The following is a 144,179-nucleotide window of genomic DNA, read 5'->3' on the forward strand; positions in this document are numbered from 1 at the left end:
TGGAAGAAGTGGATGCGCCCAGCTGGAGCCAGGTATATTATTTTACTACATATTTATTGTCCTAATATTAATGATGTTAACTAGATGTTATAATTGATAACTAATTAATTATTTAAAACCAAGTGATTTACATATCAATAGACAGTAGTGGCCAAAAATGAGTGGGACAAGAATGAAAAATGCTGGGGTCAGAATGATAGTCTTTTCTAGGGTTGTCCCGATACCGATACTAGTATCGGTATCGGCACCGATACCGAGCATTTGCCCAAGTACTTGTACTCGGGCAAATGCTCCCGATGCCTCCCCCGATACCTGAACTGTCAGCTGTGATCGGCGCGTGGGGGAGTTACAAGATTCTCCCCCAGCGGCTTTCACCAGCTTTAGTGACAGACAGCGGTGATCGCTCACAGCTGACTGTCACTGCATCCTCCTCCATGCCCCCTCCTTTCCTCTGTCCCTCTCAGCTGTCCCCCGTTCTGCTCTTATCTGTCCCTCTCAGCTGTCCCCTCCGTTCTGCTCTTATCTGTCCCCTTCGTTCTCCCCCTCAGTTCCTCCGTCCTCCCCCTCCTCCTTCCTTTGTGTATGGATAGAGTCAGCTGACTCTGTCCATTCACATAACTGAAACATTGTAATCTTCTGTGATTACGATGTGTCAGTTTATGAATGGAGAGAAGCTGCGGTCTTCTCTCCATTCATTGTCAGTGCAGCTGACGCTGCAGAGAAAGGGACTGGGGATTCTCTATCCTCTGTCTCTTTCTCTGTCTCAAGGGGGAGATATCAGAGGTCTGTTAAGACCCCTGATATCTCACCAAAGCCCGACAAAAGGGCTGTTTAAAAAAAAAAAATAAAACAATAAAGAATAAAAGAAATATTATTGTAAAAAATAAAAATTGTAAAAAAAAAAAAAATAACACACACATACAACGTTCACCCCCCCCCCCCCAAAAAAAAAGCAAGCACTGTTAAAAAAAAAAAAAAAAAAATGAAAAAAAAAACACTGTCACGTGACATTAAAAAAAAAGTATCGGTAATCGGTATCGGCGAGTACTTGAAAAAAAGTATCGGTACTTGTACTCGGTCCTAAAAAAGTGGTATCGGGACAACCCTAGTCTTTTCTATTTATTAACATTCAATTTGCAAGTCATGAGCTAAAAATTGGGTGTGTTTGATGAAGCAAAAACTAAAACTATGTCCGTTTTTTTATACACAGGATGAGCTCAGCCAGGAGGAGGGTCTGGAAAGTGTCAGCCAGGAGGTGGCCGTGCCCAGTGACAGCCAGGAGGTGGGCAGGGCTAGTGTCAGCCAGGAGGTGGCTGGCCCCAGTAGAAGCCTCACCCAATCCCAGGTGCCTCCCTTCTGCCTTCAAACAAAAAGGCCCAGGAAGGGGACGAGGACGGAGGAGGTAACACTGGGCCTCATTGGGGAAGCGCGTGATGTCCTCAGAAGCCAACCCAACGCTGAAGAGGCCTATGCCTGCTATCTAGCCACAAGATTGTTGAAATTGGAGAAGGGCCACGCTTCCTCTGTGAGGCAATTATCGTTGAGGCCCTTCAGAGTGGGTTGAGGGGCCAGCTGACAGAGAACAGCCACATATATGATCTCACCCATGCTCCTCCTGCCACAAGTCCACCACCAGAGCCACAGCCTCCAAGGAAGGCTGCAGGGAAGTGTGGAGGGAAGGCTGCAGGGAAGAGAAAAAAGTGATGACCTGGGTTCAGTCTGGTCTGACAGAAGACGCCGGCTAGTGTAGTACCAGTATCTGTCATCTGCTGCTGGTCCTGATCTCTGGGACTCCTGGACCAGATTGGGCCCCAAATTATATGGACTCCTCAAGATAACACTTTTTTTTTCAACAGACTTGATGTGTGCCCTGGGGCCAAAAGGCTTCGCAAATTCCAAAAGTTTCTCAAGCGTTGCCTTCCTCTTTATTTTGTTACCCAGAATAAATGGATATTGTATTTTCTGAAAATACTTGCCTATGTGTTTTTATAAAAATAGGACAGATTGTGAGTATGTAGGTACATTTCAGAAATACATGTCAGATTAACAAGGGACACCAACCAACCAACCAACCAACCTCCTTGAGGTTACAAAATACAAGATAATACTGTTATTGTGGTAACTTGACACACAAAAAAAAAAAAATATACATATGGAGATCACTAGAAAATAATTTTGCAGTAATACAAAAAAAGGAGATCTTGATGAAATAAAAAATTCTAAAAAAACATGACTATAAAAAATATTTCAAAATATTATTCTGGAGATCTGGCTTTAAATTAATAAAAGATTATTCAAGAGATCACTAGAAATAATAAAGAAATAAGTTTGTGAGAACTCTGTGTGAATATCAGCAGCAAAACAAGTTCATTCTAGCATTATAAAGCACAAAAGAATGTGCAGCATTAAAAGATCACAGAATTTGCAGCGTTGAGGAATGTGCTATCTGAATTACGAACCCTAGTTTTACCAGACTGAGCGCTTCCGTCTCGTACTTGCTTCTGAGCATGCGTTGTTTTTGGTACGTCTGAACAGCATACAGACCAGCGGGTTTCCCGATAGTAAACAGTTCCGTCGGAAAAATTTAGAACATGTTCACTATCTAAGTCCGTCAGAATTTTCGACGGAAAAAGTCCGATGGGGCATACACACGGTCAGAAAATACAATGAAAAGCTCCCATCTGACTTTTTCTGACGGACATTCTGCTCGTGTGTACGCGGCATAAGAGGAGAAGAAAATCAGCAATATGCTGTATGAATTTGGCCATGCAATAGGTCATTCCTAAATCTAGGCACAGGCATTTTTATCTTTCAGGTGGAAGAAAATTCATGGCAATAGGCAGATTTTTAGGGTACTGCTTAAGCACACTTCATATTTCTTCAAATCCCCTACAACATAGGACATCTTCACTGTTTGAGTTCTGGTCTTTTAAAATAAACTTCATAAGTCTAACCTCCTCCTGAAAATACAAGTTGCATGGCTTTTTGTACTGAACCAGAAGCTTTACTTATGTCTGTGTCACTATTGTGCAATTAGATGGTGATCAGAAAAGTCTGCATACTTGCTTTATACTGGTAGTTAAAACATCATCATTCTCAAATCAGATTATGCCAATGAGCCTGGGTTCACACTAGTGCGATCTCAGAGATCGCATGTGATTCGCACCCGCACTGCAGGTGCCGATCACATGCGATCCCTGAGCAATGCGAGTTCAGCCATACAATTGTATGGCTGAACTCGCATTGGATTCGCACAGAAAATAGTGCAGGGACTTGTTTTTCTCCGCACTAGAATAAACAAAGTACTACCAAATAAACCTAGATTTATATATCAAAGGGCACCAGGGCTAAGAACAAGAATGCCAGGACTATAAGGAAATGTGAGTGGAACCATTTTAATTTGTGTATTCAATAAACCTGGTTTTACAGCATTGCGCAATGAAGGTTTTCCTTTGTCATTTCCATCTATATTTATGAGGTGCACTCTTCCAAGAGACGTCATTTCAGGCTCCTTAGGAGTATCCCTACATGCCTATTAGACCATACTAGCGATAGTTGGTCAACATCCAGGGTGAGTGTACATCGATGTGGGGCACCCAGTCTGAACACCATTGCACAGGAGATGTCAATTTAACCACGAGCACTTTATTTCATCACCCAATGGGACTTTATTGTGTGTTCTGCAATTTTTTTGCATGTTTTACATGAATTTGATCAACCCTAAGCGCAGCAAACGGTTTTTACATTTCTACTTTGCTTTTTTGCCATTTGCTTATTAGCAAGTTTTTTTACTGCAGCTGGAGTTTGATGATCAGTTCTTTTATCCAAAACCGCTAAGGTTTATATTTCTCTGTTACATTTCACTTTCATTAGTGGTTATCCCAGCAGCCATGGATTTGTTTTGATTATATGGGAAGCAGAACATTTGATGTGGGAGATCATTTTAAAAAAGCTGATAATGGCCAACCAAATTACTTGGACCAATGGTTTAAACAGCTTAAATCCTTAATGGATAAACAAATACGCACCTGGTGGGATAGTGTCACTTTACACCAATATGCTAGTGACAAGATCACACCGAGGAGCCTTAGATGAGACCTTGGCCCAAATGATGGAATGACAGACCAACATCTTACCGATGAATGGTTAACATTCTTCAACCAATGTGAACAATAACTGTTGGGGGTAATTATACATAGGAGGAAATGCAAATGACAAACTATCGAACAAAAAAAATCGCAGAATTAAAGGGACTTATGTCCCCCGAGAGTACAAGGAGAAACAAGGATCTAAAGGATCTAAACTACTAGAGGTGGTACAAAAAAAATAGAGAACGATTCTAAAAATAATTTACAAAGTACACCAGAGATAAAAGAACATTATGCCACTAATAAAATCTATAAATGGCAAGAGAACATGAATGGAGACACTGAGGGCGGCCTGGTAGAATCCAGACAGACTCAAATTATATAAGATAGCTTCTTTAGACCTCAGTCAACAAACACGCATACACCGCAAAGACAGTACCCACCCCCCCGATGGGCAGAGTTAACTCACCACATTACTCTGTCCCTACACAAAAGAGATTTGAACGTTTACAGCATGCCCAACACCAATCACCCAACTCCTATAGAGGCCCACCAACCCACTCTAGACCATGGAGGGGAAGAGGCAGAGGGAGAGGTAGAGGAAAAAACAAGAGAAAACTAGGAGAGGGGTTATTCAACTTAACAGATATTACACTTACTGATCAAGAACTGTATGTATTAGATCAAGTTTTAAAATTTGCACCCACTAAAAACATGGACAAATTTGAGACTTTTGTGGATTTGCAAAAATTCGGGAGGAAATTGAATATAAAAAAACATTTTGCCATTAAAGAAGATACTAATAAAGCAATACCACCAGAAAAATATACACATAGTGGTTTACGCAACAAATCTACATTTAATCCTAAAACATCCGGACATCAATTTATAGATGTATTCATAAAGATGGTGTAGGCAGATATTAGAGATATCCCAATCAAAAAAAATTTTAGGGATAAATCAATCTGGGAAGGGATCAGACAAATTGAACAAAGAAACAACATTGTAATACGCCCTGCGCATAAAGGGGGAGGTATTGTTATACTAACCAAAGCAGATGACAAAGAAACTATGCGGATTTTGAGTGACGATAGCACCTATAAAATCCTTGCAAAAAAACCCCACCCAGGATTTGAAATTCCAACTACAAGAATTGGTAAACCATGCAGAAGACAATCATATTCTCAATAAAAAAGAAAAAAAGATATCTAGTTCCAGATGCCCCTATTTTGCCAGTAATGTACCAAGTTCCATAAATACACAAGAATGTTACCAATCCCCCAGGCAGACCTATCCTGAGCGGTATAAATTCACTGTTTTCTCGATTGGGGGAATACATAGATGTTTACCTCCAGCCCCTTGTGGCTAAAAGTCCATCTTACCTGAAAGATAGCAAAGACGTTATTAACCACTTACAACATGTGGAAATAAATGAGGCCAGCTTTTTGGTTACAATAGACGTTGAGGCTTTGTATACCAATATTCACCAACCAAACGCCATGAATGCAGTCAAATGGGCCCTAAATACGTTCACCAATTTAAAATATAGACAAAAACAGTTCATCCTCAAGAGCTTGAGACTTGCAATGACCAATAATTTCTTTTGGTATGGGGGACAATATTATAATCAAAAGGCGTCTCCATGGGGGCTAAATATGCCCCAAGTGTTGCAAATATTTTTCTCAACAAATGAGAAGTAGTATTTTATGGCAATCTTTGGCCAGAGTTGCAGATGTACCGCAGGTACATAGACGATATTTTGCTGGTGTGGAAAGGAAACTTTAGAATCATTCATTGACCACATCAACAAAAACGTCTATGGTATGAAATTCACGGTAAAAGTTCACCTACAAAGCATTGACTTCTTGGACCTGCATATCTTTAAAGCAGAAGGCAAGCTGAATACCAAAACATATTTTAAAAGCACGGACCGAAATGGCTATATTCCTACTAGGAGTTGCCATCATCCCAGGTGGAAAATGGCCATTCCTAAAGGGCAATTTGTGCGTATAAAAAGAAACTGCACGTTATATCGAGACTATATAGAACAAACAGATATCTTGAATTGAACGGTTTATAGACAAAGGTTACCCTCATGATACATTATTCAAAATAAGAGAACAGGTAGGAGACATGGACAGACAGGCGTTGCGAACAACAAAACAAAGAACAGAAAAAGAATATGATGTTACCTTCATCACAGGTTTTAATAAACAATTTAATCTCTGGAACAAAGTATTAAAAAATACTGGCCCATTTTACAGAAGGATCCTATTTTATACAAAGTACTATTAAGTAAACCTAGATTTATATATTGAAGGGCACCAGGGCTAAAAACAAGAATAGTAAAAAACATACCCGACCCCCCCCCCAAGAAAACAGCTACCACTATGTTTAATCTAGAAGGGTTTTATAGGTGTGGTAGATGTGGACCCTGTAGAAGCACACAGAGGACTCCTAGGAAAAGGACATCTTTCACCTCTCAAACATATAAAGAGTACCCCATTAAACCATTCATAACATGTGGTACTAGACATATCACCGATGTCCTGGAATGTACACATGTGGCTACCAGTCCGTAGGCAGGACTTCCAGGACATTAACTAAAAGAGTTAGTGAGCATATAACGAATATCTGTAGTCAATTTCCTAAACATAGTGTGTCCAACCATTTCAGGATGGTACACAACAAAGATCCAGCTGGTCTATCATTTTATGCCATTGACACCATCAACAGACCCTGGAGGGGTGCCAATATGATCCAGAAAATATCCCAGAATGAGACAAAATGGATCTTTGAATGACAAACTTTGACACCACTAGGGTTAAATGTAGAATTAGATTTAAATGGCTTCATTACAGATTATTAATTTTAGATGTCACCTCCATTTATTTTATCAATATTACATTTTCCTCAGTGTGTATAGTGGTATTCCGCACTCAGGACGGGCTTGTGACCGAACTGCAGCCCCCCAGATAAAGAAAGCACCTAGGTGCGATCCAATTGCGATAAAATCTGAAGAAATAGGGGATTGGCGCTGTTCACTGGTAAAAAATATATAAATAAACTATAAACAGACTCCTAACACAAGGGAAACATTACACCACAATTCTAGGTGAGTGAAAAGTGCAACACAGTGTAATATAGTATTTGTAAATAAATATACTTGCTAGAAATTATCACAGAATGTGCAATCTGCCCAAGGTGAGATGTAATATAAAATAAAATAATAAATAAAACTCCAAACAGTAATATAAGTGAATGATCAGTCAGGTGTATAAAAAAATTCCACAAGATCCAAAGAAAATACTCAATGAAGGGCATAAGTGAATTATACCCTAAAGAGAGAACAAACACAGTGTTGCCCACTACAAAATAGTGTATATACTAGTAAAGTGAGACTGGATGGTGTTCAAATGAAAAATAATAAAAAAATATAATAAAAAACCAAAAACAAAACAAAAAAACAAAAAAAAACAAAAAGGACAGTTAACATATGGTGTGCATAAAAATATTTGTGTTCAGAATAAATAATGAAAAAGATGAAAAAATGAAAAAATCCATGCATCCAAAAAATGCCGTGTATATTAAATTGCTATATATATTGTCCAGTGTACATAGAAAGTTCTTGTGCATCAAGCTAGTGTATCTTCAAACGGTTCCAGGTAAGTCCGTCCAAATAGATATATACTGTCCTGTGTGGAGCCCCCTCTAGTGCCCCCACTCACCGGAGCGCCCAACCCCTGCAGGGGTAATGGGCATGTAGATGTAAATCCGATGATCCAAGCGGTCAGTGTCCCCTTCACCACCTGCTCTCCACTTGTGTCACCAGATCGCTCTCAAAAGGCATCCACCCGGACAAAATACCATGTGCAGGGAGAAGAGAAGAGCCTCATAGTGTGATTCCAAATATGACTTTATTAAGCTCAAGCTTACATCAAACGAAAAAACTAAAAGCTAAAATCAAACAACTCTCTGCCGGCTGGCTCCACGTCAGAAGCCGCAGACAGTGCAGTGTTAGCGGCGTGCGTTCCACGGCCGACCGCCGAAACCGGAAGTGAAATACACAAACAGAAGGAAAAAAGGATGTATGCGTACCAAGAGGCCACGTCTTACGCGTTTCGTCATCAAGACGTCACACATGGTATTTTGTCCGGGTGGATGCCTTTTGAGAGCGAACTGGTGACACAAGTGGAGAGCAGGTGGTGAAGGGGACACCGACCGCTTGGATCATCGGATTTACATCTACATGCCCATTACCCCTGCAGGGGTTGGGTGCTCCGGTGAGTGGGGGCACTAGAGGGGGCTCCACACAGGACAGTATATATCTATTGGGACGGACTTACCTGGAACCGTTTGAAGATACACTAGCTTGATGCACAAGAACTTTCTATGTACACTGGACAATATATATAGCAATTTAATATACACGGCATTTTTTGGCACTTTTTTGGCATTTTTTGGATGCATGGATTTTTTCATTTTTTCATCCTTTTCATTATTTATTCTGAACACAAATATTTTTATGCACACCATATGTTAACTGTCCTTTTTGTTTTGTTTTTTATTATATTTTTTTATTATTTTTCATTTGAACACCATCCAGTCTCACTTTACTAGTATATACACTATTTTGTAGTGGGCAACACTGTGTTTGTTCTCTCTTTAGGGTATAATTCACTTATGCCCTTCATTGAGTATTTTCTTTGGATCTTGTGGAATTTTTTTATACACCTGACTGATCATTCACTTATATTACTGTTTGGAGTTTTATTTATTATTTTATTTTATATTACATCTCACCTTGGGCAGATTGCACATTCTGTGATAATTTCTAGCAAGTATATTTATTTACAAATACTATATTACACTGTGTTGCACTTTTCACTCACCTAGAAATGTGGTGTAATGTTTCCCTTGTGTTAGGAGTCTGTTTATAGTTTATTTATATATTTTTTACCAGTGAACAGCGCCAATCCCCTATTTCTTCAGATTTTATATTTTCCTCAGTCTAATTAATATATTTTTTAATCTGTTTAAATAATTATATACCTCGAATCACCACTATTCAAATGTTACGTTTTTTATTTTTGACTAGTTAGCTATTTTTTTCCACGTCTACTCCTATTAACCTTGTTTTATTATCCAATTATACAATTATTTTATTATCCAACCTTGTGAGTGTTCATATGGGTCACCTGCTCACCCAATTCATCTATTTAACACCATATAATATGTCATTGTTCTAATATTCAATATTTTATCATTCATTTTCACTTAGCAATTTGTTCCACAACATCTACATTTATTTTTTCACTTTTATGTCTAATGTAATATTATATCACTCCACTAGATGGCCTCTTTAATGTGGTCGAGCAAGAGTTCATTTACTGCCTATGACCAGCAGAGGGCCCTGTATTTTTTCAATATCCCACTCGTCCTATCTTCACTTTCACTTTTTATTTAATTTTATTTTTACTTTTTTTTCTCCATATGGACGTACATATTTATAAAATCTTCATTTGTAGATATCAATGTTTGCCCAGTTCTCTAGACATTGTTTAATAAAGATTGTACGCTCCCTGAGTATGCAGCAGGTGTTTAGATTGAACCAACCAATCAGATTTGTAGTAAGGGTATAAATGCCCACAAGAAACATGGCGGATTGACCACTTCCTGATGATGGCTTTGTGATAGGCCGAAACGTCGAAGGTTACACCGCGTCATCGCGTCTCTTCCGCCCATATGAAACTACCTGGAAATCGAGCAGAACGCTGCAAACGGCGGCTTTCCTTATCAGGGCTGATTACCCTTAACAATCAACTGCTACGCACGCCGGGTGCCTGGACTATAATGCACTTTTAAATGTTAGTGGAACTATTTTAATTTTTGTATTCAATAAACCTGGTTTTATGGCATTGCGCAATGAAGGTTTTCCTTTGTCATTTCCATCTATATTTATGAGGTGCACTCTTGCAAGAGACGTCATTTCAACAGGCTCCCTAGGGGTATCCCCACATGCCTATTAGACCATACTAGCGATAGTTGGTCAACATCCAGCGTATGTGTACATCTATGTGGGGCACCCAGTCTGAACACCATTGCACAGGAGATGTCAATTTAAGCACGAGCACTTTATTTTATCACCTAATAGGACTTTATTAACCCTTTGTGTGTTCTGAAATTCTTTTTGTGTGTTCTGCATGTTTTACATGGATTTGATCAACCATAAGCGCAGCAAACTGTTTTTACATTAAAGCAGCTGATGCTGCCCCCTTCAGGAATGACAGGGTAATACAGTTTGATCATAAAAAGCCACTTGTTTCTATTGACAATGAGTAGGTCATTATAAGTTGCAGTGTAGGAAAAACATTGGGAAAGAAAATGGATTGATATCCATGCAACCTTATGCCCCACCTTCAGCAGAAGAAGTCAAGACTTTTTCTCCTTACACTCCTATGAGGAAGGAGCTAAGAGAGATTGTTATGAATATGAATGCACATTCAATCAGTGAAATCAATGGGAGCCAGCCATTATTGGCTTCCCCATGAAAAATAGAGGAAAAAGAATTAGTAATCTCACAATCTAGATTATGTAGCTCCCATATTTCTAGATAAGAGTGGTCGTCCCTTTTTAAAAGCTAAAATTAATGGACAAAAGGTGGGAACTTTATTGGATACAGGAGCTCAGATCAGTGTGGACTGCATAGCTCTGAGGAAGAGGGGACTTTCCCCTCGAAACGCATTAGCGGATTGCAGCGTCTGTGCATTCCTCCACGACCCCTGGAAGGTTCCGCTCATCCCAAATCGCAGACTGTCCACCGGTGCGATTTTATGTTGTGCCTCCTCCACCAATCGCCTGTGAGTTATTTCCTTTACTATTTTTTATTAAATAAATGTTTTAAAAGTTAATGCACAAGGCTGGTACGCCCTTGTCTTCTTTTTATTTCGGGCTCAGATCAGTGTCACTGGTTTGAAATGACCTGTTTTATCGGATGCAGCAATTTGTACAGAAGGGGTTGACACTGATTACAAATCGCCTGATACAGGAGATAATTTGAAGTTAAAACAAATGGTACAGTCACACAAAAAACTTTGGAGTCAGAAAAAGAATGAGGTTGGTTTATTTAAAGGTATTGAGGTTAACATTGAAGGTAATGACCATCCATTTTTCAAGCCATACAAATCACCGACAGAGTCTGATGAACCTGTTTCAATAATTATTCAAGAGTTTTTGGAAAAGGGAATCATCAGGAAAGCTAATTCTGTGACAAATAATCCATTATGGGTAGTGGCTAAATGGGATGACCCTAATGCATATAGACTCTTAATTGACTTAACAGAGTTAACTGAACAAATGCATACCATGTTGTTCGCCTATTGTACCACCAAACACCAAGTCGCATTTAAAACGCTAACGCAAAAGTGTTTTCTGTACTAGACATTGCAAACGGCTTTTTTAGCATTGCTCTGGCCAAAAGCTGTCAATATAAATTTTCATTCATTTACAGAAATGTCCAATATGTTTTTAATCATCTTCTGCAAGGCTATCATAGTTCGCCGTCTATATTTCAACAGGCATTGGCAAATGTTTTATCAAAATTCTTTAGACCAGATTGTTAAATTCAGTATGTAGATGACATTCTTCTTTCAAGTGAAAATTACTCTACTGGCAGAACTGTTGACAATTCTGCAAGAAGAAGGTCTCAAGTTGAATACATGCAAAGTTCAGCTCATGAAAAGTGAAGTAAAAGTTCTAGGAATTTTGATTGGTCCAGGGAAGAAGCAGCCTTTACAGGAACGTATAGAGGCTATCGCATCTTTGCCTGTAAAAACAACATTCAAAGCATTGAGACAGTTTTCTGGTTTGGTAAACTTCTCCAGAGATTTTATCGTGTCATTGGCAGAGAAGGTGAAACCACTATATGATTTGTTAAAAAATAAAGAATGAATTTGGTCCCTGGACAGAAGTCCAGCGAAAAGCTTTTGAAATGTCAAAAAATGATTTGCAGTCAGCTCCTGCACTAGCTACTGTGGATAAACAAGCACCATGTGCTTTGCAAGTGCATGCTTCAGAAATTGCCATCTCAGCTGTTTTGCTTCAGAAACAGGGAGAAGATTGGAGGTATTTTTCTTGTTAGATTACTTCTGTGGAAAAAGGCTTCGACGAATGTGTTCGGCAATTAATGGGTAAATTATGCAGTAAAAGCAAGAGCATATGGAAGGCTTTAACAAAATAATTTTACAGACCCCACATAGTACCTTGAAGTTCCTTTTTTTGAAAAATATTCCTGGAGTCTCCAATCAAAGATTTACTCAATGGTTGTTGGCTCTGTCACATAAACAAATACAGATTGAACACAATGCCAAGTATATCCTTCCTCAGTTGATGGAATACAATGGGCTAGAACAAGGGTCTCTAGATTATGGCCCTCCAGTTGTTCAGGAACTACAATTCCCATCAGGCCTAGTCATGCCTGCGAATGTCAGAGTTTTACAATGCCTCATGGGACGTTTAGTTCGGCAACAGCTGGAGGGCTGTAGCTCGGAGATCCCTGGGCTAGAACATGAATGTTTGTGTGAAGTCCATGAGACTCACTCTCCTCTCTTCCATAAAGAGGCAGAGAAAATTGATGAACCTGTATTTGTTGATGGTTTGAGATATTGTATGTCAGGTAATTATTACAGTGGGTATGCAATTTGGTATCCAGAGCGTAATCTTGCCATACAACACAAGTTGCCAGGACATTTTTCAGGTCAACAAGCAGAACTTGAAGCAGTAAAAACAGTATTGACAATTGACAAGAAAGAGAATAGAAGTCCACTAGTGATCTATAATGATAGTTCATATGTTGATCGTTCTCTTACTGACTACCTACCTATTTTGAAACGTAGAGGTTTTGTAGATTCATTCAGTAAGACTCTTGTGCAGAAAGAGACACTTGAATCAGTTTTTGAGCTTGCAGAGAAAAATTCTCTTGCATATGCTATTGTAAAAATTCCATCACATAAAAAAAAGACAAAGTGAGTTAACTGTAGGCAATTGAACAGCAGACACATTGGCAAAGGAAGCAGCATTGCATGGAGAATTAGTGATTCAATCGGGATCGGTCCCAGTTAATGTTGTGAGGAAAACAGACACACAGATTCCCTCATTTGCAGAGGAACAGAAAAGGGATGCTTCTCTTTTTTTCTTCTCCGGGTGACCCAAAATCTTCCTTTGTTTGTGAAAATGGGATCTTGTGTCAAAACTTAGGTGGGTTTTTGTGTCCTGTTATACCACAACACATACAGGTGCTATTCACTAAATTCAATCATGAAAGTTTAGGCCACATTGGTAAGAAAAAATTGCTTGAAATTCTTAGAGAAGTTTTATTGAGACAAAATGGAAGACTGTAGGCAGTGTAATTAAATCTTGTCTAATTTGTGCACAAGTGAATCCTAGACCAAAGGGTCAGAAACCTCCTTTACAAAGAATTCCTCTAGCAGACGGACCTTGGTCCACTATACAAATATATTATACAGGACCATTACCATCAGCGAAAAATTGATTCAGATTTGCTTTAGTTTTGGTTGGCATTTTTTCAAAGTGGATTGAGATCTTACCAGTTCGCAAAGATGATGCTTTTAAAAAACTGCTAGGATACTAATTTATAATGTTTTTCCAGTTTGGGGTATACCAACAAACTTCAGTAGTGACAGAGGATCCCACTTTACAGGTAAAATCATGCAGGTAATGTGTAAAATCTTAGGAATAGAACAGAGATTTCATGTACCATATCATCCACGGTCTACAGGTATTGTGGAAAGAATGAATAGGACTATCACATCTAGAATTGCAAAAACCTTATTAGACAGAGAAAATACTTGGGTTGATGCTGTACCATTTATTCTGATGAGTGTCAGAAGCACAGCATCATCAGCAACACAATATTCTCCTTTTGAATTGATAGGAAGGAAAATGCCGCTTGTGTTTCTCAATAAACCTTTTTTGTCTACTCCACAAAGAGAGGCAATAGAGGAGACAAAATGGTTGCAGATGTTACAGGACAATTTGAACAATAATTTGCCACATGCAGCTACTTGTATGCAAAAAATGGTTCCTCCACATATTTCTAAGTTTGAGAAAGGAGGACAACTTATGATAAAAATTTTCAGGAAAAGTGGACCGTGGCAAAGTAATTGGGAAGGTCCATTTGGCATCTTGGATGTTCAAGGTGTAATGGCGCAAGTCCAAAGACCTCTCAATTCAGTGAAAAATGCACGTAGACAACAAAAAAATGTGGGTACACACTGATCAATGCAAATTGTATATGCTGAGATAATGATGTTCCTTTTTTTTTCAGGAATGATTTCTAAACATCTGACCTAGAGGAATGATGGATTCCAAAAAGAAGGAAAGAGGACAACAAAAGAAAAGAAAAGTTTTAAAGAGAGAAGACCATTATCACAGGATTCATCTTTTCTTTAGTGACAATTTTCTCTGTGGTAAAATATATATCACAAACTGTTGCAGCTATGCAGAGGTTAACAGGATTGAAGATTTACACAACAAAGACATTACACTATTCAGAAACAAAAGAGATGCAGACATTGATATCAATATAGATAACAAAAGCGAGCAAGATACTGATATTAATACAGATGGCAAAAGTGATAAAGACAATGATATCAATATAGATGACAAAAAAGATAAATTTAGATATACTAATATCAATACAGCTGAAGATTTGTTTGGATATGTATGCATAGGACAGGGATATGATTGCTGTATGGAATTGTATTTCATTCATTGTAATGATGTTGAAGTCAATGTTAAAATAGAATCTAAAACAAAATTTGTAAAAATGCAGGGCTCTTATAAACTAAACAATAGAACTGGAACCTTTGAATGTATTATAGTGGAAAAGAGTTTCTGGTCAGTATTTGTACAAGGTAATGATTCAACAATTTGGTCTGGAGATGTTACTAATAATATGATAAGGCCTGGGGAATTACTTTACCTTAAAGAGCAATTTTATTACCTATTACAACATTTTGTAAAAATACTAGATCCAGAACATTTAAATATAATAGTAGATGAAAAAGGGGACATTGTAAGATTATGGGATTTTAAAATAACAAGAAAATTAGCTCAAATAAGTATTAACATTAGTATTACTGTGGTAGATATGATTGTTCCAGAAATTAAAGTGTCTCCACAGTCTTTAAAAATCATTGAAGATGAAGATAGTTTGCATTTGGTATAGTATAGTAGTACACAAATATATTTACCTCAAGGTTCATTGTTAACTTGGAAAAAGAATGGTAAATTTTTGGGTAGCTTTCTTCACAGTACTACTAATATAATTCATAAAGGAATTTTTAGTAGTGTGAATTGGATTAATGATATATTTATTTATCATTAAATAGGTGTATCTTTAAATGATACCGGGATATATGAGTGCTGTATATCAATAGAAAATTATCAGTTGAAATGTGCTAAAGCAAGTGTTGTAATGTCACCAAGGAAAACTCCATATTGAGAAGAAAAGTGTTCCTGCTAATCCTTTCCAGATTAACCATTTCCAATCCAGGGTTCTCTTGAGAGAAGGAAAGTTTGTCATTTTATTGTGGAACTTTAATATTTCAGACTGGAAAATTTCTACAAGTTTTCCACAATGTCAAGGACATTTGGTTAATATTGAATTGGGTATTGAAAGATAGTTTGGAATTAATAGTAGGCATCATAACACAAATAAGCGTGTTATTGTTGAAGGTATTTTAGGAGGAGTTGGTACTATTGGAAGTATAACAAATAGTATGGCTATTAACACTTTAAAGTCTGATCTTGAAACAGCTGGTTTAGTGGGAAGTAAAGGTATTAAGGTACAAAGAAATTTAAATCAGATATTAGAAGATATGGTTATTAAAACAGCTAATGTAATGGGTCCATCTATATTACATCTTCAAAATGTTACTCTTAATTTAATGACAAGTGATCAACATTCTCATATAGCCAGAGCATTCTTAGAGCTTCAGACTGAATATTCCACTCATTTTAAAATAATTGCGCAATCATTTCAGAGTTGGAATAACTCCTCTGGGCATTTTACAGAATTTACCCAGAGAATATATATATATGCAATAAATCACACAGATTTATGGGTAATTAATGGATAGGATGCAATCAGGATGTCTGTTATAGTTATTCTATGATTCCAAAAAACAGGGAAAGAACAAATATTGGTTCCAATTACTGTCTTGGGATTACCGGTCAGCAATACACTATTATATTATAAATTACAGTATACAGATTTTGCGTTTAACAGTGACAATTTAGAATTAGAACATTTAGATCTGTCATCATGTTTACAATTTCAGTCTAAAGTTATTTGTTTATCTAATCAAGACAAAAGTATATTTCATTCTTGTTATCATAATCATACATTAAGAAAATAAAAAGTTGAAACTACTTCTGAATTAATTACTCTTGTAGATAAAAAGAAGGTTTGTTTCCCGATCATAACAGACACAGAAAGGGTTAAAACTTTTTTCTCCTCTTGTATAAGTACAGAATGCCTAAATCAAGGTTTGTATTGTATAGGAGACATTGTAGCAATAAGGTTGAGAACAAATTTAACAATTATGCTTATGAAAAATATAAGTGCATATAAGTGCAAATATAATACAATGTATCTCAGATAGATGAATTTCCATGGGAAGAATGGTCAAATGTAATTCAAAAGGACAAATGTTTATTAATAGCTTTAGCTAAGGAACTTCAGAATGCAGAAATATTGTTTAAACATGAACAAAGAAATTTGCAAGGCATAGCTCATCAATGGTCAGAGTTCTCAGGTAATAACTGCTGGAAAAAATTCAGTAATAGTGTATCAATTTGGGGGGAAAACTTCAATTACTTCAGCAGCAGGAAATATTTTATCGCATCCTATAGTTATTATTTTTATTATGTTATGCATTATATATTACAGTTATGTTTAATGTTTAGAATGAAAAAATTATATTATCGAATTAGAAATTAAATCAGGAGAGGTGATGATTTGTTGCAAAATATGCTTAACCCTTTCATGACTAAGCCTATTTTTGAAATTTGGTGTTTACAATTTAAAATCCGTATTTTTTGCTAAAAAATTACTTAGAGCCCCCAAACATTATATATATATATTTTTTAGCAGAGACTCTAGAGTATAAAATGGAGATTGTTGCAATATTTTATGTCACACGGAATTTGTGCAGCGGTGTTTTTAATGCAACTTTTTGGGAAAAGAGACACTTTCATGAATTTAAAAAAAAACAAACAGTAAAGTTACCCCAATTTTTTTGTATAATGTGAAAGATGATGTTACGCCGAGCAAATAGATACCATACATGTCATGCTTTATAATTGCACGCACTCGTGGAATGGCGTCAAACTACAGTACCTAAAAATCTCCATAGGCGACGCTTTAATTTTTTTTACGGTTACCAGGTTAAAGTTACAGAGGAGGTCTAGTGCTAGAATTGTTGCTCTCACCCTGACGATCGTGCCGATACCTCACATGTGTGATTTGAACACCGTTTACATATGCGGGTGCGACTTCTGTATGTGTTTACTTTGCTGTGCGAGCTCGCGGGGCGGGGGCGTTTAAAAAAAAAAAAAAAATTCTTATTTATTGTTATATTTATAAATTGTGTTTTTAAAAAAAAAATTTTTTTGATCACTTTTATTGCTGTCACAAGGAATGTAAATATCCCTTGTGACAGTAATAGGTGGTGACAGATACTCTTTATGGAGTGATCGGGAGTCTAAAAGACCCCTGATCCCTCCTTTGCACTTCAAAGTATTCAGATCACCGAAAACGGCGATTCTGAATACTGTATATTTTTTTAAACTGGCGCCATTGGCAGCCGAGAAAACGGGAAGTGACGTCATGACGTCGCTTCCGTGTTTACGATTAGGAGGCTGGAACGAAGCCGCTCATGGCTTCGTTCCAGTCCGTCCCCAGCCGCTGGAGACGGCCGATTGGTCATCGGGCCTCCTGATGGAACGGGAGGCCCGGTAAGAGCGGCGGGAGGGGGGGAGTCCCCTCCCGCTCCTCCGGTATAACAGCCGAGCGGGTTTAGCCGCATCGGTTGTTATAACTGGATAGCCGATCTCTGTCTCTAAGAAACAGTACTGGGATAATGCCTGCAGCTGCGGGCAATAACCTGGTTTAACCCCGGAAAGCCGAGTACGCACATCTGTGTACACTCGGTGGGAAGGGGTTAAAAGAAGAATGGGTTCTGGAGTTGCAAACTCAGTTACAAATGACAAAACATTTGGAATTATTAGATCAAAGTATTTGTGATATGAATGGAAGTGTGAATGATATAAAATAAGAAATATGATTATTATTCATATTTCAAAGAGGAATGTTATATTCCTAGATTGTAAGCTCCAATGAGCAGGGCCCTCTGATTTCCCCCTGTATTGAATTGTATTGTAATTGTACTGTCTGACCTAATGTTGTAAAGCGCTGCGTAAACTGTTGGCGCTATGTAAATCCTGTATAATAATAATAATATCTAAATTTTAATTCTGTCCTATAAGTATATAACTGAGGTTGTGAAATCCCGTGTAATTTTGTGTATATGAAAGGTCTTTTGGCGTTAACGATTTACAGATATGACATTTGAACAGAGTTCTCAATTTCAAGAAGCTGTCAAGAAATTTTGATTGATATTCTAAGTTTATATTTTCATAAAGGTATTCCTATGTAACGTATATCTTGTTTGAGAAATTGGGTGTTTATATAATTACTCTGAGCCAAGCTGTCTCTCAAATTCACTTCTAGCTCTGTCTTTAATTAGTCATGCTGTTCATATTACATTCCTACTCTTAGCCCCACACTTAGAGGGGAGTGGAAGGGAGATGATGAGGGGAGTAATATAGTAGTGTGTATTTTTAGGCGCGTTTTCTAACAAAGAAACTGAGTTTATTTCAAAGAAAGATGCAAGTCTAGATGGTTTCTTCTGCTATGCTTCTTCTTCATTTTCTCTTCACTTCGACAGAAATCTGCATACAGACACCTGCTCTCAGGACAAAGGAAATTTCAGCCATTTTTAAGTACATCTTGAACTTAATTTTTGAAACAAACAACTTTATCTCATATCTTTGATCTTATTTGAAGCTACATTTATTTTGTATTTGAATGTACAACTTTTGTAAGTATTTTTGAAACTTTTGTGTGGAAATGAATCACACGGTTGGATTCAAGCTGACTCAGTTATACAACTAAGAAATTTGTCTCACAATCGTCTAGAAAAGGCAGAAGAGTCTTTTCACAGCTATTTTGACTTTTACAGCCATCAGGGAATACCGTTTCGATGAAAGGCTTTACTTGGTTGGTAACAAAGTTTAGGTAGGTGGTATGTGTCAAAGTAAAATCCACATAAATGGCAGGACTCAAGGTTTCTCAGCAGAACATTGCCAAAAGCATCACGCTGCCCCATCGACTTGCCTTTTTCCCATTCTGCATTCTGGTGCCATTTCTTCCGCAGGTAAGCGACGCACATGCACCCAGCCATCCACATGATGTAAAAGAAAACGTGATTCATCAGACCAGGACACCTTCTTCCATTGCTCAGTGGTCCAGTTCTGACGTTTACTTGTCTATTGTAGGAGCTTTTGGGTGTGGACACAGGTCAGCATAGGCACCCTGACTTGTCTGCAGCTACACTGCCCCACACAAAACAAACTGCAATGCCCATTGTTTCTGCCTTTAACACACCAACTTCAGGGACAACATGTTTACTTGGTGCCTAATATAGCCTACCACCTCCCAGATGACATTGTAACAAGATAATCAATGTTATTCACTTAACCTGCGAGTGGTCATAAATATAAAGCTGTTTGACAGTATGTGTATATAGATACACATAACTCCATCTGAACTTCTTCATTATAACATGATACTTGGCTCCTATACAGTTTTGATGACATGTATATATACACTTCCCTTATTAAAGTATGTGTTACAACACGATAAACAGAAAACATTAGCTGTTTTGCATTCTAATACCAAAAATGTATATTCCAGACTTAGGACTCTTTATTGTCATGGTTAAAAGACATGCTTTTCACTGGCAATCAAGCTTGATCACAACGAACAGTTTGACAATTCACAGTTGTTCTCATGTTAACCGTTTATTGCAATAGTTGATTTTTTTGTTCTTCTTTAAAAAAAAGCCAATGAACCTAAAATGCAACTTGGCCTAATCATGACAGCTATGGATACCATTTCCAGACAGTCATTTCAGCAAGTTATCAGAGCTAAAGAAGATATATAGCATATGAGATAAAACTGCTGACAAACCACCGATATCCTCATATCCTGTTGAGTAAACACTTAGGGACACCTAGGGTAGCCTAGACTCACCCAGCACATTCAGGAAAGGTATAAAGAGACATTGATGGAAATTATTATGCAAATCCTGATTTTCAGAGTGCTAGATGTGCAGTGAATTTATGTGATGGTGCAGGAGTGAGCAGCAGGTTTAGGTAGTAATGAGCATATCTTTGATAGATATTGTATATGCCATATCCAGGCCAAAATTACAAAAACACAGCTGAGGCTCATTGAATGCCACTAAGATATTTATTTCCCACCGAGGAACAGGAATTCCAGATGTGTAGCAAACCATACCAAATTAAGGCTTAATCTGAAGTAAATTGAATTAGGGTTTGTATTCTAAAATGTGAAAATGTGATCAGTTATCATTTGCCGCTTAAAGAGTAACTCCACTTTTGTTGAGGAAAAAAAAAAAAAAAACATTCCCCTCTGGATGAGCGATGTACATTGCAAGGATTTTAACAAACTTTGTTGCAGATTCCTATCTTTTGTTATTCTAAATAACTAGCAGTTAGTTTGTGTCCATGTGCAAACTGAATGTGAATGGGAGTGATTTCATAACTATCAATCAGCTGATGCACTTGCAGGGTTCGAATGAGGAAAGCTGTAGGATTGTTCATCCCATTAGACATGATTTTCTTGTGGGTATATCTTACCAAAAATGACATCTTTATTGCAAGGGAGGCCCAAAATCAAAATTTTATCTCAGTGCAGACGTCAGTGAATATCAGTAAGCCAATCACATAAGTGTGTGTCTGTGCGTTTGTGTGTGTGGTTCAGTACACCGTCTGTGTACAGAACGCCTCCAGGTTGCCAAATTGCATTGCAATTTACAGAAAATTACAACACTGCAGCTTAAAAAGGAAAGGTAATTTTTAATAGAATTCGATTACAAATATGACTTTCGTAGCAATTGTATATGCTATACTATTGGTTTGTCCCACAAAAGTGGAGTAATTCTTTAATAAATATGAGTCATAGGAAGACAGTGTAGCAAAACACTCCCTGTCCTAAAATGGCTAATGTAAAATAAGAGATTATCTGTGGCCTCACAGAATATTAAAGGAAATAACATGTATAGGCTTTTTACATTATCAAAACAACAAATAGATTTTAAAATCATGAATAGGATAAATAAAACCCAAATATACTCCCGAGTCTGAAGCCCACATGCACAAGCGAATATATTTGAGTTTTAAGTGTAAAATAGGGATGTAGATATCAATACATAATTGAGGGTCTCTATAAAAGATAATGAATAAGTAGAACAGGATGAATAAATAAAAAAAAAAAAAAGTAAAAAACATCACAACTATGATTTAGGATTTTATCGAATAGTGCGTTAATATAATGTGTGAGATAGGAATATGAACTATATAAGAACCATGGCGGAAAAAGCAAGCCAACACATAAAAAGAAAACTGCACCAAGAGAAACTCAGACTGAACAGGCTGCATGTAATGTGATAATATAGCAATCCTGCCCTCTATCACTCATGTCTTCTACAGCCTACCCCGGCGGCTGCGTTGCAATACATCAAAAGATTAGGTTTTTTCCTGGTTTCACCACTAAATCCAAAACTTTATGGTTATAACTATAACAGGAAGAGAGAGTAGAACTTCCTGCCTAAACAGTTGTCACCAGGACAGATTTGTTGTCCATGTAGCATTGGTCACCAGAGAGTGTGAATGTCCTCAAATGGGTATAAAACAGCAATGAAATACTTTGAAACAGTTAGCCACTCTATCACAGGCAAAAAAAAAATAAAAATAATTTTCCCTAAATAAGACTGAAGCTAAGGCTTGGATACCTGTCCTGGATACTAGTTTCCTTTCAGTGATTCATAAGGTAGGGATAAGGATAACAGCCTGGAAACCTGCAAAGTCAGCAATTCCATATTTGTTACAATATATTTCTATCCATGTCCTTTTTGAAAGGAAACCTGTGCTGAAAAAGATTAATTGCTGACCTCCTGAAAATGCCGGCTGCTTGGCTTTCATGCTGATTCAATGGCTTCAATCGTCTCCAAGTTACACACTAGTAAGTTTATCTGGCCATGGCTTAAATGAGTTTGAAGGATGGCTTGGACTGTAGGCGTTTAACCTGATGTACCAACACGTGTAAGTGATCGGTAGGTACACATTCTCTATGATTTCGGACAAGAAGGTGCCCCAGGGAGTCCATCACAAGTTAATGGTAGTAGCTCAGTGGTTCTTCATTGTATTATTTTTGTAAGTCAGGTGGTGTTTTAGATTAGTAACCCTTTAACGAACATTTTATGGCACATTTTTTCATCAGCACACAATATCCCAGTCACATAAAAATGTGTTCACATTTTGTTGAAAAGGTAGCACGGTTGATTTGGTTAAAAAAGGATTCCTGTCCGAAATTCTGTAAATACAGAAACACACACACATACAACACTTATATATATGCATTACACGCATGGTTCTGTTGCACATACAGTAAAAAGCTGTCCTTGAATTAGTTCTTGCTTTCCTACAAAATTCATTTTTTCAGCATTTTGGCTCAGTAGGAACATTGAGGGTCTTCTTGTTCCCCAGCTGTTAAGTCTACACAGGCCGAAGAACAAAGACAGCATCATCCAGAACATAATAGTCATTGTACATGTCTCCTTCACATAAATATGGAAGTCGGGTAAAGGTCTCCACAGCGAATCCAGCTTCCTCAAAGACATCAGCCAGGCTGTTCACTTGCTCTTCCCACATGGTCCCATTAACCTGCATGATCTCGGCTGGCTTCTCCCACTTCCCACCTGTCAGGAAACATGAGCATAATTTTTTTTTGTTTTAGGTATCTGCAATGTATGCTAGGAACTGTGTGCAAACTGAAAATCCACTTGAGCTCTGGAAGATTTTTATTTTTTTTCACATTTTTATTTAGCACAAAACAAGATCACATCTGAAGGAACATCATACAGTACAAAAGATAAGAAGCATATCCAATACCCCCCCCCCGGCTAGAGGCCATATAAAGCAAGACTAGGACTTCTCAAGGATGAGATAGAATACCACCGGGGAATAGATTGCTAAACAAGATTATACCTTGGAACATGCCCAGATCATTTTAGAACCATATAAAATATGGCGAGTAAGAAAAGGATAGAGAATCAGAAAGGAAGAGCAAGCTAGAAGAGAAAGAAAGAACGCAGGAGAGAAGGGAAGATAAAAGAAGACGGGGTAGAAGAAGGTTAGAGAAGAGTAGGGACAAGGGTAAGGAGGTCAGGTGAGGTTGGAGACCTCCAGGAGAATGCCAAAATGCATTCTGCTACATGTCTTTGGTAAAATAGAATCACAATAAGTGTATATTATTTGGTTTGGGTGAAAGGTATAGATACTGGAATTTATTTATTTTTAATACTAGTAATGGCAGTGATCAGCGACTTATAGTGGGCCTGTGATAGTATGGTGGGCAATCTGACACTGGCTGGGGGGTAGGTACACTAACTGCCACTGACATCAATAGTGACACTAACACAGTGATCAGTGCTAATACTATACACTGTCACTGTACTAATGACACTGGCTGGGAAGGGGTTACCGTCTAAGGGTGATCAAGGGGTTAAATGTGTGCCTAACAATGTTCATTGTGTGTTACACGCTGCTATTACCAAGCGATCTTGCTGCTAAAAGAACAGCGAGATTGCCTGTTAGTGTTAAGAGTTCTGTGTTGTTTACTGACTGACAAGACGATCAGCAAGTGCAAACAATCATTGGATGGCAGCTTGTACTGTAACAAATCTCAACACAGCCAGGGTGGCGGGCAGGCGGACGCATGCATGCCTCTCTACCGGGTAGTGCTGATCAGATATCAGATACGCAGTAGTATATCTGTGTGGGGCGGTTGGCAAATGGAAATACAATCACAGTAAGCATGGTTTGTGTCTGTACACCGCTTTCCCATCCGAACAAACTAAATTTGAAGCCATTCAAACGTAGAAAGATCAAGCCCCACTGGTCTTGATTGGTATAAATCACAGAACAACTGACCTTTAGACAATTTTGTTATACATAAGTACAGCAAAATCTGTATGATCTATTCTTTCAACACCCATACTGAACTTCAGGATTGTTTATAAAATTGTATAATAAATACGCTGCAAAAGAATATCTAAGTGGTAGTGTAATTTCATAAACCAGGAGGGCCACATATAAGGTGAACAATGGTAAAAATGCTGTATTTTAAACCAAATTTACCAGTTAGGAATAGTTAGGAATAGGCACTTGATGGCCAAGAACTTTATATACATGTATATCAGTAAACGTAATGCTGAAATAACTGACATATTTAGAGTTTGTGTCGGTGCTAAATGCAGGTTTTTTTTCAGATGCATTTAGGCAGCTTTAAAAAAATTAGTTTGACACTTTAGAGATTATTCAAATTCATTGACAGGTGCAATTAACCACCTAAGCTGTCTACATCTGCATCAAGCTTTTTTCTTTTGGATTTCCACTGACTTACATGAGAGAAGCCGTTCTGATGCAAACAAAAGCCTATCTACACAGAGTGCATTTTGTTCCAGGTATATTATAATGTTAATTTTTAGAAACTGCCCTAGAATCTGGATTTGTACTGGAAAGTACTGTATATAATGGACAGCCTCGGGCTTCAGTTTAGCCCTGGAATGCACTGTATCTAATTGGTTGCCTCAGACTCCAGGTTTGTACTGGATAGTACTGTTTTAATTGTTCGCCTTAGACTTTGGAGTTGCACTAGAAAGTACTGTTTTTTAGCTGCAGACTTTGGTCTTGTACTGGAAAGTACTGTACATAATTAGTAGCCTCAGACTCAAGGTTTGTACTGGAAAGCACTCTAAAACCAGTAGTTTCAGACTCCAGTTTTGTATATAATTGGTAGCCCCAGATTCCAGATTTGTACTAAAAAGTACTGTATATAATGGTCAGCTTTGGACTTGCACTGGAAATAACTGCATAAAACTGGTAGCCTCAGACCCTGCATTTGCACTGGAAAGCATTGTATAATTTGGTACACCCAGTCAACGTTTGATAGGTTTGATTAAAAAGTGCACAAATAAAAAATTGGATAAAGCAATAATATTTTGGCCACAAAAGGGATTTTTCCTTCACATCATCATATAGGAGGGCCCCTAGGCTGGCCTAGTCTTCCTATGTAAATTTGTTTTTTTGTAAGTTGACAGCATCCATAAAACCGACCAGATTATAAAGTCTGAAACATATAATGCAGATCCATAAAGAAGTACTGTATTTTTCGCACCATAAGACGCACCTGACCATAAGACGCACCGAGGAGGAAAACAAAAAAATATTCTGAACCAAATGGTGTACTAAAATATTATACTACTACTACTATAGGTGGGTGGTGGAGACACAGCAATACCACCCCCCCCGCTGTCAAATCAGGTCAGCCTCACTATACCTGGGTGGTGGACACAGCAACCCCCCCCCCCTTCCCAGATCAGCTCAGGGTGGCAGGACAGACACAAACACCCCTTCAGCCTCTTCTATCATAACAGTTTAGGTGACTGGGCAGTGGATACCATGCCACACCTCCCACCCACTTATCACCAGCTCACCTCAGGCAGCGGAGGACATTGCCATTACAATGCATAACCCCCTCTGGCTGGCTGGCTCTTAGCCTCAGATACACCCGGGCAGCAGCTAGGAAGGAGGACTGGTGTCATAGTTTGCAGCTGCCGGTGGAAGGAGCAGGAAGTGAGACTGGACCAGGCCACGGCGCCGGGGGTGTTCCGGCTGAAAAAAAAAAAAAAAAAAAGCCAGGGCTCTTGCCTCCGCCAGATGGTGTCACATATGGCGGGTGTCAACTGACCAACTGACCTGGGTGTGGAGCGAACCCCCATAGCAACGCCACTGACACCCCCATGTTTTGGCACCCGGGGCAGACCGCCTCCCCCTTGCAATGCCCCTGCAAGGATCTGCCTCACATCCTGTCCTCTCTCCTCCACAGAGAAGCCAAACACTGATATTCTGATGCGGCGGCAGGGCCGGTGACTGGTCAGTATTTGCTTCATAAGACGCAGGGACATTTTCCCCAATTCTTTGGGGGGGGGGGGAATGCATTTTATGGTGCAAAAAATACGGTAGGGTGTCTGCAGAAACCAAACAACATTGTTTTTCCGAATGCAATGCCCTAAAACTGCAGAAAAATCCCAATAGGGGACATGGTATCAGTATAACCAGTGTGAACAACAGAGATTGTAATGGGCAGTCTCCCTACCATTGTCTAGTCTACCTCTGCCATATTCAAGCTCAGCACAATGGCGTAGCTGGTTTATGGAACACACATTATTCTTGACAGTAATGCTGTACATATTGCTTCAATAGAATACTTATTTAGCACAACTGTTTATGCAGGCCATACAAGGTTCAGGTTTTGCCAATTCCTGCTTAATCCACTACAATTCAAGCAGTGGGTGACCACAAAGCCACTACCTGGCTCAACAAATTTTAATCTGAAAATCTAAAAGGAGCCAAGTGGAAAATTCTGGGCCGAACAGTGACTGCAGGCAATCAGATATGGTTTGAGTTTGAGTAGTCTGACTACTGCAGGAGTAGCGGCTAAATCTAAAAACTGCACGGATAGCCTTAAACTACATTCTCACTAGCCTCCTGAATTTGGTTCATTTAAACACAGGAGAAATTATATGGGACGTATAAACAAACTTTATGCTTTATAGACCAAGTTCTCTTGTGCTTAAATGTACTCTCATTTACATGCGCTTAGACACAGTATCTCATCTGCCCCTCGATGCACAAAATTCTATTTTCTCTAAACACAGGTAAACGCACAGCATGAATTATACCATTTACAATCATTACATGCATTTATGTGTTTAGAATTGTCCTATATATGAATATATACACACATGCATCTCATTTCCAGTGTTAATGAGGCCTTACATTTTTTTTTCTGTTGGGGGACACATGAGAAAATTGTATGTAGAAAGATCTCATCTTAAATGAATCTTAATGATCCTAAGACTGCCCATACATTGATCATGTTTTTTGTTCAAGCAGCAGGCTGAATGTAAAAAAAAAAAAAAAAAAAAAAAAAAAAGGACAAAAGACAAATGATCGGTGTTGCTGGTGGCACTGATCATTCAGGAAAAACCTGACAAAGGTGGCTATACACAAGCCAATAGAAAGATCAACATGTGTATAACCAGCATGTCCATACATGAACAGGCTGAATTTTGATCCATGAATGTCTAGCTTAAATGCCACTGTAAACCAATTCTTATTCTAGTAGCCACTTTAGATTTACAATAGGTGTGTGTCTTAGAAAATGTGTTCTGAATTGGAAAACAATATTGTACAGTTATAGAAGTATATTGGCAACTGTTATATACTAAGTTTATACAACTATCCTATAAACATCTGGATCCTCAAATAGGTTTCTCAGACTAATAGAGAAGTAGGACATAAAAAAATAAAAATTTTAAATTTTCTAATCGCAGCCAGGAAGTGTCCCAACACCAAGACATGGGTCTATCACGCTTGCTTTTACTCAGATTCACTTCCTCCTTCAACCCAGCAGAATCAAGTCATATGAGAAATGCACAAGCCAGGACTAAGTACACTCCTTTTTCTAAAGATCATCCTTCTATATTACCACTGTGGTAAGTACAGTAAATCACATTTTTCTGCTAATTTATTATTTGTACTACAAAATGCAATAACTAATAGCAAAACGTGCACTAACCCATGTAAAAATTTCATCACCTGACTACTAAAGTTGAAAGTGTTATTCTATATACGGTATGTAGAAAGCACTATTCTTTGGAGCAGTTTGTGTTTTCCATTTAAACCGTCTTTTAGATAGTACCAGAAAATGGCAAAATACTTATAATGGCATGCAAAAGCCAAACATTGTTTTCATCTTAATCAATTTTGTAATGCAGGAACTAGTTGCTGCATGTTATCTTTTGAGATATGAATAATGTATTCCAAGACTGCTTTTACACTGCTTAATGTCAGTTTGTGTATCTTTTCCCTATGTCCTAAATTTTGGGACTCTGCAAGACTTATCCCAGAGCATGGAAAAGCAGTCTTCAATTATTCCTTTTTACACCATAAAATGAGAATGTGCAATCGCAGAACATGGCAAGTTATTTTTAAAGCGTTCAAAGTTAGATTTAATTAAGATAAGTTTACAGTCTAACCTCTGGGAATATTTGAGCTAAAAGGTGAGCCTTTTGAATGGAAAGTCCAAATGGCAAAGTAGGAAAAAAGTTTGGAGTCCTGAGTACTTTTGTTGTTGCTCATAAGCTTTTTGGTAAGAGCTCTGTACCTGTCTGATCAGTTTCTCCTTTATACACAGTGCCTTTCAAAAGTATTCACCCCCCTTAGCATTTTTCGTGTTTTGTTGCCTCACAATCTGGAATTAACACGGATTGTTTGAGGATTTGCATCATATAATTTCACACACATGCCCACAATTTTGCTTCACAATCAAAATAAATAAATAATCTTCAAACAACAAATAGGCCAATATAACAGAAAACGTCAAATGTGCATAACTATCCCCCCCCCCCCCCCCCCAAGTCAATACTTTGTAGAGCCACCTTTTGCGGCTATCACAGTTCCAAGTCGCTTTGGATAAGTCTCTATGAGCTTGCCACATCTTACCACTGGGATTTTTGCCCATTCCTCCTTGCAAAACTGCTCCAGCTCCTTCAAGTTAGATGGTTTGCGCTTGTGAACAGCAATCATTAAGTCTGACCACAGATTTTCTATTGGATTGAGGTCTGGGTTTGACTAGGCCATTCCAACACACTTACATGTTTCCCCTTAAACCAGTGTTTAAGTGTTGCTTTAGCAGTGTGTTTGGGGTCATTGTCCTGCTGGAAGGTGAACCTCCGTCCTAGCCTCAAATCACACACAGAGTGATACAGTTTTTGCTCAAGAATATCCCTGTCTTTAGCACCATCCATCTTTCCCTCAACCCTGACCAATTTCCCAGTCCCGACTGCTGATAAACATCCCCACATGGTGTTCTTTGGATGATGTGTTGTGTTGGGTTTGCGCCAGACATAGCATTTTCTTTGACAGCCAAAAAGTTCAATTTTAGTCTCATCAGACCAGTGCACCTTCCTCCATACATTTTGGGAGTCTCCCACATGCCTTTTCGCAAACTCAAAACGTGCCATTTTGTTTTTTGCTGATAGTAATGGCTTTCTTCTGGCCACTCAAAGCCCAACTTTATGGAGCGTACGGCTTATTGTCGTCCTATGTGTAGATACTCCAGTCTCTGCTGTGAAACTCTGCAGCTCCTCCAGGGTTACCTTAGGTCTCTGTGCTGCCTCTCTGATTAATGCCCCCTTGCCCGGTCCATGAGTTTTGGTGTGCGGTCAGCTCTTGGCAGGTTTGCTGTTGTGCCATGTTCTTTCCATTTGGTTATGATAGATTTGATGGTGCTCCTAGGGATCATCAAAGATTTGGATATTTTTTTTATAACCTAACCGTGACTGTACTTCTCAACAACATTGTCCCTTACTTGTTTGGAGAATTCCTTGGTCTTCATGACAGTGTTTGGTTAGTGGTGCCTCTTGCTTAGGTGTTGCAGCCCCCTGGGCCTTTAAAAAAAAGGTGTGTGTATGTGATGACAGATCATGCGACACTTAGATTGCACACAGGTGGACATTATTTCACTAATTATGTGACTTCTGAAGGTAATTGGTTGCACCAGAGTTTTTTATGGGCCTCATAACAAAGGGGGTGAATACATACGCACATGCCAATTATCAGTTTTCTATTTCTGAAAAATAGTTTTATGTATATATTTTTCTAATTTTACTTCACCAACTTAGACTATTGTGTTCTGATCCATGACATATAATTCAGATTAAAAAAAAAACATTGAACTAAAAGGCTGTAATGTAACAAAATAGGTAAAAAGGCAAGGGGGGGTGAATACTTTTGCAAGGCACTGTATCCCTGGAAAACATGAACTCAAGCAAAACTTACCAAGCTGATACTACTATATGTCGGAGGGGGAGGGGGGGTTGGCGACAAAGACATAGTTTGAATGTGAGCTGCCAAAAATGATGTTGTTTCACACATGGAAAAATGTACAAACACATAAATGCTAATAAATTGACAAGCATCTTATTTTCCTATACATGTGTATCTGGCACAAAGTCAGTGTTTCCTTTGTGCTCTGCATTTCTTAGGCAGTGTGCTTTATATGAACAGCATGTACCTATCAGAGCTCCCACTTTGTGAAAAAAGTTTGGCGCATACGAAGTCCTTCATGGGATTATCATGTCCCTGGCAGGGAACACCATAAGCCATTTGGCCAACATGACCCTGGTACAGGGCCCTATATGATCATCACTAGCAGTGTTCAATATGTTTGACATGTTCCTAGCAAACAAACACTATTTGGCCTAACATATGCCAGCAGAGTGCTCCATATGCTTATGCCCCTAGCAAAATGTCTTGTATGCTTAGTGTGTTTGGAAGGTTGCCAAGTTTTCATTATGTCCCTTGGCAGAGTTATTCAATTTACCTTTGGCATAATGATCCAGGTGATTCATATGTATTTTGTGTTTAGTATGACTCTAGCTCAGCTGATGTCTGCTATGAGTATGCTCCATGAGCTTCTTGTTCACTACTGCACATGCACCACTACCCTAGAAAACAGTGCACCAGAGCCATATTGACTGCTGCTGATGTATAAACAGTGGCCAAGCAGGAAAGGTGGATGTAGGTGTAACCTAGTGTATGTATGGCAAATATCTTTTCAGGATCTGAGCAGAATGTGATACATGCTGTGTGGACAGACCTTAAGAAAACTAAGTCCTACAGCTGACCAATCACTTTCTTGAGCAAAGTATTTAAATGTGTCAGTAACACTTCTCTGAGATGTGGCATTTTTTTGCCGAGCCTTTTGCTGTCAGAAAGCCTTCAAAGAGGTTACATTTCTTGGCTATTAACTTAAAAGTTCATCCATCAGGGAGGACACAAAGTCAGGGACAGTCACACATGTTCAGAATAGAGATTGTAAATTAAAGGGACTTTAGTATTTTAGAACACTCACACTAATGTTGACCTATGGTTTTAAGAAAGAAGCCTACAAGGCATTTATGTTGCAGAGATGTGATAAAGTGATCAAAAAGGTTCAGTTGACAAAATTGTTGAAGAATTCCTTCTTTTCTATGGCCCTTATATTGCTTATTGGTAGAATAGGTGTGCATATGAGAAAACTGTACAGCAGGTGTTAGGGAAGGAACCTAAAAATAACCATTGTAAAATCATCCTGGGAGTTTATAAAAATCTCTCCATAAACTTGATAGAACGGTCCTTAAACTATATGACCACAGCCGTGACTCATGATGTGACATTAAATCTAGGCATTGGCCTGATAATATAGAGTGGATGTGCACAACAAAATGTTTCAAAAGGTGTTATCAATGTGTCAAAATGCAAAAGACTAGGCACCACAGAGCGAATAAATATATTGCTTGTAGTTTACGAAGTCATTTTTCTAGTGCAGTTATGAAAATAAAAAAAGGAACATCTGGTTCATTGCTCAACACTTTTTAAACACAAATTTAGCAACTGTAAATTCATTATGCTTGAGCTTCATTTATTTCCCAGTATGGTGTTTGTCTGTGAAGCTATAATGTTAATGAGCTAGGAATAGAGCTTTCCTCTCTTGCATAACTTAATAGCAACTACCAAATTACAGTCACCGATTTAGAAGGATCCACTGCTCCAAAAAGAAAAGAGAGCCGCTCATGATAAAGTCACTTTTGGTTTATTAAAGCTACGCTAAGGCCATTTTTTTTCCCAATTTTGGATAGCATAGGGGAGGGTTATAAACTCTGCCTTCACTTCCTGTCCCATAGCCCAAAGAGAAGTGAGTGGAAATCTCTCTAAAGTGAGGGAATATCCAGCATGCCCCCAGAATTAGTGTCCACATTGGAAGATTTCCCCTTTATTCTTGCTATCACTTTCAATGGTATTTTCTTTCACTCTCAATAAAAAGGTACACAGAACAAATAGATGCAATGAATCTCCCTAACCGGGAGAGGGGGGATGCCTCTAGTGACACTTTAAAGCAAAGCAATGCACCTCCATTCCACCAGGTGCCAGGAAACAACTCTCATGCATTTCACTTGTGAAACATGTGAGGGCTGTTTCCTGGCACCAGGTGGAATGTACAGTGGGGACAGAAAGTATTGAGACCCCCTTAAATTTTTCACTTTGTTATATTGCAGCCAGTTGCTAAAATCATTTAAGTTCATTTTTTTTTCCTCATTAATGTACACACAGCACCCCATATTGATAGAAAAACACAGAATTGCTGACATTTTTGCAGATTTATTAAAAAAGAAAAACTGAAATATCACATGGTCCTAAGTATTCAGACCCTTTGCTCGGTATTTAGTAGAAGCACCCTTTGATCTAATACAGCCATGAGTCTTTTTGGGAAAGATGCAACAAGTTTTTCACACCTGGATTTGGGGATCCTCTGCCATTCCTCCTTGCAGATCCTCTCCAGTTCTGTCAGGTTGGATGGTAAATGTTGGTGGACAGCCATTTTTAGGTCTCTCCAGAGATGCTCAATTGGCTTTAAGTCAGGGCTCTGGCTGGGCCATTCAAGAACAGTCACGGAGTTGTTGTGAAGCCACTCCTTGGTTATTTTAGCTGTGTGCTTAGGGTCATTGTCTTGTTGGAAGGCAAACCTTCGGCCCAGTCTGAGGTCCTGAGCACTCTGGAGAAGGTTTTCGTCCAGGATATCCCTGTACTTGGCCGCATTCATCTTTCCCTCGATTGCAACCAGTCATCCTGTCCCTGCAGTTGAAAAACACCCCCACAGCATGATGCTGCCACCACCATGCTTCACTGTTGGGACTGTATTGGCCAGGTGATGAGCAGTGCCTGGTTTTCTCCACCATCTTGGAGTCCTTCAGGTGTTTTTTTTAGCAAACTCCATGCGGGCTTTCATGTGTCTTGCACTGAGTAGAGGCTTCCTTCTGGCCACTCTGCCATAAAGCCCCAACTGGTGGAGGGCTGCAGTGATGGTTGACTTTCTACAACTTTCTCCCATCTCCCGACTGCATCTCTGGAGCTCAGCCACGGTGATCTTTGGGTTCTTCTTTACCTCTCTCACCAAGGCTCTTCTCCCCCGATAGCCAAGTTTGGCCGGACGGCCAGCTCTAGGAAGGGTTCTGGTCGTCCTAAACGTCTTCCATTTAAGGGTTATGGAGGCCACTGTGCTCTTAGGAACCTTAAGTGCAGCAGAAATTTTTTTGTAACCTTGGCCAGATCTGTACCTTGCCACAATTCTGTCTCTGAGCTCTTCAGGCAGTTCCTTTGACCTCATGATTCTCATTTGTGCTGACATGCACTGTGAGCTGTAAGGTCTTATATAGACAGGTGTGTGGCTTTCCTAATCAAGTCCAATCAGTATAATCAAACACAGCTGGACTCAAATGAAGGTGTAGAGCCCTCTCAATGATGATCAGAAGAAATGGACAGCACCTGAGTTAAATATATATGTGTCACAGCAAAGGGTCTGAATACTTAGGACCATGTGATATTTCAGTTTTTCTTTAATAAACCTGCAAAAATGTCAACAATTCTGTGTTTTTCTGTCAATATGGGGTGCTGTGTGTACATTGAGGAAAAAAAATTAACTTAAATGATTTTAGCAAATGGCTGCACTATAACAAAGAGTGAAAATTTAAGGGGGTCTGAATACTTTCCGTACCCACTGTAGGTGCATTACTTTGCTTTAATACACTGAAGGTGGCTTTTATGATGAGCGTCTCTTTCAAGCGTTGAATTGCTGCAAGTTTGGTGGCTCACGATCATGGAGAGCCAGCTCCCTGCAGCCGGGAAGTCGGGGCAGAGGAATGCAACCTGCAGCAGAGCAATACTTTGCAAGCACACAAAGATTTAAAGCGGAACTTCACTCTCTCAGTCAGCATTGACTATTTTAATTTCTATGCTGCTGGCATTAGTAAACAAACAGATAGGAAAGTTTATCATATTTACTTGTTTTAAACTTCTTTTTTTTCCCAGTTACTGCCTGGTTTCTAGGCCTAGGAAAATGATGTCATACATAACAAAAGCAAGACACTCCCAATGGCTTATACGCAGATTACAAGTAATGAAAAATACTTGTTTTCTATAAAAATATTGTTTTTTTTTATTTTCAATGGGTAAAGTTGCATCAATAAAAGCAGCAATAACAAAAAGGGGATGGGAAGGGGAACATGTGGAAAAGGATGTTATTGATGTCAATATTGCTAATATTCTCTATTGATATGTTATAGATGTCTATATCTCCCTGAAGAAGATTGTATACAAAATTATGATTGAAACGCGTTGGGGTTACTCTAAACAGTAATATCCACAGATATATTATTTGTGGATTTCTTTTTGTTAAATGTCATATCGACATCTAATATGTTTATTTTTGTGTACACCAGAGCTCTTGTTGTTGTTCCCTCCTTTTCCACATGTTCCCTTCACATCCCTTGTTATTTCTGCTTTTATTGATGCAATTTTACCCAATGAAAATAAAAACAATATTTTTATATAATACAAGTATTATTCATTACTTGTAAGCAGCGTATAAGCCATTGGGAGTATCTGGCTTTTTGTAATATACGTTATTGGGCTAGCAGCACATCGTCCATAACCAGGAGAGGTGGGTACCACGTTTTCTGTTGAATGATGTCATACATCCCTGGAGTCTCCGAAGGGGAGGAGGGTTTTTTCAACTAAGCACACCCTCCTGCCTGCATGCCTGAGCAATGGGCAGTCGAATTGCAAGAAGTAAATGCTATATGAATGATCTGCCTTTACTCAAGATTGTGACAGCCAGAAATGCTGGGGGGGGGGGGGTTTAAAGTGATTTCTCAGCAAAATAAAGCATGGATGGATAGGGAGTTTGCTTTAAATATTTAAAAAGGAATTAAATAGCATTTTTAGTTTGTGGTGCTCAGATACAATGTAGTTCCTCTAACTCTGCAGCATGACAAGTATGACTTTTGCTGAACTGCTTTTCATGTATAAAGACAAAAGCTATGGATGTGTGCAATAATTAGCAGAAGAATTCTGCAAGAGATAATACGTACTTCTGCTTTACCAGAAGAACAGCTTTCCAAGAATATAACTGCATCTAGGAGAAAGGAAATTCTGCAATCTTATCACCTTTGCATGGTGTGTATTACACTTCAGCTCACTGTAAGAGCCCTTTCACACCGGTCCCCGGGGGGGCGTCGGCAGTAAAGCGGTGCTATTTTTTGCGGCGCCCTACTGTCGTTTTAGCGGCGCTATTTGGCCACTAGCAGGCGGATTATGTAATAGGTGTGAGAATTCTCTGGACCAAACATGTGCAACTCTATAGGCCAAAAACTACACCCAGAGATATAGTAGCCTTTATGCAGTAGTGACTATATTTGGGATTGTATGCCTTAAAGCTTCCAGCAAAACTTAGAGGGTTAGTTCACCTTTACCAAACAATTGCTTATGCAGTTAAGGGGTACCTGTAGATAAAAACAATATGTGCAGCTTTGACTAATGTTAAATACTGCCATTTCTATAGGTGTAGGCATTTACGCACCTCTAGAGGCCTGACTGAAAAACTGCCAGAGATGGCATAATCCCATCCTGCCTTGTTGCTAGGATGTTGCGAAGACATTACCAGCTAATTTAGACCCCTTCACATGTGCTCTCTCTCCCCTGTCACAGTAACTCGGGGGACAGTGATGCTGAGAAAGCAGAAATAGTGAACCATACATGTGCAGAGGTTTAAGAACTCGCTCCTGTGATGGTGGAGATGAGCAGTAATGGCTGGGAGCGTCTTAGCAACATCCTAGCAACAAGGCAGGATGGAATAATTCCATCTCTGGCAGTTTTTCTGACAGGCCTTGGGAGGTACGTAAATGTCCTACACCTATAGCAAGAGCATTACCCAACTTTAAGCAGGGTACAAAAAAAATAATTCAATCTGTGTGTAGCCCTCTCTGTTCAACAGAAGCCAATTGTTAAATCGTCTTCTATCGAACGGTCCTGTTGGAAAACATGCATTAGATGAGCCTCTGCACTGAATAATGTATACTGACAGGGGAGAAGCCCCTTTGTCAGAATACAATAGCACAGCGGGAGAGATTCCTGCATCCCCCTTGCTTGTATGGATGCAGAAAATTTTTTTTTTTTTCCCGTTCAGCCCACTGGTTGACAATGTGCCCACAGCTTTAATCAGAGCTGCACACTTGTTTTTATCCACAGGAGCCTCTTACCCGTATAAGGCAGTTTTTTTTGCTAAAGGTAAACTATGTGCTGGAAACAAAGTTTGCCTTGTAGTGAGTCCCCATCTGCACTGCAAGGGTCAATTACTGCTCATTATGTCTGTCTATCGGATGAGGAGTAAGGTGAATTACTTATCATATTCCTTACTCCCTCAGCTCTTCCCTGCTCTCTGATGTTGTCGGAATGTGGTTAGACCCTTGGTGTTCTCACATACAATGCAGTACTGCTGGTCCTTAAAGGATAAGTTTACCTTTTGGAACACGTTACAGAATCCACCCATATTTAGGGTGGAACACGTAACATGGTCCAGCAGCTGCAGCATCTCTCTCCCCTCACCGACAGTGAGCGGGCATCTTGTCCAGGCACTTGCTGTCACGGTTCTGACAGCTGTCTCATTCTGTGAATGGGAAACTACGAGTAATGACAGCCTTTGCAGCTGTTGGCTTGTAGTTCTCAATGAACTACCATGGCACTGTTGAGTGCTCTGGTAGTTCATTTTCACTTCCTGTCATCAATGTAACTGTGTGCTCATACCTCATATGAGCAGGCAGATGCACACTATGTTTGCAGATTTACAGGCTAAAAAAAAAAATAATGCATGTACAGTTTTTACCTGCAAAAAGGTGCATTTACTATTTTTACTCATCCTTTAATTGCATGTAATGACATCAAAGAGTTGTGATTGGTCAGGAAGCGAAGAGAATCTGTCGTAAGCAGAAGCAGGCAAGTATTCCAATCCTCTATACAAAACAAGCGGTTAACCCTTGCAGTGTGCAGGGGGATCCACTGCAGGGAACCGCTAATCCGGCTGAAAAAGTTGTGACACCCAACGTAAAATCACAATGTCATATTACTATAGATTTAGAAGGGTAAAAGGTGCAGGGAGAGTTGGACAGGAGCTTTAAAAAGTAACTCCACTTTTGTTGAGAAAAAAGTCCCCTCTGGGTGAGCTATGTACATTGCAAGGATTTTAACAAACTGTTGCAGATTCCTACCTTTTGTTATTCTGAGGAAATCATTGTTTCTCTGTGCCCCTGTGCTGAGAGAGTCTAATGGGAGTGGTTTCATAATTATCAACCAGCTGCTGCGCCTGCAAGGATCTAATGAGGAAAATTGCAGGGTCTACATCTCTTTAGACTTAATTTCCTATTGGGAGTATCTTACCAAAAATTTTTTTTTTTTTTTTGCAGGGATGCCAAAAATCTGACTTGATTCTTAGTGCAGACTTCTGGGAAAAATCAGTGAGCCAATCTCACAAGCAGAAAATTATGTTTCTGGGGGGTGTTCTGTACACATTTTGTGTACAGAACACGTCCAGGTAGCCATATTGCATTTTACAGAAAATTACAAGTTAAAAAGGAAAGGTAATTCTTATTAACATTCAACAACAATATGACATCGCAATTGTATATACTTTATATATTATTTTTTTTATTTGCCATTTTTTCCCCCCATGAAAGTGGAGTTACCCTTTAGGTTGCCTCACAGTGTAGGAACTCAAACACTAAGTTGTAACTAACGAATTAAATAAATATTCATATTGGCTTATAGTTATCAGGTATAAAATATATTTATTGATCTTACAGTACACATGAAGACACACAAAAGTTACTCATATGGCACTGGTATGCCATAGCAAGCAGCACCTCCAAGTGGCTGAACACTGCAATAAGCTGTAAATGCCCTTTAAATGGGAATTTGCAGATTATAGTGCACAAGTGAGGGAATTAGAACATGGCTTTAGAAAAAGAGGCTTTGCAGTGCTGGGTGGAACATACAGCAAAAGGCTCAGTGGGAGGAGGGGGGGGGGGGGGTCAGGTAAGTATAAGACTTAAGGGGTACCAGGGAGAACTGTACTAAACATACGGGTGTCTTTCAGGAACAGATCCATTGGTTCTCATGCCTACATGTCCAATCAGCCATCTATGACTAACTTTACAACTGCTCACCAATGTAAAAGAATGATGTTTCTTTTTACCACCAGGTGTCAAAGGCTGTCAGGTGACCATAGAACAAGAAAAAAACAAAGTAACCGAATGTTGGAAAACTATTCGATTATCATGTCAGTATAACGCCAAAGACTGCCCAGATTATACAGAGGTATTTTGGTTTCGTTATCTTGTTTCCAGCCATGAAAACCTGTCCAAAGGTAGTGATCGGTTCATTCTCAGAAATGATTCTAATCTATTCTATCTGGAAATTAAAAATGTAAGCGTGCTGGACAGCGGGATATATATCTGTGGCGTAACACACAAAAATCAGGAACCTACATCACAGAATATTGGACAAGGAACCACACTAGAGGTGTCAGGTAAGAGTTTTCTATCAGTCACTAAGGATCCATGTTTGTTAAAAGTAGACCTCCCCATTACATACCCAACCCCCTCCTAATACACTGCTAATCGCTCTAGTGACACAAGTTGATTTCTTATAACAAGCATCTATTTTGCACTCTGCCACTTCCCAATCCATTTAAAAAAAAAAAAAAAAGACTTTGCTGATGTTGTATCTTTAGTTAATATAACTTAAGAAAGCATATCTGAGCAATTGTATATGTTGGCACATAATAATTTTGTAAATAAAAAAAAATTATATATATCAGTTTCCTTTTTTAATAAATGAACAAATATGCCCTCTGGTGGTCAGAGCAGGATCTAAACCCTACAACAAAAACTGTACAAACTGCAGCTTAGTAGTTTTTAGATGTGATAGCACTACCGTAGCAGTATTCGTATTCTTGTGTCCCTGTAACGCCGAACTAAGATCTCAAATAATATGATTGCCTTTCACAACCATCTGTGAGCTACAAAGCACAGGAAGTTCAAATCAAGAAAACAGCCTAGAGGGATACTCCACAGGCACAGTGCAACCACAGCATGTTGTTACCCTAGGACAGGAAATTTATTTGCAGAATTATAAAGAAAAAAAAAAGGGGGAAAGGCCTGAAAAATAAAAAACTATATTTATATATTCCTTCACTTTCTGTCGAGCAGACACAGGAGTAAGTGAATGGAAATCTCTCCAAAGTGAGGGAAGTGTACTCTTAAAGTGATTGTAAGGCTTCATCTTTTTTTTTTGTTTTTAAATAACAAACATGTCATACTTTCCTCCACTGTGCAGCTCATTTTGGTGAAAACACACAAGGGTTTGCAACCGCTTTAACCACTTAAGCTCCGGTCCATTTGGCTGCCCAAAGACCAGAGCACTTTTTGCGATTCGGCACTGCATTGCTTTAACTGATGATTGCGTGGTCGTGCGACGTGGCTCCCAAACAAAAATTGACGCCCTTTTTTTCCCACAAATAGAGCTTTCTTTTGGTGGTATTTGATCACCTCTGCGTTTTTTTTTTTTTTGCGCTATAAACAAAAAAATAGCGACAATTTTGAAAAAAAAAAAAAAAAAACGCATTATTTTTTACTTTTTGCTATAATAAATATCCCCAAAAAATATATAAAAAAATATTTTGTTCCTCAGTTTAGGCCGATACATATTTTTCTACATATGCGTTTATTGATTTGTAAATGCTATAACTTTTGCGCAAACCAAATAGGGGATAGTTTTATGGCACTTTTATTAATTTCTTTTCTATTAGTAATGGCGGTGATCAGCGATTTTTATCGTGACTGCGACATTATGTCGGACAGATCGGACACTTTTGGCGCGATTTTGGGAACATTCACATTTATACAGTGATCAGTGCAATTAAAAATGCATTGATTACTGTGTAAATGTGACTGGCAGTGAAGAGGTTAACCACTAGGTGGCGCTGTAGGGGTTAAGTGTACCCTAGGGAGTGATTCTAATTGTGGGGGGGGGGGGGCTGTGTGTGACAACACTGATCACCGCTCCCGATTACAGGGAGCTGTGATCAGTGACAGTGTCACTAGGCAGAACGGGGAAATGCTTGTTTACATTAGCATTTCCCCGTCCTTCCTCTCCGTGAGATGATCGCAGGTATCCCCACGGACTCTATGTCCACAATCGCGCTCACGTAGCTGCCGGCGGGCGCGTGCGCCCGCAAACCGCCTCCTAAAGGGCAACGTACAGGTACGTGATTCTGCCGTCGTATATCGTCGTGAGGCGGTCGGGAAGTGGTTAAAGAGGAGCTCCAGGCTTATTCAGAAAACATTAAGGCTGGATTCACACCTTAGCGTTTTCAGCTCATAAAACGCTTGTAAAACGCCCAGCAAGCAAAATCTGAGCATTTTGTCACCTGAAGCAAAACATCTGAAAAATGCCCTAAGCCAGTGATGGCAAACCTTGGCACCCCAGATGTTTCGCCACCACTGCCCTAAGCTCAAAAAAGAACATGAGCTTCTTTGGGGCAGATTACAGGCATTTTTTTGCCTTTTACATTGGTGACCTAAACAAATTGTGGCAAAAACTCGTCAAAAATCGTAGGGAAAAAATAAAAAATAAATAATATCGGCAAAATCGCGGAAAAAAAACGCACAACTTTGAAATGCTCAGGTGTGAATGCAGCCTAAAAGTTAACAGCTACAAATACTGTGGCAGCTGACTTTTAATATTAGGGTACTTACCTGTCCAGGAATCAAGCGGTGTCCTCACCCAAGCCGATTTTTCAAATCGGGTGCTGCTGCCGCCACCATCTTGAATAAGGGAAACCTTGCGGTTTCCTACTGCGTATGCGCTTTGTGAATGGGCCAGCAGCAAGGGAAGAAAGGGGGCCTGAAATTCCAAATCAGTTTGCCACTGTGAATTGAGCCAGGAGTGGGATCGGGTACCTGTTATAACCAGGTACCCGCTCCCCCTTGGATGGCTCCTGTGCAGTTTAAAGGTTAAAGCCCAACTCCACTCAAATGTTTTGATTTTGTTTTTAAAACTTTTTCAACAGGATGAAGACAGACACAAAAACACAATCTCATTAGAGGAAAGAGAAGGGTTTACAATGTATCAAAATTGTATTGCCGTGTGTCCCCCCCCACATCTTCTACAGCCTGCACAGTGAGGGGGATGTCTCAACAATGGGGTCACACAGAAGAGAATATCTGACAGACTCTTCCCAACTGCAGAACAAAAAGATTGGCTGGAGTTAGGCTCTAAAATCACTGAATTAAATAGGGCTTAGATCTTCATGAGTAAAACAGTTGGAAAAACTTGGCCAAGCCTTCATTGTTCCAATGTTGTAATGCACAGATAAGTGCAAATAATCAAGAAGTCCAAACTTGCATATGTATTGCAGTTTTTTTTTTTTTTTAAAGTTAAAGTGTACTTGAATGCTAATCATGATGTATCCCTCATTGTTGTATAGCAGGGGCCCCAAACCCCCGGGCCACAGGTCAGCAGCGTTCCGCGCCCTTTAGGAACCGAGCCAGCAACTGGCAGTTGTTTACTGCTGGCTTCAGTAGGGGGCAGTGTGGTGCACAAATTCAGCGCATCACAGGGCTCCCTTTTTTTTTTTTTACTTTTTTTTTTGTTTTGTGCAAAATTTGATGTGTAAAAAAGGTACACTTCATTTATGACATTGTACAGCAGTGAGATAAGCTGCGCTGCTGTACATTGCCATGTGATTTGGCACGGTGCGCTGCAATGACATGCAGCATGTCTATTTTAGTGCAGCCATAGTCTACTTTGCAGTGTGAATGGGAAACATAGGAAACAATTGTTTCCTGTGTGTCCTTGTGGTGACAGATGTTTGAAAATGCTGTAAAATGCCTGTCACCGCACGGTGTGTGAAAAAACAGTGCATCTGGGTCCATGCACCCAACCCTGAGTACCTGTCAGAATCAAAAGGTGGGGGAAAGGGGGATGAAGACTTGCTCTAAAAAAAAAAAAAAAAAAATCAGCAGGTTATTGTACACTGCTGTCTGCTACCCAGGATGTGCCTACAGTGAGTTTACACACAGGAACCACTGTCACTCACTGATGCAAGACTATAGGCCGATCAGCCGTGACATCACAGGCTTATTCGGGAAGTGTAGGCTCATTGTGTTTTTGCATGGCTTCCCGCTGTTCCCTTTGCTAGCTGAATTGTGCATTACTGTTAACACTACCATAAAGGTGGTTGGGGGGGTGGGGGAATCCTGGGCACAGAAGGTTTTTGTCTTAACACAGAGAATGCATTAAAGAAAAAAATAGAAAAAACACACACTACTTTTACAACTTGTTGAAAAAAAAAAAAAAAAAAGTTGAAATAGCAACATTTGTGAAACTAAAGATAACGTTGAATCATTGGTAATTAATGTCTTTTGCATTGCAGATGAAAAGAAGAAAACATTTACAGCGGGAAATACTTTTTTAATTGTCATTTGTACACTGCTATTTGTATACTGTGTTACAGTATTTTCATACTATGCTTACAGGGTAAGTCATTCTCTAATTCACATTACATATGCTGAGACTTTCCAGCCATTAGATCTTTCATCTACAGGCCTGGCCATGTCAAACTGTCATATTGCCCTGAAATACAACACAATTTCATATCTGATATTACTATATATCAAAGCAATTCTGTGCCATATTCTGGGGCAAAATACAAACTGGCAAACGTATAAAAAAACTTTTGATCACAAAGTCCAAATCAAAAACAGGAATAAAATGTAATACAATCTATAAAATCCTAAAGTGGTACTAAATTCTAGGCGTTTTTACATTCCCTACATTAAGGTGTAAAAAAAAAAAAAACAAAAAACAAAAAAAACACAGTACTTTTCTAAGTCCCCCTATCTCCAAACATTTACCTACAGTCCCTTGACACTGCAGTCACAAACTGTTACTTCACCGATCTGGGTTGTAGGGGGTATTGAGGGCAGTAGAGCGATGGCCCCTGCTACTGTCAGTCAAATTGCTTGAAGAAGGAAGCAGGGGCATGGTTTGCTGCGCACTGTATGTGTCTATGGACACACACACCACTGGCTGGAAACACATACACAATGGTGTCTCCTTAGCAGCTATTTTAAGTTTAAAAAACATTATGTGCAGAGACCTGGATTTTTCTGCACTAGACAATAACAGTTAGTAATATGTGCCCTGTTTACACAATAACACTGGGTGTGATGTGCAGAGCAAATGCATTTCTATAAACAGATGTGAAAAACACAGAAATTTTATACCAGTAGAAGAAAAAAAGTATTGGTCTTAAGAGTACATTTACACATGTGCATGTGTACGATTTTTTATTCTGATCACATCCTGTCTCATCACTTCCTCTTCCCTTTTAGGGTTCAGTCACACGGACCTTTGCAGGTGCAAGGGAGCTCTAATGTAAACTCCAAAGCCTGAGTAGCTGCAGGTAGTATGTACAGCCAGCCACAGAAGTGCATGGCTGTATGCATTCGTACTTGTGTAAATGCCAAGTTCTTTTGCATTAGCATTTACCCGTGCAAGTTCATGACTTTTCCTGATCACAAAAGTTCTATGGCCGACTGTATGCAACACCTGCGACTGCAGGCACATAAAACTGCCAAGAAAATAATTCTGGTTGGGCAGTCATACCTATGGAAAGGCTATCCCCATGCTGAAGGGGAGGGGATAATATAAAGGATAACCGTACTAAAAAGGTACACCCTTGCTGCTACTGTACCACAATTGATTTTAAAAGTAATTTAGAAGCTACAAACATTATAGAAATATACAGTACTATCCGATAATTATTTTATTAGTCTTATTTACTTTTATTTAATCAAGTATTAAAACAAATAAAAATTATTAGAAAAATATGTAGACACATCAATAATCTTGAATCTTGTTTTTTTTAATCTAGTCAAAGGGGAAGTTCTTCAAACTGAAAAAAGACAAGGACATGAATCAAACTGGTGTAAGTGAAAACTGGATTGCTTTTAAATGACAAGATCTAACAATCATGTGTAAGTCATCAGGTCCTGGTGAAAACACAAATAAATCACCAGGACCTGATGGCTTACACCCGAGAGTCCTTATAGAACTTAGCCAAGTTATAGCCGGACCATTGTTCCTAATTTTTTTATGGACAGCTTACTGACTGGAATGTTACCAGCCGATTGTCGAAACATCCCATGGGGCACCAATGTTTAAAAAAAAAGCAGAGACATATACCTGGAAACTACAGGCTAGTCAGTCTAACATCAATCGTATGTAAATTATTGGAGGGGATGATAAGGGACTACTGTATATGCAAGAATTTGCTGGTGAAAACAGTATTTGTAGTATTTAGCATAGATTTAGGGAAGATCGTTCTTGCCAGACCAATCTATTAACATTCTACGAAGGAAGTGAACTGTCAACTATATAAAGGAAGGCCTGTGGATGTGGTGTATCTGGACTTTGCAAAAGCATCCGATACAGTTCTCCATAATTGTTTTAATATTGCAAACTGAGGTCTGTCGACATGGACCACGGGATAAGCACATGGATAGAAAACTGGTTACAGGGGTATGTTCAAAGGGTGGTGATAAATAGCGAGCACTCAGAGTGGTCAGGCGTGGTAAGTGGGGTACTCCAAGATTCTGTCTTAGGACCAATTCGGTTTAATTTATTCATAAATGATAAAGAGGTTGCCATAAATAGTTCAATGTCAGCATTTGCCCTGCCTAGCTTTGTATTGTAAGCAATAACTTCACAGCAGGATATGGAAACCTTACAGGAGGACCTCAATAAAATAAAGGGGTGGTCAACTACATGGCAAATGAGGTTTTATGTTGAAAATGTAAAGCAATGCATTTGGGGGCTAAAAACATGAACGCAAGTTCCTCGCTAGGAGAAGAACCTTTGGGGGAATCCAGGATTGAATAAGATTTGGGGGTTCAAATAGACCACAGGCACAGCAATAGCATGCGATACCAAGCTGCAGCAAGCCAAATATTAGCATGCATTAATAGGATATTAACCACTTAAGGACTGAGCCTCCTTCTAAGATTTGGTGTTTACAAGTTAAAAACAGTTTTTTTTGCTAGAAAATTACTTAGAACCCCCAAACATTTTTTTTTTTTCTAACATCTTCGAGTATAAAATGTTGGTCGTTGCAATACTTTGTCACACCGTATTTGCGCAGCAGTCTTACAAGCGCACTTATTTTTGGAAACAATACACTTTTTTAAATTAAAAAATAAGATAAAAGTAAAGTCAGCCCAATTTGTTTTTATATTGTGAAAGATCATGTTACGCCGAGTAAATTGATACCCAAGATGTCACGCTTCAAAATTGCACCCGCTCATGGAATGGCGACAAACTTTTAGCCTTAAAAATCTCCATAGGTGACATTTAATAAATTCTACAGCTTGCATGTTTTGTGTTACAGAGGAGGACTAGGGCTATAATTATTGCTCTAGCTCCAACAATCGCGGCGATATCTCACATGTGTGGTTTGAACACCATTTTCATATGCGGGCGCTACTCGCATATGCGTTCGCTTCTGCACGCAAACTCAGCGGGACAGGGAGCGTTTAAAAAATGTTTTTCTTTTATTTTTACACTGTTCTTTACAAAAAAAAAAAATTGTGTCACTTTTATTCCTATTACAAGAAATGTAAACATCCCTTGTAATAGAAAAAAAAAAGCATGACAGGACCTCTTAAATATGAGACCTGGGATCAAAAAGACCTCAGATCTCATAGTTACACTAAAATGCAATAAAAAAAAAAAAAAAAAAAAAAGTCTCTTTAAGAGCTATGGGCGGAAGTGACTTTTTGTAATCGCTTCCGCCCTGTAGTGGTATGGAAACTGGTGGGGCCATCTTCTCCCCTCACTCATCTCCATACCACAGACGTGACAGGACTCGATTGCCTCCACTGCTACCGATGGCTCCGGTAAGCGGCAGAGGGCACAGGAGCACAGTGGGAGGGGGCCCTCTCCCACCGCCGATAAAAGTGATCTTGCGGTGAAACCGCTGCAGAGACCACTTTTATCTGAAAGTGGACCGCCCGCTGAAGAGGATAGCAGGGTTATGGCAGCTAGCTGCTGCCATAACAACGAAATCCCTCTTCACGGCGGGTGGTCCGTAAGTGGTTAAATGCAGATTTTTGTTTAAAATTAACAAACATGTTATACTTACCTACTCTGTGCAGTGGTTTTTGCACAGAGCAGCCCTGATCCTCCTCTTCTCAGGTACCCTATCAGCACTCCTGGCCCCTCCCTCCTGCTGAGTGCACCCAGGGGCCGCTGCTCCGTGTGTCCATTCACACACAGAACACAGCTCGGCCTGCTCCCACTCCTAGTGCCTCACTGGCTGTGATTGACAGTAGCAGGAGCCAATGGCTACCACTGCTGTCTCAGCCAATGAGGAGGGAGAGACCCAGGAGAGCCGAGGCTCTTGTGCACATCATTGGATCAGGCTCAGGTAAGTATTAAAAGAAATACACCCATCTTGATTTGTCTTATAGATATAAATATTTTTTTCACATTCTTTCATACTGGACTGGTTTATATAATTTATGACATATGTGCTAATTATTATGTCACACATGTGGGCCTGGTTGATATTCACATGCTTATATGGTTTTGCGCCCAATTCTTCACATTTTTTGCTTTATTAGTTTACTAATTTTTTTAGTGGGGGCTGGGGTATCATGCTGCACACAGGTGGTTTTGCATGAAGGTAAAACACCTTGAGCCTTTACAACCACTTTAAAAAGGGTTGACTCAAGAGATAAAACTAGAATTCTACCACTTTACAGGACTCTGGTACCGCTGAATCTTGTGTATGCCATCCAGTTCTGGTTACCAGTCCTCAGGAAGGACGTGCTTGAACTGGAGAGAGTCCAGAGAAGGGCAACAAAGCTAATAAGGGGACTGGGTGACCTCTGTTACTAAGAACAACTATAAGCATTAAACGTGACACTTAAGAAGAGATATGATAGCGATATACTGTACAAATACCTCAGTGGCGATTCTAGCACAGAATGGAAACTATACCGCTTCAGGGAGCTTAAAAAGACATGCGGCCATGCATTGAAATTGAAGAAGTGGTTTAAGCTTAAAGTGGTAGTAAACCGCAGTTAAAGAAAATAAAAAGAATTCCCCTGCATTGCATACTAGCACATTATGGGACACTCACCTTAAATTAAGCCCTCTAGAGGTGCGCTGTCGGTGATGAGAGGGCTTCCCTCCGGATACGTGGCCTCCATCTACATGAGTGGCCGGAGGCGGAATGACGTCACTCCCGCAATTTACGGCATGTGTTCTAAAGGTTTGGTACGGTATGCTGGACCTTCAGAGCGCATGCGCCGTTGACGTCACTGGCTGAATGTACTCTGATTATCTCCTAAACAGTGCAAGTTTAGGAGATATTCACAGTATCTACAGATAAGCCTTATTATAGGCTTACCTGAGGTATAAGTGGCAAAACAGAGTTTACTACCACTTTAACCACTTCAGGCCTGAAAGATTTTGCAGCTTAATGACCAGACCATTTTTTGCTATACGGCACTGCGTCGCTTTAACTGACAATTGCGTGGTCGTGCGACGCTGTACCCAAACAAAATTGACGTCCTTTTTTCCGACAAATAGAACTTTCTTTTGGTTGTATTTGATCACCTCTGCGGTTTTTATTTTTTGCGCCATAAACAAAAGAAGAGCGAAAATTTTGAAAAAAAAAAAAAAAAAAAAAAATTTTTTTTACTTTTTGCTATAATAAATATCCCAAATTTATTAAAAAAACAAAAACAAAAAAACAACCACAATTTTTTTCCTCAGTTTAGGCCAATATGTATTCTTTTACATTTTTTTTTTACCAAAAATATCACAATAAGCGTATATTGATTGGTTTGCGCAACCGTTATAGAGTCTACAAAATAGGGGATAGATTTATGGCATTTTTATTATTATTATTTGTTTTTACTAGTAATGGTGGTGATCTGCGATTTTTATCGGGACTGCGATATTGCGGTGGACAAATTGGACACTTGACACATTTTTGAGACCATTGACAATTATTCAGCAATCAGTGCTATAAAAATGCACTGATTACTGTATAAATGTCACTGGCAGGGAAGGGGTTAACACTAGAGGGCGATCAAGGGGTTAACTGTGTTCCTTAGATGTGTTCGAACTGTAGGGGGGATGGGACTGACTAGGGGAGGAGAGAGATCAGAGTTCAAACTTAGTATGAACACACGGTCTGTCTCCTCTCCCTTGAGAGAACCGGGATTTTGTTTACACACACAGATCTCGGTTCTCGCTCTGTCACGAGTGATCGCGGGTGCCCAGCGGTCATCGCGACCGCTGGGCACTCGCATTGGCTCTGGGCACACACTGCGTCCGCACACCTCCTACAGCGTCTTTAAGGGCCGACGTGGAGTTACGGCGGTTCGCCCAGGGGAGCCAACCTGCCGCAGTACAACTGCAGGGGCTGGTGCGGAAGTGGTTAAACTGCGTACTGGGTTCTGCTACTGTCAGAGTGGTAAGAATGCGTAACTCCCTTCCACAATTAGTGGTTTCAGTGAGGAATGTCGGTAATTTAAAGAAAACTATTAGATGGGCATCTTAGCGAACGCAATACACAAGGATATAGGAATTATTAGACAAACACATGCCACACCTTGAATTAAATGGACTGGTGTCATTATTCAACCTTACCAGCTATGTAAATATGCAAATAGATTTATTCTTGCATTACAGAGAAGCTACAAAACTAGAAGTATTTTCCATGCAATAGCACAGGAATACCATAGGAGATATGATGGAAAAACACAGAAACAGGTAAGTCACATTTAGAGGATATATTTTGTTTCTATGTTAGTTTCATAGAAAAGTAATAATGAAAAAAAAAAATACAATAAAGTAACTTCACATGAAATGGGTGTGGAGGTCTTTACTTCCACCAAGCACTGTTGCAGAAAGAGGTCTTATAAACTGGCCATTTTAATATGAATTATCCTTCCGCTAGTTCATGTATGTGGGCACCTTAAAATAGAACGCTAGCCAAAGAGATGATAACAAATAGCCCATTAACAGATAAAACAACAAAACTAGCCAGAGATGTTTCGCCACTAGATGTCCTCAGTTCCATGGCCAGCATCATTCATCCAACTTCCTCTGAGCCCAGGTCTTCATGGACCCATTCCAGCCTATGGCTGTACAGTGAAAAAGGAAGCAGCAGAGTGATGAGTTCATCTTTTTTGTCCCTCTGCATTCTCTTGTTAATACATGAGCTGTTTGGCTCCTTGTGCTGCTTCTCTTATGCACCAGTTCTGCTGTACATTGACTGCAAGAGGCTGATACCAGGTCAAATTTAGATACTGCACTGCTTGTATTAAAGAAGTACACTTGATGACATATTACCGATTACAGAGCTGCATTAATTTGTGTGTTTTTTTTTTTTTTTATCTGCCTAGAGTTCAGAATTCAGATAACACTGAGATGTAAAGCTGTCCACAGATGGTACAAATCTCGGCTGGTTCAGCAAGGACTGGCTGAGATTTGATCCATCTTTGGGCAGGCTGATTGCACACTGAGCAAAAGAAATTAAATCAGCAAGATGCCAACTTCTGAAATAGGAGGCAGGGCTTAGCAGCTATAGTTATAAAAATCCACTGAATAAGGAAACACTACAGAACTGCAACACTTAACTCATATAGTACAGACAATAATGAAAGACCAGTTTATAAGAACTAGCGCTTTAGTGCATTAGAATCAACAATATATTGCATCTAATATATATTTTTTATATTTTAAAAGAACCAGGTAATAGAAAATGATACCATCTATCAAAATACAAGTTATACGCACTGAAAGCCATAAAGGAGGATACTCCAAATATGATGCATGTTGGAGAAGATGCCCCACTAAGCGTTTTCCAAATCCCTGAGGCTGCATTCATACCTGAGCGATTCAAAGTCGCACGTTTTTGCCCCTTTTTTTACTGTGTTTTTGTTCAAGTCACCAATGTAAAAGGCAGAAAAATGCCTATAATCTGCCCCAAAGAAACTCATGTTTTTTTTTGAGCTTAGGGAGTTTTTCAGGTGTTTTGCTTCAGGTGACAAAATGCTCAGATGTAAACAGGGGTCATTGAAATGACTTTTGCTTGTTGGGAGTTTTTCAGGTGTTTTACGAGTGTTTTTTTATGAGCTGAAAACGCTCAGGTGTGAATGCAGCCTCAAATGTCAAGCTCAGAAAAAAGGATCTATGCGCATGAAGAGCATGAGTGCGTGTGTGCGTGCGTGAAGAGCGTGAGTGCATGTAAGTAATTAGTATATGCATCAGCAATTGTTGCCTAATCTTTATTTATTTTGTGTAATAGTAAAGTTCTGACATTTACTTTTCAGAGAGTGGGCTCTTTATTTTTAAAATGTATATCCTATTCACAGCTGTAACAAGTCAAATTTTTTTCAATGCTTATTTAGAAAAGTTAAAAAGATTAGCGTGAGTTTATTAAAGCTTAACTCCGGAAAAATGAAAAATTTACACTTGCAGTGGGGCTGCCACCCCAATGCAAGAATGAAATGCTAATTTTTGCCTAGGGTAGCAGTAAAGAACACTTTTACATACATTATATCTAGCTCTTGCAGGCTCCTCCTCCATGCGAATGGTCCCCCAAAGCCTCTACTCTTGGGCGCTGCAAAAGCAGCTAGAGAAGGCCATGTACACATGCTGTGAAACAAAGTATTACTCCCCCAGTCAAGTAAATGGGATCAGGATGCAGCGGTGGGGCATTTACAGGGCTAAAACAGGCAGTGAGGCGACATATCGCATGTTCACTGCCATCGCAGATCACTTTTTCAAATGGGTAACATGGGTACTAAACTTAGCCTTAATGCATGTCATGATGATGACTACATTACAAAAAATTCTCTAACTTTTCTTAGCTCTCAGCAATTTTTGAACTTGAGCTGTTCACCACTGTGATTCCTAACAATAAATAGTATGAGCATAACCTGGGTGGGGTGGGGTTCATTTAGCAACACTGATTCTACAGTAGTTGTTTTTTTGTGTACATATTTTAATGCGGCACTAAAAAACTTGAAAATAAAGTTTATATACGAATGTATAAAAAAAGAAAGAAGTTAAAAGAAAATAGTTTGACCACCATATATGTAACAACTTGCAATTGTGTCTAGGCGAAAAACAGAAAACAGACTGAATCCATTTGTCTTGAAACTGGAAATGACCTCAAGATTATTTTTTATTATATGATGAATAGAAGCACAATCTATGAACTTAAGGGAAAACACACACCAGACACTTACCATTTTCTACATAAGGGTGGAAAGGCAGGACTAGGGCCAATATAACACGGCCTTGGGTTGGTTCAAGGACACTTCTCATTTCCTTCAATAAAGTGACAGGCTGGTGGCATCGGTCAAGGAGGTTTAAACAGCTGATGATGTCATACTGGAATCCTGTCCTCTGCCATTCATCGATATTTAGCACTCTACCAAAAGAAAAAGCATATGCATTACTAACCTCACTGCTTTAGCAAAAGAGCGCAAATAAGAAAAACAGGATTTTTGAAACAGCTTACCTGTAAAATCCTTCTCTTTGAAGTACATCTGGGACACAGAGCCATAGTAGTTACTATGTGGGTTATAGGCCACCTTTAGGTGATGGACACTGGCACGCCCTAAGACAAGAAGTGCACTCCCTATATAAGCCCTCCCACTACTGGGAGTACCTCAGTTTTGTAGCCAAGCAATATACGTGTATACCAAAGAAGGGAGGGACCTCTGTGTCCCCTGATGTACTTCAAAGAAAAGGATTTTACAGGTAAGCTGTTTCAAAAATCCTGTTTTCTTTTCATACATCATGGGGCACAGAGCCATAGTAGTTACTATGTGGGATGTCCCATAGCAACAGCAACTGAAGGGAGGAAAACACAACAAAAAAGGTAGGGCATTCAGAGGCTAGAGGACTTATACTGCAGCCCGCAGTACACTACGCCTAAAGGCAATATCCTCATAACCTTTAACATCGATTTGATAGAATCTGGTAAATGTATGGACTGAAGACCAAGTTGCGGCCTTGCAGATCTGAGCCATAGAGGCTTGGTGATGCACCGCCCAAGAGGTACTAACAACCCTGGTGGAGTGTGTTTTAACATGAAAAGGAGGAATTTTCTTCTTTAGACCATAAGCTTGAACAATCACTTGATAAATCAATTTGGAAATAGTAGATTTTTACGCTGCTTATCCTCTTTTAGGACCTTCTGGCAGTACAAACAAAACATCTGTTTTGCGAATCTGACCGGTCTCCTTTATATAGACCTTGACCGCTCTCATTACATCAAGGGAATGTAGTGCCTTCTCTTCCCTAGATCGAGGCTTTGTGAAAAAAGAAGGCAGAATAATATCCTGGTTCAAATTAAAACCTGTCACCACCTTCGGTAGGAATTCAGGATGAGGCCGCAATACTACCTTATCCTTATGCATGATCAAATATGGTTCTTTACAAGACAGAGCCGCCAATTCCGATACCCTTCTGGCAGAGGATATGGCAACCAAAAAGATTATTTTTCTCGTCAAAAGAACCAAGGGAATTTCCCGTATAGGCTCAAAAGGCTGTTTCTGTAAAGCAGACAAGACTAAATTCAAATCCCAAGGATTGAGAGGTGACCTGACAGGGGGATTAATTAGTGTTACCCCCTGAATAAAACTACGCATGAGAGAGTGAGAAGCAAGAGGCCGTTGGAAGAATACTGATAAGGCCGAGACCTGGCCCTTGATAGTACGCAAGGCCAGCTTCATTTCCAATCCCATTTGCAGGGATTCAAGGATCCTACTTATAACATACTTCCTGGGGTGCCAACCCCTGGATCGACACCAGGAAACATACGCCTTACAGACTCTATAGTAAATGACTGTGGAGGCCGGCTTCCTAGCATTAACCAAAGTAGACACTACTGAAGGGGATAACCCACAGTCCTTTAGAATGTGGGTTTCAATAGCCAAACCGTTAAATTTAGCGTTTGTAAGGTAGGATGGAATACCGGACCTTTTGCGAGAAGGTCTGGCCACAACGGCAAGGTCCAAGGGACTCCTAACGCCATCTTTATGATCTCAGCAAACCAAGGTCTTCTGGGTCACCAGAATCACCTCCTTCTGTTCCTGCTTGACCCTGAGGACAAGGCGCGGAAGCAGCAGAACCGGAGGAAATGCATATATCAGTGAAAACTGATCCCATGGGAAGACCAAGGCGCTAGCGGATCCCTCGTCCTTGACACAAAGTTGTCGACTTTGTTGAATCTGGACGCGAACAGATCCAGGTCAGGAATACCCCATCTTTGACATATCGACAAAAAGATGTCGGGGTGAAGGGACCATTCTCCCAGAAACAACTGTTGGCGACTCAAGTAGTCCGCCTGCCAATTTTCTATCCCTGCAATGAAAATCGCTGCTAGGCAAGGAATGTTGCTTTCTGCCCAAGCTAGAACATGATTCACCTTTTTTTGGGCTGCACGACTTCTCGTGCCCCCCTGGTGATTGATGTAGGACACAGCCGTGGCATTGTCGGATTGAATCCTGACAGGACAATTCCGTAGTCTGAGCGTCCAGGACTCTAGGGCCAGACGTACTGCACAAATTCCTAAAATGTTGATGATGGACAGGGTCCTTTCTGACTTGGACCATTTCCCCTGGACAGAAGCTTCTTCCAGGACTGCTCCCCAGCCTAGAAGGCTGGCATCCGTTGTTACCACTTTCCAGGATACTGGTAGAAAGGATTTCCCCTTTTGGAGGTTGCTGGATATCAAAAACCAATTGAGGCTCTGACGTACCTCGGGGGATAAGTGCATTGGAAAGTCCAAAGCCTGAACCTTCTTGTTCCAGGCCGACAGAATGGTGTTTTGTAGCAGTCTTGAATGAAACTGAGCATAAGGGACGGCCTCGAAAGAGGCCACCATCTTCCCTAACAATTTCATGCACAGCCGAATGGAAGGATTTCTCTTTGCTTTGAATCAATTCCTTTATGGAGCTGACTCTTACCTGGGGTAGAAATACCTTCTTTTGAATGGTATCTATGACCAGCCCCAAGTACTGTAATCTCCTTGATTTTAAGGAGGATTTTTCTAGGTTGAGGATCCAGCCTAGGAATTCCAGGTAGCTTATACCTGAGATTAAACTTTGGTTTAGACCAGAGACTGATTTATCTACTAAAAGCAGATCGTCTAGATAGGCTAGGACAGTTATACCCTGAGCCCTTAACCTGGCTAAAGTAGGTGCCAGGATTTTTGTGAACACACGTGGTGCGGTGGCTAGACCGAATGGCAGAGCCACCAACTGAAAATGATGATTTTCTACCTCGAAGCGTAGAAATTTCTGATGAGCAGGAAAGATCGGCACGTGGAGATATGCATCCTTGATATCGATCGATGCCAAAAACTCCCCTCCTTGCAAAATGGAGACAACCGATCAGATCGACTCCATGCGAAAAGACCGGATATTTAAGTGCCGATTCAGATCTTTGATATCTAGAATGGGTGTTACCTCCCAGTTCGGTTTTGGAATCGTGAAAAGGTTTGAACAAAACCCTGAACCCTGTTCCTCTGAGGGAACCTCTGACATCACCTCCTGGGATAAGAGATGATCCAGAGCTATAAAGAAAGACTTCCTTTTCTCTGGATCTCTGGGAACATTTAATCTCAGAAAACGAAGAGACGGGAATTCTCGGAACTCTAGTTTGTAACCTAGAGAAATTGAGGAAGCCACCCATCTGTCTTGTGGTTTCTGCAAGATCTTTGAAAATTGCAGAAGCCTTCCCCCGACCCAAGCGAGCGGGGGCGCCCATTCATAAGGAGGCTTTAGCATTTTGTTTTGCGGGCTTTCTGCCCCAAGTCCTCTTTTGGCCCTGGGACTGCCCCTGAGGTCTTCCTCTTGAGCTTGACGGTGGAGGCCGTCGAGACTGCCTAGAGGCAGATGCTCCTGGCACTGGAGAAGATGCACGCTTAAAGGAGAAATGCTTAAACGTATTCTTTACTGGTAAAAGAACTTTTCCCATTAGAGATCCTTTGGATATATTTAACTAAATCGTCTCCAAATAACCGTTCACCATGAAATGGGAAACTGGCCAAGAGCTTCTGTGCTTCGGCTGACCAACTTTTCAGTCATAGGACTCTGCGTGTATGCACTAGTCCTAGCATAAGCCGTGAGGCTTGAATAATAGAATCCTTCATAGCATCCACCGTAAAATATATTGCATCTGATACGCCAGCCCATTGCTGGGCCTGCTATCAGGAAGAATCTTAAGTATCTCTACAAACTGGCCCTTTATGGACTGAGATACATCAATTGCCACAAGAACCGACCGCACTACTGAACTTGCCAGAGACATGTTGTTCTTAAAAAGAAATTCCAACTTTTTATTTGTTGGATCCTTTAACATTTGCGCATTGTCTACCGGAAAAAGTGAGATTTTTATTTACCGAGGCGATTGCAGCATCGATTGCTGGAATCCCCAATTTCTTATAGAATTCCTCCTCCATAGGATAAAGTGCAGAAAACTTTTTTGGAGGAAAAAACTGCTTATCCGGGTGTTCCCATTCAGAATATATCAGCTTTTTTAGCCATGAATGGATAGGAAAAGCATCCTCAGATGGGGGAGGCTTTAGTGATCCCAAACCAGAGGTGGGCTCATCAATAGACTGCGCTACAGGCAGCAAAAAGGTTGAGAGAACCAATTTAGTAAGGGAGTGTACCAGCACACTGTCTTGTGAGACTACTCCCTCCATATTAGGATCCCCGGAAGAGGTGATATCAGCGTCTTCCAGATCTTTTGGAAGACCTTCCTGATCCCCTGCCCCTTGTACCTCAGGATGAGGGTCCTAAGCACTGGATGTGGGTCTGCTACACTTGGACCCACTATGGAGAGTGATCATAGCATCAATCTTCTTTTCCAAACTAGAAATAGTAGAAGAAAAAACCTCCTGTGTGAGATTGATTGAGATATATATATATATATATATATATCTCAATCTATATAGGGGCTGAAGTGTCCAGCGCTGCTGCAACACCAGTCTCCCCTGATGGCTCATTCTGACCGGCCGCATGACTCTCAGAGGAGGATGACATTTTCTTGGACATGGATTTAGGTTGTTGTAAAACAATAAATCCCCTAGAACCCTTTGAGGAGTTCCTGGTCCCCCTTCCACTCATAGCCGGATGCACAAAGCAGAGGCACTACCAGAAGGAATGCATACACTGCTAGGCTATAGTCCAGCAAAATTTTGCTGCTATTAATGCCCAGCCTGAAGCAGTAACAATGTGTCAAAGGAAATGCCTGTGTCACCAAACCTCAAGTAATGCCACCTCTTTGCTCTTGTGTACCTCCACAGCCAGCAGCAGCACACAGTGTGCTTTTAAAAGCTTCCTCCACGTGCACCAGGCGTCAGAGAACGCAGACGCCGTTAGCCCTGCGCCCCCACGTTGCCTACAGCTCCACCCCCATTTTTAAAAAGACGGGTTTTCCCGCGCGAGTGATGGACTACAGGTACCCTCAGACCTAGAGCGAGCATGGCGGGCGGGGGGGGGGTTGGGGCTTGGTTTAAAAAAAAAAAAAAACGCTGAGTGACTGCTGCGGTTTTCCCTTTTTTTTTTTTTTTTTTTAATTAATCCGGGCACTTACACCCCGAGGGGGGAATCCCAATATAGGGGGGCCACAAGCGGGGAGACAAATCCCCCCTTTTGCTTACCAGAGGATCTGCTGCTTTGGCCGGAGGAGGAAGTGTTCAGCTCCTGACACAGCGCTGTTTTCAGCATGAGGCGGTGAGTGCTCAATACAGCCCCCAGTGGTGACACATAGGCACCACAATATTATTTACTTAAAGGACACATTCATAAGAAAAATGTCAAAAATATTTCTTAGAAAACTCCACTTACCTTCCCGCCGCAGTGTTTTCTGTGGTTAACCAACAGACCCAATCTTCATCCTTCACGGTAAACCTTCAGGAGCAGGGGAACCTAAAGGTAACCCACAATCCTGGACCTGCAACAGCACCCTGCCAGTAAAACTTTATGGCCTCACTACCAAAAATTACTGGATCCTAGGGTCCAGCTCTCTAAAAAGAAAAGCATTCACAGGGAAAACCTTGTTTCTTCGGATACGAGGCCTGGGAACCGTTCAATTTGGCCCAAAAAAGGACACTTTGAATGGATCCAGTCAGCATGGCTAGCCCCAGCAAGGATTGCTCCAGTGGAGCTCAGCATAGCACATCTTTACTCGTGACCAACACCTTAGACACCGGCGAAAAAACTGAGGTACTCCCAGTAGTGGGAGGGGTTATATATGGAGTGCACTTCTTGTCTTAGGGCGTGCCAGTGTCCATCACCTAAAGGTGGCCTATTACCCACATAGTAACTACTATGGCTCTGTGTCCCCCAATGTATGAAAAGAAATTGAATATTAATATCCAATAAGCTGGAAACTGTGGTGTTGGCTGACATGAGTACAGCAAGTGTAAAAACTACTGAACTTTGTGGCCCCATCAGCAATGCTTCTTTCTCTACTTGTCACTCATAAAATGTACAGGTTATAAGTAATTCAGAGTGAATATATAGGGAAAAGGTCCCTTGCTGGTCAGTCACATGATCAAATGTCTAGGCACTAGTTACATAATGTCAGGTGAAGGAAGAATAAGATATCTGAAAGGACAACTCTATTCAAATATCAGCCCCTAACCACCTTTACCAAAGACTGCATTAACCAATAGCTAGGTATATGGTTGTGTAACTGTTTGCTACCTGAGCACCTTTTTCTCAGGATCGGCAAATATTAAACGCCATTGTTGAACAATTTTATTATTGTAAGGGGGCAGGATAGTTAGGAGGGGAGGGGTGTGGCAGGATGATTCTGCCAAGGATCCTTGTTAGGCTGGCCAAAGATGGATACCTGTTGAACGGCCAAATTTCGATCCACCCATGGACAGCTTAAAGTGGATGTAAACCCGAATCATGAAATCTGACCTGGGCACATCTGTAGTGTTTACTTATCTTGCTCCAAAGCCCTACATTTCATGTCTTTCTGCTGCTCAGTCCTTCTGTTATCAGCATAACTTCTGACAAGCTCTCCGACAACTGAGATAAAAACAGCCTGAAATTTGTTTTGGGGATTGTGCAAAGAAATAGATTAGCAGACAGCGGGTCTATTAACAGCACAGCTCTGCACATTTCTTCCTTCCTCTGCCTATGTGGAGAGGGGGGGTGTGCCTTTCCTCCAATCAGCTGTCACACAGTGTAGGCCAAGAATCCACACCCAGTGGTAGAACAGGAAGAGAAAACTCTAACAGGATGTGCACTTTCTAAACAGTCTAGAAAGTTGAAGACAGCAGATATACAAGTAAAACTTATGTAGGGAGATTTGTTTTGTGTCTGTGTATAATCTTAGGCTGTTCACTTCACTGGATATATGTGGAGGTTTACAGCCACTCTAACCTCTTCCCGTCTGCGCTATAGCCAAAAGACGGCTACAGCGCGGACCTACTTTGCCAGGAGGGCGTCCATAGATGTCCTCCCGTGCTCGAGTGGCAGCGCACTCTGATCAGCGAGTCTATGAGACCCAGCTGATCACAGATCGTAGTAAGGGGTCGATCCCAACCCCTTACCACGTGATCAGCTGTCAGCCAATGACAGCTGATCATGTGATGTAAATAGAGCCGGTAACCGGCTGGCGGCTGGGAGAGGGAGATCAGTCCCGATCGTGGAGAGCCTCTGCAGAGACTTCTGTGCCCACCTGTGCCATCCACCAGTGGCCACCAGCGTCACCCACCAGTGGCCACCAGCGTCACCTATAAATGTCACCAATCAGTGCCTCATCATCAGTGCCCATCAGTGTCGCCTTATCAGTGCCCATCATCGAATATCAATAAAGGAGAAAAATTACCTATTTGCAAAATTTTATAACAAAACTATGAAACGTTTTTCTTTTCAAAAATTTCTGTCTTTCTTTAGCAAAAAATAAAAACCCAAGTGGTGTTTAAATACCACCAAAAGAAAGCTCCATTTGTGTGGAAAAGAAAAATGATAAAAATTTCATTTGAGTACAGAGTAGCATGACCGCGCAATTGTCATTCAAAGTGTAACAGTGCTGAAAGCTAAAAATTGGTCTGGGCAGGAGGGGGGTTTAAGTGCCCAGTAAGCAAGTGGTTAAAGCTCAGAAGATAATCAGTACAGCTGCTGATACTCTTTAACAGTTAACCAGAGCAGCAAAACAATAGCTGATCAACAGCCAGTGTATCACCGCTTTTATATGAGTGCTCTGCACAATTGGGATATGGAGTTATTAGGCTCATGTCAAACCAGCATGTTAATGCCCTGCTGAGATGCATCAGATGTGCACAGATTAAACTGAAAAATCATTCCCCATCACAAAAGTGTATTCATATAGAGCAAACGTCTCCAAAAACTTTTCAGTATGAGGACCACATCGCCTTTCTTACAAATATTTGAGGCTGAAAAATATTAAAAATAAATGAATGAACACTCTCTAAGAAATTACTTTTCATGAGAAGCCTCCCATCACATCAGGTTCTCATCAGATTCCTACCTTACATCAGGGTCCCTCTTACATCAGAGCCCCCCTTACATCAGGGTAATAACCATCAGTGTCCCTCCCCCCATTTGAGAGAGATACCTGGAGCTGGAGGCTTTGGGGTGGTGGGTTGGTTGAAGGGGAGACAAACTGATCCAAATACTCAGTCTGTGCCCCTGACTCCAGTGTGGGCTTTATTAAATCTCAAAACAGGTCTGACATGGACCGTGGGTCTTAGTTTGAAGACCCCAAATACAAAGTTTCTGGGAGTGGATGCTTCCCCCTTACTTATGTAATGTAGGGAAAGGATTTGCACTGAAATCTCTACAATACTTTGCAGTAGGAAGAGTACTACTATGTTTTTCTATTATGATAATCACAACAAAGGGTCACTTTATTCTTCAGCATTTAAAATGGCACTTGGTAGGAATCTAAGAAACAAGTTCAATCCCACCCCTTTTACCACCTGTCTATCCCTAACAGCTCATATACACAAGCTTCACCCTCTGAAGAGCAATTTGTGGCAGATGCTGTGCTGTTATGCAAAGCATGTTTGCTCTCCCCATCTGCTGCTGCATTTGCAGGTTAAAGAGGCTCAACCATGTGTTTTTACCACCCCTCAACCGCAAGCGTAAAAGGTGTTTTAACTCTTTAGAGTTCACTTAAAGCTGATATCAGTGGAATGATCCATTCACAGGTCAATAGACCCTTTTCACGACATCATAACCTTGGAAAAACTGTTCAATATACTAGAACCGTGTTAAGAAGTCTCAATGCAGACCACTGTCGTTATAATAGTATCCTTCAATGTGCACACGGTTTGTATAATTTTGCACAACATGTATCCAAGTCGGCTTTTTAAATGTAGTCTCTTCATGTGGGTAGTGCAATACTATCAAGTGTAATCTAGCCAGACCTGTATTTTACTTAAATTGATGCACTATATTCAACTAGCCAAAAGGCAACTAATAAATTAATTTCTTTATCAGTGTTAATGTGCAACTTAAGGTTTAATTGCTGTGCAGTAAACTATAATAGGATTTTTATAACAGCTTACCTGTAAAATCCTTTTCTTTGAAGTACATCACGGGACACAGAGCCATAGTTATTACTATGTGGGTTATAGGCCACCTTCAGGTGATGGACACTGGCACACCCTAAGACAGGAAGTTCACTCCCTATATAACCCCTCCCACTACTGGGAGTACCTCAGTTTTTGTAGCAAAGCAATACACGTGTATACCAGAAAGAGGGGAGGGACCTCTGTGTCCCATGATGTACTTCAAAGAAAAGGATTTTACAGGTAAGCGGTTATAAAAATCCTATTTTCTTAATCGTACATCATGGGACACAGAGCCATAGTAATTACTATGTGGGATGTCCCAGAGCAATGCCAACTGAGGGGAGGGAGACACAACAGAATTAGGGCAACATGAGACTAGAGAAGTTATACTGCTGCCTGCAGCACACTACGACCAAAGGCAATATCCTCATGCCTTTTTACATTCACCTGATAAAATCTGATAAATGTATGGACTGAAGACCAAGTTGAGGCCTTGCAGATTTGAACCATGGAAGCTTGGTGATGCACTCCCACCAATCACTAACAGTCCTAGTGGAGTGTGCTTTTGATTTGAGAGGGGGGGAATCCTCCTCTTTAATCCATAAGCCTGAACAGTTACTTGCTGAATCAATTTAGAAATAGCAGATTTCGATGCTGCGTGTCCTTTTTCTAGGACCTTAAGTCAACACAACAAAACATCAGTTTTTCGAATCTGAGCAGTCGCCTTCAAGTAGACCTTGAGTGCTCTCACCACATCAAGAGAATACTAAATTTCCTTCCGTAGAACAGGGTTCTGGAATAAACGAAGGTAGAACAATATCCTAGTTTGGATAAAACTAGACACTACCTTTGGTAGAAAGTTAGGATGAGGACGCAATACTACCTTATCCTTGTGAATAATCAAATATGGCTCTTACAAGAAAGAGCAGCCAACTCTGATACCCTTCATGCAGAAGATATGCCTACCAGAAAATTAGCTTCCTTGTCAAAAGAACCAAGGGAATATGCTGTATCGGCTCAAAAAGGCTGTTTCAGCAATGCCGACAGAACTAAATCCAAGTCCCAAGGGTTCAGGGGTGACTTACCCGGAGGATTAAGCCGCGTTACCCCCTGAATAAGCTAAGAACCAAAGAATGCGAAGCAAGTGGTTGTTGAAATAATACCGACAAGGCCGAAACCTTGCCTGATAGTATGCAAGGCCAGCTTCATTTCTAACTAGGGTTGTCCTGATACCGATACTAGTATCGGTACCGATACCGAGCATTTGCCCAAGTACTTGTACTCGGGCAAATGCTCCCAATGCTTCCGCCGATACCTGTACAGTCAGCGGTGATCGGCGCGTGGGGGAGTTACAAGCTTCTCCCCCCGCGGCTTTCAGCTGCTTAGTTACATACAGCGGTGATCGGTGCTTGTAACTCCCCCACACGCGATCACCATCCTCCTTCATGCCCCCTCCGTTCCGCTGTCCCCCTCCGTTCCGCTGTGTGAATGGACAGAGTCAGCTGACTCTGTCCATTCACATAACTGAAACATTGTAATCTCCTGTGATTACAATGTCTCAGTTTATGAATGGAGAGGAGCCGCTGTCTTCATTCATTTTCAGTGCAGCTGAGGCTGCAGAGAAAGGGACTGGGGAATCTCTATCTGTTAAGACCCCTGATATCTCACCAAAGCCCCCCAATAGGGCTGATAAAAAAAAAACTAAAAAAAAAAAAAAAAACACATATTGCAAGAAAGAATTAAAAAAATATTATTGTAAAAAATAATAAATATTAAAAAAAAAAAAAAAAAAAAAAAAAAAAAGTAAGTATCGGTATCGGCGAGTACTTTAAAAAAAAAGTATCGGTACTTGTACTCGGTCCTAAAAAAGTGGTATTGGGACAACCCTATTTCTTCCAAAATCTTTTTATTGGTTTTTAAAAAGAGAAACAAAAACAGATAAAGAGAACAAACAGTTAAACATACATTGGTCTAATATGATGTCTATGTGATCCTTGCAAGAATCACGCTGTCACCTATTTCATGAAGAATATATTATGACATCAGTCATAGCGGTACAGTTTACTGGGTCATGGTGGTGCTATGTGCAGTTGTACATGGTAAAATAGCATATTGTAGATTATTGTGTACACCTGGCACCCGCTTGGGAGCTACTTTGTGATTGGGGTCTACTGAGAGGCCTCTGAAGCGGTGGAGGGATCAGCCAGCCACTTAGACCAGACTTTGCTATATTTGTTGGGGCAGCCTCTGTTGTCATATGTGTCTTTATATATTGGTAAGCTATTGTTAATTAATTGTTTCCACAGGGAGAGAGGAGGGGGGGTTGGTTTGCGCCAACTAAGGGCTATAGCTTTACGGGCATAGAACAGGAGCAATCCCACCAGTGTGCGTCCCGCCACCGTAGGAATTAGTTGTTCTACCAGGCCTAGTATGCAGATTGACATTGATGGTTGTAGTGGCACAGAGGTGATTTGTGTGACAAAGTCCAATATCTCCCTCCAGTATCCGACAATTGCCGGACAGGTCCAGGAGATGTGGGTGAAGTCCCCAGGAGTCCCACCACACCTCCAACACCAGGGAGGGGAGTCGGGGTTCATTTTGTGTAGTCTGTGAGGGGTAAAATATGCCCGATGGACTATCTTGAATTGGATCAGGCGATCTCTCAGAGAGACCAGGGAGCTAAATGGGAAATCCCATATGTCATCCCAGTCATCGTTGTCAAAATTGGGGATGTCATGGGACCATTTAGATCTTAGCTTTTCCATAATCGGGAGGGAGGTGACAGTCAGGTGTGAATATAATCGAGAAGTGGGTTTTTTCGTACAATCTGATCTAAGAAGGTCCCCCAGTGAAGATTGGACTAGTTGAGGAGGGGAGTTGGAGAATTGGTGACTGAAGGCATGGGAGAGTTGAAGGAATCGGAAAAAATAGGACTGGGGTATATTAAAATCGGAGTTTAGTTTGGAGAGCGGGACTAGGGATTGATTGGAGATAATCTGTGCCACCGTTTTAATGTTAAATTTGGTCCAGGCATGAGGCTCAGGTAGTTTATAGATGTGCTCCAGGGTTGGGTTTATCCAAAGGGGAGCATTGGGTGAGATTGCCTGTTGAGGGTATTTTTCTAATTTGAGACCTGCCCCCCATGCACGCAGTGTAGTGCGCATGGAGGGTGTCAGTGGATAAGGGGCTCGAGGGCCTCGAAAAAGCAAAAATTTGAGCGCCTCTAGGGATCCCAACACTGCCGTCTCAACCATGGTAGCTGTGTTGGAGGTGTCCGGTTTGAGCCACCAAGCAGCTGTTACTAGCTGGGCGGCCAGATAGTACTTGTATAGATCCGGACACGCCAAGCCACCTTGGGAGGTCGGGCGTATCAGTGTTGACCAGCTGTATCTGGGGGATTGGGACCCCCATAGGAAAGAGGCGAGGAGGCGATGTAGTTGTTTGAAAAAGGATTTAAGATACCACTGTGGAGAGTGGCGGAATAAGTATGTAAATTTGGGGAGTATTTTCATTTTAAACAAATTAATGCGTCCCAACAGTGAAAGAGGCAACGATTCCCACGCCTTCAGCCGTTGCCGAGTCTCCTGAACAACCGGGGACAAGTTGAGGGGTAAGAACTCAGAAGCCTGCCTGGAGACCACCACCCCTAAGTATTTAAAATTCTCGACCCATTGTAGAGGGATGTCCGTGGGAGCTGTGTCACGGGCTGCAGGATCCACGGGGAACAGGAGAGATTTTGTCCAGTTAACCCTGAGGCCCGTGACAGAGGAGAAGGAGTTGAGGACCTGCAGGGCTCCCTCGAGTGATGGACCCGCATCATTAAGGAAGAGTAGGAGGTCATCCGCATACAGGGCGACCCTCTCCTCCAGCCAGCCAACCCGCAGTCCCCTAATGTGAGGAGAGGTGCGAAGGGCCTCGGCAAGTGGCTCCATCGCGATGGCAAATAAGGCCGGAGAGAGAGGGCAGCCCTGCCGCGTGCCCCTGGATAGATGGAAGGACTGTGACAGGCCCCCTCCCAGCTTAATAGCCGAGGTGGGGTCACGGTAGAGGACCTTCATCCATTCAATGAAGATCAGGGGGAACCCCATCCTGCGGAGGACCTCCCAGAGAAAAGGCCACTCGACCGTGTCGAAGGCCTTCTCAATGTCCAGGGAGGCCACCACTCTAGATCCTTCATTGAGATGTTGTGCGTGTATGTTGGTGAACAGACGCCTCAAGTTAACGTCTGTCGCTCTATTGGCCATGAAACCAGTCTGGTCAGTCTCAATGATAGATGGTAGTAGGGGCTGTAGTCTCGTGGTTAGTAATTTGGTGAGAATCTTGAAGTCTGTATTAAGTAGGGCGATTGGTCTGTAGGAGGCACAGGATGTGGGGTCTTTAGACACTTTATGAATAAGAATGACATGGGCATGGCCCATGGAAGCTGGGAGGGCACCATCAGTCAAACATTGGGAATAGAGCTGGGCCAATTTGGGGGCCAATAGGTCCCCATGAGTTTTGTAGAACTCAATGGGTAGTCCATCTGGGCCCGGAGACTTTCCCGCGGGAAAGGACCTAATCGCTTTCAGTACCTCCTCCGGGGTAATCGGCCTCACTAGGGATTCTCTCTCCCCATCAGACAACCAGCCAAGTGCCAAGGGGTCCAGCCAAGGTGCGAGGTCCCACGACTGGAAATCCGATGGTAGCACTGAAGTATAGAAAGAGCTGTAGTACTGACGGAAGGCTTCAAGTATGTCTGGCAGGGAAGAGGCCGACCCTCCCGAAGGGGACACCACACTAGAGATCACCGTCAGCGGTCTGTCATGTTGTGCAAGCATCGCCAGAAGGCGACCGTTGCGGTCTCCTTGTTCAAAGAACCGTTGTTTGTTGCGGTAAAGGTCAAGTCTGGTAACTTCGGTGAGGTGGAGGTGTAGCTCACGTTTCGCTGCATTGAGGGAGTCAAAGTGTGCGTCAGTGGGGTCAGCTGCATAAAAGTCTGATTGGGATTGCGCAGTGGTCTGTAGGGCAGTAGTGGTAGCCGCTTGTTCTCTCCGGATCCCAGCAATAGAAGAAATGTATTGCCCTCTGGTAAAAGCCTTAAAGGCATCCCAGGTCACCGCTGTGGAGGAGGATCCCGTATTAAGATCCCAGTATTCCACTAAGCGTGGTGGAATGGTGTCTGCCAGGTCAGCATGAGAGATCCAATGGGTCCCCAGGCGCCAAAGGGAGGAGGAACGGGAGGACGGGGAACGAACGGTAAGGAGTAGGGGGCAGTGATCTGAGAGTCCGCTGGGCAAATATGAGGCATCAAGTACATCTGTCAGCATAGTCGGGTTGGCAAAGGCGAGATCGATGCGGGAGGAAGTTTTATGTGTATTGGAGAAACAGGAGTATGCTCTGGTCATGGGATGTTTCCATCTCCACACCTCAGATACACCTAGCGCTTCTGCCCATGAGAGCAAGTCAGTAGAGAATTGTTTGGGGGGGGTAGGTCTGTCCAGGTCCGGGGCCAGAATGGCGTTGAAATCACCCATTAATAACAGTCTAGCAGGGCAGTATGGAGTGATTTTCTCTAGAATGGTGTATAAGGTGGAGGAGGAAAAAGGAGGGGGAATGTATACACCTACTACAATATACCGGACACCCCAGACAGTGAACACTGTTAGTACATATTTACCCTGGGGGTCAGTGTGAACATGTTCCATCACACATGGGAAGGATTTACTAATTAGGATTGTGACCCCTCTGGCATATGTGGAATAGGAAGCATGGAAGGCTCTCTGGATCCATGGCTTTTTCAGCGCCAGTAGTTTGCTGCCCATAAGGTGCGTTTCCTGTAAAATTACTATATGCGGGGAGTGCAATTTGAGGTACTTGAAGAGTACCGCTCTCTTAAATTTAGAATTGAGCCCCCGGACATTCCAGGACAGCGCACTGAAGGTGGGGTGTCACGTCCTGTCATTGTGCGGAGGTCTGGAGGGGGAAGAAAGGAGGAGTGAAGCAGGTGCACGTGCACAGCTCAGGAGCAGCAAGGACCCAGGGAGCCTGTACCAGGTGGAATCATGACCTATGTAAGACCAAATAGACAAACGAACATGAATAGATATAACACTGATAAACAATACCCGTGATGACACTGAGGTGTCAAACCTGCCCTCATCTGATATAAAGAGGAGAATACCATCCAAATAGGTCATGGGAGTTGCCACCATCCCTGATATCAAGAGAAGAAAAACTAACCCCTCAAAGAATAGGTGGGACTTTAAAGGCAACGAGGTAGTAAAAAAGGATTTTATTCATACAAATATACAAAAATACAAATAGAAAAAATCTAATACAGTTAATTCAAAAAACAATAAAATAATATAAGGAGTGAATATACTGATGTAGAATTCGAATGTATATTCGTGTAGGCCCAGGTGGAAGACTACACGAATATACATTCGAATTCTACATCAGTATATTCACTCCTTATATTATTTTATTGTTTTTTGAATGAACTGTATTAGATTTTTTCTATTTGTATTTTTGTATATTTGTATGAATAAAATCCTTTTTTACTACCTCGTTGCCTTTAAAGTCCCACCTATTCTTTGAGGGGTTAGTTTTTCTGCCCTCATCTGATGACATCCCCAGAAAATTTGGGGAGTGATCAGATCTGGCCTATACCCAAAACTCAAAAACCGTAAACCCTTAAACTTTAATTAGCAACAGTTCAGTGTTGTGTTCCAACACTTGTGGAAGCTCTTAGTTAGGGGAAGCAGGTTCCGGACAGTAGCACAGTCAAAAAAAAAAAAAAAAAAAAAAAAAAAAAAGAGAAAAGAGGAAAAACAAAATTGGTGGTTGCCGTTGGAGCTCCGCAGACAGGAGCGGATGGTAGTCTATGTAACAAAGGGCATTGAACAACCAATTGGGGTAATGGTGAATTAGAGCAGTGAGAAAAGACCTAGGGATGGATGGTGCATAATATTGTGAGTTAACATGGGACAGGAGGTAGTCCTGTTCAGGGGGATTGTGATAGTTAGCTGCTCCCAGTATGTTGTAATCAACTATGGTTCCATGGTAGTATGTTGTCAGCGGGTATCTAGCCATGCAGCAGCAGCCTCCGGGGTGTCGAAGAAACGCGTGTTGTCACCATCAGTGATACGCAGCCTGCTGGGATATAATAGACCAAAGCGTATACCCCTTTCTCGGAGCCGACGTCTTACATCCGTAAAGGACTTGCGGCGTTGCTGTACTTCCTGAGAGAAGTCCGGGAAAAAGAGCAGTTTGGTATTTTCGTATTTAATTTCAGGCATGGCGCGCGCTGCTGCCAGAATGCGATCCCGGTCGCGGTAATTTAATAGCCGCAGCAGGAAGGAGCGAGGAGGGGCCCCTGGTCTTGGAGGGAGCGGTGGGACCCTGTGGGCTCTTTCCACCACGAAGGTGGGAGGCATATCACCCAGGCTGAACAGAGTGGACAGTAGTTGTTCAGTAAACTCAGCTGGTCTGGGACCCTCAGCTCTCTCAGGTAATCCAAGTATGCGGATGTTATTCCGCCTGAGGCGGTTCTCAGTGTCTACATCACGCTCCTGGAGCGCCTTCACTTGGAGCTACAGGGCCCTCACCTCCCTAGAATCTGCCCGGACTGTATCCTCCACCGTGGAGACTCTGTCCTCCACCTCTGCGATACGGGACCGGAATTTGTCCATATCCTGACGGATGAGACCGACATCTATGGTCAGGAAGTCGATTTTGGTTGTCAGAGTTTCCTTGCATGCTGTAATGGCCACCAGGATTTCCGCCCCCGTGGGGGCCACCGCCGCCCCTGGCTCCACCTATGAATTCGCCGCCATAGTGGCAGCGGGCTGCCTCGTAGAGGATTTGGTCACCGGTGGGGGGGTACGAGAGGCCTTCGGACCAGATTTTGTGTAGCGGGTCCTAGGGTAACCCATCCGAGGTCCGCCCCGCGATGAATGAGGTTCCTAGGGGGATGACTATGCCGCCGCTCGTCCCATGGATCGGGGCACCTGAGCGCGGAGGATGTATGTGGCCTCGTAGGCCGCAAGATGGCAGCGGGTCACTGCTGTGTGGAGTCAGTCGCGGGCTGTGTATCAACACCACCGGCCAGCCGGGATCCGCAATTTGGGCTGGGATTGATGCAGGGGGTGCCCAGGAAACTATAGGGCTGATCTGGAGTCTCACCGGAATGTTCACTGCTGAGGATGGCTGTAGATTGAGTCAGGATGTGCAGAGCTCCACAGCAGCACGTCTGGCTTGTCTCACACGCCCCGTGCTGTTTTGCTGGGGCACAGATGATGGCACAGGGATGGCAGTGCTATAATGCTGGGGCACAGATGATGTCACAGGTATAGCAGCGTTGTATTGCTGGGGCACTGATGATGACAAAGGGATGGCAGTGCTGTATTGCTGGGGCACAGAGAAATCAATGCTGTATTGCTGGGGCACAGATGATGGCACAGGGAAGACAGTACAGTATTGCTGGGGCACAGATGATGGCACAGGGAAGACAGTACAGTATTGCTGGGGCACTTTAGTACCTGAGTGTGGAGGATGTGTCTGTTGTAGTAGGCCATAAGATGGCGGCGGATCTCTGAGGTATAATGTTGGCCACGGCCCGATGGAGACACAATCGGCCACAATTTACGCTGGGTCTGGTGAGGATGCTGTCCGGTGATTGTTAGGGAGAGTTTGGAGGCTCTCCAGGTTGTATTTCATGCAGGATGGCGATGGATTTGATCAGCAGGCCGCGGGCGCCCAGAATCAGCCTGTATGGATTCTCAGGTGGCCGTTCAGGCCCCCCACACAGTCCAGCTGTCTCCCAGGGACAACCTCCAGCTATGTGTGCTATTCAGCTGCCTCTCACCCCACGGCACTCCAGCACGGGGATGACGGAGGCTCCGTAGGCCTCAAGATGGCGGCAGGTCTCTGAGGTATAATGTCAGCCACGGCCCGATGGAGACACAATCGGCCACAATTTCCGCTGGGGCTGGTGAGGATGATGTCTGGTAACTGTTAGGGAGCATTTGGAGGCTCTCCAGGTTGTATTACATGCAGGATGGCGACGGATTAGATCAGGATCGGCGGAGCTCCAGAGCAACACGTCTTTCTCCCACTACATCCGGACACGCACCCGGGACAACCCTAACCCCATCTACAGAAAGTCAAGGATTCTACCCTTTGACATACTTCCTGGGGTGCCAACCTCTGGATTCACACCAGGAGACTTATGCTTTCTAGACTCTAAGCTATGATTCTGGAAGCCAACTTCCCTGTATTAAGGTAAATACCACTGGACCTGACAGCCCACACTTCTTCAGAATGTGAGATTCAACAGCCAAACACTTAAATTTAGCGTTTGTAAGGTAGGATGGAATACTGGACATTGTGAGAGAAGGTCTGGATGTGGTGGTAGGGTCCATAGGTCCCCTACCGCCATCCTTATGATCTCTGCATACCAAGATCTTCTGAGCCACAAGAATCACCGATCTCACTTCCTGCTTGATCCTACGAAGCTGTCGTGGAAACAGCAGAATAGGAGGAAATGCATAAATCAGTGAGAACGGATTCCGCGGGAACACCAAGGCATCTGTTCCGCATGCTAGCAGACCCCTTGTTCTTGACACAAAGTTGTCGATTTTCTTGTTGAACCTGGACGCAAACAGATCTACGTCTGCGATACCCCATCTTAGGCATATCGCCAGGAAGATATCAGGATGAAAGGAACATTCTCTCGGGAACAACTGCTGGCGACTCAAGTAGTCTGCCCGACAATTTTCTATTCCCAGAATGAAGACTGCCGATAGGCAAGGTACATTGTTTTCTGCCCAAGTTAAGATATAATTCACCTCTCTCTGGGCCGCACAACATGTCGTGCCCCCCTGGTGATTAATATAGGCCACTGCTGTGGTATTGTCGGATTGGATCCTGACCGGATAATTCCGTAACCTTAACATCCAGGCCCTCAGGGCCAAGCGCGCTGCCCGGATCTCTATAATGTTGATGGGCAAGGTCATTTTTGATCTGGACCATTTCCCTTGGACAGTCGCTTCTTCCTGGACTGCTCCCCAACTCAAAAAGCTGGAATCTGCTGTTACCATCTTCCAGGTAGCTGGTAGGAAAGATTTTCCCTTCTGCAGATTCTTGGTTATCAACCCAACTGAGGCTCTGGTGCACCCTGGAGACAGACACATTGAGAAATCTAGAGCTTGGACCTACTTGTTCCAAGCCGACAAAATACTGTTTTGCAGCAGCCTCAAATGAAACTGAGCATAAAAAATGGCCTCGAATGAAGCCACCATCTTTCCCAACAACGTCATGCAAAGTCAAATAGAAGGATTCTTCTTTGCTATGACCATCTGAATCAGTTCCTTTATGGCACTGATCTTCGCCTGGGCCAAGAATACCTTTTCCTGGGCTGTATCAATAATCAGACCCAAGTGTTCCAATCTCCTTGATAGTTTTTTAAGGAGGATTTCTCTAGGTTGAGAATCCAACCTTGGTATTCCAGGTAGTCGACTGTAGATCATACTTTGGTCCAAGCGGGCTACCGACTGGTCTATCAAGAGCAGATCGTCTAGGTAAGCTATAATCGTTATACCTTGGGCCCTGATCCAGCTACAGGAGGGGCCAGACCTTTGTAAATACTCGAGGTGCAGTAGCTAGACCGAAAGGCAGAGCTACAACTGAAAAAGAAGATTTTCTACCTCGAGATGTAGATATTTCTGGTGAGAGGGAAATATAGGTACATGGGAGGTATGCATCCCTGATGTCAATAGACGCCAGAAGTTCTCCACCTTGTAGGACGGAGACCACTGATCGGATTGACTCCATGTGGAAAGAGCAGATATTAAGAACCAGTTTAGATATTTGAGATCTAGAATGGGTCTGACATACTCATTTGGTTTTGGTACCGTGAAAACGTTTAAATAAAACCCCAATCCCTGCTCTTGCATGGGAACCACTAAGATCAATCTTCTGAGACAAAAGATGGTCCAATGCTTGAGAGGGACTTCTTTTCCTCTGGAGTCTGAGAAAACGAGGAGACGGGGACCTACCGAACTCAAGTTTGTACCCTAGAGTTATTGAGGAAGTCACCCATCTGCAGCCTACAGCACCTGGCATTCCTAGGTGGTATCCCATCCAGGTACTGACCAGGTCCGACCCTGCTTAGCCGATGAGATCAGACGAGATCGGGCGCTTTCAGGGTAACGTGGCCGTAGGTCCGACACTCTTCCTGCCAGACCCTTGAGAACTGCAGAAGTTTTCTCCCCACTCGAGCGAGCGGGGGTGCCCCCTCATAAGGAGGCTTCAGTTTCCTTCTTGAACTTGACGGTGGAGGCCGTCATGACTGCCTGGAAGCAGATGCTCCTGGCACTGGAGAAGGAGCTTGTTTAAATGAAATACGTTTACTCCTTTACCAAAACTAACAAAAGGATACTTTTAGCACTAAAAATTTTTTGGATGTATTTATTTAAATCATCCCTAAACAGCCGTTCACCGTAAAAAGGAAAACTAGCCAGGAGCTTTGCATGATGCTTCGGCTGACCAATTTTTCAACCATAAAATTCTATGCTTATGTACCAGCCAAGCGTAAGGCGCAAGGCTTGAAGAATAGAACCTCTCTTGGTGTCTATTGCCAAACATAATGCCGCTGGTAACGCAGCTAAATCCTGGCCTGCTGATCAGGAATAACCTTGAGCACCTGTTCAGACTGGTCTCTCAAGGATTGACATACACCAATTGCTGCTTGCGCATCAGAAAAAAAATGTGTTTTTTTATTTATTTTTTTATAAGAGGAATTTCCAACTTTTTATCCGTTGGATCCCTAAGCATTTGAGCATTGTCTATCGGACAAGTCAAACTTTCATTTACAGAGGATATAGCAGCAACAATTGCTGGCATCTCCCACATTTAGTGAATTTTTCCTCCATTAGGAAAAAGTGTTAAAACTTTTTAGGAGGAAAAAAATGTTTATCTGGGTGATCCCACTCAGAATATATAAGCCTTTCCAGCAATGAATGGACAGGAAAGGCATGCGCAGCTTGAGGAGGCTTTAGTGAACCCAAAGAAAAAAGTGGGCATATCAACCGACCAATATAGAGTAGCAAAAAAAGTGAAGCGGACAAATTCAGTAAGAATTGCACCATCAATCTTTCAGATTGTGCAGGTGATCGCCACACATTTGACCCCTCAGAAGAGGAGTCATCAACCTTCTCACGGTCCCCTGGGGGAAATCGCATTTTATCCCATTCTGGGATGCGATTAAAGCCGCTAGCCAATCCCATCATGGCTTGAGGAAAACCCTCTTCAGAAATATAGACAGGGGCTGCAGTGTTGAAAACAAAATGCAATATTTGATATCCCTGATCACTTACTCTGACCTGCCACCCTGAGATCTCTCAGGGGAGGATGCCAATGTAGAGTGTTTAGAGCTTGCAGGAGTCCCTTTTAAGCTCTTTTTGGGGTGTTTCTACCCCCCCTTCTGACTATAGCCCAATGCACAAACGCAGAGGGACTACCAGAAGAAATCGCATTCGCTGCTTGAGCAAACAGCCCAGCAACTGCCGCTGCTATTTAACACTCAGCCTGATGCTTTTAGTTAATGTGCCAAAGGAATACCTGTGTCACCACTTACATGCCTCTTTTTAGCTTTTTTGTCTCTCTGACAGCTGCAGTCAGCAAAAAATAGAGTCTTTTAAATGTACCCCCGTGCTGGACGTTGCTGCACGCCAACACCACGCTAAACCAGCCCACTCTGTAATCCCAGGTGCCCTCCCCCTCCTCTTTTAAAAAAAGAGCGTTTTCCCGCGCGAACGCGGGCCTCCGATTCCAACGGGACAGGCGCGTGTGTGGGGGGAGGGCGGCGAGGGCTGTGACAAACCTCCATACAGAGGCAGTGGAGAATGGAACAGCATCCGCCGATCGTTCTGCTTCTCCCTCTACTCAGAAAGAGAAAAATCTCCCCCAGCATCTTACCGAAGTCCTGTGACTGCTAGCCAGAGAGAAGTTTGTCAGCGTCTGCTGACACAGCATGATCTGAGAAAGCATGACAAGGTACGTGCTCTATTCAGCCCCCAGTGGTGACTTTTAGGCATGACAACATTTACTTTTTAAAGGAGACAATTCACAAGAAACTTTAAAATTCTTTAGAAGTCTCCACTTACCTTTCCCGCCGCAGGGTTTTCTGTGGTAAAACCAACAGACCCAATCTTCACCTCTCACGGTGGGCTCCGTTTAAAAAACTGGGGCCCCCTTTTTAAATTGGGGGATCCGCACTTCTGGATCAGTAAAACACCCCGCCAGAAAAAACTTAAAGTGGAGTTCCACCCACTTTTATAACTCTTCAGCATCCCTCATTAAACTGTGCACTGTAAACAAATAGGATATTTTTTAATTTTTTTTCTCAGCACTTACTGTATATCTGCTGTATTCATTTTTCACTTCCTCCTCCCTGGCCGCGGCCCATCGCATCATTTCCTGTTTGCAATGCCTTCTGGGAAGGGGCGGCAACTTCCTCTGAAACTGCCGTTGCTATGGAAACCTGACCTGAAACCTATTACACTGCTTGTGCTGCACTGAGCATGTGCGAGATCTGCAAGGATGAGATCCAGGAAGAAATACAGTCTGGCTTCTGATGCCCACGGCCTGCTGTAAGTTTGTAAAATAACAAACTACTGCTATAAACTAACAAAACAGACCTTAGTTTACAGACTAACTTTACTAGAATACATTAAGCTTGTGTATTATAGGGGTATTTTTATTTAAAAAGTATAATTTCGGCCGGAACACCACTTTAAGCCTGAAAAAACCAAAAGCACTGGATCCCAGGGTCTAGCTCTCTAGAAAGGAAGCGTTACAGGCTAAACCTCGTTTCTTCCAGCACGAGGCCCTGGTACCATTCAATTCAGCCTAAAAAGACACTTTGAATGGATCCGGCTGCATAGCTAGCCCCAGCAAGGATTGCACCAGTGGAGCTCAGCACAGCACATCTTCACTCGTGACCAACACCTTAGTCACTGGCAAAAAAAACTGAGGTTCTCCCAGTAGTGGGAGGGGTTATATAAGTCAGTGGACTTCCTGTCTTAGGGTGTGTCAGTGTCCATCACCTGAAGTTGGCCTATAACCCACATAGTAATTACTATGGCTCTGTGTCCCATGATGCACGATTAAGAAATTGGATTTTAATCGGTTTATAAGGAAGTAAAAGAATGTTTTCTAAGGGTGATACAGAGGGGCATATTTATATAGGCACCATTCGCATGGCAGTTGAGCCATAGCCCAAATCCCAGTGGCAGGAGTCTACAGATTGCTGCTGAGATTGACATCTACATGCATTTAGCAGCAGCTGACGCTCCTGCCCGCATGCGATTGTGTCCGTCATTGTGTGTGCATCCACTTCTATCCACTTATTGAGGTAGAAGCACATGCATCTACGAGAGGCACTGCACAGGGGACAGGCTTAATCACCCGTCTGAATTAGCCTTGAAACACCTACGCCTAGAAGATTCACTTGCTGCAATTGTTTTGCAAATGTCAAATTCTTTACTTTATAAATGTGCCCCAAAGAGTTTTTTTACTTAGCCCCTGTTCACACCTCTGCGGCTTTGAAATCACGCATCTCACATGAGTGCAATTTGTACTGTCCATTTAATTGCAGCTTGCAACTTTATTTAACAGAAGTCTATGCAAGTCGCAATGAAATCATTAAAAAGTTGTGCAGGAACCCATTTCATAATTGCTGTGATGTGAGTTTGCGGTGATATAAATGGTTATATTGCCGACAATAGGGTTACGACTTCTCATGCGATTTGGAACTGTCAAATCGCATGACAAGTCACACCGGTGTGAACAGTGGCTTACATAACGTTTCACATTTTTTCCCACTATTATATTTAAACATTTATTTAAGCCAGTAAAATATTTGTGTGAAAAAGGGGAAAACTATGTTTTTTTTTTTTTTTTAATTGGCTACAAAATGATCATTACTTTAACAGAATTAGACACATACTCGGGAACTAAGCTTTTTGCCATTATAATCAAAAGTGGTGAGTGGCGCATTATTTATACAGACTCGTTTTAGGTCTATCTGCACCACATGCAGCAGTTACTATTTCAGGCCTGCCCCTATTTAACAAAGGGAATCTGGCAGTTTTTCATATAGAAACAGATTCCCACCAGGAGTGAACTTGTCGTATAGTATGCGAGCTGTTAGACTCATATCCCACACTCTGCGTGTGCAGTAATCACACTACACGAGCAGAGCCTGCAGGGTTAACAACCCTGCTCTAAACCAAGTGGGCGGTGATGGCAGGAGAGATCAGAGCATGCAGCTCCAGCTTTCCATTCTCTGTGCTGTATATGTCACAGACAAAGAACAGAGAACTGAATGCTTGTGCTTGTTCCTCTTTGTTAATTAGGAGCAGCATCTGCTCCGTTTTTTTGTTTTTTTTTGTTTGTAAGAGTGGTGTTGTGCTCACACAATTCTTTGTTAGTTCCCCCCTGCGTAGGCATGTACACTACCTGGAAATGCAAACCATACCTGTACTTTTTCTTGTGAAGTTGCCATATCATAGTCTGGGACATCTCTGTCACATAGATTTCTTCAAAGTGCGGGCTCATAACTTTTGTCACTTCACCGTCCCCTGCTCCCAAGTCCAGCAATCTCTGGGATTTCCAGTCTGGGCTAATTTTGAGAAGTCTCTGGAATTGTTCTGGGGAAAAAACGAACATAGACCCCCTACCCAGCAACCTATTAGGAGAAGAAAAAAGTATAAGCCAAACTAAAATGGAAAGTGTTGAAATAAAACATTAGATCGAACCTAATCAGCAGTAACCAAGCTTCAAAAACATACCCTCAGGCCCCATGTACACTGCTGCTGCTAAACGGACGTTCAGAGGCAGTTGGACACTTTTTTCAACTGTCCCTGAACTCATTCAATGTTATCTTATGTATACATGTACACAGGTTCGTTTACTGTCATTTTTAGGCAGTTGCGTTTATAGGCCTGTCTTTGAAGGCAAAAAAATGAGTTCAGACGCCGAAGTTTCTGATGTTTCAGACGCGGTAACCCGCGTTTAGTTTATAGGCAATTTTTTTTTTTTAAACGCTTCTGAAACGCAAACGCGGCAAAACAACGCTAAACGGGGCATGTAAATGCGGCATTTAAACACGGCAAAGCGGACGTTTTAAACGTGGGTTACTATCTGTCAAGTTAAATCGTTCAGGAGAGGTTGTAAAAACGTCCCGCGTACATGAAAAGCCTTACTGCCCTCTGTTACTGCAGGCGATATGTAGAAATGCCTCCTTAAAGTTTGTACAAGGAGCACTAAAGGACCCAGGGAAACAAAACAAACATTACGATATGTTCTCCCGGGCAGTCTGGAACACAATCAAACTGAGGACGAAGGGGCTTTTAACCTCTTTTTAGTTTGTGCTTTCTGTTGGAGGCAGAGCAAATAATCTCTCAGGTAGATGTCCTGAAAGACGATTAGGGAAAAGGCATTTAAATTTAGCTTTTGTTTTATGCCAACGGTTAGTTATGAGGAGGGGGTATTTGCGGGACCCCAGAATTCAGTTGAAGGTAGAGCTGCACAATTAATCGTTAAAAAATCGTGATCTCGATTCACCTCCCCTGATGATCTCTCCTGCAGAGGTTGCCGATTCTTTCATATAAGTAGAGACTACCTGCTCACTCAGCTGTCAAAAGAAAGCATCCGGGCACTCTGCCAAGTCTTTAACTTGATACATTTTAACTAAGCTTCCTTCTTAGATCAAAGGGAAAGAACTTTGTGTAGGCAGTCTGCCAAGTTTTCAACAACCAAGTTTTCAACAATGGGTAAATGCAGGAAATTTAACCACTTAAAGTTTAAATCTTTTTCTGACACTTCTTTCTTAAGTTAAAAATCAGTATTTTTTGCTAGAAAATTACTTGGAACCCCCAAACATTATATGTATTTTATCAGAGACCCTAGGGAATAAAATGGCAATTGCTGCAATATTTTATGTTACACTGTATTTGCCCAGCAGTCTTTCAAATGCAATTTTTTGGGAAAAAATACACTTCAATGAATAAAAAAAAAACAAAAAAAAAAAAAAAACAGTAAAGTTAGCCCAGTTTTTTTTTGTTTTAATGTGAAAGATGATGTTACGCCGCAAGAATCGTGATCTATCTTCTAAGCAAAAAAATCGTGAGTCTCATTTTAGGCAGAATCGTGCAGCTCTAGTTGAAGGCGTCCATCATTAGCGACTGAGATCTCATTTCTTAGTCCTAATTTTCCCCCGTTTAGTGAGCTCTTCGTGCTTTAAATGCATTCAGCAAAAGAAGAAAATACATCAAAAGAATGGAAATAAATAGGTTGCCGAGGTATTCCTGGCCAGCCTAGACCACAAACTATTTCCTGTAAGCATATTTCTGCACTAGAATTAACTGCAAAGCACAACCTGAAGTGTATCTGTAGTGTTTTCCTTTTTTTTAAGCACAGGAAATGAGAGGAAACCCTCTCCAAAAACGAGAGCACGGACAACTGTAAAAATGGGATATTTGACTTACCTGCAAGTTCCTTTTCCTGAGTACATCCCAGGACACAGAGTATCTTCCTCCCCATTAAGATAGGGTTAAGCTGCCACCTTCAGATGATTGGATACTGGCAAAAAACAGAATATCCCCTCCTAGGCATAACCCCTCCCAGCAAGGCAGCACTTCCGCTTTTGTAGCAAGCCATTAAAAGAGAGGTATGGGGTTGGATTTTTTTCAGAATCATACTTACCTAGGTGGATGCAGCATCGGTCTGATGCAGCATTTGTCCCCCGTCTGCTCTAGCACTGAGAACAACGCGATCAAACACCACTGATCACTTGATTCTCAAGGCTCCCTGAGCAGAGACCACGTGGCTGTCAGTCACAGCTCTCTGCTTTGCCCCCCCCCGTTGCTCACTGGAGAGCTGGGCTGTGTAGGGGGTGGGAGCGGCTGGCTCAGGCTCTCATAGGTCCGCTGAGAGCCTGAGTTGGGTGTCGGTCCAGACATGTGGGCGGATCCTGAATAAATTGTCGAGATCTTGTCCGAGCCTGGACCAGCTCTGTGACTTCAGCCCGCTGTCTGCTGAAAACAGGTCACAGGAGTGCAGAACGCACTGCACTCCTGTGATTCACAGGAGAAGTACAGCCAAACTCCTTTAACCACAAAATAAAGAGGGGCAGGATCTCTGTGTCTTTTACAGATTTTACAGGTGAACCAAAAATTCAATTTTCTTTATCATACATCCCAGGACACAGACTATCTTCATATCTATTGGGATGAGATATCCCAAAGTAATGAATATGAGGGCAGAGCAGTGGCGGACCGTCCATAGGGGGCACATGGAAAATTTGCAGCCGATTGCAAGCTGGGAAACTGGTTTGCCCGTGTTCAGGGCGTGTTTGGGGCGCAAGCAATGCGCCCGCAAACACTCCCACTCTTCAATGATTTGTTTCTGGCTGCCTGTTCTTCATTTTTATTGGCGGAGGACAGTGGGCGGTCCTTTTTCAGCGTCACTTCTGGTTTCCCGGCTCACTGTACTATGGACTGGGCATCTCGTAGAAACATGCTGAAGTTTCTACTCATTCACCTCCCTGGGACTTGCTACTCTGGGCTCCTGACCCTTCACAGCATGGGACCGAATTCCCCTGGAGCAGCCAGCAGCAGCGATGGATGTCACAATGACAATCAAACAGTAAGTGTCTGGAAGGGGGAATGGCCAGCCTCTGCTCTCTACATAGAGGACAGATAAGATTGTCAGGTGAGGGATCGGGGAACAAGTGCACTGTCTATAGAGAGGTGAGATAATGAAGCTAGCAGTGTGTATGTACAGCTTGTTACTTTCTCACTTCGATATCATTTCTCCACTTCCCCGTCTCCCTAACCTGTCTGCATGGAATGCCGTGGCCGTGCTGGAACAATCACACCCATGAGGGGACCATGAGAGTGTTGGGGGGGGGGGGGGGGTTAACCTGTCAGTGTGTGGGTGTTTGTACATGTCTACTGCCTGTGTGTGTGCTACACTGAGACATGGGAGAATGCTGGCTGCATGCTGAAAGGCCCCTCCCCCACTGTATACATAGCATGTCACAGTACACAGTCCCTGGCCTGGACACCAGTCCCTCTCCTTCACCTACTACTGTGCCCAAAAATCAGGGTATCAGGGGAGCAGTGACAGCCCAGGCTGGAGGCTCCGTTTGCAGGTAAGGACCTGGAGAGGTTTGTTTGCGCCCCCCCCCCCCCACAACTGGGGCAGAGCAATGCTGCAACAAACCAACAGGCCCCAAAAACTAAACCAAAACAGAACCTCACGGATAATAAATAAGTGCAGAGCTTATTCAAATCAGCAGACTATACAATCAATTGTGTGCACCAAAGCTAACCAGAACATGAGATCAAAAACAACTTCGATATCATGAAATCATATTTATTTAATGTGATAAATATGGCGCCAACAGTAAAATATACATGGTGAAACAAAATTGAACAGCTGCCCCTTTAACTGAGTAAACCACTTTCAATGTGTAATAATAATAATAATAATAATAATAATAAGGCGCTATTGTGCAACCACCTTACAAAATATCACAGTGCAATGCATATAAAATGTCCATGAAGAGATTTTTTTTTTCAAAGAAAATGTAAATCTCCACAATATGTAGATGCAAAAATAGAATATAAAAAAAAAAATAAAGAAAAAAAAAAAATTCTCTCAAACAAATGGCCAATCTTCTTATCAAAGTTTTCCAAACACCATGCTCAGAAGTGAATAGTGCTCCAATATGTGCTCCACCAGTGTGTAACAGATGTACACACTCACCAACCATCAAGCTTTAGCAAGCCTTAAGACACAGGGGTTAAAACGAGTACTTCTGACAGATCACATCCAGTCACCCATGGAAACAGGCAGCAGGTACCTATTCGGATATCCTCCACCGTAGTTTAGTTAAGTACCCAAAAAATAGATAACAGCCGTAATGGTGCAATACGTTTATTTACCCATAATAAAAGAATTTAAAAGCTGAATAAAACTCACATTTATTGGCATTACCGTCAGCACCAACATAAACAGCCTCAAGCAAGGTCCTCACTCGCCGCTCTTCCAAGAGCCGATGTGCATTCCAGCACCCGGAAGCTTCCTGAAGACGCTTATCTAGTGAAATGCATTGAGGCTGCGGCTGTCGTCGTCACTTCCTGTTGGGTCTCCTGTGGGCATTTCCGGGTGCTGGATCGCATGCCGGCTCTTAGAAGATCGGCGAGCGAGGACCTTGCTTGAAGCGGTTTATGTTGGTGCTGACGGTAGCACCAATAAACGTGAGTTTTATTCTACTTTTTAATTCTGTAATTATGGGTAATAAATGTATTGCACCATTATGGCTGTTATCCATTTTTTGGGTACTTTATTTAACCAACGGAGGAGGATATCAGAAGAAGTACCTGCTGGTTGTTACCAAGGGTGGCTGGATGTGATCTGTGAGAAATACTCATTTTAAGCCCAGCGTCTTAAGGCTTGCTAAAGCTTGATGGTTGGCGAGTGTGTACATCTGTTACACACTGTGGTGGAGCACGTATTGGCTAGTATTGGAACAATATTCACTTCTGAGCACAGAGTTTGGAGGACTTTGATAAAAAGATTGGGCATTCTTTTAAGAGAAAAAAATGTCTTTTTTTTTTAAATGATTTTTTTCCCTATTTTTGTATCTATATATTGAGGAGATTTACATTTTCTTTGCAAAAAACTCTTTTTATGGACATTTATATGCATTACACCATGTAATATTTTGTAATGTGTTTGCACAATAGCGCCTTACACTTATTATTGCACATCATGAAATCAAAACGTCTCTTCCACTTTTCCAGCTGATTAGAATTCTTATTTATTATCACTGTTATAGCAACACACATGGGATTGTGATTGGGTGTTCAGTTGCTGTATTTATACGTATTTGCACACGGCTTGAATATATGACATTAGCAAAAAAATTGAAGCCTGGCGTGGCTCGCAGGGAATATGCCTAGGAGGGGGATTTGTCTTTTTTTTGCCAGTGTCCGATCACACAAAGGTGGCAACATAACCTGGTCACAAAGGATATAGAGCAGGGATATGCAATTAGCGGACCTCCAGCTGTTGCAGAACTACAAGTCCCATGAAGCATAACAAGACTGAACAGCCACAAGCATGACACCCAGAGGCATAGGCATGATGGGACTTGTAGTTTTGCAACAGCTGGAGGTCCGCTAATTGCTTATCCCTGATATAGAGATACCCAGTGTCTCTGGATGTATGATAAAGAAATTTTGGATTTCTTAAAGCTGTCTATGGCAATGGTCACAAGACAAACAAAGAGACAGAACCTGGTTTGCAATAAAAACTTGACCATGGTTATGTGTGTTCCGTAATCTAGCCAAAACTAACTGAAAATGTTTTGACTATAGATACCCTTTAATATATAGTTTGTCATACATTTACAGTTGTACTTTGAGTTGAGCAGGGTGGAAGTTGTTTGAGAAAGACAACACTTACCCATTGATGGAGGTTCTGGACATAAACATGCTGAAGACAGAAGACATGAAGGAATGATACAACTGGATAGAGAGCCACCTGGACTTCTCAATACTCCTGTCAAGGAATGTCTGGGTCCCTTCATCTAGATAACTCTGAAAAAACATTGGCCTTAGGGCTTCGCTGATCTTCTGAGTGTCACATACGTACCACTTAAGGAAAAGCAAAAGAAAAAAAATTTTTTTTAAAACACTAGGAAATAAAAAAGAACTATGGCAGGCCATTATGTAAATTAAGGAGAATGAGATAAAAAAAAAAAAAAAAAAGTTGTTTAAAAAAGGTTATGGCTGCAGGCTCAAAATTCTCTGGTTCTGAGGTTATTAAAAATATATATAAAAGCCTAAATTATTTCATTTTGGATAGAGTAGGGAATGGTTCAAACCCGTCACCAAAATAGGTGTCTCTATCGGAAGATTTTCTCTCACTTTCTGTTCCAGAGACAACTGTTAATATTTGACATGTTCCATTACTTTTTGTCTTGATGACAATGGATACCAAGGGCAAGTTCCCACTGGTGCGATGTCCGACACTTCATGTGATTCGCACCGCACAGCAGTGCAAATCACATGCGATCTCTGTGTGATGCAATTTCAGCCATACAGATATTATGGCTGAATTTGCATCGCATTCGGACCAAACTCACACAGGACCCTTTTTTTGGTCCGCAGCAGAATCGGATCGCAGTCACCCATGCGATCAGATTCCTGTCCGAATCTGTAGTTCGCATTGCAATTTGGGGGTCATTAACTTTCAATTGACACTCCCAGCAGTTCGCATAGGGCAGCGTGAACTGCCGCTGGGAGACATGCGATGCGGGAATCCGCAGTGGATTCACAGGGCTCCCACATCACTGCAGTGTGAACCGAGCCTCAATCAAATAGAAAGGATGAATGTCCTTAGCAGTTAAGATAAAAGCAAAAAATCCTAGAAGGAGATTCACCACCCCCTACTCTAAACAAAAGGAAACAAAAAAAAAAAGAGAATGAAATTAAAAAAAAAAAAACAAACAATGGCTTCAAGTACACTTTAAGGCTCCATGCACGCTGGCTTAAAAAACATTGCTTCTACAGGAGTTTTGTGTTCTGTCTGTAGAAGCAGCTCAATGTTATCCTACTGTATGTGTCTATGTACATTAGGACTTTAAGAGGCATATATTTTGAGTTAAACGCCTAGAGGCAGATAAAAAAAAAAAAAAAACCTTCTGGTTCGCGTTTCTGAATGGAGCTTGGAGGCAGAAAAAAAAAAGTAAAAAAACTCTCCTAAACTTTGTACAAAAAATGCTCTATTTGAGCGTTTTTTACTCCCGAGAGAACAGACATCTTTTTAAGCCCAGTTTGCATGGAGCCTTAGGGCCTATTACACTTGGATGTTTTTATGCAGTAAAACTCTTGCATTTTGTTGTACATCAAATAGAAATCCCATTTCCCATACAGCCCCATTCACATCTAAGTGTGTGCATAACTACAAGTGCCACAACACACACACACAAAACAGAAAAGAAAACCAAGAAAAGTTGTGCAGTTTGTTTTCATTCCTAAGGTGACCCTGTCACAAAACTAAATGTTTGATATGAACCCATACTTGTAAAAAAAAAAGTCTGTAATACTTACATTTTCTGCTGTCAAAATGCTACTCTGATCCTGACAAATCCTAAAGTATAACCTAAAGGCTTAATGTACACGGGACGTTTTTACAGCCTCTCCTTTTTAGCGATTTAACTTGACAGATAGTAACCCATGTTTAAAATGTCCGTTTAGCCACGTTTGCGTTTAGAAGCGTTTGAAAAAAGCATCCAACTGCCTCTGAACGTCGGTTTACCAGCAGCAGTGTAGTTGAGGCCTAACCCTCAATCACACTGAACACGGCTTTGAAAACGTGCAAGTTCATCTGAAAACGCACAATTTCAAAACCTCGTTTCAGTCAGACTTCGGGGGGCGACTTGTGTGGGTTCATGCACAGATGTCTATTGAAAGCACCTCCGAAGTTGCCAAAAGTAGTGCGGAAACTACTTTTGGAAATTGGTGTAGTGGTGTAATTGGTGTAGAAAGTCGGCGTCACACCAATTGGGTCACTCCAATTGCCAGCAATAGGCTCCAATTTGACCTGTCAAATCATGCCCATGTGAACGGGGGCCAAGGGTCCTTTCACATTGACTTTTGGATCAGGTCTCCCATTCATTTTTCAGAAGGAGCTCCATGCAAGTCTATAGGCAGGCGGATGAAAACAGATATATGTCTGTTTAACATCCACCTAACCCTGAGTATGTCCAGGTGCAGAAAAAAAATGCTTTCTGTTTTTCCCGATTTAAATGTGCCGGATTGGACACAGTTCTGCAAATGTCTGCGGTAAAAAAAAAAAAAAAAACGAATGAGCACGGAGGTCATAAATGTCACATCTGTCCCATTCTGCCCCAGTTCAGCAGGGGATCATTTCATGGATCCTGTGCTGAATAGAGCAGTGCATGTCTGTGTGAAAGAACCCTTACAATGAATTTCTTATTTGCTCCCTTTTGGTCTGTTAAAGGCCAAGTTCACCTCTTACAAAAAATAATAAAAATGCACATTTCTTTAGAGGTAAAAAAAAAAAAAAAAAAAAAAAAAATGCACATTTATTATTTTTTTTACTCTGCAGTCTGTAAGGCATTGCACACATGATCAGCAGGGTGCAATACCTGGATCCTGCAGACCATCAGTACACTATCTGCCCATACTTCTGATATGGGCAAGCAGATACTGAATGCCAGGAGGAATCAATGGACTATGAGAGTGCTCACCAGCGCCCTTGTAAATTTGAGAGCTACAAGCTGTCGGCCGCAAAGGCTGAGAGTACTTGTAGTTCATTTATTCACAGAATTTTGTAAATGAATGATGCAGCCATGTGGACAAAGACCCGCAAGGCTTAGCAGTTTTTAAATTCCGACAGCGGGTGTGGGGAGAAGATCCCTCGTCCGCTGTCATGGGGGGGGGTCAGGGGGAGAGGAAAAGGATACAGGTTTCACCCTAAATAAAGGTGCAACATATAACATGCTCCACAGGTGAACGTACCCTTTAAATATATTTGAAAGCACTGCATCCTATCTGTGTGATAAGTGCAAAAAAATACCTGTTCTGATTTTGCGGGCTGATAACTTCCTGTGCTCTCTGCATCTGCTGAACATCACTACATCTGCTGTGAGGACTACAGAATATTTCCCTGTGTTATGAGAAGAGGAAGTGTTCTGTAGTCCTAATGGTCTTCCTGCCCAAGGGCGACAACACTGCTCCTCAGTAGTGACAACAGGTCAGTTTTCTTGTTAGCAAGGGGCTTGAATTGTGTAGTAAGTTATTTTTTTTCAAATAAACATGTTATACTTACCTCCTCTGTGCAATTGGTTTTGCACAGAGCAGCCTGAATCTCCTCTTCTTGGGTCCCTCTTTGCTGCTCCTGGCCCCTCCCTCCTTTGAGTGCCCCTCAACTTGCTACAGGGGGCACCCAAGCTGAGTCAGAGCTCCGTGTATCCATTCAGTCCTGACATGGCTCCGCCCCCTCTCTCCCCTGATTGGCTGACTGACTTTGATTGACAGTCATGGAAGACAATGGCACCGCTGCTCTGTCTCAGCCAATCAGGAGAAGTGTATGGCTGAGGGGGATCGTGGACATCGCTGGAGAGAGAAGGAGCTCAGGTAGGCAATTAGGGGGTGCTGGGGAGGCTGCTACACACATAGAACATAGAGCATAAAGATAAAAAAAAAAACCTTCTGCCTTTACAACTCCTTTAAAACTGAAGACAATGGTTATTGCCAGTTTGAAACCCAAGCTACTGTGTGGGCAATCAATCCATTGATGCTTCTACCCCATAGGACCGAGAAATTGAGGCTGCTAGCATTACCGAATGCGTGTGTGTGAAAAGTATATTGTGTATATATAATTATATATATATATATATATATATATATATATATATATATTACACATATACATATACACACACATGCATACATACACACACACACACACCACAAACACAACCCATACATACAAGGAAACCGAAATAAATAAGTTCAGAAATTAAGTTAGACTTACTTGTTTTGGTTTCTTTGTATGTATGGATTGCCTGGGTTGTTACTGACACGTGGTGAAAATTTCATGTCAATAGCACCTTTATAAATATATTTACCCAGAAAAATGGTGACGTGTTAAATACTTATTTTACCCAAGATATATATATATATATCTATATCTATCTCTCTATCTATATCCACACTGTATATGAATATGTACAATTTAAATTTTCACACTTCTGAAACCACAAAAGGAGGCAGGTTTGAGAATATCAAACACGTTCAGTCATTGATGTAATGAATAATATTAAGATGAAGTCTGGGGGAGGAGTGAGGAGAAGGGATTAGACGGTGTGTCTGCCCCTTGTGTCCTCCTGGTGAGTAGAGCATGCCGGTGATGAATACGAGGCACTCGGGCCAGACAATGAGCAGCAAGAAGCGTTATTCATTGAGCAATATTCCCTCGAACAATGACATTGTAACATTACTTGCTGGTCTATGATGCCTACATAACCTGCATTGTTACAGCATACATCAATTGATCATGACTTCACTGTGCTCTATGACGTACCTACCACATTCCTTTGCTTGTGGGCACAAAATGGCATTTCTATTTTACTGGGTTCTTCAGTGATGACTGTACACTGTCTGGTACAGTTCAGTTTAAACCGTCTACTGTAAATGGAATTTTGAACCTAATAAAATAATCCTGATCTATTTTTCTTCACGATGCAATGCATTGTAATGTAAAGCCAATGTAATGTAAGGACGCTGTGTAGAAACCAAAAATACAGCCAGATATCAGGTTATACAGGCTCTACCCATAAAAAGTGAGAGTAGAACTGTCTGTGCCGCCTGTAAAGACCAAACTCTTCCTTTTGTGATTCTCATGCAGGTTAGAAAACAGTAATAAGGACTACATGGGCAATCATTAGGTATAATCAATCCTTAATGAAGAAATCCGGAATCATTCTTAGTTAGTGAACATAAAAAAAGAAAACGATTAACACTTAGGCCTCAGTCACACTGGCTCTCCTAAGTGCAGGAGAAGTCATCTGGGAAGTATAAACTTTTAGGGCCCTTTCACACACGTGTTCAGTCGAGACCTGGCTGTTTTTCCGACAGATCCAGAATGAACCACAATGTTTGTCTATGAGTGTGCGGATGTATACAGATGTACGTCCGTTTACATCCAAGTCTATATGTATACACAGAAAAAAAAAAAAAAATGGAAAAGGCTGTGTCCTTTTCCATTTGTTCAGACAAACAGATGCCAGCCCTGTACATCTGTTCTAGTAATACTGTTTTTAGGCAAGAAACATATTTTTGGTGTATACTGTTGTTCACCAATGCTTTTTTCAACAATAGAAAAAAAAAAAAAAAAAAAAAAAAAAAAAAAAAAAAAAAAAGGTAATGTGAGAAACAGATTTAAACCGGATGTAAAGAAATTCCATTTTCATGAACTCGTGTTTAGATGCTCCTGCTTTGAAGCAGGTTTAGAGTTTCTAACCAGATTCTGGACATGCAGCAATATTTTTTTCTCTAAACACAGCTAAACTGACTGCACCTAAATGCAGGTATGAGTGGCACATGTATTTAAATGCGTTTAGAGAAGTCTTCTAAAGGCATATAAACACAAGTTTGACAGTGCCAGTGTGAATGAGGCCTAAAGATCCTTTAAAGCAGGGATATGCAATTAGCGACATCCAGCTGTTGCAAAACTACAAGTCCCATCATGCCTCTGCGTGTCATGCTTGTGGCTGTCAGAGTCTTGCAATGCGCCAAGGGACTTGTAGTTCTGTAATAGCTGGAGGTCTGCTAATTGCATATCCCTGCTTTAAAGTATCCTGAAAAATACTGTATTCTGCTAATTGTAAAGGGTTATTAAAGCGAGGCTCCACCCAAAAGGGGAAGTTCTGCTTGTTTGCTTCCTCCCACTCTCACGTTTGGTACCTTTTGGGGGGGGGGGGGGAGGCTGGGAGGAGCGGATACCAGGTACCCGCTCCCACTTCCAGGTAAGATAGCAGCAATCATTGTGCAGCAATCTACAAAATTTCTGCCCCCCCCCCCCCGCCTTCTGGAAGACACACAGGTCCCAAAAGACAGCAGGACTATTCAGAAAACGCAGCACGACTCGCACATACATAGTAGGAAACAGGCTGTGAAGCCACAAGGCTTCAATTCCTGTTTCCCTTGATGAAGATGCCGGGGCTTGCACCCCGAGCCAAGAGACTCGGTTTGGGGTGCCGTCATCGTGGGCTCCCTGGACAGGTAAGTCTCCTTCTATTAAAAGTCAGCAGCTACAGTATTTGTAGCTGCTGACTTTAATTTTTTTTTTCCCCCAGGCTGGAACTCCGCTTTAAATGTAATGACAGTATTCAGTATATTTTTTTTTTTTTATTTCATGAACAAGCTGTCCAGCAAAAGTGACAGTTAAAGGGGTTGGGACTAACTATTGTACTCAGCGAGGAGCTTGCAATAGTCAGCTTTATTTCAGATGGCTTGAAATCTTTTTTTTTTAAAAAGTTTTTTTGAAGGAGAAAAAATACTTGGCTAGAACTGCTTTAAAAAAAAATGTAGCTGTAGTTGGGCTTTAATTTGTCACCTAAAGCAGAACCAAAACCATTGATTTAACAAACCGAATAATCACAACTATTCACTTCTTTTGCATTGATTTAACAGTTTAAAAAAACAGTTACATTCCAGGAACATGCAGGGATTGATAACAGTCACTATTGCTTGTGCTCTCAAGCAAACTGTCAAACCATCAAACGGCTGGTGTCATTACTGATCACGTGTGGAGCATAAGGGAAGTTGAAGATCAAAGGCCAAGATGGCAGCTTTCATGGCTGGAAACGAGGGTTTAATTTCGTTTTAAAGAGTAGTAAACTGTGTTAAACAATAAGGGCGCTTTCACACTGGGGGGGGCGTCGGCAGTAAAGCACCACTAATTTAAGCGGCACTTTACTGTCGTAAAGGGCGGTCCTCCAGGCCCATGTCAGTCTTCTCAAGAACCGTAGGACCCTGCAAAACATATGCATAATACACATAACTTCAGACAGAACCGGGTGGGAATCCGGCTGTCCTGAAAGACTCTCAGGAAAGGAGTTACTGGTAAGTCTAACTCAGCTTTTCACCAAGCATCTTCCAGAACAGCCCATGAGACGACGAGCCAGACCTTACCAGTCTAAGGAGGGATAACTGCCTGAAGGACCTTACGACCAAACGCCTGCTCCTGAGCTGATAGGAGATCCAGGCGATAATGTTTAATGAAGGTCGAGTAACTGGACCATGTGGCAGCCCTGCAAATTTGTTCCGGTGAGGCACCAGCCATCTCAGCCCAAGACGTAGACAAGGCTCTAGTTGAGTGCGCAGTAACAAAAGGTGTAGGAACCTCCCTAATTTTGTAAGCTTCAGAGATGGCTTGCTTTATCCATCTAGCCAATGTGGCTTTAGATGCACTATTCCCTTTGTGAACTCCAGAAAAGAGGGCAAATAAGGTATCAGTTTTCCTAAAGGTCTTGGTGACCTCAAGATAGACTAAGAGAATCCTTCTTACATCTAGAAAACAAAATTTTCCTTCTAGGTCGCCCTGTGGCGAACTACAAAAGGTTGGCAGTACAATGTCCTGAGATCGGTGGAATGTATTTGCCACCTTGGGCAAAAAACCTGGATCGGTTCGTAAAACAACTCGATCCTCAAAAATCGTGAGGAAGGGCTCCCTTACTGATAGGGCCTGCAACTCACTTATCCTACGAGCTGAAGTAACAGCTATAAGGAACAGAGTCTTTAATGTAAGTAACTTAACTGAAATACTTCCCAGAGGCTCAAACGGAAATTCCACCAGAGTTTGAAGTACTAGGGACAGGTCCCAAGTTGGACAACTTCTCACCACTACTGGTCTGGCCCTAGAGATAGATTTGAAAAATCTGGCTATAGTGGGATTTTCCAGGAGAGAAAACTGGAGGAACACACTAATTGCTGCCGCCTGTACCTTTAAGGTACTAACTGAAAGACCTTTGTCGACGCCCTCTTGGAAAAATTCCAAAATAGACGGAATATTATGGGTTAATCTTTCATTTTCAGATAACCATGAGTTAAACCTTTTCCAAACTTTGGAATTTATGGATCTAGTAACCGGCTTCCTGCAATTAACGAGAGTCTTGACTACCTTGTCAGAGAACCCCTGGGCGCTCAGTATCTTTTCTTCAGATACCAGGCCGTCAAGTTTAAGGAAACCACCTGAGGGTGTGATACTGGACCCTGCAATAATAAGTCTTCCCTTTTCGTAAGACTCCGCGGAGGCTCTGAAACCAGAGACTGTAGCAGGGAAAACCATGGCCTCTTGGGCCAAAATGGGGCAATTGGAATGAGATCCGTCTCCTCTAGCAGAAACTTCCGAAGGCCTTCTGGAATCAGTCTGATTGGCGGGAAGGCATAGCATAGGCCTGAAGGCCACGGGTTTGCCAGAGCATCGATCCCCAAGGCTTGGTCTGCCGGGTTCATGGAAAAGAATATCTCCGTCTTGCGTTTTTTTCGGTTTGCGAACAAATCCGCTATGGGATAACCCCATCCCCTGGTGAGGTCTGCAAAGACTTCGGGATGAAGGGACCAGTTGTCTCGCTCTATCCTGTGACGGCTGAGATAATCTTCCAGGCAATTCTTTGTCCCCTTCAGGTGTACAGCCGAAATTGAAGCTAGATTCCCCTCTGCCCATGAAAGGATCTCGTGGGCAATGGACTGAAGCATCCGGCTTCTCGTGCCTCCCTGCTTGTTGATATACGCGACTGTCGCGATATTGTCTGACAGAATTTGGAGGTTGTGACCTTTGATCTCCATCTGAAAAGACTGCAGGGCTCTCTGGACTGCTAGCAGCTCTCTTTGATTGGATGAGGCCCCTGCCTCCCTCGAGGACCACTCTCCCTGTACTACTGAATTGCTGAGGTGGGCCCCCCATCCCCAGGAACTCGCATCCGTAGTAATTCTTCGGGATATGGGAAAGGACCACGGTAGACCTCCTGCTAGGTGCTGGCCAGTTCTCCACCACCACAGGCTTCTTTTTATCCTGGCGGGAAGCCGGATCCTTGACTCCAGGGACCTTACGTCCCCGTCCCAGTTTCTTAATAGAAACATTTGTAACGGACGCTGACGGAGTCCCGCCCATGGTACCGCTGGAAAACATGAGGTAATAAGACCCACTGCCCTCGACACCTGTCTCAGAGAGACCGACTGGTTGGTCTGCAATGCTGACATAGTCTGGAACACTTTGGTAATCTTCTCCTGAGGAAGAAAAACTCTTTGGTTCACTGAGCAAAAATCGTAACCCAGATAAGTTACTTTCTGGGCCGGGATCAAGGATGATTTTTCTTTATCAGCCAGCCTAGGGACTGTAAGAAGTCCTGTACAGCCTGGAGATCCTCCAACAGCCTCTGGTATGATTTTGCCACTATCAGGAGGTCGTCCAAGTAAGGGATCACAGTTATCGCCTTTAACCTTAGTGGAGCCAGCGCTTCCCCCAACACCTTCGTAAAGATGCGTGGAGCTGAGGAAAGACCGAAAGGGAGGGCTTGAAATTGAAAATGTCGGGTTCCCATACTCGTCTTCACTGCCAATCTCAAAAACTTTTGGAAGGCTGGATGGATAGGGATATGAAGATAGGCATCCCTTAAGTCCAACGTGGCCATAAAGCAGTTTGGGTATAGTAGGTTTTTGATTGTAAAAACCGTCTCCATACGGAAATGCTTGTATCTGATGGACTTGTTTAAGGTCCGGAGATTCAGGATAAGTCCAAACTTTCCCGACGGCTTTTTGATCACAAATACATGGGAATAGAATCCCTTGCCCTGCTCTGACTGTGAAACAGGAATCAGGATTTTTTGATCCAATAAGTCTCCGATTTGGAGACCCAGAGCCCTTGCTTTCTCTCGATCTTGTGGAGGAAAGGTGATCAACAATCGTTCTGATGGTTGGTGAACAAACTCCAGCCTGTACCCATTGGTCACTAGGTGCAGGATGAAGGGGCTCGAAGTGACTGCTGCCCACTGTGGGATGAAGGCCCTCAATCTTCCTCCCACTGGGGAACACAAGTCACTGTGGCTTGGCGGGCTGTTGAGGAAGGTTAAACAGCACTCCCCCTTTGCCTCTGTGCCCAGTCCAATATTTTTTCTGCCTGCTGTCCTTTTCTCTAGGACACTGTTGCCTGCCTTGGCCACGAAAACATTTTCTGGCTGTCAGGATTCTCTTTTTCTCTGGAAACACCTTTTTCTTATCAGCCGTGCGTTCCAGTGCCTACTGCAGTCCTGGGCCAAACAAATGATCGCCTCTTAAGGGAAGCCCACAAAGGCGTAATTTGGAGGCTGGGTCCCCTGACCAGGTGTTAAGCCAGATGCTTCTCCTGGCCGAGTTCACTAAAGCCAAAGTCCTGGCCGACATTCTTACCGACTCCGCGGAAGAATCTGCCAAAAAACCTACAGCCTGAAAAAGGAGAGGAAAGGACTTCAAAATCTGCTCTCTCGAGGTACCCGCTGACAGGTGTGACTGAATCTGAGTCAACCAAACCTCCAGATTCATGGCCACACAAGTGGAGGCTAGAGCTTGTTTCAGGTTCCCAACCGCTGAGTCCCAGGCTCTGTGGAGAAGGATATCCCCCCTCTTGTCCATCGGATCCTTAAGCGTGCCCATATCATCGAACGCTAGGTCCGAATTTTTTGAAACCTTTGAAAGAGGTGCATCCAGCTTCGGTTTTTTTTTTATTCCATGGCTACGCAGTGTCCTCATCAAAAGGGAACCTTCTTTTTAGGTTACTAGAGAAGAATGGTTTTCTCTCCGGGTTATCCCATTCCAGTTTAACAGTATCAACCAATGAACTATGGACTGGAAAAACTATGTTTTTTCTTATGCAATCCCTTATACATAAGATCGTGTTTAGATAACTGAACCTCCTCCTCTTTCAATTCAAGGGTGGTATAGATAGCCCTTTAACAAGTCATACACATCCTCTACAGATAACTTAAATCGCGAGCCTCGAGTGGATTCTCTATCCCTGGGCTCTATATCTGACCCTGAATCTTCAGGGAAAGAAAGGGTAGATCTGACCTCAGCCTCAGAGTCTTCACTCTCTGCCTGCTGCGGAGTGCTGACTGAAGCTCTCTGTGTGGACAGACCCTCTACTGGGGTCTGGAGCTTGTCAATAAGTGTTCTAAAAGAACTAAAGGTGGACGCAAGCTCGTCCCTAACAGAGGTTAGCATTTTCTGACAAGAGGTAACCGGGTCATCCTTTACAAGGCCATCTATACAGCTGCGATAAACGGCTTTGCTCCATGAGGAGCTCGATTTGTTTGCGCACACTGCACATTTCTTTTTAGGTGGCTGCGCTTGAGTCTTGTCTTGGGTCTTGGTCTGCAAGACAAAAAGATAAGTGACCCCTAATGAGACTCACAGCCACCCCACCACTCCAAACCACCATGTGCAGGAGGGAGGAAATGTGTCCCCACATAAAATGTGTGTTAACCCACTACTACAGAGAGGGGAGGGGGGAGGGAACACTCACAGGGAGAGCAAGATAGTGACATAACACTTCAGGCTTACCTGTGAGGTGCTGGTGTTGGGCGCATCGACTGCCTGTGTAGGAACTGCAGATTGATCCATCTTGCCCCTTTCTGGCTTTCCACAGCCTGGCTGCTTTCACCAGAAGACACCAGCGGCCAGTGTCTCCTGTTCGCGCCGTTTAAGGAGACTGGAACCGGCGTCTCCGGCGCCACAGCTTCCCGCTTCTCCTCACACAACTAGCCACGCTGCCTGTGAGGAGAGGAACCGCTGCTTTCCTAAGAACAGCACTATGGAAGCTGACACCATGCCGGTCCTGGCCCTCTCCAGGCACTGAGACACAGGAGAACGCAGCACAGCCAACCTCTCCGGCGGAGTGCTGCTACTGGCAGATGAAAGGTTAGTGAAATGCCCCAAATAGCCCTATAGAGCCCCTGCTCCCACCTGAAAGATGCCAAATGTGACACCGGAGGCGGGGGGGGGGGGGGGGGGGGAATCCGGACAGCGGAAGCTCCATTTTTGGATGGAACTCCGCTTTAATAAATTAACCTCCTGAAGGCAATGTCATAATGTGCCAATTATGACAGAATTGCCTAAAAAAAAAAACCCAACAAGATCCCTCCAGTGGTGCGTTGACAGGGATTCCATCTTCACTCGGTTTTCCTTACAGATTTGCAGACACCTGACGTTTGAATAGGTGAGCTGTGATTATGTTATTCCCATGCATGTGTGCGAGAGTTACGGTCGTGGCACAGCTCTGTCAATGGACAGCATACTAGATGGTGCCGTCCACTGCGAGCGCAGTGCACATGCGCTGGTGATGTCACCAAGTATTACACATGTAAATATCTCCTAAATGGTGCACGTATAGGAGATATTTACCATGCCTACAAGTAAGCCTTATTATAGGCTTGCCTGTACGCACAAAATAAAAAGCAGAGTTTACTACTGCTTTAAAATGGTTGTAAAGGCTTTTTTGTCTAAAATAATCAACAGATTATACTTACCTGCTCTGCGCAATTGTATTGCACAGAAAAGGTCCCCCCCCGTGGTCCCCCACCAGCATTCTCAGCTTCTCCTCTTCTGTGTGCGCCCCCATAGCAAGCTGCTTGCTATAGGGGTACACCCTTGGGCTCGCTCCACAGTCACACACAGCACAGCTCTGCCCCTCCTCACGGGATTTGAATGACAGCAGCAGGAGCCGCTGCTGCCTCTGTGCCCTGTGAGGACAGGAACACAGACAAGCACCACTGCAGAAGGGCACAGTGTTGGATCAAGATCGCACTAAAGCCTGGTACATACATACGTTTTTTTTAATTAACCCAGAGGGCTGAATGAAAAAAAAAAAAAATTGGGAGGAGCTCAGGAGGAGATCCTCTACTAACTATCCAATGTTAGTGCAGCGATCTCCCCACTGAGCTATTGTGTTCTGACAGGGGGACGCTCCCCCTCCCAGAACACACAGCCATCAGCAGACCTTTTTCAGTCATGCCCCTTAGACAGAAGCCAGATGTTCAGGCAGCTTCTGTTGCACTGCCCCGATATGGTGTGCAGGCTTTAGGAAAGTTTATAGGGAGGTGGGGGCATACAACTACAGGGACATTCTTTTACCTTAAAGTGGTTATTAAGCCACTGTAATATAATCTTCTTATTCCCTCTGTATCATAAGAACATGTGTCCCTGTGCGTGTGTAATATAAAAACATCTACCGATCTGTAACGATATAAGCTCCACTGTGGGCACACAGCCGATTGCTCTCCTCTCTTCTGCCTCGGCTCACAGCTGCAGTGGGTGGGGCCAAGCCGTCCCACTGACGTCAGCCGGGGGAGAGAGAAGAGAGAGCGAGCCGACAATCAGCTGAGAGTCGGGAGCCTTTTATACTGGTATAGATCGGCAGAGTTTTTACATTACACAGGCACAGGGACAGATATTCTAATGATAGAGAGGGAATAAGAAGATTTATGATAGCTAACAGGACCAGGAGTGGGGGGGCGGCGGACGCAAGTACAAGCAGGGAGGGGAGGGGGGGAGGAGGACAGAGGACACAGGGAGAGCTGTGGCTGACGGAATCACGCAAACAGACCACAATGTCAGGGCTTAGCAGCCATGATTATAGTGGTTTGTTTGCAGGGGGGAGGGTATAGCCAGGCAGGATCAGCCAGGTTGTTAGGGTACAAGTTCATCTAATATTACCTTGCCCAACTCTACTGAGCAATTTCACTGCAGAACAAATAGCATTGATTGTTTGATTGAAATCAACAGATTTACTGGTAGGGTCAACGTGTAATAAAACTATACAAAGCGGGAAATCAATAGATTTACTGGTAGGGTCAACATGTAATAAAACTGTACAAAGCGGGGGCTTAGTAAACAACTGCTATGAATACTAGTGACAGACTGCATCATATGCCATTATATAATTTGCTTAGAATTCTACTTTAAGAGTCATTATGAAAACCAGCATGGCGGATGGATTTAGTCAGTAAAAATAAAAGATGACAGTAGAATTTAACTGCGGATGCGCATTTTCATAAGTTGTCACTGCACTTTGCACTCCCTTACTGAATAAGCCTGTTGATGCTGCCCTATGCCATTTTATTAAATTAGTCTTTAATCAGTGCTTGGTTAACTTCAGTACTGATATTAAAAATACCTCCCCATGGTATTGTGTGCATTATTCAAGAACATACATTGGGGGAGATGTACTAGATTTGGAGCATTCAGAATCTGGTGCAACTGTACATGGTAACTTCTAACTTCAGCTTGTTCAATTGGGCATTGGCTATAAAACCTGAAAACTGATTGGTTTCTATGCACAGCTGCACCAGATTTAGTAAATCTCCCCCATATTATATTTCCTAACAGTGCTGATCTCCGTCAGCCTTTCAGCAACTTCCTTGTCCCAGCATCAATCTGCAAATCATTGCTCCGAACTGGCTACCTGATCATGACAAGAGCGGCCAGCACAATGTATGTCAGCACAGCTGCTTGTAGTCCCCATTTGGGGCTAATGCAACAGGGTGACAATGCAGGAGCACAGTTGGGAGAGTTGCCACCTCCTAGTAACTGGGTTTAACCCTACTTTAAGCATATACATGGGATACGAAAGTGGGAACAAAGCACATCAGAGGTTTGATTCAGAGAGGTAAGACACATTCAAGATCACCTTTATAAAAACTGCCCATACATGGAAATGTTTAAGTATTTGAAAGGACACAATTGGATCCTCAGAAGACATTTCATCCCCAGTACACACACACTTCCTACTTTCTGTCTGTGTTCCCCATTCGGGAGATTCACCATCTACGTCCATCATGGTGACCCTTGTACTTGGAACCAAAATCAAGGAAAAACCTAAAATTGTTCTGTCACCAGAATAGATATTCCAATGTTGACACTTCTTCCAGTAACAACTATGAAGTAATCTTCCTTACTTTGAAGAGATTTTTTCTCACTTCCTGTTATGTCTAAAAGGTCAAGAAATGAAGGGAAATCCCCCAATGGGCCCCAGATAGCAAAAAGAAAAAAAAAAAATCTATCCAATGCTAAAAAAAGTTTTGGTTTTAGATATACATTACACAACCACTATTTGGCACACTTAGGCCCACACACACACAGCCATATTAGATGTATAAAGGATCTTGCATTATCTGGCATAACAAGAGGTCTGTACTCTTGCAGACAGACACCCATGTATGTTCATATAAGCCAAGGTGTGTACATTCTGCATTTGTGCAGCCACTGATTACTAGTGATGAGCTGTGGCATGTTTGGACATAAGTTCATACCCGCCTGAGCTACACCGGCAGGAAGCTGTTAAAGCCAACAGCCAATCAGAGCAAGCAGAGGCATTCCCCCATCCTGCAACCACATGCATGCAAGTGGTTTATACTGATAACATATGGGTTGTTGTTTATATTTCCCCCTAAATGAGTCATTCATGCAGCGGCGGTGAAAGCGGCAGAATGACCTCACTAAGGCCGAGCTTATTTTGCTCCTGCGCAACCTCAGCTGCTTATATGTTGTTCATGTTTACATGTTTGTGATTGGGAAATTTCATATTTTTATTATTATTATTGGTTTGCCAATACATAAGAATGCAGTCTAAGCCTGGTTTCTTTAGATAACTTCCTACTATAGGAATGTCATTATGAACGGATCCAATGACCAAGCCCCTTCAGGAATGTGTGCTATCCTCCTTTAAAAGGTAATACTGCTTCTCTAACACTTATACTTGGTTACTACTGTCCATTAGTCCTGTATATACTACAGCCAAAACATGTAATAGTTAGCCCCATACCAGAGCTACATTATTACCATGTGTCTGGCTTGATCATCATGCCAAGCCGTAAAGTTGGGGGCCTTCTTAGTGAAAGGCATCTATAGCTAAGTATTCTTGTTACATTTTCCAACATTATTACATTTGTTATATATCATTTGTGTGATCTCTCTTTGTACATTTTGAAAAACCCCTAAAATGTAAACTATCACGTAATCATGATAAAACATTGACACTCATTTCAACAAGCAGTGGCAGCAGCACATACAGCCCATTGAGCCTACGTTCACATTTCTTCTGCAGATTTCCATTCATTTCAAGTCCCGGCCCCTTTTTTAAAAATTGCATGGCGCTCCTACACCATGCAGTTTTGTGAGCGTTTTGCTATTCATGGGGGGTGCCATTAAGAATTAAAGGCATTCCCATGCATCTGCTAAAGAGCAACGCATTTTGCCTATGGTTTGGGAATGAGTGCGATTTTTCAAGTATTTCTGATCTGCACAAGTGTGAACCAAGGCTTACGGTGTGAATATGTACAAAGTTGTACAAACATTTACATGCACACAGTGTAAAACACAGTCAAAATCAGACCATGGATGCAGGTTTTCCTAGTTTTGGTTTATAGAGCTAAAACACTACGGACCAAAATGCAGCTGTGTGACCGAGCCCATAGCATGCAATACTGCTGTACTCCTATCTGTATAAAGGAAGGTCGATCAGCTACGATTCCGCTGCCTCCTGAATTTGTGTTTTTTTTTCCTTCAATCCCAAGGTGGACCGTGTATGGAAATACTGTGCCACAACCATGAGCCTAGCGTCTGGCTAATGGCTGCAGCACAGTCCCACTGACCTGAGTGGGCAAGTTTGACAGGCGGTGCCACCTATCAGACTTGGTATGCTGAGTAGATGTGCTGCTCTCATGAAGTAAAGCATCATGGCATGTGAACCGTTCAGCTGCCATGTCCCTTGTAGGTGGGCAGTCAATAGGGTTGCCACCTTATCCCTTTAAAACTGAACACCTCTTGATTACCCAGGTTCTGTGGCTGATTAAGGCGATGAGTAAACTCACTTGGTGCCTTAGGCCCCTTTCACGCGGTTGTCAGTTTTGGCGGTGGACCTGAACAAGCGCTCCACGCTAGTCTATGGAGCGACGGATGTCAGCGGTGACATGTCCGCTGACATCCGACCCCGTCCAATCCACTAAAAGCAGACAGATGCCTCTACGTTCAGATCCGTCGCTGGCGGATCGGATGAGATCTGATGAAAACAAACATGCTATCCGTTTTTGTCCAATCTCTCCATAAAAACCAGCGGCACTCGACAAGCCCCTCCCCTTTTCAGTGAGCAGAGAGAGACCTGTCATCCGCCGGCTCAGCGGAGATCAACGGAGAGATCTCCCGCTGAGCCGGCGGACTCCGTGGAAGCGGATCCGCCTCGTGAGAATGAGGCCTTATCTGCATTAAATTAGCCTCAGAACCTGTGTAATTCATATGTGTTCGGGTTTAAAGGGATGAGGTGGCAACTCTAGCAGTCAAGAGGGGTAAGAAAAAAAAAAAAACACCTGTATTTACCACCTATGTGATAAAGGCCTTAGGCTGGCCATACATGGTTCGAATCTCAGCCAGTTCCGGAAGCGGCCGAGATTCGAACCGTTTTTTGTGTAGGCTGAATGTACCAAGTTGATCGATCAACTTGTGTACAACCAGCATGCCAGGTTTTGCCTGCCTTTATCGCTAGCAGCTGCTATAGTCGCTAGCACTAATCACTATCTTCTGCCGGCTGGAACGGCTTCCTCCACCAGGAGAAGACAATGGCCTGGTGGGAGGGATTCTCGCATCAGCACTGTCTGTGTTGATGGGGGAGGGGGAGAATCAAGCTAATTTCGCTCCAATTATGGCCGGCCTTAGGCTCTATTCACATATGTGCCAGCAACTCGCAGATACGGCAGCCCATACATCTCAATGGAATGCCCTACCTGTGGTGAAACAAGTCAATTTTTAGAAATTGAGCTGCACTGAATCACATGGTGCTGCAGCATAATCGCACCACTGCTGTTGATGCATGTGTGGGGGGGAGCTTATTAGATTGTAAGCTCACAGGAACAGGGCCCTCCTAACCCTCTTGTATTGTCTCCCTTTATATTGCAAGGCGCTGCACAAACTGTTGGTGCCATATAAATCCTGTATAATAAGAATTATATATCATTTACCCCCCATATCTACAGACACACACCTGTATAGATACATATGGCTCAGAAGACAAGAATGTCTAAGCCCCTCTGGGTCTGTTCCCTGAAATGAGGGAAGTTGTCCCCTCAGAGCCCCCAGAATGGTAGAAATAATGGCTCCTGTGTGTCCCCAGTGAGGAGCCCAGTCCAGCCATGCTGTGCCCTCCCTTTCTCCTTCCCCCCCATTGCCCTCACCTGGTGGCCCCCCTCCCAGTACGGGGGGGACTGGCTGTGGCTCAGCATGTTCATGTACAGGGATCTGCTCAGGGGACTCCTCAGGTACCGGCTGCTCCACATCTTCCTCACCGCGGCCAGGCAGACCACATAGGTGAGCACCCAGCACACGAACACTTTCATCTGAGCAGCGGCCACTCAGGCTCCGGCCCGTCCATGGCACACATCACCAGCCTGAGGAACACAGACAAGGTGGGAGGAGAGCAAAAGGTGGCAAGAATGAAGAGTGGGGGGCGACCAGAGAAAGAGCGGAACGATTATTCACCGGCGGTGTTTCCACACGGAAACTTTTCAACGTTATACAGGCAAACGCCAAAGAGGGCGCTGTGATCACAGAGAGGCATTTAGGAGGCCGATCTGGGCCAGCTTTTTGCTCTATACTCGTTGGTGGTCGGCCGAGATTTCAACATTATACACGGTAGACGCCAGAGAGGGCGCTGTGAAAGGAGTTCAGGAGGCCTATCTAAGCCAGCTCCTGCACTACTCGTTGGTGGTTGGCGGATAGTCTGGGTTGTGCACAGTTGGTATTGGAATTTCAGAATAGGAAGGGGAGTGAACGATGTGGAAGGACAATTTGATAGAAAGAAATTAAAGTGTATCTAAATATAGAACAAAAATATGTGATATCACAGTCTAACCGTTTTAAATATGATAAATTATTTATTTGAGTTTAATTATTTGAGTAAGATGTTGAAAAAGAAGCTTCTATCTGTGAAACTTCTCTCCGGGCTGGTTGACACCACAAAAACACACTCCAGTCCATGCGTTTTTGCATGCGTGTTTTTAACATAATTTTGGCACGTTCTGGTGTGTTTTTAATGCGTTTCCAGATGCTTTTTTTCTTCTTTTTCCCTGTTTTTTTTTTCCACTGTGCTGGGGTCTGATGCATTCTGGTGCGTTTTTTTATGCGTTTTACCACACTCCAGTGCAGGAAAAATGCAGCATGTTCTACATTTTCTGGAACTGACTGCACTGGTGTGAAGCCATATAACCTATTTTCCATGTGTTTTTAATGCAGAAAAAAAAAAAACGCACTGGACTGCATGTGGTGTGAACTGGCCCTCAGAGTGTGTATGAATGGTTGTCTTTAACCACTTGCCTACTGGGCACTTTCACCCCCTTCCTGCCAAGGCAAATTTTCAGTACTTTGAATGACAAGGGGCACGCGGCAGTGCGATCACAGGAGGACATCAATAGATGCCCTCCGGCGGCAAAGTAAGCCTGCGCTGTACCGTCATTCGGCTATAGTGCGGGTGGGAAGGGGTTAAACAGGCGCAACTGAAATCACTTCATACTTGGCACTTTTCCTCTCTCCTGCCCAGGCAAATTTTCAGCTTTTAGAGCTGTCGCACTTTGAATGACAATTGTGTGGTCATACAAAATTGTACCCATATAACATTTTTAGCATTTTTTCACACAAATAGAGATTTCTTTTAGTGGTATTTTATCACCCCTGGGTTTTTTTTATTTTTTGCTAAATAAATCGAAAATAAAAAAATAAGAAAAAAAGTTTTCTTTTGTTTCTGTTATAAAATTTTGCAAATAAATAATTCTTCATAAATTTAGGGCAAAATGTATTCTGCTGAATTTCTTTAGTGAAAAATACCCTAATCAGTGTATGTAGTCTGTAGGAAAGTTATAGAGTCCATAAACTATATAAACTTTATATCTGAAAATCAATCAATCCTGATGCACTGATGGCTCATTTCACCAGGACAATACAAATACCCCCAAATTACCCCTTTTGGAAAGTAGACAGTCTGAGGTATGTAATAAGAGGCATGACAAGATTTTTGAAGTTGTATTTTTTGGAAAAAAAAATCGTTTTTTTCACATTTTATTTTTTACATATTGACCCTTGTGCAGTACATAGTCGTCATATAACTGGTTTGGCAGTGAAAAAAAATAAAAAATAAATTAAAAGTATAAAAATATTAACTTTATATATATATATATATATATATATATATATATATATATATATATATATATATAGTTAATATTTTTCGTACCACACCAGCTTGTGGGTCACTGAAAGTGAGACAGCAGCGACAGAAGCACCATGACGTAGGAGTGCCTGGGATCAGTCTAGTAGTCTGTATGGCTGGTTGTCTGTGGACTGATGTGCAGCAGGTAGGCTGGTCGTGGTTAGGCAAACCAGAGCCGTGGCAGGCTGGGATCCCAGCTGGAGCAGGAACTGGATGCGATTTGCAGAACAGAGCCATGGCAGGCTGGATGAGCAGGCACAGGGTCAGGCAAGCCGGATCGGTTGTGTTTGGGCAGATGAGCAGAGCGAAGAGAAGCTGGAGAAGCTGGATCAAGATCAGAGGTCAGCACAGGTAACAAGTCAGAACACACAGAAGCTGCAGACCAAACAGCAAAGAGTCCTTGGTGCACTCAGTTTAAACAGCCCCTTTGGCGCCAGTGACAGGCGCGTGTGTGTGTATGTCGTGCAATTTCTGCTGCACGGATATGCCTTTCCTGACATTGCCCCCCCTCCACGGGTAACCTCCGGATGCCCAACTGGCTCCTCTTCTGTGGATGGCTATGAAAATACGCACGAATAAAGTCTGCTGCATGCACATTAATACTAGGTTCCCAAGAGTTTTCCTCCAGACCATAACCTTTCCATGTAATTAAATACTGTATTTGCCCCCTCTCTTCCTGCAGTCTATGATGGCCTCAACTTCAAACTCCTCATCCCCATTAATGGTAATAGGTGCAGGGGGTCCCGAACTACGATCGGGAAATAGATCTGGTACTGCCGGTTTCAACAGGGATACATGGAATACTGGATGTACTCTGAGGGACTCTGGTAATGTTAATTCATGAGACACGTCATTAGATTTCCTCCTTAAAGGAAATGGTCCTATGAATTTTGGTGCCAACTTCCTTGAAGGGCAAGTCATCCTCAAGTTCATCGTGGCGAGCCATACCTGGTCCCCTGATTGCAGCAACAGCTCCCCCTTCTCCTCCTGTCAAACATTATTTTGGTGTCCTCCTGAGCCTTCCTGACCACCTCTTGTAACAAGAAGTTATTAGTAGAAAATAAATTTTGAGTACTTTGGACAGCAGGAACAACAGTTTCAGGAATCAGATCAGGTAGAAAGGTTGGGTGGAATCCATAATTTGCAAATAATGAAGATTGCTTAGTGGCAGAATGACTGGCGTTATTATATGCAAACTCTGCTAATGGCAAAACAGATACCCAGTCATCCTGGGCAAAGGACGTGAAACATCAGATGTATTGCTCCAGGGCTTGATTGGTCCGTTCTGTCTGCCTGTTGGTCTGGGGGTGATAAGCTGAACATAGAGAAAGTTCAATCTTTAACGACCCACATAATGCCTTCCAAAACCTCAAAGTAAATTGGACTCCATGGTCTGACATAATGTTCATCAGAATGCCATGAAGTCTGACAACCTCCTTGATAAAGACCTGAGTGGTCTCAGCAGCAAACAGGGTACCCTTCAGAGGTAAGAAGTGCGCCATTTTTGATAAGCGATCCATCACCACTCAAATAGCAGAACAATCTTCAGATGGCGGAAGCTTGACAACAAAGTCCATGGCCATCATCTTCCAAGGCACAGGTAAGGGTCTGAGTAAGCCCCAAGCTTTATTTCGGGTGCTCTTATTCCGAATGCAGATAGTGTATGCATTGACATAAGCCTTGCAATCCTTCTTCAACCCAGGCCACCAGAATGTACGTTGTACCAACTCTATGGTCTTGTGGGTTCCGAAATGGCAAGCTAACGGGTGATCATGGCAGAGGACAGCCACTCGAGCGGTTTCTGGCGCAAATATCTGCTCCCTTTTCCATAGTAGGCCATTCTTTGCCTGCAATGTGACCCCTGGAGAACTGGACATTTTGTGGTGGTGCCAAGAACTTTAAGGAAAAAGACACTCTGCCCACATCCCCAATTAAGATACACAATGGAGAATTGTGAGGTAGAGAGTCTTGGAACACGCGCTCAATGGAAGGGGTCGTGTGTGCATAGTGGGCCAGCGTCCGCGGCTCGCGGCGCAGTGGGTGTCATGGCAATGGGGATTACCCCAGCCATGTACACCCATATTGTAGGGTGATTACCCCAGCCATGTACACCCGCCCACTATGCACACACGCCTCCTTCCATCGAGCGCATGACGTCATGACGCTGCCCTTTGCCAGCGGCATCCCTGTCTGTGGGATGAGGGGGCGGGCCTGCGTGCCGGGGACTCAGAGGGCACCTCCTCCGTCCAACCCCTGTCTCATCTTAGCGGCCAGCTGTAGGCTTTCCTTGCTAATTAGCTGCACAACATAAGACGGATGTTTGTGCGTCCACTCTTATGCTGCTGCTAGCATTGAGTGGATCGTGGGTCTTTGTACTCCTAAAGGTAAAGCCAATCCCTTCCTGCTTGTCCCTATGATATTAATATATATCACAGTATCCTGACAATTTATCTTGGAGAGTCTGTGACAGTCCACAACGATAATGGTGGATCTGTCTTTTCTGACTTTGTGTTGTGTTGGATTCTTAATATAATCCCACACCACTCTCCAAGATATTGCAGGCCTATATATGACTGCAATTAATCGTATATTTCCCTGTCTTGTTTCTCAGACTATTGGGACCTCTATTCGCTGGTTTTATTTAACCTTTTGAGCACTCTCCACTCCTTTTATGCACATCCATCTGCAAGAATTCCTTTTTGCCTACCGACAAGGTATGTGTGGACAGATCAATATAAAATCCTTGTCGTCTGTGTTTTTAACCTTAGGAAAAATGTTAGAAAAAAAGTCCTCTTATTGGCATATACATTCTTTTAAACAATATATTAGAAATGAGATGAACCCTTTCGGTTTACGTATCCAAATTTTCCCTACCTTGGAAAATATGAGTACAACATTTAAAAACGAGTGGGAGAAAAACCTTTCCACGTGTTCAACAGGTATGATGTTCCTACTTATGGACGAATACCAGCGGAAACTAGTGGATGTTGAAAAAGAACTAGAGCCCATATATAAACAACTTATAGTCTTTAAAGATCATGCACTATACGAACAATATGATAAAGACCTTAACGAGCACTTAGAACAATATAACAGGGAGATCTTGATCAAAAAGGAAAAGACATTTTACAGAGATAAAAATGCATTCCAAGAGTGTAAAGCAGGGGTCTCCAACCCCCGGGCCGCAGCCTGTTTACAGGTGGGCCGCAAAGTCTCCACAATCTGAGGTGCAGTGGCGGCGGGCAAGCAGAGAGATCACCGGCAACACCGCACTTCCGCCCACACAGCCCCACCGCTACACTGTTGGGGGTGAAGCAGGCGAGCAGAGAGATGACATCATCTCCCACCGCCTGCCCGCACAGCATCACCGCTGTTCTGCCCACACAGCACTGTTGGAGGTGAAGCGGGGGAGAAGAGAGATGACATCATCTCTCACCGCCCGCCCCGCATCACCGCTGTTCTCTCTCACGTGGAACCCACCACTCCACTGCACTGCCTCTGTGCTTAGTGACAATTTGCATCTAGGAGACAGGAGACAGTGGCATGTGCAATCTGCATCTGGTGGCATGTGGCAAGTGACTGTGGCAATCTGCATCTGGTGGCATGTGGCAAGTGACTTTGGTAATCTGCATCTGGTGGCATGTGGCAATCTGCATCTGGTGGCATGTGGCAAGTGACTGTGGCAATCTGCATCTGGTGGCATGTGGCAAGTGACTGTGGCAATCTGCATCTGGTGGCAATCTGCATCTGGTGGCATGTGGCAATCTGCATCTTGTGGCATGTGGCAAGTGACTGTGGCAATCTGCATCTGGTGGCATGTGGCAAGTGACTGTGGCAATCTGCATCTGGTGGCATGTGTCAATCTGCATCTGGTAGCAATCTGCAGCTGGTGGCATGTGACTGTGGCAGTCTGCATCTGGTGGCATGTGCAATCTGCATCTGGTGGCATGTGGCAAGTGACTGTGGCAATCTGCATCTGGTGGCATGTGGCAATCTGCATCTGGTGGCATGTTGCAAGTGACTGTGGCAATCTGCATCTGGTGGCATGTGGCAATCTGCATCTGGTGGCAATCTGCATCTGGTGGCATGTGACTGTGGCAATCTGCATCTGGTGGCATGTGACAATCTGCATCTGGTGGCATGTGGAAATCTGCATCTGGTGGCAAGTGACTGTGGCAATCTGCATCTGGTGGCATGTGGCAATCTGCATCTGGTGGCAATCTGCATCTGGTGGCATGTGGCAATCTGCACAATATAATAATAAAAATAATGCGCTTCAATCATCCTGACACCATATAACCATGGTGTTGTGATGATTGAAGTGCTAACACCAGCCTTTTTCTGACAAATTCTGCATCTAGGAGACAGGAGACAGTGGCATGTGCAATCTGCATCTGGTGGCATGTGGCAAGTGACTGTGGCAATCTGCATCTGGTGGCATGTGGCAAGTGACTTTGGCAATCTGCATGTGACTGTGGCAATCTGCATCTGGTGGCATGTGACAATCTGCATCTGGTGGCATGTGGAAATCTGCATCTGGTGGCATGTGACTGTGGCAATCTGAATCTGGTGGCATGTGGCAATCTGCATCTGGTGGCATGTGGCAAGTGACTGTGGCAATCTGCATCTGGTGGCATGTGGCAAGTGACTTTGACAATCTGCATGTGACTGTGGCAATCTGCATCTGGTGGCATGTGACAATCTGCATCTGGTGGCATGTGGAAATCTGCATCTGGTGGCATGTGGCAAGTGACTGTGGCAATCTGCATCTGGTGGCATGTGGCAAGTGACTTTGGCAATCTGCATCTGGTGGCATGTGGCAATCTGCATCTGGTGGCATGTGGCAAGTGACTGTGGCAATCTGCATCTGGTGGCATGTGGCAAGTGACTGTGGCAATCTGCATCTGGTGGCAATCTGCATCTGGTGGCATGTGGCAATCTGCATCTTGTGGCATGTGGCAAGTGACTGTGGCAATCTGCATCTGGTGGCATGTGGCAAGTGACTGTGGCAATCTGCATCTGGTGGCATGTGGCAATCTGCATCTGGTAGCAATCTGCAGCTGGTGGCATGTGACTGTGGCAGTCTGCATCTGGTGGCATGTGCAATCTGCATCTGGTGGCATGTGGCAAGTGACTGTGGCAAGCTGCATCTGGTGGCATGTGGCAATCTGCATCTGGTGGCATGTTGCAAGTGACTGTGGCAATCTGCATCTGGTGGCATGTGGCAATCTGCATCTGGTGGCAATCTGCATCTGGTGGCATGTGACTGTGGCAATCTGCATCTGGTGGCATGTGACAATCTCCATCTGGTGGCATGTGGAAATCTGCAACTGGTGGCATGTGACTGTGGCAATCTGCATCTGGTGGCATGTGGCAATCTGCATCTGGTGGCAATCTGCATCTGGTGGCATGTGGCAATCTGCACAATATAATAATAAAAATAATGCGCTTCAATCATCCTGACACCATATTAACCATGGTGTTGTGATGATTGAAGTGCTAACACCAGCCTTTTTCTGACAAATTGGCCGCAAAAAAAAAAAAAACGCATCGTCACCCAGACCCCCTGAATCATCAAGTATAATACCAGATATTTTTTTAGTCAAACCAGTTGACATTGTCGAGGCGTGATTGATCTGGGTCCACAGCAGGCATCATCCCCACTGACGGATACTCACAACTTAAATGTTGTGAATCTCTTCTCATACAATTTAAATGAGGCAGAGACATCAGTACTGGTTCGTGGGCTAAGTTTTTGCCCCAATCAGGACATGGACAGTTTCAAAGTGACAAAAGATATTCAGCTATTCGCACGAAAACTGATCCCTAAACAACTTTACTCAATAAATGTACCCGAACAGCCTAGTTTTAAGTCCCAAGAACTCACTGCCTTAGACAATTTGAATACATTGCTGAATATAAATGAACCCCCCAGATCTGTTCGATCGGATCGACCTGGAGCAACTGCTTGGTCAATTTGATCAATCAGGAACTTCCTCATAGCCCTGTACAGATGTTTTTCGTGTCCCCTGGTGTATCTCTAATGAAATGGAAAATATAAGAATGTCGGACAGGTAGATAACAACAAAGATGTCTAGGAAGTCTCTGAAGATATCTTTGACAAAGTGTTGAAAAGTGGCTGATGCGTTGCATAGGCCAGGGGTCCCCAACCCCCCCGGGCCGCGGCTCGGAGCCGGTCCGTGACCTGTTGAGGGCCGGGCCATGGGGTGGGAGAGTGGCAAGACACACTGCAGATCAAAAACATTCTAGTTTCTAGTTGGTCTTCCCCAAAATGACAGCGGAGACCAAATCACCAGTGCCGACCCTGGACCTCTAGCAGCGGCTCTGACGATACAGCAGCAGCACGGAGGTCTCATAATGGACCATGAAGGAGACACCCTGCAGTCAGGCCACTCCACACCATCCACTCAGAGCGGCTAAAAATGAAGAGCTATTATATTCAATTGCCATACAGTAGGGTGGAGCGAGTGAGTGAAGCTCCGCCCCTGTCAATAAGTGGTGGCTTCTCTCCTCCTGACGCCCCAGGGCACAACAAACACATGGATGCAGGAGCCTGGTGATCTGAGGTGCTCGGTGAGCTCTGTGCAGTAATCCACTTACTGATAGCGTTTCCATAGAAGTCTCCTTAGGCTCCTCGTAAGTCAAGTTTGGTAGACACACTTGCAGACTTGAGTCTTTGAAAAAGTTCAGGAACTAAGGGCAGGGGGTAGTGTTTTTTTACTGTGATCTTATTTATGTCACGGTAGTCCACACATGGCCTTAGTGACTGGTCTTTTTTCTCAAAAAAAAAACATACCTGCAGCGGCTGGTGAAGTTGAGGGGTGAATGAACCCTTTCTGTAGGTTCTCTTCAATATAGTGCTTCAGAACCTCTAACTCGTGCTCAGACAGGGAAAAGATACATCCGAAAGGAATCTCTGCCCCCGGAAGAAGTTCAATGGGACAGTCATATGGTCTGTGTGGAGGAAGGATATCTGCATCCCGTTTACTGAACACATTCAGGTATTCATGGTAGCATTTGGGAACTACCTGACACAGTTTGCTATGGGATTCCAGGCATAGTAAAAAAGCAGGAGGTTCAGGCGGTGCTTTACAACATTGTTTCTGACAGTAAGGTGACGGGAACTCTATTTTTCCAGATTCCCAGGCAATGTGTGGGTTGTGAGCCTGCAACCAAGGGAGGCCCAAGATGACGGAAAAGCAGTGATGAAATCGCATCCAAGCGTAATAGTTCCTGGTGGTTAGTAGCAGTGATGGTTAGAAGCGAAGAGGTCTCCTTGGTCACAAGTCCTAATTTGATGCAAGATCCATTGGCCGGGAACACAGTGAGCCCTTGGTTCTTAAGCTGTAGCGGAATGTGCTGCTGGGCCGCAAAGGACAGATCAATGAAGCAACTGCAGGCTCCTGAATCAATAATTGCGGTCACTTGCACAGTTCTTCCTGGAAGCTGGAATGAGATAGGCAGTACTATGTGAGCTGAGTTGGCAGACATGTTGGGTTGTCTAACTGAAGAAAGTGAAAGGCATTTACGTAGCTTAGCAGGGCAGGTATGTACATAGTGACTGGACTCCCCACAGTGGAGGCAGAGGTTGTTCAACTGTCAACGTTGGCGTTCCTCCGGGGGTTAGTGACGCACGGATCAGGCCCAACTGCATCGGTTCGGGTGCCTCTGGAACAGGTGAAGCAGGATTTCCAAACACAGGGTCAGCAGGCATAAGTGCCTTGGGCAACATACATACTGGTCTGAAATGTTGCAAGGATCTCTCAGATCTGCATTCGCATAAACTGAGATCAATCTGTATAGATAATGTGATCAGAGCCTCCAGTGTGTTTGGTGCGCCTACCCGGGCAAGTTCATCTTTAAGACCCTCTGAGAGGCCCAAATGAAACTGGTGACGCAGTCGGTATCTCCGCTCCAACATCGGAAATCCGTGACATAATCTTCGACCGGTCTGCAGCCTTGCTGAAGGGCATGCAGGGCCATCTAAGCAGTAGTTGCGGGTCATCGTACAGTTGTGACATGGCCATGAAGAATAATTGTGTAGCCCCCTGATAATTAGGCATTCACTTTTTCCATATTTTGTTCTGTTACAGCCTTATTCCAAAATGAATTAAATTCATTATTTTCCTCAAAATTTTACAAAGAATAACCCATATTGACAATGTAAAAGAAGTTTATTTGACATCTTTGCAGATTTAGTAAAACTAAAAAACGAAAAAAATCACATGTACGCAAGTATTCACAGCCTTTGCCATGACACTCAAAATTAAAGTGTTACCAAACCCACAACAGTAAAATCAGTCTGTGTATGCAGTAAAGCATGCTTGTTATACTCAGTTTGGAACCTAAGGGGTTAATCCTTTGCATTGTGTAAAAAGGCTGTTTGATCTTGTATACACAGATCCCCCCCTAGACAGAGCCTTTGGAGTCACATGCTCAGTTTGGTTTGTATTGCTAGAGAGGTTTTTGTTTTCTTGGGAGAGTGCATGTTATCAGCACAGGACCATTCAGCATTGTCCAGCTCATAGGACAGCTCAGTGCAGTATGAAATCTCCTCCTACAAGCTTCTTCAGGAACTGATAGAAATCACAAGACTGCTATATACTGATGAGAAAAGGTATTTAGCTGTTTATATTTACTAAAATAATTGCATTTCCTTGTTCTGTGTACTGTGGGAGACCAGATATAGTGAATGCCAGGTCCTGAGTTTAGTAACACTTTAAACTCAGGTGCATCCTGTTTCCACTAACCATTCCCTACGATGTTTCTGCAACTTGATTGGAGTCCACCTGTGGTAAATTCAGTTGATTGGACATGATTTGCAAAGGCACACACCTTTCCTATATAAGGTCCCTCAGTTAACAGTGCATGTCAAAGCACAAACCAAGCCATGAAGTCCAAGGACAGGATTTTATCGAGGCACAGATCTGGGGAAGGGTACAGAAAAATTTCTGCGGCATTGAAGGTCCAAAATGAGCACAGTGGCCTACATCATCCATAAATGGTAAAAGTTTGGAACCACCAGGACTCTTCCTGGCCAAACTGAGTGATCGGGGGAGAGGGGCCTTAGTCAGGTAGGTCACCAAGAACCCGATGGTCACTGACAGAGCTTCAGTGTTTCTCTGTGGAGAGGGGAAAACCTTCCAGAAGAACAACTATCTGCAGCGCTCCACCAATCAGGCCTGTATGGTAGAGTGGCCAGATGGAAGCCACTCCTTAGTAAAAGGCACATGACAGCCCGTCTGTAGTTTGCCAAAAAGGCACCTGAAGAACTCTCAGACCATGAGAAATAAAATTATTTGGTCTGATAAAACAAATATTGACTTAATTGGCCTGAATGACAAGTGTCATGTCTGGAGGAAACCAGGCCCTGCTCATCACCTGGCCAATACCATCCCTACTGTGAAGCATGGTGGTGGCAGCATCATCCTGTGGGGATGTTTTTCAGCAGCAGCAACTGGAAGACTAGTCAGGATTGAGGGAAAGATGAATGCAGCAATGTACAGAGACACCCTTGATCAAAACCTGCTCCAGAGCACTTTGGACCTCAGACTGGGACGAAGGTTCATCTTCCAACAGGACAGCGGCCCTAAGCACACAGCCAAGATAACAAATGGTGGCTACAGGACAACTCTGTGAATGTCCTTTAGAGGCCCAGCCAGAGCTCAGACTTGAACCCGATTGAACATCTCTGGGGAGATCTGAAAATGGCTGTGCACCAACGCTCCCCATCCAACCCGATGTTTGCGAGGTCCTGCAAAGAAGAATGTGAGAAACTGCCCAAAAATAGATGTGCCAAGTTTGTAGCATCACTCAAAAAGACTTGAGGATGTAACTGGTGCCAAAGGTGCTTCAACAAAGTAAATTTGCAAAGATTTCAAACAAACTTCTTTCATGTTGTCATTAGGGGGTATTGTTTGTAGAATTTTGCAGAAAATAATGAATTTAATCCATTTTGGAATAAGGCTGTAACATAACAAAATGTTGAAAAAGTGAAGCAATGTGAATACTTTTCGGATGCACTGTATTTACTTTCCTCAGGTAATTTGTAATGTTTCAAGTCCAGACACCCCCATGTCAGATCATATGGGGAACCATTGGCACCTCTTATCCCTACTAGGTAAAGTAGAAAATGGGAAACCTGTCGTCATATTTATATTTATTTTGAAGCAAATTTCACACTGGACAATAATCTGCAGGTTAGCAAACTGTAAATCGTAGATATTCAGAGATATGAATACCTATCGAAAACTGCATCTGAGACATGGTCATAAACATAGTGACCTCCCAACAACCACCCCTTAGACCAGATAATTGGTCAGATGGTCTCTATCAACAACCCTTTGATCCCAAAGAAAAAGGGAGATGCCAGGGCAGTTTGACAGTTCTCACGTACCATCAAACCAAGAAAATATGTCAAGCCTGTAAACCAATAACACTTGGCTCATCGACTGAACTCTGATAAAACCAAGGATACTGCAAGTATTCTTCCATCTCAACTCTGTTTTATTTCTCTGTTGCTGTATTATTTATTTAACCACTTGACAACTGGGCACTTAAACCCACCTCCTGCACAGACCAATTTTAAGCTTTCAGTGCTCTCACACTTTGAATGACAATTACTCCTGTCATGATGATCATGTAATACTGTACCCAAATGGATTTTTTGTCCCTTTTTTAATACAAAAAGAGCTTTCTTTTGGTGGTATTTGATCACCTCTGGGTTTTTTATTTTTTGCGCTATAAATGAAAAAAGACTGAAAATTTTGAAAAAAAAAGCATTTTTCTTAGTTTCTGTGATAAAATTTTTCAAATTATTAATTTTTCTTCATAAATTTTGGCCACAATTTATACTGCTACATATCTTTGGTAAAAATAACCCAAATTAGTGGATATTATTTGGTCTTTGTGAAAGTTATAGAGTCTACAAGTTGTGGTGCAAATCATAAAAAATTTATCACACCTGTTGTACTGTGGCCTATCTCATTTCTTGCGACCCGAACAAGTCTGGAAAGTACAAATTCCCCCCAAATGACCCATTTTTTGAAAGTAGACATTCCAAGGTATTTAGTAAGATGCATGGTGAGGTTTTTGATGTTGTCATTTTTTCCCACAATTCTTTGCAAAACTAAATTTTTTTTTTCCCCACAAAATTGTCATTGTAATAGGTTATTTCTCTCACATGGCATGTGTATACCACAAATAACACCCCAAAATACATTCTGCTACTCCTCCTGAGTATTACGATACCACATGTGTGGGACTTTTTAACAGCCTGGCCACATAGAGAGGCCCAACATGCAGGGAGCACCGTCAGGTGTTCTAGGAGCATAAATTACACATCTAACTTGTTGACTACCTATTACACTTTTGAAGGCCCTGGAGCACCAGGGCAATGACACGTGACACTGATGACAGATGGCACTGATACGTGGCACTGATGACACGTGACACTAATGTGGCACTGATGACAGATGGCACTAATACGTGGCACTGGTGACACTGATGACAGATGGCACTAATACGTGGCATTGATGACAGATGGCACTAATACATGACACTGATGACAGATGACACTAATACGTGGCACTGATGACAGATGGCACGTGACACTGACAGGTGGCACTGCTACGTGGCACTGATGACAGATGGCACGGGGGACAGATGGCACGGGGGACAGATGGCATTAACAGATGGCAGTGGGGACAGATGGCACTGACAGATGGCAGTGGGGACAAATGGCACTGACAGATGGCAGTGGGGACAAATGGCACTGTGATCACTTTATTTGGCGTTTTTTTTTTTTTTCTGACACTCAAAATCTGCAGCCGTTAGCTCTCCCTCCTCACACGCTGTCTCTGTGTAAGGAGGGAGAGCCGGCGATGGTCTCACATGTTTACATATGAGATCATCTCCCATTGGAAGCTCTGATCGTGCTGTAAACGGCCGCTGTGATTGGCCATTTACAGCGATCTGTGACTGGCTGTGTCCAAGGGACACGGCCAGCACAGAGTTTCCCTGAGCGTGCATCGTGGAAGTAAACAGGAGGACGTCCAGGGATGCCCTCCTGGCAATTGGCGTCCACGCTGTAGCCGTCTTTGGGCTATAGCGCGGGCGCAAAGTGGTTAAAACACACTTTTTTTTGTCAATATTTATTTGCACCGTTTGACCTTTTCATTATTAAACCTTATTTTGAAAAGAGTTACCCTTGTCCCTAAGCTTTTAATGCAAGCTAAACGAATCCCTGTCTCTTGAAGAGCACTACGGTAAACATACAGTGCCTTGAAAAAGTATTCGTACGCCTTGAAATTTTCCACATTTTGTCATGATACAACTAAAAATGTAAATATATTTTATTGGGATTTTATGTGCTAAACCAACACAAAGCTGCACATAATTATGAAGTGGAAGGAAAATGATTTTCAAATTTTTTTACAAATATCTGAAAAGTGTGGAGTGCATTTGTATTCAGCCCCGAGTCAATACTTTGTAGAACCACCTTTCACTGCAATTACAGCTGCAAGTATTTTTGGGGATGTCTCTACCAGCTTTGCACATCTAGAGAGTGAAATTTGTGCCCATTCTTCTTTGCAAAATAGCTCAAGTTCTGTCAGATTGGATGGAAAGTGTCTGTAAACAGCAATTTTCAAGTCTTGCCACAGATTCTCAATTGGATTTAGGTCTGGACATTGACTGGGCCTTTCTAACATATGAACATGCTTTGATCTAAACCATTCCATTGTAGCTCTGGCTATATCTTTAGGGTCGTTGTCCTGGTGGAAGGTGAACCTCCGCCCCGTCTCAAGTCTTTTGCAGACTCTAATGCCGCGTACACACGATCGGACTTTACGACATACTTGGTCCGGCGTACTGACAATTCGATCAGGTGTGGGCTCCAGCGGACTTTGTTTTCTCAAAAGTTTGACAGACTTAGATTTGAAACATGTTTCAAATCTATCCAACAGACTCGAGTCTGGTCGAAAAGTCCGCTCGTCTGTATGCCAGTCCGACGGACAAAAACCAACACTAGGGCAGCTATTGGCTACTGGCTATGAATTTCCTTGTTTTAGTCCGGTCGTATGTTATCACGTACGAATCCGTCGGACTTTGGTTAATCGTGTGTAGGCAAGTCCGTTCATTCGGAAAGTCAATCGTAAAGTCTGTCGAAAAGTCCGCCGGGCAAAGTATGCCGTAAAGTCCGGTCGTGTGTACGCTGCATAACAGGTTTTCTTTTAAGATTGCCCTGTATTTGGCTCCATTCATCTTCCCATCAACTCTGACCAGTTTCCCTGTCCCTGCTGAAGAAAAGCATCCCCACAAGGGTTGTTCTGGTGATGTCCAGGTTTCATTTTCCGGGTCGGCGTTTTTGCCAAGTTTTGACCACACACAAACGGGCTGCAGCTAAAAGGCCAGGTTGAATGCAACCATAACACAGTGCTGTTGCATCCATAGGTGCGGCCATCTCTGAATGCAGTAAACTATCTGCTGCGAAAATGCTGTGTGAATGTAGCCTAAGGGGTAAAGCAGTCATGCTGCATGACAGGACCAAGAACTAGATACGCAGTAAGGCCTCATACACACTGGACATTTTTTTCTGATGCTCCTAGGGACGTCTAGCATTTTTCTTTCCTCCCTCTAAACACCCTTGCGTGATAGTCTATGTGTTCATGCATACATAGGCATTTAGAGGCAGAGAAAAACCCCACAGCCAATGTGTCCAGGAGCAGCACAGTTTTGAGAGAAAAAATGCTTCATGTGTCTAAACGTGCCTAAGCATTAGTCACGTTTAGCGTCCTTTTTTTTTTTTCCAGAATAAAGTTTATTGTCAGTAAAAATCATGTTATACAATAGCGTTGCATATTGGTGGTACAAAAGAAGTTATATAACGTTGTGGTGTAGAATACGTATTACAATGAGTATCTATTCAATACCATACACCGTAATTGGCCTGTCTAATAATGAACAGAAGTATGGAATAAGAGATAACAGATAACCGTAAGTAGTCATAAACCAGAATTAAACATTCAAACGATGATATCTATGTCCAGAATTGATTCAGTGAATCTGCTTATCGTTATACGTTTTTTTTTTTTTAATTAATTTTTATTTTTGTTTTGTTGGAACCCTTTTAGGTTTTCGTACTGTTCGTGTGGTAGCCTATCGTTTTATGTTGTTGAATCATTCGAGGTTATTATGAGTTATTGTGTATCTCAAGAAGGCATCTTTTTAATGGTGTAGGGAAATATAAGAGGCCTTCAAATAGTAACTAGGTAATTCGTAAGTTTAAACAATGTTAGGTCCTGTAAAACGTATTTGTTTGGGGTCCTGGAAGTCTCTATATATGTAGTGTTACTGTATATTGTATATTGTTTCTGGATATGATAGTGCGTGGTAGGATTGCGGTCACCGGACCACTAGCAGTCCTACTATTAGATAATCAGGAAGGATGGGATGTCTGTATCGAGGGGTAAGGGGAGAGGTGATTATAGATTTGGAAATATTAGGTATCTAAGGAAGGTGTGTTTAGGTTATGAGGTAATGAACATGTCAGTGATATCATTATATAGAATACTAAATAGGAAGGTGATGGTTGTAAGGTATGGTAAGGTATAAGGTGGGAGGGGAGAAAGTAATTTAGGGGGGTAGGGTGGACTATAATGAGCCCTCCTCCGACAAGGACTCAAATGCCTGTGTACAATCTCAGGCAATAGATCCGCGTAATCGGCTGTCGTTTGGAAATGTTGCCAGCACGACCAAACATACCTGAATTTGGAGGGCGTATCTCTGGCTTGGTGAATCAGTTCCTCCATTTCGGCTATTTTATTGATTCGTTTGAACCATTCAGCTATAGTAGGGGGCTTGGAGGAGTTCCAGAGAGTCGGAATGCACATTTTTGCCGCGTTAATCATATGTAGGGCAAGAGAGTGGTGGTAGTCTTTTTTTGGGATGGAGGAGTGGTGTAGCAGCATTTGGGCAGGGGTGAGTGCAATCTGAAAGGTGGTAATTTTAGTGATAATACGTTGGACTTCTTTCCAGTAGGGTTGGATGAGTGGACAGGACCACCATATGTGGATCATGGAGCCTTCTCCTTCTGAGCATCTCAAGCAGGTGGAAGGGATGGAGGGGGAAATTTTGTGTAGTTTTAGCGGAGTTTTATACCATTTAGAGAAGATCTTGAAACTGTTTTCTTGTGTTGACACGTTAATTGAACCTTTATGTATGTAGGAATATATATTTTCCCAATCTTGGTCTGACAGGTCTAATGATAAGTCTCTTTCCCAACTACGAGTGGCTATATTGGATTTGGGAGTGTGTTCGGAGAAAAGAAGTGCGTAAATTTCTGAGATTACATGTCTCTGCGGTTCCTTCTTGGAACACATTTCTTCAAAAGGTGTGAGATGTCTGGAGTATTCGGTTTTCTGGGGTGGGTGATTAAGAAAGTGACTTATTTGATTGTATGTCCATGGCGGAAAGGGTCTTCCGGACGTATGCGTGGGTAAGTTAGTAATAGATACGAAGGTGTTACCGGTAAAGAATTGTTTTGCACGAATATCTTCATGGGGCCAATATCCCTCAAGGAATGTAGCGGATACACCCGGTGGGAAGTCTGGGTTATTTCGTAGCGGTGTCATGGGACCTGGGCTAGAGGATATGAGATGTTTTTGGCATGTTATCTTAAACAAAGAAAGTGTGGAGGAGATCAAGGGATGTTGTGTGCATGCCAGAGGTATCTGTTGTGAGGGAATCCAAGGCAGTTGTTTAATTGGGATTGAGGAGAATTCATTTTCAATTTGCGTCCAGGCTTTAGAGTGTGAATGGACATTCCAATCAACTATTCTCGACAGTTGGCATGCCCTGTGATATTTGGCGATGTCGGGGAGGGCTATGCCACCTTTTAATTTGGGTATTGTGAGTCTTTCGAAACTGAGTCTGGGGCGGCTCTTGCCCCAAATAAATTCGCTGCATGCCTTGCGGTACGAAGCGAAAAAGGCTTGCGGTAATCTTATGGGGACTGTTTGCATGACATAAAGTATTCTAGGGAGAATGTTCATTTTAATTATCGATGCCCTTCCAAACCAAGAAAAAAGACCTGTTGACCAGGACTTAAGATCTTTTTGAATTTGTTGGAGGATCGGTATATAGTTTTTGAGATAGAGATCAGATAGGTGGGCCGGTAGGCAGATCCCGAGGTATGTAATCACATCTCGGGTCCACTTGAAGGGGAAATTAGCTTGACATGATTCAAGGGTTTCCTTCTTTAAGGATATGTTGAGGGCTTCGGATTTTGTGAAGTTGATTTGTAAATTGGTTAAGAAGTTAAATGTGTCAAGATCTTTAAGTAGATTGGGCAATGTAATGTGGGGGTCAGTCAGGAACAAGAGGATGTCGTCTGCGAAGGCAGATAGCTTATATGTATTCTCTGAAACGGAGACTCCTTTGATGTCTGGATTAGATCGTATGCGTTGAAGAAGTGGTTCTAAGGTAAGGACAAATATCAACGGTGAAAGCGGGCATCCTTGGCGCGTCCCATTTGACATGGAGAAGGCATTCGACAGGTGGCCATTGACACGGACCTGTGCAGTAGGAGAGGCATAGAGGGCCATTATAAATTGCAACATACGGTCTCGTATAGCGATCATTTTAAATACTGCTGACATATAGTCCCACGCCACCCTGTCGAATGCCTTCTCCGCATCCAAAGACAAAAAGAAACCTTGTTGTTGGGTGGAACTTAACCATTTGTGAATATTGATCGCCTTGGTTGTGTTGTCTCTAGCCTCTCGGCCTGGTATAAAACCCACCTGATCTAGTGAGACAAGGTGAGGCAGGAGAGGCAAAAGACGATTAGCTAAGATCTTGGCGTATATTTTGAGATCAACATTCAGTAACGATATTGGACGGTAGTTTGACACTTTTGATGCGTCTTTATTGAGTTTAGGTATTACAGCTATGTGTGCTGTCAGTAGGTCTCTAGGTGGGGGATTGTCAGAGGATAGGGAGTTGAATGCAGCCAGGAAGTGTGGTTTGAGGGTATCAATAAATGTTTTATAATATCCGGTTGTTAGGCCGTCAGGTCTGGGGCTTTTGCCGGCCTTCAATTGTTTGAGGACCACATCCAATTCATCTGACGATAAGGGTTGATCCAGATCGTCAGCTGTTGCAGAAGAAATGTGTATGGGGCTGTATTGTGTGAGGAAATCTTGAATGGCTTTCGTTCTTTGATCGTCTACCCTTTGTAGGTTGGGGGATGTATGTTATACAGCTGAGAATAGTAGTGTACAAAATGTGCGGCTATTTGGTCATTGGATACTACTTTTGTCCCCGCAGCATCTATTATCGAGTGTATCGTGGTGTGTGCTTTTTTGGCTCGGAGCGCTCTTGCTAAGATTTTGCCGGACTTATTGCCGTATTCATAAAATACTTTTTGGGAGAGAATATAGTTTTGTTTCGTTTGCTTGTTTAAGGCTTCTAATAGGTCATTCCTGGCTTGGAGCAGTTCAGGGAGGGATGTCATTGCTTGGGAAGTTTTGTGTGCTCTTTCCAGTGTTTGTATTCTTGCAGTCAGTGTATTTATGTGTACCTGTCTTTCCTTCCTATGTTTAGCCGAGAGTGCTATTAATTCTCCCCGTATGGTGCTTTTATGTGCTTCCCAACGTATCATAGGTGAGATATCAGGTGAGTCGTTATCATTGAAGTACAGCAAGAGGCGTTCTTGTATGGCAGTCATTGTGGCGGTATCTGTGAGAAGCGAGGGGTCCAAACGCCAAATTTGGGGACGGAGGTTAGTGTTTGGAAATTCTAATGTCATGGATATTGGGTGATGGTCCGACAGATACATGGGGTCAATTGTGGCTATGGTTAACATCGGTAGGTCTCTTTGAGAGAGGAATAAGTAATCTAGTCTGGAGTGTCGATTATGTGGAGTTGAATAAAACGTGAAGTCTTTCTCGTTCGGATGGATTGTACGCCAGGAATCATGTAAAGACAGTTCTTTGAGTTGTGATTTAATTACGACGTAAGGCGCTGTAAGGCAGGGTTGTGGAGCCATTCGAGGTGTCATGTAGGGGATTTAGGGGGACGTTGAAGTCTCCCCCTAGGACAAGAAGGCCTTCTTGAAATAGAGTGAGTTTTTGTAAGGTGGACCGGAAAAAGGGGACTTGTTTCGTGTTAGGTGCATATATGTTGGCGAGGGTGATTCGTTTGCCATGTAGTGTACCTTTGACAAAAAGGTATCGTGCTTCTGTGTCTATGCAGGTTTCTTTGATGTGAAACGGGCAGTTTTTAGCGAATAGGATGGAGACTCCTTTAGATTTTGTAGATTTATTAGTAGCGTGGATGAAGGTTGGAAAGCGGTAGTTAGAGAGTTTTGGGGTGGAGCCTGTTCTAAAATGGGTCTCTTGAAGAAAGACAATGTCTGCTTTGTTTTTTTGTAAGGAAAGTAGTAACTGAGAACGTCTTTCGGGGATGTTAAGGCCCCTTATGTTAAGGGATATAATTTTTATTGTTTTGTTTTTGGTGCAAAGTGTTTGCGGCATAGTGGGGGAATGGATGAAGTTTTAGAGGAGCTGGCACAGGAGTGTAAGAGGTTTTTGTAGTACTATGAGTATTCGTCGTCGTCGTCGTCGTCGGAGAGATAGAATAAGGGAACCAGGAAGGTAGAGCAAAGAGTCCGTGTCCTATGGAGGGGAGTGGCAGTAATGGTTAGGGAACGAGGGTGGGTATGGGGGTAGGATAGAATGATACTTTTGTATTTCAATCTGGTGCTTCTGTGAATGAAGATAGTAGGGGATCTCGTGTGAGTGTGTGAATGCTTCCGGTGACAAGCGAGAGCCCGCTCGCTAATCCGTAGAAAGTTTATACCTGTAATTAGGTATGACCGGAATGAGTCAGCGGCTTGAGGTGGAGTCTAGTATGTAAGTCAGAATTAGAGGTTTTTAATGCCACTGAGGTGAGGAGCGGCTGAAATCGGTAGGAAGAGAGGAGGTACAAAGAGAGGTAGCTATCCGCTGGACAGAGAGGAGATGTAAGCTAGGTGAGGAGGTTGAAAATGGTAATAAACTATTGCTTATTTGCATCCTGGGGGACGTGTGATTAGATGTTCGGTGCATTTATCACAGGGATCTGCATAAATAATATGAAAGGGGGGGGGCATTGATTTTTGTGCAGGGAAGAATCCGCATTTCGGATTAAAAGGTTAATCTGAGTGTTCATTCATTGTACCCCTATGGTGTAAGACTAGTTTCAGTGTGCCGTCTAGGCGTGAGATCAACTGAGTATTATTTGATCTTTAACACATAGTTTTCGGTAACAAGGTGTAACAGAGAAACATAAACAAACCTTAAGGCTGACCTTAGACTTATAAACTTTGGTATAAAGAACTCAATACATTGATAACCCGTACTGGTCATGCTGTTAACTTGGTTTAACCTATCTGGGTTGAAGTAGCTACTCCCCTATGCTTAGGGTAAGATAGTCTGACCCCTATGTCTTAGTATGCCGTGTGTTAATATGGCTTGAACTGTTTCTGCGGCAGAGTGAGCGGGTGGGCCGAGAGATTTTTGGGTAGGTATGGTCCAGAGCTTTGAAGCATGTGTGAATAACACGTGTCTGGGGCTGCTCATGGATAGTTAGTATCGACCGGTAGATGTAGAGGCTTGTTTTGGTGTAAGGAGTCGTTGCTTAAGGTATGAGAAGCGTCTGGGGGGTCACTATTATCTAAGGAGGAGAAACTCATTTTAGGAAGGAAGATGGCGCCCTAGTCAGGTGGGGTTGGACTGGTATGTTTTGGGTAGCGGGTCCCTCAGCCCCCAATGGGAAGTATATTCCTGGGGTGAGGGACTGCAACACAATTGGACCTTGTTTATGAAGTTTCAGAGACACGGGGGATGGTCCAGTTGTATCTACAGGATGTATACCCAAAAGCGTTTCATTAGGGCATCGTTAAATATGGTCAGTGTGTGATACTTAGAGTAACCCCTAGCGCATGTGGGTGTAGATTAGATTGGGGTAAAATATTGTCATTATGAGAGTGTATGCAGTTAACCTGTATTTCAGTAATAATTCTCCAGCAATTAAACCTGTATACTGAAAATACTCTACATAGTACTATAGGTGGCAGGTACGGTGAGGATAGTGATCCACTGGGGCAAACCTCCCTTATTGATAAGCAGGGAAAGTGGTAGCCGGATCGGTAAACGAGCTAAGTGGGTCAGTGTGATGAGTAGTCTCGCTAGAAAAGTGCTATGTGTTGGGCAATAACCGTATAGAATTGGGCATTATTCGTAATGCCGTAAGCGGGCATGTGTGTTCGGATTGTCAGTTACTATTTACCTATGTGTGGTTACATATCGTCTATGACAGTTTTATGCAATCCCATGGATCACCACACTCACCGCCACCGCACCACCATGTTTAAAGCAGAGATAGTACTGAGAAAGGAAAAACAAAATTAAATTGTGTAAAGTAAACTGAAGCTAAATGATAGTTTTAGGAGCATCAAGAAAGCAATAACAGAATTTAAAGGCAATATATTATGGTCGTGTCCTCCCCCCCATTTTAAAACGAGGTGGGTATGTTCGCAGATCGAGAAAGGATACGGGGATAGCTTGGTCAAGTTCATCAAAGTCAACCAGAGCATTTTAAGCATATGTGACAGTCCTTATCAACGTGAGTATCGCCACTCTAGATGAAGAAATGTTTCGGACCGTAGCTTTTGTTTTCAAGTGTTCATAGCGCTTAGTGTTGTAGTGCGCATACCTTTCTTTTCTTGGTGTCCTGTGTAGAGGGGAAAAGACAGTCTCACAAACCTAAGACACAGGGGGAGCTAGCAGAAGACCTGTATGGCATACGCAGCCTGTCATAACTCAGGGAAAGTCTTGAAACTAGCCTGAGGAAACCAGTGAAAGGAAGGGTATTAAGGAGAAAGTTTTATCCAGTAGTGCTTGAGCTGTTGTTGTTTATTAGCGGTCCCGACGTGCTCTCCTGGTTTGCGGGGTGGTCAGCGGGCTGGGGCCGCTCTCGGTGCCTGGAGCTTGTAGACGGATTCTGGTTTCCGAAGGGGAGCGGTGCCTCCTGTAGCGGTGCTGTTGAGTTTCCATCGGCTCGAGTTCAGGCGGGATCTTTCTGGGAGCCGGAGGACGAAATTCCGCATACCACTCGGGGACCTCCGTGAACGGTATGTCCAGGGTGTCGCAAAAATAGCGTAGATCCTCTGGCACTCTGAGTAGTGCGGAGCGTCCCTGTGATGAGGCTGACAGGCAGAAGGGAAATTTCCACCTGTATGGAATTCCCTTGGCCCGGAGCACATCCAACAGGGGGCGCAGTTCTCTGCGACGTTGCAATGTTATTGTTGAAAGGTCTTGGAAAAGGCGAATGTCAGCGCCATTATGTGTTAGCTTTGTTGTGATTCGGGCCTTAACGTTTAGCGTCCTTTTAATAAATTAATATTCTGGCAAATGAAATGAATCAACACCCAAATGCTTGACGTGCCTAAACGCAATATACAAATTTACAAGCATTTTTTCTGCAAAAACGCTGCTGCCAGGAGGAAAGGAGACTAGGAGAGTTAGCAAAATGTCCTGTGTTCATGAGACCGAAAGTAAAATACTCAGTATATACACAGTGAATAGGTTTTACAATGGTTTAGAGATAACATCACAAAATTTTAAGTTTTATAACTTTTATTTCACCAAAGTAACAGCAAATGTAAAAGTAAATAGATTTTTTTAAAATTTTTTTTACACATGACAAAATAAGATCACAATGTTTTTTACATTTCCAAACACATACAAAATAGACACATCAATGTTCTAAAGCAGGGATGTGCAATTAGCAGACTTCCAGCTGTTGCAAAACTACAAGTCCCATCATGCCTCTGCCTCTGGGTGTCATGGTTGTGGCTGTCAGAGTCTTGCTATGCCTCATGGGACTTGTAGCTCTGCAACAGCTGGAGGTCCGCTAATTGCATATCCCTGTTCTAAAGAATGTCAGCGACTACTGCAATATAGTATTCATGTTCATAGTGTATCTGTGCCTCCCTCCATTTGTGTATGGTACAGTAATGGACAAAAAATATATATAATGCCCACTATAATCCCCATTATTTACATTAGCAGTTTTGCTGGATTTGTGCAATATAAAATGACTGTACTGATATGCAATCATTTCTCTTCAAAGCCAAGTTGACTTTAAGAAAAATAAAAAATGCATATAATTTTGGAGGTTATAAAAATAAATGTGCATTTATATTTTTTTTCCAGGAGCCTGCAGAGTATTGCAGCTGTGATCAGAGGATCAAAGGAACGATGTCAGGCTCCTGCATTCTCTTCCTAAAGCTATGTGCCTGTATCTCCATACAGGCGGTCAGTTTCAGAGCTGCAGAATGAGTGAATGGACTGCGAGGGTACTCATCAGCACCCTCATAGTCCATTAAAATCTACAAGCCGTCTGCCACGGTGGCAGACAGCACTTGTAGTTCATTCATTCACAGATCTCTGTGAAATGACACAGTTGTGTGGGTGGAGCCCTGCACAGCCGTGTCAATTTTAGGGCCTCATGCACATAGGACGTTGTTTTTCCTTCCCTGGACACCTTTGCTCCTGGCAGAAAAAAAGCAGCTTAAAAATTGTGCATAAAGCCTCGTTTAGCCCACATGTTTAGATGCGTTTAATTTATTCTGACCATTGGAATGAACGTTTAAATGCTAAATGTGTCTAGCATTTAGGCATGTTTACATGCGTTTGCCAAGTTCACACTGCTGCAGGATTGAAATCGTGCAAGTTCAGCTGAACTCGCACAATTTCATACCCGCGTGTCAGTTAGACTTCGGAAGCGATTTCAGAGACATCTGTGGAGGTTTCTGCACAGAAGTCTATTGAAATCACATCTGAAGTCACCAAAAGTATTACAGAAATTACTTTTGGGAATCGGTGCGGCGCCGCAAAGTTGGCGTTGCACCGATTCGGTTGGTGCCATTGCCGGCAATAGCCACAGATTTGGCATGCGATTTGACATATCAATGTGAATCTAGGCTTAGGCACATCCAGTGTTTTTTCTGCCCAAAAAAACTCCTCTCCTGTGCTGCTGCAGGGGAGAGGAACCCCTATCTGCTGTTACAGGGGGGCCGCTGCATAGTAACATGTTACATGTTACACCCTTAATACAGCTGTAACATATTACTATCCTGGAACTATTAAGAAATCAGATAATGGCTAATTTTAAACTTCTAGAAGTCAGGTTCTCATTGGCTGCTTTGACACCACTGCTCTTTGCATTAATATTATATTCATCTGCATATAGCTACAGTATATACTGTAGTCTATAATGTAGAATCGTAGCATTTACACTTACATTATACACTTAAGATCAGTGTTACTGCACACATTACGAATTACAGATTCATCTTAAAGTGGACCCGCCACTAAAAGTTACATTTTAAAAGCCTGCCCCTTTGTATATAGTTTACACCTAGTACACTGGCACTTTGTCAGAGTTGCACTGTTAACAGTTTTCCCCGGTAGTAGGCTTTACAGACAACAGTAAGCACACACAGTACATACAAGGCCTCATCCACATGGGCACAGAGGCCCTTTCAGGCCCGGTTCACACTGCTGCGATGCGAGAACCCTGCAAATCCACTGCGGGTTCCCACATTGCACCAACTCGCATGGCAGTTCACACTGCCATATGCTAACTGCTGGGGAGTGTCAATACATTGTTAACGCCACACCCAAGTTCAGCTTGCATATCGCACTGCGAACCGACAGTTCAGACATGAATTGGATCGCACAGGTGTGAACACCCATGCGATCCGATTCTGGTCCGAACAAAAAAAAGGGTCCTGTGCGTGTTTGGACCGAATGCGGTGCGATATCAGCCATACTATCTGTATGGCTGTAATCGCATCGCACAGACATCGCATGTGATGTGAACAGCAGTGCACTGCGAATCACATGCGATGTCTGGCAACGTAGCAGTGTGAACCGGGCCTCAGTGTGAATCAGGCTTTTGTTTATGCACATGGAGCTGTGTGCATTCAGCTTTTGTTACTGAATAGAGATGCAGTGGCTGCACATCCAAGTTTGATGGGAGTGCAGGGGTGGTGTGTGGCCCAAAAGCTGCGGAAGATTTCTCCATCCACACTAAAATCTTCCAGATTTTCTGTTTTTCAGCCCATAGGCTGAACAAAAAAAATCTGTATGTGTATAGCCAGCTTTAGTCTTACAGCACTGTGTAAAGCAATACACCCTTGTTATGTTCAGAGTGCTGACCATCCCCTGCCGGTCCAAGTGTTGATGTACAAGTAATTACAGGAGAATGACAATGAGACAGATTCATGTACTTATGCTGGTTGTATCTAACATATATTGTATGATGTATAATGCATACATTGTTAGACGATGTGGTGTTTTATTGTAACTGCTTGGAGATCACCTTTAAGTGCCGGTTTACACCCAACTGCAAACCGGATTGCACAGGAACGCATTTCGCGTTCCTGTGCGATTCATCGTGGTGGAACTTTCAGCCCATTTATTTGAATGGGCTGAAATTGCACTGGAGCACACCAAAAGTAGTGCATGCTCCACTTTTAAAAACGTACTGTACCTGGATCGTACTGCAGTATGTGATCCAGTGCAAGCAACTGCAATGCATTTGTGATCTTCATTTGGGGTGTCGTTAGGAATACACTGATACCCGCAGCAGATCGCACACTCAGTGTATTTTGAACTAGCCCTTAGCCCTCGTTCACACTGAACACGGCTTTGAAATCGTGCAAGTTCACCTGAACTTGCACAATTTCAAAGCCGCATTTCAGTCTGACTTCGGGGGTGGCTTGAAAGACATCTGTACGGGTTCATGCACAGATGTCTATTGAAATTGCCCCCGAAGTCCCCAAAAGAAGTGTATGAACTACCAGTACTTTTGGAAATCGGTGGGGTGACTCAAATAGGGTATAGGGTATATGATGTATGTGATGTCACATACAAGCATCTGGAATGGATGTGCAATGATGAGCTCAGGTCAGGGGCATTTTCTGAAAGCAGTGGGCCTGTGTGCAGGATCATAAGTTGGGCCCCCACAGCTGAGAAAGGTGCGGTGCTCCGAGCAGCAGCAAAGGTTGGGTGTGATTTTCATTGCTCTGAATACTGGCAGAGTGCAGGGGCTCAGTAGTAAGTGATGCAAAGGTTCAAGAATAATTTCAACAAAGTTTCCAGAAGCTAATAATGCTAGTAATTCCACAAACTGTCACCTGATTGTGGTTAGTGGCAACCAAGCGAGTAAACTTCCTCCAGATGGTGGGCATAACTAGCAGGACTGTGATTGGCTTTAGCAGTGGCCAATGACAGTCCTTCTCCTGGAAACAAGGACCACCCCCACCCCCCCCTCCTTCCCCTGGAAACAGGGACCACCCCCCCCCCCCCAGCAGAACTGCACCCAATCTCTCCCCGATCACAAAAGCTGACGATCACAGCTACAGCAAGGTTAGAGAAGCAAACAATGTTTCCCATCTTTTACATTGTGTGGGGGCACAGCACCTCCCCCTCAGTGCAGGTTCGGTGTGGTGAACTCTGAAATTGGAATGCATTAGTGTCTCACTGACACTTCCCTGCGCTGCTCTGCTGATGGGGAGGGAGTTGAGTGCCGGCAAAAGAGGATTTGTGTCCAGTGCCGGGGGTTGCCTACCCCCGTACTAGAATAAATATTTGGAACAATTTTAAATTAGTGCATCAATCAATAATACAAAGAAACATAGTATCATATTGGAGTGTGTCTTGACTCACTGACTTAAAGTGAACCTTCACCCTAAAGGGCATGTTGTGCTGTCCAGCCTCCTCCCCCTCCCTCTCTACCAAATCATTTTTTTTAAAGTAGTTTATTTGTGCTGCAAAGAAGTACTTCTGCAATTCTCGCCTAGGTGAGAATTTCTCCCCGCTCAGATGTGCTGCAAGGCTCTGGTACCGTGAGAGCTCTGTAGCCCATCTGCACACATGCCGGGTCCCCTGGGCTTCTGTGCACGCACAGGGTTTCCACATGCAAAGACTGCTACCAGGGAAGTCCCTCTCTTTGTGCGTGCACAGTAAATAACCTACGCAGATGTGCCAAAAAGGCTCTGCCAGGACCCAAAGGCAGGACAGAACCCATGGGTATGTCTGCCCAAGCACCATAATGGTGACACCTGAGGAGGCGGACTTTGCTTTCTGAGATGTTCTGATTTGAAGCGAGCTGAATTCCAGGCAAACAACTAAATATGCAGATGAAAAACATAAGAAAGCTGTTTTATCTGCCAGATCACTTTCATTTCTGCCACCGTCCCTGAGATTTACAAAACTCTGCCACACCGCACAGCCCTTTCTGGCAGGAAAAGTAAGTGGGGCAGGGGAGATCCTATTTTTCTCTGCTGCAGCTCAGTAACACTTACAGGTCTTCTCCCCAGCCTATGAGAAAAGAATTAAAGGAGACAGGGGTTGATTTACTAAAACCGGAGAGTGAAAAATCTGGTGCAGCTGTGCATGGTAGCCAGCCAGCTTCTAACGTCAGCTTGTTCAATTAAAGTGGATGTAAACCCAATGTCATCCTTTCTAAACTACTGCCATAGGGGTTATCTATAAGGATATACATGCCTCCTGCATGTATCTTTACCTGTCAAATGTCTCTCCTCTGTCTGTTATTAAACCCGAAAAACTGCATATTCTGTGGGTGGGTCTGTTGTCTGGAGCTCGGTGGGTGGAGTCGTGATGTCAGTAGACTCCCCGCCCACCTCTACACTCCCCTTGTCAATATGCATTTTCTCCTGTGTATTTCTTACACTGAACTCTAACATCCAGTGAAAAGACAGAAAAATAACCATATGACTTCAGCATGCCAAATCATGCTGAGGTGTGGAACAGCCAATCATTGCAGAGCTGCTGAAGAAAGGAGTGGGGGGGGGGGGGAATTAAAAAATACTGCCTGTCTCTTAGGCTAGTGCACGAGATGTAAATCACCTGTCACTCACAGCAAGGGGGAGGATTTGACAAAGTTTTTCTCAGTTTGTCAAGTTTTATCTCACTGAACAATAAAAGAGGATTGCTCAGAGCTGGATTAACTCTTTGTGGCAAGACTGGGCTCAAATGATAGGAAATCTTATACTCTACATTATGACATCAAATAAGAAAAAAACATTTTCGGGTTTACATCCACTTTAAAGGAGAAGTCCAGCCTGAGGTTTTTAGGCTGGGCTTCTCCTCTGGGTCACAGGAGTGCAATTCGTTTTGTACTCCTGTGACCCGTTTTCAGCGGAGAGCAGTCTGAAATCCGTTCTCCGCTGACGTCACTGCCATCAGTCGAGGCAGCACGTCGTCCCGACTTCCCAAGTCTGGATCCGCCAGCTGCCCTGATTGATGGCAGTCTCAGCGAGCCGCTGAGACAGCCTCTCCCCGCCCCTCCACAGTTCAGAGCTCCAATGAGCGTGGAGAAGCAGACCAGGAGAGCTGCTGACTGACAGGGAGGAGTGAGAACCGAGCCATCGGCGGTGTTTGGTGGCTCGGTTCTTAGTCCAGAGATGTCGTGGGACAGCTGCAGCATCGGTCTGATGCTCCATACACCAAGGTAAATATGATTAGAAAAAAACAAAACAAAACATACTTCTCTTTTAAGCTTTGACAAAAGAACCGGAAGCTGGTTTCTGTGCAAAGCTGCACCAGATTTTGTACTCTCCAGTTTTAGTAAATTAACCCCACAGAAGACTGATAAGATCAGCCTGTTCCTTGTTAGCTCTGCAGCCCAACTGATTGCCTCCTTGTGGTGCATCTCCCTCTTTCAGTCTGAGCGCTGCTGTACAAAGACTGCAAGGGGCTAATAACAGGTCAAATTCAGGTACTTACACTGCTTAAAAACCACATTTAAAGATCTATTAACACATGCAGCGAGGCAATACATTTATTTCTATTTTTTGCCTGTAGTTCAGCTTTAAATCTCATATTTACTGTGTATGTTTATAATATTTACTGTTTATGCGTGTTAGGAAAGCAATCACTATACTTATGCCCCGTACACACGATTTTTTTTTTTTTTTTTTTTTGCATGCTAGTCGTATATCGAACCCAAAGAGTTTACTAAAGCTACAAAAATTCTCTTACGACAAAATAAAAAAATGGGAAGTGATGTCATGTGTTTTAGTGTATTTGTATTGTATTTTCGGATGACAACTGTACTGATTAAATGAAAATTGTACGAAAAATTTTCGTCTGTGTCCGACTGGATAATATTGGATGGACTGTCATGATCGGCTCTTGAAAGCTCTGTACTAACGATCCGATTATCGTTAGATCGCGTCAAAAGCGGTATTTTTTTTTTTCCGATTTTAGGATCGTGTGCACGGGCCATTACTCTATTAGTGTATGGTAATGGTATATTTTGGAACAACATATACTCATTCTGTGGATTGACCTGGTGGTGGGGGTATATAACAACACTGCTATTTCCTTGTTTAGAATTATAAGGCGTGTCCCATAAATGCTAGCAGTTCTCAGAATCCCTTAAGCTAGGTTCACACTGATGCTGTGCGAATCTGATGCAATTTCTGTTGTGACAGGTGTGATTCTAATGTGATTTCTGAGGGGATTTGGCATAGCTGGAGATAAAATTTGCATTGAACCTGTGCTAAATTCGTACAGGACTAGAATCGCACCGCATAGATGTGAACGACTTTTATAGCAAACAGTGTTTTTTCAGATGACATGCAAATGTATGCATTTTGGATCGGGTCTAATCTGCATAGAATTCACATCAGTGTGAACCAGGACTTAAAGCAGAACTAAAAGGGAGCGAAATATGCACCTTTCCTCGAATGGTTCTGTCCCTGGCCAACATCTTCTCTTGTGAGCCGGTTTTCAGCCTTCTCCACTGGCCGGCGTGGGATGACATCACTCCTGAGCATGCACGAGAGACCATCATTCATGCACACAAAGATCAGTAACTCAGTTTCCAGCTCCAAAGAAGACATAAACAGGCAGGTAGCAGCATTTTATTGCAGGAGAGACATTGACTTTTTCTTCTGCAGTAAAAGCCTATTGGGCTCCGTTCACATATTAGCCTCCCCTGGTTTTGGGCGACAGTCGTCCTGCGGTTCTGTTTGCGCGATTTTACTGTGATTCGTCGCAAAATCGCACCAGGATCGGGATGCCATTAGAAGGGAAGGGGATTGCACGGACGTCCCGCAATTTGCCATAAATCGGGATCGTGGGCAGAATCACAGCGATTCTGCCCGAGATCCGGGACGCCAAGTTATGAATGGAGTCTTAGTGCCATAGGCGTGCGCACAGGGTGTGCCAGGTGTGCCCGGGCACACCCTAATCACCCCATGCTGCGCAGATTTCCCCTGCTGCTTGGCTGCAGAGAAAAGGACTGGGGAATCTCTGCCCTCAGTCCTTTTCTCTTTCTCAAAACTGAGATATCAGGGGTCTATTTAGACCCCGGTTATTTCACCAAAATCCCCCCAATGGGGCTCCTAAAAAAAATTGTAAAAAAACAATAATAATTATTGTCAAAAATAATAAAAAAAAAATACAATTGTAAAAAAGTAATAAAAATACTGACACCAATCTCTGCCCTACTGACATCGTCCATTGCTCTACCTACACTGTCCATTGCCCTACTGCTATATATATATATATATATATATATATATATATATATATATATACACACACACACATACACACACACACGCGCATGTGTTTTAGCTTTGGGGTGCACACCCTAATACAGTAGGCTGCGCACACCTATGCTTAGTGCCTAAGCAAAAAAGGTTCCCTTTCTAATTGCAGAACTATTTAGATCTTTAAATAAAACATAAAGACATATTCTACCTTTTGCAAAAGAAAAAAAACAAAAAACTTCACATTAATTAACTACTTCAATACAGAGCACTTACATTCCCTTCTTGCCCAGGCCAATTTTCAGCTTTTAGCGCTGTAGCTGTTTAAATGACAATTACGCGGTCATCAAACACTGTACCCAAACAGAATTTTTATCATTTTGTTCCCACAAATAGAGCTTTCTTTTGGTGGTATTTGATCACCTCTGCGTTTTTTTATTTCTTGCTAAACAAATAAAAAAAGACCTAAAATTTTGAAAAAAAAAAGGTTTTCTTAGTTTCTGTTATAAAATTTTGTATATAAGTAAGTTTTCTCCTTCACTGATGGGCACTGATAAGGCAGCACCGATGAGGTGGCACCAATGAAGGTGGCACTGACAGGCAATGATGATAGGTGGCACTGATGAGCACTGGTAGGCGGCACTGATGGGCACTCAGGGTGGTACTGGTGGGCACTGATACGTGGAACTGATGGGCACTGATATATAGAATTGATAGGCATCATTGATGGCACTGACAGGCATTGGGGATGGGCACTGATTGGCAGCTGTCTGGGCACTGATTGGCATTTCCCTGGTGGTCTAGGGTGGCATACCTGGTGGTCCAGTGTGGTGACATCCCTGGTGGTCATGGCGGCATCCTGGTGGTCCTGGGTGGGCATCCGAGGGGGAGGCTGCGCGGATAAACAATCAGCACAGACCCCCCCCCCCTGTCAGGAGAGCAGCCGATCGGCTCTCCTCTACTCTACTCGGAGGAAAAGCCGATCAACGGGCGCGCGCAAGAGCGGTCGTTCTGGAGGGCCGTCATATGACGTCCACCCAGAATGAGAGCCGCGCCGCCCAGCCTTCATATGACGGTGGGCGGGCGGCAAGAATACGCAATCATTATTCTTTTGCATTGGAGCCTGCAAAGCATTGCAACTGCAATCAGTGCAATATTCAGGCTCCTGCAGACTGTTTCTCCAGCTGCAGTTCTGAACCAAGGTACAGACCTTCAGTTACAGGGCTGAAGGAAGTAACAATGGACTACTAATGTTGTGACACCACAACACTTGTGATCCATTGAGAACCATGAGTCCCTCTGCCATAGTGGTAGTGTTTCCATTCACAGATCCCTATGAATAAAATGATGCGGCTGTACGGGTAGAGCCACACACAAGCTGTGCCACATTCAAATAACGACAGCAGGCCTCATGTTCTACAAAAAGTAGGGGGGCAGTTTGGGGTATGAAAGAATAAGTAGTGGATGTGTATGGATAATTTTTGGAGAACAAGGGTATTGTTTAGCGTCTTTTTAATTCTCCAGGACCATGTTAGTGTGAGCTTCTGTACTCGGCTTGATTGAATGCTTTCACATGACTGCCAGAGGAATGCTCAACTCATAACCAGTAAGTGTTGTTTTTTTTTTCAGAAAATGATGCAGTATTATTTTAAACTGCCCAGGGTTTACGCCATGAAGCTAGTTTCAATGTAAATAGTGCTTAGCAGATTTTCCCTAAAACCTGGCAGGCAGAGGAAAATATAGAATAAACAATGAAAAACTGCTTACCAGGCAGTTATTAGAAATAAACATAATAAAAAGGCACCAAGCTCATCACCTTTTACTTAGTGTTCATAAACTATTGCTTCAAACACTCAGTATGAGTTTGTAACATGACTGCTCCGGATGGAGTACGGGGTCCATATGAAGATCTGTATAGTGGCTATACAGAGAGGGACCATACACGTCAGATAGAACATTGCATCATGGAGACCTAAAAACAGACTAAATACAAGAAAAGTTAATAAGACTGGTGTGTAAACAAAGAATCATGCATTTCATTACTATCTCAAACAGATCAATGTAACATATTATGAAACGCAAAATGTACCTCTGATACAGGTGCTTGTATTATATAGTAGGAGTCCTACTTTTTTAAGGCCATGCCTTAAAAAAGGAGGACAAATATACATTGTACAATATTAGGTATTTGGGTCCAATCAGGTTCATCTGTCGGTTTTTCAGGCAGACCTGATCAGAAGCTCTATATTAGTCTTTGAGAATAATTGAAAAAGTGCTCAATGTCACAGAATACGCACTAGATTATCCCACATCCCGAGTAACAAGACATTGAAAAAATAAAATTTCCTCTAGGTGGGATATTTGGAAAGGGATAAATAGTGCAATGAGGTATGAGAGTAGTGTAAAAAGTATATAAAATTTTTATTAAGAAACATAGGTTTAAAATAATGAGCACATATATATACACTATACATATCACAAAATATCATGAATGAATACTGGACAGGACTAATCATATAATAACATTACAAAAAAAAGACAGCTAGTAAATCGCAAAGATCTGTTATGTTGGAGGTGAGCACAACAGAAAAGACCCAACGCGTTTCGACAATGCTATTTCTTCATCAGGGGTGTATGCGATTTTATCGCAGAACCTACAACCGTCTGCAATTTAAACAAAATACACACATATTAGATACATAATATTGATTAAACACAAACTAATTGGTACGTGTGTGATCACATCGTACTTTGGCCCCTTTCACACTGGGGCGGTGGGGGCATCGGCGGTACAACAGCGCTATTTTTAGCGCTGCTGTACCGTCGTTCTTGCAGCTGTATTCGGCCGCTAGCGGTGCGGTTTTAACCCCCGCTGGCGGCCGAAAAAGGGTTAAAATCACTCGTACAGCGTGGCTATAGCCGCGGTATTGCCGCGGTATAGCCGCGCTGTCCCACTGATTTCAATGGGCAGGAGCGGTGAAGGAGCGGTGAATACACCGCTCCTTCACCGCTCCAAAGAAGCGGTTTGCAGGACTTTTTTCACCGTTCTGCCAGCGCACCGCTTCAGTGTGAAAGCCCTCGGGCTTTCACACTGAACAAACAGCGGAGGCTGTTTAGGGACGGTTTGCAAGGGGTATTTTTAGCGCAATACCGCCTGCAAACCGCCTCAGCGTGAAAGGGGCCTTAGTGTTTTAGTGTGTTTAGACACTGACCGTATGAACTGTGTAGTACTAGAGTGGATTTTCTGTCCAGATTTTGACGTTTAAAAGCAGTTTAAATGTTGCAGCTGTCAGCCTGTGGGGCCCAAAGCCCGACGGGGTGAGTAAATGCACCAGCGCAAATAGATGGGTCCAATGGTGGCACAAGGGGAAACATGGGCAGAGTCCCACACAAAGGACAAACCAGGCTGGCCCTCCGAAATGTATCCCTTACTGAAAAAAAAAAAAAAAAAAAGGGGAGAGGGACAGAAAAAGGACAGGTATTACATGGATTGCTAGAGTTGTAAACTCCCCCCACACACTCACATGAGACCACCCACTGTAAAAAGTTTGCATATACATGAAGGAAGGTGCGCGTACATCCAAATAGGTGCATGCACACAAACATGCATACGTGCATGTCTAACAGATGCACATGTGTGCATCTACACAGTTGAAAAAACAGCTTAGTGGAGTGGTCTACCCACCATAGAAACATCCCCTCTGTAATACATATCAGGGGAGGATGAGCGTGCGTGCATCCATGCGCATACAGGCACGCACACATGCATGCATTTGCATCCAAACAGTTTGAATAATACGTTTAATGCCAATGTAAATGTAGAGGAATATAACTTGCCTAGGGGCGGTCGGAGTGGAGGAGGAAAAGATACCAGAGCCAAGGCAAACAAGGATCTATACCTCCACAGATCCTTGAATCAGGAGACCAAAAGTGGCGCCCAAGAGGTTAATCTGTAACAGTGAACAGAAGGTAGGACATCAAAGGGCAGCAATCAATAGGGCTAGTCCTGGGGGCGCATCAGGCATCATAACTGAGCGCTATCAAAGTAAGGACATAGAGACTGTAAAAAGTATCCAGGGTGCAGGAGCAAGGAGGTATTACCTGATACTTGTACGGGCTCTATGGCGATGGATCCTCACCAGTGTCCACCCTCACAGCGAGCAGACATCAGCTAGAGGGTGGAGGGATTTGAAATAGTCTGAGTGATTGGAAATAGACCAATCACTGCATGCCTATGTTCGGAGGGGCGGGGCTAGCCGGGAACGTCCCCCGGGACAGCGGCGCGCAGATGGCGCCTCCAGACAGCACCAGGGGGCATGTGGTAGATGATGCACTGCTACCAGAGGCTGCAGTGACGTCAAGCCCTGGAGTGCCCTGTGTGACAGGGAAAGCCTAGTGAGTCAAGCTGCATCGCCTCGCGTCGTCCTCCCGCGGCGCACTAGACACGGAACGTAGAGACCCCAGAGGGGACGGCGGTATCCTGTCGACAAAGGGAGGCCACCCATGCCAAACGGCATTGGGCGGCCCCTGTGCGCCGAGTGTGGGACCCCAACCACCAAGGACCCAATGCGCAGCTGCATGAACATCCCGTCAAGCATGGACACACACACAAACTGATCAAATGGTGCACTGATCTGAGAGACATCACTGTTGAGAGGGGGAACAGCATTTCTAGTAAATCTTAACCATGTATCCATGTTTACCATGTACCATAATACACTGAGAACTGAAATAATGACAACAATAATAATAATAATAATAATAATAATCTACATCATAATCATGCAGTTAACATTAGTTTTTAGTGTATATCTACGCCCGAAGGAACAGTATGTATATCTATTCTAAACGATACATTAGGTTAAAATAGAATTGGTATCATAATGGACATAATTTGCATTGTTAACAGTACATTGAGTTGAAGTAAAATATATCTCATAGTCAAGAGATTACCAATAGTAAGGTTATTTTTACAAAACCCAAACAAGCATATGAGATTACTGAGGATATAGTACATAGAGAACACAATAAGTGACAATTTTTTTTTTTTTTTATCATAGCAATTGTAAACAAATATTGGCATGTCCTAACAATGGACCCGAATGTAGGCCCGTTTGTCCCAAATGTGCCCTCATTTACCTTCAGAAGGGCAAGATCACTCCGGGACCAATTGGTGGCTAGTGAGTTTAAAGAAGGGGGCCGCAAGGATCCTTGTAAACTTTTTGGCTCCTTTACATGTAGGGGTTGTGGTTACTGTCGTTTTATGAACACCTCGAAAAACGTACTACTGCCTAATGGTGAAAAATACTCACCTAGACATTTTGCAAATTGCAGTACGCCCGGTGTGGTTTATCTTCTTTTATGTGAGTGCGCCTGCTTTTATATTGGCAAAACCGCCCAAGAATTCTGGAGACGTGCCTATTGTCATCTTGCATCCATGCGGACGTGTAATCCCAGCCTCCCCCTGGGACGACACGTCACAAATGTCCATGATGGTATCTGTCCTAAGGTCTCTTTTGTGATCCTGGATCATGTCCATCCTGGGATGCGAGGTGGTGATTGGAACAAAACCCTGCTCCAACGAGAGCAGAGGTGGATTTTCCGTCTAAACGCCACCTCGCCACCAGGTTTAAATGGGTCAATTTCCTATAGGCCCTTTCTCGAGGGTTTCTCCTCTGGAGGGTCAGAATGGGAACCACCAGACCCAACCTGATATCTCAGAACCCTCTGATCTATAAATACTGTATGGACCAAGCTCCTCTGGTCTCTAGTCATATTATTATCATTGAACATCTCAATATCTTTTCCATCATTACGTCTTTCTCCCTTCCTTTTAAATCTAAACTTATATATGCCGACTGATAAATGTTAACTATGTGCATATTAGACAATTTTAGGTCATTATATAAAAAATTGTCACTTATTGTGTTCTCTATGTACTATATCCTCAGTAATCTCATATGCTTGTTTGGGTTTTGTAAAAATAACCTTACTATTGGTAATCTCTTGACTATGAGATATATTTTACTTCAACTCAATGTACTGTTAACAATGCAAATTATGTCCATTATGATACCAATTCTATTCTAACCTAATGTATCGTTTAGAATAGATATACATACTGTTCCTTCGGGCGTAGATATGCACTAAAAACTAATGTTAACTGCATGATTATGATGTAGATTATTATTATTATTATTATTGTTGTCATTATTTCAGTTCTCAGTGTATTATGGTACATGGTAAACATGGATACATGGTTAAGATTTACTAGAAATGCTGTTCCCCCTCTCAACAGTGATGTCCCTCAGATCAGTGCACCATTTGATCAGTTTGTGTGTGTCCCCATGCTTGGCGGGATGTTCATGCAGCTGCGTATTGGGTCCTTGGTGGTTGGGGTCCCACACTCGGCGCACAGGGGCCGCCCAATGCCGTTTGGCATGGGTGGCCTCCCTTTGTCGACAAGATACCGCCGTCCCCTCTGGGGACTCTACGTTCCGTGTCTAGTGCGCCGCGGGAGGACGACGCGCGGCGATGCAGCTTGACTCACTAGGCTTTCCCTGTCACACAGGGCACTCCAGGGCTTGACGTCACTGCAGCCTCTGGTAGCAGTGCGTCATCTACCACATGCCCCCTGGTGCTGTCTGGAGGCGCCGTCTGCGCGCTGCTGTCCCGGGGGACGTTCCCGGCTAGCCCCGCCCCTCCGAACATAGGCATGCAGTGATTGGTCTATTTCCAATCACTCAGGCTATTTCAAATCCCTCCACCCTCTAGCTGATGTCTGCTCGCTGTGAGGGTGGACACTGGTGAGGATCCATCGCCATAGAGCCCGTACAAGTATCAGGTAATACCTCCTTGCTCCTGCACCCTGGATACTTTTTACAGTCTCTATGTCCTTATTTTGATAGCGCTCAGTTATGATGCCTGATGCGCCCCCAGGACTAGCCCTATTGATTGCTGCCCTTTGATGTCCTACCTTCTGTTCACTGTTACAGATCAACCTCTTGGGCGCTACCTTTGGTCTCCTGATTCAGGGATCTGTGGAGGTATGCATCCTCATTTGCCTTGGCTCTGGTATCCTTTCCTCCCTCTCCACTCCAACCGCCCCTAGGCAAGCTATATTCCTCTACATTTACATTGGCATTAAACTTATTATTCAAACTGTTTGGATGCGCATGCATGCATGTGTGCGTGCCTGTATGCGCATGGATGCACGCACGCTCATTCTCCCCTGATATGTATTACAGAGGGGATGTTTCTATGGTGGGTAGACCACTCCACTAAGCTGTTTTTTCAACTGTGTAGATGCACACATGTGCATCTGTTAGACATGCACGTATGCATGTTTGTGTGCATGCACCTATTTGGATGTACGCGCACCTTTCTTCATGTATATGCAAACTTTTTACAGCGGGTGGTCTCATGTGAGTGTGTGTGTGGGGGGGGGGGGGGGGAGTTTACAACTCTAGCAATCCATTTAATACCTGTCCTTTCTCTGTCTCTCTCCCCCCTTTTTTTTTTTTTTTTCCCCGGGGAAGTTCCCGGCTAGCCCCGCCCCTCCGAACATAGGCATGTAGTGATTGGTCTATTTCCAATCACTCAGGCTATTTCAAATCCCTCCACCCTCCAGCTGCTGTCTGCTTGCTGTGAGGGTGGACACTAGTGAGGATCCATCGCCATAGAGCCCGTACAAGTATCAGGTAATACCTCCTTGCTCCTGCACCCTGGATACTCTTTACACTCTCTATGTCCTTACTTTGATAGCGCTCAGTTATGATGCCTGATGTGCCCCCAGGACTAGCCCTATTGATTGCTGCCCTTTGATGTCCTACCTTCTGTTCACTGTTACAGATTAACCTCTTGGGCGCCACTTTTGGTCTCCTGATTCAAGGATCTGTGGAGGTATAGATCCTTGTTTGCCTTGGCTCTGGTATCTTTTCCTCCTCCACTCCGACCGCCCCTAGGCAAGTTATATTCCTTTACATTTACATTTATATTGGCATTAAACGTATTATTCAAGCTGTTTGGATGCACATGCATGCACATATGCATGTGCGCGTGCCTGTATGCGCATGGATGCACGCATGCTCATCTTCCCCTGATATGTATTACAGAGGGGATGTATCTATGGTGGGTAGACCACTCCACTAAGCTGTTTTTTCAACTGTGTAGATGCACACATGTGCATCTGTTAGACATGCACGTATGCATGTTTGTGTGAATGCACCTATTTGGATGTACGCGCACCTTCCTTCATGTATATGCAAACTTTTTACAGTGGGTGGTCTCATGTGAGTGTGTGGGGGGAGTTTACAACTCTAGCAATCCATTTAATACCTGTCCTTTTTCTGTCCCCCCCCCCTGTGCATTTACTCACCCCGTCGGGCTTTGGGCCCCACAGGCTGACAGCTGCAACATTTAAACTGCTTTTAAACATCAAAATCTGGACAGAAAATCCACTCTAGTACTACACAGTTCATACGGTCAGTGTCTAAACACACTAAAACACAATGTGATCACACACGTACCAATTAGTTTGTGTTTAATCAATATTATGTATCTAATATGTGTGTATTTTGTTTAAATTGCAGACGGTTGTAGGTTCTGCGATAGAATCGCATACACCCCTGATGAAGAAATAGCATTTTCGAAACGCGTTGGGTCTTTTCTGTTGTGCCCACCTCCAACATAACAGATCTTTGCGATTTACTAGCTGTCTTTTTTGTAATGTTATTATGATTAGTCCTGTCCAGTATTCATGATATTTTGTGATATGTATAGTGTATATATGTGCTCATTATTTTAAACCTATGTTTCTTAATAAAAATTTATATACTTTTTACTCTACTCTCATACCTCATTGCACTATTTATCCCTTTCCAAATATCCCACCTAGAGGAAATTTTATTTTTTCAATGTCTATATTAGTCTTTGAGCAGCTGAATGTAAATGGATTTGCGTCTCTTTACCTCTAATTAATTCTGGACTCCATCCAGATCTGAAAAGAGATGGAAAAATTCTGCATTTTTTTTTTTTTTTTTACCTAAATATAACAGACCTAAACTGGTTTTATGCATGTAGGTCCATTTACATCCAGCCACCCATAGATCTAATATGGGACTGGAAAGCTATGGTTTTTTTAATGCAGCAAAATGAATGGACACGGATGTCTAAATTTTCTTTTCCTACTTCTGTATGTAGTTACAGTGATGTAATGCTTGGCTATTATAATTTTTACCACCTTTAACAAGAATGGACTTTTGAGGTTGGAGCTGTTTTACCGGGAAAAGTCAAGCTCCTTTGAGTCGCATGGCAGATAGCTATCCAGTATACTTCTCTCAGAGTTTATAACTGAGACATCATAAGGTATACTGCCTGATGAAGAAACATAACATGTTTAGAAACCTTGCATGTTTAATATATAGTGGGCTAATAAAGGGTATCACCTAAAATCCAAAGATGCTGCACTGAATAATAGCTAAAGCCCTGCTATCGTTCTTCCTACAGTACAATTTACTTCCACTAGATGGCACCAACCAAACATTTATATGAGATAACAGTTACTACAGAGCAGCCATTTCCATCCATAGTTCCTCCAAAAGGTTGCTAGGGGTTAGTTAAGCTGTGGCTGATTGACCTTCCATTTGATGGTTGCTGCAAAATATCAGGACCGATGCCACTTGGCAGAACCAGCACCATGACGCCAATGAACTTTGTTAGCTCTCTGTATGGGTGGCATTCATACCACTAAGGTTGCATTATTATTACTACTGACCACCAATGAAAAGGTATTTTCTCAAGTCATCTTCCAGGACAGCACACCTGAGAGATGAGAGGCTCCTCCCCACAGGAAACACAATCAATCAACAGCTGTTTTAAGTCCACACCCTTCCCCCTGATCCTCAGTTTTTGATTGTGTTTCTCCCTACACGGCGAAACTGTTTGTTTTTTTTCCAAATGACCGAAGCCTGGGGCTGGTGGTCTCCCCCTGGGAGCCGGACCAAATGCCTGGGAAGCCTCTGGGTCTGGTGGGATATATTTATCCTTCCCGGGGGGTTCCCCTATCCTTTCCTCAGGGGGGGGGGGGGGCAGCAGAAACTGGGAAAGCCCCCCTGAGAGCTGAAGGCCCCTGGGCACAGTGGTGTCCCCAGAACTTCAGGGGCCTTTATCCTGTCTCCCCCCCTTACCTGTCCGTTCAGACGGGGGTGCTGGCCGTTGGTTCCTTCCAGGGGGATCGTATCCCCTGACTCCTGGGTCCCTGGTAGCTCGCGTGGGCTGCTGGGGAGGGCACCGCCTGAACGACCCGCGTTCTTACCCAGAAGGGAAGGCTGAGAGTCAGCAGGAGCAGGCGCCCACATCCTCCTTTCGAGGAGGCACCAGTTTACTATGGTGAATGTCTGCCTAAACCAGTGTTTCTCAACTCCTCCAGTCCTCAAGGCGCCCCAACAGGTCATGTTTTCAGGCTCTCCATTATTTTGCACAGGTGATTTGATCAGTTTTCCTGCCTTAGTAATTACCACAGCTGTTTTATCTGAGGGAAAACATGACCTGTTGGGGCGCCTTGAGGACTGGAGTTGAGAAACACTGGCCTAAACCACCTCAGATGGGAATGAGGAACGTACGGCATTGCGCCCCCCCCCCCCCATGTGTATATACTGACTGGACAGTGCAGGACACAGCCTAACCTTGCAGCTCCCTAAAGGGACAGCAGTTGTGGGGGGGGGCACTTTGGCGGCTATCCTCCTTGCGTGTGGACCATAAGGATGGAAAAGCAAGCCCGGTGGCTGTGGCAAAAGGGGAAGACGACAACGGTGAGTCAAAAATCCCCAATCCCAGCCAGATGGTTTCTGGGCATTTGAGATAATCTCCCCTGGGGTCTGGATTCAAATAGCCCAGAAGCTTTTGCTAAAGACACCAGCCACAGCTCCCTCTTACAACAGAGATGCTGTATGGTGGACAAGTGGTACAGAGGAGCGAGTGTGCCTAAACCACCTCAGATGGGAAAGAGGTAGGTAAGGCATTTTTTTCCCCTTCCACCTGTATTTACTGAGTGGTGCAGTGCAGGACCTGGGGTCTCCATAACAAAATAGCCCAGAAGCTACTGCTAAAAACCACCAGCCACAGCTTCCTCTTATAACAGAGACACTGTGGTTATCACAACAGTAGGTTGCCAGCCTCTCCCTACATACCCGGTTGTGGTACATTAGTAGGGGTGAATACAGCAAAGAGGGTGACCTGGTAGAACAAAGAGTTCCTTACTGGCCAGGTATACCACTGAACAAGTTATTAATGGTGCAATGGTTGAAGGATTCAGGAGTAAGCTCCCTTGCTCAGCAGGTGCACTAGGTTATCTGGCCCTATTAGCCCAGCTGCTAGGAATCTGCTTAAAGTTGCTCCAAGATGCTTAAAAGCTGACCTAACTTTCAACAATGTGGCAGGGACCAAGCTT

At 42.9% G+C, this 144,179-nt stretch overlaps 3 protein-coding genes and 1 pseudogene across 4 annotated transcripts in view; 1 reads left to right on the forward strand and 3 right to left on the reverse strand.

Moving 5' to 3' along the window:
- Window positions 1-21,315: 21,315 nt before the first annotated feature.
- On the reverse strand, window positions 21,316-101,396 carry METTL9 (methyltransferase 9, His-X-His N1(pi)-histidine). The gene is made up of 5 exons (XM_073591032.1): window positions 101,045-101,396; window positions 82,720-82,910; window positions 76,721-76,930; window positions 51,872-52,056; window positions 21,316-23,236 (listed from the first exon to the last, which is right to left on the reverse strand). The coding sequence occupies exons 1-5, from the start codon at window positions 101,204-101,206 to the stop codon at window positions 23,034-23,036; spliced, it is 951 nt and encodes a 316-aa protein (XP_073447133.1). The 5' UTR covers window positions 101,207-101,396; the 3' UTR covers window positions 21,316-23,033.
- On the forward strand, window positions 27,964-50,949 carry LOC141101739 (immunoglobulin superfamily member 6-like). The gene is made up of 6 exons (XM_073591033.1): window positions 27,964-28,099; window positions 38,737-39,063; window positions 42,973-43,076; window positions 44,476-44,529; window positions 49,305-49,385; window positions 50,364-50,949. Exons 1-6 carry the CDS (start codon window positions 28,036-28,038, stop codon window positions 50,415-50,417), a joined length of 684 nt encoding a protein of 227 aa, XP_073447134.1. The 5' UTR covers window positions 27,964-28,035; the 3' UTR covers window positions 50,418-50,949.
- On the reverse strand, window positions 72,285-72,403 carry LOC141101961 (5S ribosomal RNA; annotated as a pseudogene).
- A 32,794-nt stretch (window positions 101,397-134,190) lies between the features above and the next one.
- The window catches only part of LOC141101740 (transmembrane protein 180-like), a 97,557-nt gene continuing 87,568 nt past the window's right edge, over window positions 134,191-144,179 (reverse strand). For both annotated transcript variants that reach the window (XM_073591035.1, XM_073591034.1), the window contains exon 7: window positions 134,191-134,713. In XM_073591035.1, coding sequence (XP_073447136.1) covers window positions 134,584-134,713 — 130 coding nt within the window. In that variant the 3' untranslated portion in view covers window positions 134,191-134,583. The remainder of the gene's footprint in view (window positions 134,714-144,179) is intronic.

Source organism: Aquarana catesbeiana, linkage group LG06 (genome assembly GCF_042186555.1).
Source record: "Aquarana catesbeiana isolate 2022-GZ linkage group LG06, ASM4218655v1, whole genome shotgun sequence".
NCBI lineage: Eukaryota > Metazoa > Chordata > Amphibia > Anura > Ranidae > Aquarana > Aquarana catesbeiana.

Coding starts and splice junctions, on each gene's coding strand:
- LOC141101739 (XM_073591033.1), top strand. CDS start 28,036: ATGCACAAGCCAGGACTAAGTACACTCCTTTTTCTAAAGATCATCCTT. Junction 28,100..38,736: donor CCTTCTATATTACCACTGTG/GTAAGTACAGTA, acceptor TTTTACCACCAG/GTGTCAAAGGCTGTCAGGTG. Junction 43,077..44,475: donor TTTCATACTATGCTTACAGG/GTAAGTCATTCT, acceptor TTTTTAATCTAG/TCAAAGGGGAAGTTCTTCAA.
- METTL9 (XM_073591032.1), bottom strand. CDS start 101,206: ATGAAAGTGTTCGTGTGCTGGGTGCTCACCTATGTGGTCTGCCTGGCC. Junction 52,057..76,720: donor CTTCACAAGAAAAAGTACAG/GTATGGTTTGCA, acceptor TTCTTTTGGTAG/AGTGCTAAATATCGATGAAT. Junction 23,237..51,871: donor CCACCCTTATGTAGAAAATG/GTAAGTGTCTGG, acceptor GTTTCCTGACAG/GTGGGAAGTGGGAGAAGCCA.